This window comes from Delphinus delphis, chromosome 5, assembly GCF_949987515.2.
Source record: "Delphinus delphis chromosome 5, mDelDel1.2, whole genome shotgun sequence".
In the NCBI taxonomy this organism is placed as follows: Eukaryota; Metazoa; Chordata; class Mammalia; order Artiodactyla; family Delphinidae; genus Delphinus; species Delphinus delphis.
Window position 1 is genome coordinate 76,291,850 of NC_082687.1, and position 144,179 is coordinate 76,436,028.

General features: G+C 41.6%; 1 long non-coding RNA gene across 2 annotated transcripts; it reads left to right on the top strand.

Moving 5' to 3' along the window:
• The first annotated feature begins 15,789 nt into the window (after positions 1-15,789).
• LOC132425479 (uncharacterized) lies at positions 15,790-69,334 on the top strand. Of its 2 annotated transcripts, XR_009519446.1 has the most exons (7): positions 15,790-15,914; positions 17,968-18,131; positions 23,834-23,930; positions 59,609-59,673; positions 64,404-64,472; positions 67,952-68,081; positions 68,647-69,334. It is a non-coding gene; the product is annotated as an uncharacterized lncRNA (long non-coding RNA). The 2 variants fall into 2 exon arrangements; XR_009519445.1 differs by lacking the exon at positions 67,952-68,081.
• The last annotated feature ends 74,845 nt before the right edge of the window (positions 69,335-144,179 follow it).

A 144,179-nucleotide genomic window follows, 5' to 3' on the forward strand; every position in this document is an offset into this window, starting at 1 on the left:
GGTGTCTAGTCAATCAAAAAAATAAAACAAAAAACAAAAAACCAGCCAAAGGAAAGAATAGTAAGAATCCTTGGAAAGGAAACTCTCAGCATTAGTCAAATAGACATTATTCAAAAATAGGGCCTGATGTATGTTTATTAGAATGATGTTAATGGCGACATTAACAGCACCACGGCTCTGTAATTGCAATTCTCCATTTCCCACTTTTAGTAGGACTTGTGCCCAAGTTGTAAAAGAGATTTGGATTTGCCAGTGCCTTTCCTGACTCTTTGGACTCAGGGCTGGGGTTCGGTGTAACTGCTGACTATGCCGTTTTCCAATGACATAATTTTATAATCTACAATATTTGCTGGACCTCTACTTAGATAGGGGTAGAATTAAGTAATTTACAACATCCCTGTCCTCAGAGACCTTTCAATCTAAAATGGAAACCAGAAAGATATCTTCACCCAAAGATAACCGATGGTATGAGGAAGTAGATGATATGTTTTTTTAAAAAGTAGTCCAAATAAATAAATAAATATCTGAAGCCAAATAAGCCTTGGCTTCAGAGGGTCAGCAAAGGCTTCATGTGGGAGGAGGGATTTGAGTTGAGCCTGGTGTATCTGGAACAGATGCAGAGACCACAGTGGTTCCAGCTAAGTGTGGAAGACTTGGAGAAAAGAGGTTGGAAAAGCAAGTGAGAGCTGTATGTACGGTGCTTCAATTTAGGTCAAGGGGTAGGGACATCAAACAGTTGGCAACTTCTTCTACCAAAGCTGGATTTTCCCAGACCAGCTTGAATTTCATGACATTTGCCCTCTTCAATTGAGGTGATTGTCAAGTGTGATTTAATATTGAAAGTTTTACACTGCTTACATAAATATACTTACAGAAGTTTTTTTTTCAACCTATGTCCTGATTTGGTATTTGGGAAATAGCATCATTTATTCAGTCTTCAAATATTTGCTAAATATCTTGTGCCAAGTACAGGACTGGACATTTATGTAATAGTTCAACAATTACTAGGTGCTTGCTCTGTGTCAGGCTCTGTTCTAAGCACTCAGGGTACATCACTGAACAAAAAGAAAAGAAAAACCTCTGCTTTCATGGAGCTTTCATTCCAGTGGTATATTAGTTTGCTAGGAATGCCACAGACTAAGTGTCTTAAACAACAGAAGTTTATTTTTTCACATATCTGGAGGCTAGAAATCTGAGATGAAGTGGTCCGCAGAATTGGTTCCTTGTTAGGGCCGTGACGGCAGGATCTGTTCCAGACCCGGATCCTTGGCTTGTAAGATGGTTTCTCCCTATGTCTTCACATTGTCTTCCCTCTGTACTTGTCTGTGTCCAGATTTCCTCTTCTTATAAGGACACCAGACATATTGGATTAGGGCCTACCCTAATCCTCATTTTAACTTAATTACTCCATTAAAGACCCTATCTCCAAATATGGTCATATTCTGAGGTATTGGATGTTAGGACTTCAACATATGGATTTGGCCAAGAGGGTGGGCATGGGACACAATTCAGCCCATAATAGGTGGGCATCGATGACAGAGCAGTGAATGAAGCCTAGAACTCAGGTGGTCCTGGTTACAGTGTGTCAGGCACTGTACCTGGCACACTCATAGGCATCATTGCATTTAGTGCTATAACCAGCCTGTGAAGTAAGTATTGCTGACCCCACTTTATAATGAGGAAACTGAGGGCAGACCACATTTAGTTCGTATGGGGGTTTGCTTTAGTGATACTGTGTTTAATGTTTTCACTGGATTGAAACCTTGGCAATGGAAAGTGAGCCACAGCTAAATGTATAGAGCATATATTTAGGGCTAGTTCAGATTTAGAACTGACAATTTCTAGTTGTTAGTATAGAGGGTGGAGGGTTTTTTTTTTTACATTTGGTTCTAAGAATAAAACAAAAGATAGGAGTAATCTTTGATAATTTTCTCTCTGAAGATAGTTCAATATGTTGTATTATGTGATAACATTATATATAATAATATATTTATTATAACTAAAATATAAATAATATATTTATTATAAATAAATGTAATTATTTATAATGAATATATAATTATCTAGTATATAAATTCTACAGTTTACATAGCAATGATCATTTTCCTTTTGATTATGTAGGTTTAAATGAAGTTATAGATCCTTTCTAACCTTTACCCTTGATTTATGTCCAGACTAGCAAACCTGCCTTGGCACTGCCTCTATGGAGGGAATCCCCCTCATATTATCTGTTTTGCCTGTTGAACTAACCTTGCTGCTCCTCTGGTGGACAGATTCAGGTTCAGCAAAATTATGGAGGACCAACCATCATGTGGGAGGCCACTTCACATAAATCCATGCTTCTCATAAATATGGAAAACTGAAGGATAATACAGGGCATTTTTTATGAGCATCCATTTTGTTCAATTATTTTATGGGAAAAAATTTAAGTAAATTAGCAGTGAACAATTTAAAACATAATTTAAATACTGAAACAATATAGGTATATATTATAGTATAAAATACAAACTTTTCATAAACTTTCAAGATGAAACCTATTTCAAAAAAGTTGCTTTTGTTTTGAGTGTGCCTTCAGTTCAACAGAGGTGTGAACTACAACCCCCACCCCACTTTCCTGAGGGGTTCTTGGGAGAAAACCTTTGAGAAGTTCTGAATAATTTCTTCATTGAAGCTTCATAACAACCATGTGAGGTGTATTATCCTCATTTGAGAGATCAGAAGCTTGGATAAGTTATCTTGCCCTAATTAAGACAACAAGTAAACAACAGAGGCAGGTGTTAAACTCAGACTTTATGATTCCAATTCCAAGGCATTTTTAAAATTTTTATTTTATTTTTCAATTTAAAGTATAATTGATTTACAATGCTGTGTTAGTTTCAGGTGTACAGTTATATATATATATATATATATATTCTTTTTCAGGTTCTTTTCCATTATAGGTTATTACAAGATATTAAATATAGTTCCCTGTGCTATACAGTAGGTCCTTGTTAGTTATCTATTTTATATATAGTAGTGTGTATCTGTTAATCCCAAACTCCTAATTTATCCTCCCCCCTTCCCATTTGGTAACCATAAGTTTGTCTTCTATGTCTGTGAGTTTGTTTCTGTTTTGTAAATAAATTCACTTGTATCAGTTTTTTTAGATTCCATGTATAAGGGATATCATATGGTATTTATCCTTCTCTGTCTGATTTCACTTAGTATGGTAATCTCTAGGTCTATCCATGTTGCTGCAAATGGCATTATTTCATTCTCTTTATGGCTAAGTAATATTCCATTGTATGTATGTATCACATCTTTAGCCATTCATCTGTCGATGTACATGTAGGTTGCTTCTGTGTCTTGGCTATTTCCAGGGCATTTTATATTGCACTACAGCCATTCCTTGAATTAATAGGCCTCAATCCTCATGAGGCTGGATAAGCCTCACAGCTTTGCATTTCCCCATGTCCCAACCTCATTCGCTCATGGATTCATGCACTTATTTGTGCATTTAGTCAACAAATATTTATTGGGAGCTTAACATGTGCCAAGCTTTATGCTGGGCCCTAAAGACAGAGTAGTTAGCAAAAAAAGGCATAGTTCTTTCCCTCAGGGAGCCTATAGTCTAGTGGGGAACAGATATTAAACAAATAATTGCCAAAAATATTGTTTACAAACTGTGGTAAGTGTTATAAAGGAAAAATATAGAGTGCCAAGAGAGGAGAAAACAGATGAATTAATTTAGATTAATAGTCAGAAAAGCCCTCTTTAAGAAAGTGACCTTTAACTTGTGGTCTGACACATGAGTTAGCTAGAGGAAAACTTATCTGCACTTTAAATAGTTACAAATTGACATCCTACAAAATCCAACACTATAATTCCCTCTATCTTCATTATTCCTTCTTTGTCTGTAATAAGACTGAATTCTCACCCTCAGCCATCAATTTATCCCTTTCTATTATATTCTTCTGACTGTCCATCCATCCATCCATCATCCATCCATCCATCCATCCATCCATCCATCCACCCATCCATCCATCCACCCAAACTTCATTGAACATCTACAATGTCCCCGGCACTATTGTGCCCCCAATCCTTTACTTTTCCATCTTCTCTCTCCTCTCCTTTTCTCTCCTTTGACCGCTTTAACCTTCTGCCCCTTTATTTGATTCTTGGATAGCCTATTTTTGACCTACATCTTCAGTGTTACACCCTTCCCAGTCCTTTCTGTCACTCCTCTTCCCTTTGGCTAAACTATCTTGATAGTTTATTCATCTCTGGAATTATTCATCTCTGGAATCTTGTTCATCCTTCTCATCTTATTTTCAACAAATAGATTGTTTCCCCACATTTTTCTGAAAATTTTCTAATCAGGTACAAAAAAATTGTACCTAATTTTCTAATCAGGTACAAAAAAATTAATCATACATTCTTTTTGTGTGTTTGTGGCCAGCTAATTAGAATTTCATCCCTTAATAAAGAGATGCTGCTAATATAAAACAACCCCCTTTTTTCATCTATCTATATATCTATCTACATCTATCACCTATTTATATTTTGGATCATTTCTTTCTTTTTAATTATAAACTCCCGGAGTTAGTTATATCTGTTTAATTTAATACAGCATCTGGAACTTATGGTAATAACTTCTTAAACTTTTAAGAGTCACATCTTTGGGGGTCTACTAATGTGTCTGTTGTACCTCTGATATAAATGTAGAAATGAATTCAGAAATGTACAGCCCAAGATTAACCTGCTTTCAGATTCTCCTATAAAATTATCTGTGTCCTTTCTGTCACAACCTGGACATGCGAAATCCAGGTCAGCAAAAATATAGTGTATCATCAACTACTTAGGCAAATCCACCAGGAAAGGATCTACCTTACCCCTCTGTTTCCACACAAGTCAGTTAAATCCAACAAATGTCCTTTGGAAAGTCTGAAGGGCTAGGGTACACTATCTAGAAAATTCCACCTATCAAAAGGTAAGTAGAGGGGATTTCCCCTTCAAGGCATGGTGGAATAACAATGACCAGACTTAACTGCCCACCATAAATAATTAGAAAGTTAGATAAAATATGAAACACTGACTTTCAGACATTGGACAACAGTCTGCATAGGACTGTGATCCTTGAGAGAAGAGAACCATAGTGAGCTTGATAATTGCCCTGGCTTTCTGCCTGGAAGCAATTTCTAGACTGTAGATCCAAACAGATCCTGGCAGCCTTGCTGAATTGACGAGATGGAGGTTGGAGTTTTGGGAGTCTGTAGTAAGGCAGAATTTTGGGAAGGAGGGAGCTATGCAGAAAAAGAGCTCCAGGAACATGTAGTGTAGGGATGTCTTGTGTTTTTGTTGAATACCATGACACAAATGTATAGAATGACACTCCACAAGGCTGAGCAGAAAAGACTGACGAATTTTAAACTGAATAAATCCCAGGGCACACATGAAGTGAGAAAATGTTCGGGGTTTGACTAGCCAAAGGGGTGAGTCCTTGTTCATCCTTGGAACATCCAGTGGAGACTCTAAAGTAATCATACATTAGTAGTGAGTCTGAACTATCCTTGGAGGGAAAGACCCTCTAGAACAGTGTTGGAAATATTTTCTTAAATTTACAGATAGCAAATATATTTGGCTTGTGGGTCATATGGTCTCCATCACAGCTAGTCAGTTCTGTCACTATTGTGTGAAGGCAGCCACAGACAATACATAAGTGAATGGGTGTGGCTGTGTTCCAATAAAACTTTATTAACAAAAACAGGTGGCCAGCCTATGGGCTGTAGTTTGACCACTGCTCTAGACTAGCACTGACCAATAGAAATATAATGCAAACCATATATGTAATTTTAAATGTCTGGTAGCCACAATAAAAAAAGTAAAAATAAATAGGTAAAATTAATTTTAATAATATATTTTATTTAACCCAGTATATCTAAAATATTATCAATTCAACATGTAATCAATATAAAAATTATTAATGAAAATGTTTGCATTCTTTTTTTCATACTAAATCTTCAAAATCTGTTGTGTATTTTATACCTATATCACATATTAATTCAGATTAGTAATATTTCAATAGCCACATAGTGATTACCATTGGATAACACAACTCCAACCTCTTAAAAACAGGTCTTGATGGAATCAAACTGATGAGCAATTAACTTCACCACCCACCAAAATAAAGTCCAATGTTCTTTAAAAGAAGACAACACAGGGTAGCCAAAATAGGTCAGTTGGGAGAGCATTAGACTGAAGATCCAAAGAAGACAACACAATGCAGACACTTGTCAATATCAAATAAAAAATAACTAGACATGCTAAAAAGTGGACAAAAAAAAAAAAAACCTACAACAGGGAGAAGAATTAGTTAAGAGAAACAGACCTAGAAATGACAAGGTAATAGAATTAGTGGACAAGGGTGTTAAAACAGGCTTTATTATTATGTATAAATATCTAAAGGAAAACAATAAAAGAATCAGAAGAAAAGTGAAAGGTATAAAAAGAACCAAATGGAACTTCTAGAGATGAAAACTACAATATCTGAACTGAAGATTTTGCTGGATAGGATTAACAGCAGATTAGGCACTGCAGAAGAAAAGATTAGTAAACCTAGCAATTGAATTGATCCAAGATGAACCACAGAGAGAAAAAAAAGACTGAAAAAAATAAAGGAGAAGAGGTTCAGTGATCTGTGGGATAATATAAAATTATCTACTGTAAATGGGGAAAGGAAGAGGGGGCAGAAAAAATATTTGAAGAAATAATGGCTGAAATACTTTAAGATTTGATGAAAACTATATTTCATAAATCCAAAACCTTAAAAGCTCATAAAGAAATTAAGGCACATAATAGTCAAATTGCTGAAAACCAGCATTGAAGAGAACCTTAAAAGCAGTTAGAGAAAAATACAGATTCCACAAAGAGGAACAAACATAAGAGAGACAATACATTTCACCTCAGAAACTTTTCTAGCCAGAAAACAATGAAATAACATCTTTAGAGTGCTGAAGAAATAAAGTCACTTTAGAATTCTGTATCCATTGAAAATGTCCTTCAAAAACGAAAGTGAAATAAAAACTTTATCAGATAAACAAAACGAGGGAATTTTTTTGCCAGCAGATACATACTACAAGAGTGTTAAAGAAAATTATTCAGGGTAAAACAAAATGATACCAGATGAAAACTTGGAGTATAGTGTGCCAGAAGTGCTAAATATGTGGACAAATATACAAGATTTTGTTTCTTTAAAAAGTTAATTTCACTGTATTAAAAAAATATTATAATGTATTTTTGAGAATTATCAAATATTAGAAGTAAAATGTATGACAATAACTTGAAGGACAGGGTGAGAAAAATAGCAGTTCATAGTTGTAAGGGTTTTATGTTGTATACAAAGTGATATAATATTATTTGAATATATATTATGAGTTAAAAATACATACCGTAAAGGGTAACACAGTCACTAAAAGTTTAATAAGTTAAGAAAAAATATGTATCACCGACAGTGCTATGTATAAATGGAATACTAAGAAGTATCAATTAATTCAAAAGAAGCAGGAAAGGAAGAAAAAAGTAACAAGAAAAGATGAGACAAGTAGAACACAAATAGTAAATGGCAGATTTAAACTTAACCATATTGATAATTATACTAAATATAAATGGTCTAAAAACTCCAATTAAAAGTCAGAGATTGTCAATCTAGATTTAAAAGGTAAGATTATATTACATACTTTGTGTAAGAAAACCACTTTAGGGCTTCCCTGGTGGCGCAATGGTTGAGAGTCCGCCTGCCGATGCAGGGGACACGGGTTCGTGCCCCGGTCCAGGAAGATCCCACATGCCACGGAGCGGCTGGGCCCATGAGCCATGGCCGCTGAACTTGTGCTCCACAATGGGAGAGGTCACAACAGTGAGAAGCCCACGTACCGCAAAAAAAAAAAAAAAAAAAAAGAAAACCACTTTAAATATATAGACCAGATACGTTAAAATAAAGAGGATGGAAAAAGATATACTATGCAAACGCTAATTACAAGAAAGCTGGAGTAGCTATATTAACATTAGACAAAGCAGACAACTAGGAACAAGAAAGGAGCTTTCATAATGATAAAGGAGTCAATTCATCAGGAAGATATGACAATATTAAATGTAATAGAGCTTCAAAATACATGAAACAAAACCTGACAGAATGAGTCAGAAGTCTGGGAATCACTTAAATTCTTTGAAATTAATAAGTTGTGTGGCATTGGGGAAATCATTTAATTAACCAAAAGAGACCATATGTTAGTCATAAAACAAGTGCTAACAAATTTAAAAGTATTGAAATCATAGAATTTGTCCTTTGACCATAGTGAAATTAAATTAGAATTGAATAAGAGCTATTTGGGAAATCTCCATATATTTAGGAATTAAACAACACACTTCTAAGCAACATATGGATTGGGAATTCCCTGGCAGTCCAGTGGTTAGGACTCTGTGCTTCCATTGCAGGGGGCACGGGTTCGACCCCTGGTTGGGGAACTAAGTTCCTGCATGCTGTCTGGCGTGGCCAAGGGGAAAAAAAAAACAACACATGGGTGGTCAAAGAAGAAATCACAAGGAAATTTAGAAAACATTTTGAATGAAAATGAAAATAAAAACATGTATCAAATTTATGAGTTGTTAATGCAGAATCCCAAGGGAGATGTATAGTTAAATATTTATATTAGAAAAGAAAAAAGGTCTAAAATCAATAATCTAAGACTATACCTTAAAAAGAAAGAAAGAACAAATTAAACCTGAAGAAAATAGAAGGGAGAAAATAAAGACGAAAGCAGAAATTAATGACATATAAAAGAAATAACAGAGCCAACGAAACTGAAAGCTGGTTGGTAAATTTCAACAAAATGTATAAACCTCTAGCTAGATTCATTAAGAAAAAAAAAAGGTCAAAGACACAAACTGTCAATATCAGGAATGAAAGTGGGATGTGCTACAGATGCTATAGACATCACAAGGATGATAAATGAACATATGAATAATTTTACATAGATAAATTTAACAACTTAAATGAATGGGCAAATTCTATAGAAGATACAACTTACCAAATATGACTGAAGAAGAAGTAGAAAACCTGAATATCCTTAAATCTAGTAAAGAAATTAAATGTATAAATTAAAAAATTTCCCACAAATAAAACATGGATTCACTTGTGAATTCTATCAAATATTTAAGAAAGAAGCATACCAATGTTTCACAAACTCTTTCAGAAAATAGGAGGATGAAATCCTTCCAAACTCATTTCAAGAGGCCAGCATCACCTTGATATGAAAATCTGACAGTAACATTACAAGAGAGAAAAAAAGAAAAACAACTATAGATCAGTATGCCTCATGAACATAGTCACAAAAACCCTTAGCAAGATACTAGCAAATTGAGCCTAGCAATCTCTTAAAGAAATAATGCATCATGACCAAAGGGGTAAGGGTTGTTTCAGGAATGTAAGAAAATCTAGAGGAAGACCATTGAAGGTAGGGGTGTATGCCAACGAGAAGTAAAGATAAAGAGGGAACAATAGTCTTGATTTCCATTCTTGTTTAGAGCAGCTGACATTTCTGAGCATTTACCACATTCCAGGAAGCATGTTCAGAGTGGTATGTGAATGATCTCATTTAGCCTCTGCAAGAACCCTGTGAGGTAGGCACCATTTATAAATAAGTAAACTAAAGCACAGAAAAACTTAAAAGCCTGTCCACAGTCCCATAGCTATTAAGATATGGACCTTTGTTGTCTGTCTCCAGATCCTGCACTCTTTACTAATGTACTCTCTACACAGAACAGCTCATTTTCTGTGCTTTTGCCTAGCAAGACTTATTTCATCACTTCTAAACATTTATCCACTTTTTCAGTCCATAATTAAGAACTGCCATCTGAGTCAAAATATTAAGCAGTTCCAAATGCAAAATACTTCTAAATAAAAATATGTTTATTAAACTATAAAACTCATAATACTAGAGTGGGAGATGTGCTGCATTATACCTTCCTAAGTTTTTATGTGGCTACAAATGTTGCCATCTCCAAGAAGTGGAAAGAATACTTTCCCTTCTTTATGTGTAGGACAAAATGCTTTTACTTGTTCCCATGTGTAGACCTAGATTTCAATGCTGGCACTACGACTTGGGCAAGGTCTTTAAGCTCTCTGGGCTTTAGTTCTCAGATTTGTAAGATGGAATGGTTCTGCCTCCCGAAAGGGATAGTGTGAGGATGAGGAAGGCATCCAGGTATTCTTTTCTTCTCTCTGCTTCTCCCTAGCTTTTCTCCTCCATGATGCTTCTTCAGAGTTTCAAAAGTTTGACCTTCCCCAGAAAAGCCGTTTTCAGACTTTTCTGGACCATTGTCCCCAGTAAGAAATAACTTTACTTCACAAACCAGTAGACACATTATACACATACGTATATATAATGAAAATGATCTCTTAGTTTATTGTACAAACTAGGAAAGTTATTATTTTTTTAAAGTAACTATGCTGAGCCAACAGGAATAAACTGGGGATGTTATGGGAAAATTGGGCCACATGTCACAAAACCATTTACCCTTATTCATTTTGATGCACTCTTATTTTATCATGTATTCTAGTTAATTAAAAATATTTAAGTTGAAATATAGTTGATATAGTTAATTTTAAAAATGCTTTTCAGACCTACTAAATAGATTTTGTAACTGACAAATGAGCCCCTACCCAAGCATTTTTATTCGCTTTAGAGAATAACTTATCTGACCATTCCAATATTCCTGGAATCCAGAAGTGTTGAAGAATAGCATACACAAATATGGAGAATCTCTAGAGAACTCAGATGCAGGACAAGATGCGTTCTGATTGTCATAACCACACTCATTCCAACTCTGTTTCTGTTCATTCATTCATTTATTATCCATTCTTTCATCCCCTCATTTATCAAATACTTTGAGCACTTTTTTTTTTTTTTTTTTTTTTTGCGGTACGCGGGCCTCTCACTGTTGTGGCCTCTCCCGTTGCGGAGCACAGGCTCCGGACGCGCAGGTTCAGCGGCCATGGCTCAAGGGCCCAGCCGCTCCGCGGCATGTGGGATCCTCCCGGACCGGGGCATGAACCTGTGTCCTGTGCATCAGCAGGCGGACTCTCAACCACTGCGCCACCAGGGAAGCCCCTTTGAGCACTTTCTATTGGGTTGGCCAAAAGTTTCCTTTGGTTTTTAGGTAAAAATAAAAGACACATTTTTCATTTTCACCAAGAACTTTATTGAACAATGTATTCACCATTTTCTTCCACTACCTTTTGCCATTTTTCTGGCAACTTCATAACTCCATCTTCCCAAAACTTTTTATCTTTTTGAGCAAAGAACTGTTCCAGGTGCCTTTTATAATCTTCCAGGGAATTGAAATTTTTTTCCATTAAGAGAATTTTGTAAAGACCGAAATAAATGGAAATCCAAAGGTGCAATGTCTGGGGAATATGGAGGATGAATCAGAACTTCTCAGCCGAACTGTAACAGTTTTTGCCTACTCATCAAAGAAACATGCGGTCTTGCATTATCCTCATGGAAGATTATGTGTTTTCTGTTGACTAATTCCAGACGCTTTTCGACGAGTGCTGCTTTCAATTGGTCTAATTGGGACCAGTACTTTTTGGAATTAATCATTTGGTTTTCCGGAAGGAGCTCATAATAGAGGACTCCCTTCCAATCCCACCATATACACAACATCACCTTCTTTGGATGAAGACCAGCCTTTGGTGTGGTTGGTGATGGTTCATTTCACTTGCCCCACAATCTCTTCTGTTCCACATTATTGTACAGTATCCACTTTTCATTGCCGGTCACAATTTGTTTTAAAAACAGAACGTTTTCATTACGTTTCAGCAGAGAATAGTATGCAGAAATATGGTCAGGAAGGTTTATTCGCTTAACTTATGTGGAACCCAAACATCAAAGTGATGAACATAACCAAGCTGGTGCAAATGATTTTCAGTGCTTGATTTGGATATTTTGAGTATGTTGGCTATCTCCCGCGTGGTAGAACATTGATTGTTCTCAATTAATGTCTCAGTTTGATTGCTATCAACTTCAATTGGTCTACCCTACCATGGAGCATCATCCAGTGAGAAAGCTCCAACACGGAACTTTGCCAACCACTTTTGACACGTTCGATCAGTCACAGAACCTTCTCCATACACTGCACAAATCTTTTGGTGCGTTTCAGTTGTGTTTTTACCTTTCTTGAAATAATAAAGCATAATACATGGAAAATGTTGTCTTTTTCTTCCATCTTCAGTATTAAAATGGCTACCCAAAAATTCACTAATTTTGATAAGATTGTTTTTTAATGCACGCTGATATGACAGCTGTCACAATACAATCTAACAAAATTGTTTCGAATGAAGTTAAAGACAACTGAGTGCTACTAGAGCCATCTTACAGGAAAAACCGAATGAATCTTTTGGCCAACCCAATATATCACCAAGTGCTGGAACCAATCAGATACTGGGTGCTGGGACTTGGTCCCCTCTCTTAAGGAGTTTCTGTAGTTCAGTAGGGCTGGCACATGCGTGGACAGATCGTTACAGGACAAGGAGATGAGTGACATCGTACAGAGATGATCTAAAGGTTGTAGGAACGTGGAAGAAAGCTCCACCAACTTTGCGGGGGAGGAACAGAGGGTTCAGAGGAAAAGAGTAACATTTAGAAGTACTATGACGTTCTTGAGAAGGACGGTGAAGCACAGAAGGTGGGAGGAGCTACTGCAATCTGGCGGCCATGCCCTCAATGCAGCTCACGCACAGGCATACACGATACCGGGGTTGATGTGTGGCTGTATCTACTTCCCTTGTGTTTCTCAAATTTATTTTAGACTTCATGAGAGTACTCACACCCTTTCTATTTCGGTCTCCCTATTTTTTTTTTAACACACAGTGAACGGGTGCTAGCTCCCCCTTCTCTTTCTCTTTTCCTATCCAACTCACCCGGCTTTATATTTCTCCAAGACACTTTTCACCTTCTAAGTATCCTTATAATTTACTTATCTATTATGTTTACTCTCTGTTTCCTCTTCCTAGAATGTAAGCTCAGAAAGGAGAAGATTGGTCTATTTTGTTCACCGTGGTGTCCCCCTGCTCCTGGAAAAGTGCCTAGTACACACACAGTGGGTCCCTGATAAGTAATGGGAATGACCTGAAATAGCCAATTTCTGTATCGAGGACATAATTATTATCCGCTCATATTTGAAGGAAAATGTATAGGAAAATAAAAGCCTACAAGGGACCATTGACAATAGCATCATTTTTCTCCCTCCCTTCAACAGTATTTATTGATCACCTGCTCTGTGTCAACCCTACTCTGAGAACTGGGATTTCAGAGCTGAACAGAACAGATCCTATTTCTATCTTTATGGCGCTCACCTGCCAGAGGGAAGCAGATGTTAATGAACTATGTAATTGCAAATTTGGGATAAGTGCTTAGAAAAAAAGTAGAGGGTGCTATGAAAGCATGAGACAGCAGCACATGACTTGGCCTGGATGATCCAGGAAGTTATTTTTAAGCTGAGTAGAAGTTCACTCAAGGAAAGAGGGGGAGAGAAAGCATTGGAGCAGAAGAAACAGAATAACAAAGATTGCAGAGTGGGAGAGAGAGTGCCTCTAGTCTTCCAGGTATGGCTATAGCCAGAGGGAGGGAGGAGGGACTTAGCGTAAGAGAAGAGGTAGATGAGCAGACCAGGTAGCTCCAGGTAGCTGCACATGTCAAGTGGCTGGCTTTTTAGTTCAAGAGCAAAGGGGAGCCTTGAGTGGGGTGTAAGCTGGTGGATGTTGAAATGAAAAGATAGCTCAGGTTAAAGTGCAGACAGGGGATAAGGGAGGAGGGCAGATAGGATGTGGGGAGGCAAGTTGGGAGGGTGCTGCAGTGGTCAAAGCAAGATGTGATGGTTGGAGTGGAAATGAAGAGACATGCGTAGAGTAGAGAAATATTTATGAGATAAAATTGAAGTCAGTGGCTTTTCCATGGTCTCAAATAAATAAATTACGGCTTGTATGTGTAAGGTTTTGGATGTTTTGATGAACCAAAATGTAAATAAAGAAGCGTCTTGAGTGGTTTGTCAGCATTCTCTGTGATATGTGTCCAAATATTAGTAAGAAGTGAGCCCCATCTACAATGATCTAGTACCCCCTATGTGGCTGGGGGTGCTTCTGGGGAGGGAAACGAGGGAGTGTTATTGGGAAAGTTAATATTGATGAGGGTAAGATAAGAAAAGATGTATGTGTGTGTGTGTGTGTGTGTGTACATGCATATGACTAAACACGGAACCCTGCCCTCACCCCTTTCACATCCTTCCTTCTATTCCTGCTTCTTTCTTTTCACATATTCCTCTCAGCTTACAGAGTTTAAGATCAGTGGTTCTCAATATTTCTGGGACCTTATCCTGAGAATAAGGCACATCCAATACACACAGAAAATTTCATACCATATATCAGGGGCTCTGGAACCCCAGATTTAAGAATCTCTGACCTGTAGAGTTTGTAAAAAGTCAATTCATAGACAAAAATAAATATATTTATCCAATAAATACATGAAAGATGATCAAGCTTACTAACAATCAGTTGAGCCAACCATGAGATAACATCTCTCATCTATCAGATGGGTAAAGGTTCAAAACTTGATAATACCAAGCTTGGCCATAGTTGGGGGAAATGAACACTCTTGTATACTCTGGATGAAAACAAAATGAAACAACTTCTTAGGTCCTTTAACCTAGTAATTCCAATCCTAAGAAAACATCCTTTAAGAAAACAAACATAGGTGTGCAATAGTCAAGGACGTACACTGCAGCAATGACAGAAAATTAGGAACTGCCTAAATGACCACCAACAGGGAAATGGATAAATACATGTGAAACATACCCTTACCGTATAGTGGAATACTATGCAGTCCAAAAGAATGAGATCAATCTGGACTGACGATATATTAAGCGAAAAAGTCAAGTTGCAGACCAAGATATGTAGCACAATGCATTCTCTATTAGAGAACTCACAAAAAGATCTGTGTTATATGTAAATGCTGTTGTATATATTTAGAACATATATACATGGATTTACATGAAACTCTTCATAGTGATTAACCCTGGGGAGTAAGATTTGGTTGAGGGGATGGGGAGAAGTCAGGCTTGAAATGAAATTTTCCTCTTTTATTTTATGTACTTCTCTACTGTTTGAATTTATTTTAACGAGCCTGTATTACATGATCTTAATTCTTAAAAAATAAAGGTAACATAGGAATTTCTCACCTTGAGCTTCTTTTCAACTGTACAGCTCTCCTTTAAACTTTGAGATGGAAGAAGAGACAAGCCATAGATGTAGCTCAGTCTCTTCCTCTGATTATGATATTTTTGTGACATCCCATTGTGTTGGGGATTGAGTCCAAACTCCTTAACTTAGCACTGCAGGTTTTCCTGGATTTGGCCCCTTGCCAGCCTCCCCAGTGTCTTCAGCCATCTGCCAACACGTAGACTCTGCCCTCACTGGAACTCACCAGGGCGTGGAGTTCCTGGGATTCTCCATGGTTTCTGATACACGTTCACTTTCACAGGCTGATCGTTTGCCTGTAATGACATCCTCAGCTGCCTAACACACGTCCTGTCCTTCAAGACTCAGTTTCAGCATCACCTTCTCCAGAAGATCTGGCCCCCTAGCCACCTCCAGCCCAGTGGTTAGGGTGCTGCTAAGTGCTCCGTGTCTTGAGGCATACCTCCCATATTATACCACTTTTTGTGCCCTACTGCCACTTTAGTATCTGTTTCTTCTAGGTGAGAACACCCTGAGGACAGAAGCTGTGCTTTGTGTCACTGTGTTCCCGGTGCCTGGCTACAGGAGGCCCCCACTAAGTCGGAGGGTAAAATGCCCACACCCCCTTTCCGGGATCCTCAGAGAAGTATGAGACACTGAATTTTAAAATTTCTTGCGAATTACTTTTTCACATGGAGCCTAAATTGAAATTTAGAATCACAAAACCACAGCACTTTCTAAACGGAAAGGACTTAGAAGTTATCTAGAGGAGTTGTTTTCAATTAAGAGTCTGTAGACTAGTGCAAGTTTCCACACTCCAAGGAAAAATGAGAAAAATATGAGCAATGGAGCAGATTAAAAAAAATTCAGGTTAAATGCATTCAGTTTAAATAATATTTCCTATTCTGAGATTATCTCTCCCTCTCATTTTAAGGTTAGTTATGAATTATATGCTTGTAGTTTTAATTGTTCTATTAAATAAAAAATTCTGGAAACTCCAGCCCTTGTGTCTTTCCCCTCAGAACTAAGACCCAGAGAGATTGTGGCCCTGCTCACAGCCAAACCAAGAAATAAACATTTCAGTCTGGTATCTTTCTGCTGTTGTGTGTAATGCAATTGTGTACATTCAAAAATTTTATAGCTATGTTTGTTGTGATTGGTTTTCCGTTCAGCATTTTAAATTAAGGAATGAAATAATCGGTTAACATATTTGTTGTGTTATAATCAGAAACAGGCTTGCTCTCTGAGAAGTATCTATAACCATATGACATTGCTGTCTGTCAGTATTTGGTGAGGTTTTAAGAAATGTCAGAGTCTTGAAATTATATCTATGTAATATTAATATTGAGTTTGATATGGAAATAAAGACTGTTTTCTTTCAAGTTTTGGATGCTTCTTAAGTTTGAAGGTGTTCTAAGCACCTTAAAGAAAGAATTTAAAGAGACTTTGGATTCGGCTATTGATGTAATTCTGATCTTAAACATCTGAATACTGTCCAGCAAAAAAATTCCACTTCTAAAAGTTTATCATAATAAAATAATGAGAGATGCATGCAGAAATGCATGTATAAAGGTATTCATTAAAACATTTGTGTTAATGAAGATTAGAAAAAAAATAAATGTCCAGTTATAAAGAATTGGTTAAATATTTCGATCTAGTCATTTTACAGAAGGTGCTTTGGTTATTAAATAGGGCTATATTTTTATCTTCTTCTAGATACTGTATTTTCTAATTTTTATCTACCACAAACATTTTGTACTTATATAACTGAAAAATCTGACATTATAATGTAATAGCTAATCAAAGTTCAGTATATGAAACTCTGTTACAATTTTTTAACTTTAGCTTTTACATCTTCTGTTTTTATGTAGTTTAGCTTAACTTCAGCACCTGACGCTGAGCTGCTATAGAACAGCACACAATCCAATGGAAAGCTGTCATTTTCATTTTGAACACTGTGTTCTCCTGCAAGTTCACATCTGAGGCCTGTACATTCTAATCAAGTATCAAGAAGGACACGCACAACCATAAACTCAAAGATCTAGAAAACATTTGAAGATGTAATCAGTTGAAATATTCCTTTTTTTCTCTAGACCTGGCTGCATCTTAGCTCGGAGTAAGAATTTTGGCCATGGCTTTTGCCAGGGTTGCAGCCTAAAAGCCAGAATGAATAGTATCTTTAGTATTTGCAGCTCAGAATTCTCTCTCTGAAAGAGGAAGACAAGAGGTGCCTGATTCCATCACAGCTATGTATGCCTGTGTGTGCCCCTGTGTGCACACGAGTGTGTGTGCATGTATGTGTGTGTCTGAGAGAGGAGGGAGAAGGGGAGAGGAGGCGAGGGGATGGGGGAGAGGCAGAGAGAGAAAGAGAGAAACTGAGTGGGATTGTGTAAAGGGTTTCTGTTATCTTCGGCACTAGGTTAATTTGTCCTTTTAAAGTTCTTATAGACTCTGACAGTTCTTCCTAGTAGTTGTCCTACTTTTAATTCATTAATTAATTAATTGTTCAATGTCTGACTCCCTTTCTAGAAGGTAAGAGACATGAGGGCAGGAGCCATGTCTCCACCCCCATCTCTGTTTCCTTAGTTCCTAGCACAGTGCTTTTTGCATATGTAGTGAGGATTTAATAAATATTAGTTGAATAAATGCATGCATAGATCTCAAAAAAACCTTATTTTTTTTTTTACCTTGTCTAACAGCGTCTGTGGCTGCTGTAGCTTCCCCCTCACCCTTCTTCCAGCTGCTTCTTAAAGCCACTTTTAGGACAGGAGAGGACCATTTCCGCAGACTGAAGGAGGCGCTTGTCGGTTACTTCTGCAGCAGGAGGGTTGACCCACCCTCCATCCATTGAGAGCTTCGAAAGGTGAGACCTAGGCTTCAGCCCTGTTTTTTTTTTTTTTTTCTGCTTAAAAATTTTATTTTATTTTATTATTATTTTTTTACATCTTTATTGAAGTATAATTGTTTTACAATGACGTGTTAGTTTCTGCTTTATAACAAAGTGAATCAGTTATACATATGTTCCCATATCTCCTCCCTCTTGCGTCTCCCTCCCTCCCACCCTCCCTATCCCACCCCTCCAGGTGGTCACAAAGCACAGAGCTGATCTCCCTGTGCTATGCGTCAGCCCTGTTTTATGGACGTTAGGATCGGTGTTTGCACATCCCTTCTTAGCTGCTCCTATGCTCTAGATAGTTCCGTGACAAAAGCCAAGCATCTATTTCACCGTCTGCAGAAATATAGGGCTGTCGCCTTTTTAGGGAGGCTGATTTGGATGCCAGTGTGACTGTGGGAACCTCAGCTCTCTCATAGACAAAGTACACATCCATCTTTAACTTGTGCAACATGCCAGGCTTTGCCTCGGGGAAGCTTGGTGCAGGCAGGCATTTTTGTCTGTGCTCTTCACTGCTGTCTCCATCCCTAAGGACAGGGCTTGAATGCCCACTCTGTGGGCCCTCAGTAACTATTTGCTGAATGAGTGAATGAATGATGAAATAGCCTCATAGCCGGTGAATGTCGTCTTGTGTTTGATGCGCCATTTTGCCTGTATTTCACCCAGTTAAGAACTTGAAATGTGTGCTGTTTATGAAGAGGGCAACCTTTTGCTCACCCTTCCCACCCCCAATCCCCCATCACAGTCTTGATACTCTGCTGCACAGTCCTTCTAAACTGGATGCCAGTTCTCCCATTTTCCTTTAGAGAACAGGCCAAACCATAAATGTTGGCAATCATGTGCTAGTGAGTATGTTGTTACAAAATTTCCAAATCTTCTGATCAACCCACAGACTTTACAAGTATAATAAATTCACTTTTTTTTTTGGTAAAATGCTATACTTTCAAATCAATGTTTTCCATAAGAATACTGATCTTTGCTGTGTGATTCAGAAATCAGAGAACAAATGGTGATAATATATGCTAAAATTAAAATTAGTCCACCTCCTTTTATAAACAAGAAACTTGTCACTTCCCAGTTTGCCTTTTCTCTCAGGAAGTTCAGAGTTATGCCCACTCGTGCTACCTATTCTTACCCTCAATTTTCTGAAACAGGGATTTCATCTCTGTTTCCCTTCAGTATTCTGTTATTTTAAACTTAAAAAAATATATATATATGTGGCATTATGCTTTGTTGAAAGTAGCCTCAAATTCTTTTTTGGTAGATGGTAAATTGTAATTAATGAGAAGGTGCTTTTCAAAGCCTGCCTTCCCTGATGGTATCAATGCCTCCCTCTAGCTCACTGGATATCAACCCTCTTCATGAGCCCTATTTTTCCAGTGTCACAGGCACTGGGAAATAGGCATGTTATTGCTAGAATGTAAGCGTACAGCAGAAAGAGCCCCGGGTTTGGAGTCAGCAGAACTGGGCTCTTATTACAACTCCATGTACTACTGGAGTGATCTTGGACAAGTCACTTAACCTCGGTTTCTCTTCTATACAGTGGGTATACAATCACTTGCTCTACCAACTACCTTGGGTTCTTGAAATGTAAATGAGATGAGAAGTGTCCATGTGTTTTGTAAACATTGCAGTTGTTTACACAGCTGTGTCTCCACAAGTCTGTATATTCCTTAAGATCAGGGACTACATCTTGTTCATATTTGTGTCCCTAGGGCTCGTCCTGTTTACCAGAACTGAAGCCACAGAGGGCACTGAACGTGGGGGACACTAATTGATTCATTGTTTCCTTTCAGAAAAGTTCCACTGGTGTCTGTTCATTAATAAGCCTTCATTGGTCAGCTGATCTTAATTGAGTACCTTCCACATGCTTTCTACTACCCCTAGGATATTTAATTGAGGAAAAAGTATGGAGGATAAACACAGAAAAATGAAAATGCACACACACACTGTTACAGATTTGTAAATGTCAGAGGTCACAGAATGGTGGCTTAAGGGCTAAATCTGCCTTTAGATGTGCTTTCTTTGGCTCAAACATTAATTGTTTCAATGTAAACAAATAACTTAAAATCCAGAGATGTGGATTTTGCTTTCTCTTGAAATTGTGAACAGCTGGTCATACCAGGCCGGTCCCTCCACAGGGACAGCTGGCAATACAGCTGCAGCCATTTCAGGCACATCCTCGACAGGCCAGTCCAGAGGCAGCCCTGACACCCCCCGTTGTCTCCTGAACACCAAGGCAGATAGGAGCTACCATTTACGATCACATTTATTATGCTTGCATTTAGGTGGTAGCACTTACTGCATACCAGGCACTATTCTAAGCTCTTTGGTTACCTATCCATCTAGATATCTACCCATGAATTACAGGTAGGGAAATTGAGGCACAGTTAGTGTGTGGCGGATCAGGAGTCTGGCTCGCAGGTTCTGGCTCTTAATCGCTCAGCTATATCACATCTTGGTGGGGAGGGAAGGGTATCAAAAATCATACCTAAGTGCCGTGCAAGGTTGAGCCAGAGCCTCTCGTGCAGGACACTGTGTTCTGTCTAATTAGAGAAAGATTCATAAAAGAAGTGATTTTTGTAGAGTTTTAAAGGTAAAGAGACTCATGAGTCCAGGCAGGTTCAGAGCACCGTGCAGAGACCTCATTGGAGATCTGAGCATTGGGGCATCTGAGCCTCCTCATTGGAGGCCTGGCTAACTGAGCTGCGTGAGGGCGCAGACGGAAGACAAGCAGGAGGTGAGGTGTGGCAGCCGGGACTTGGAGCTTGGATCTGATACCCCAGGGAAGGGGACTGCCCTGGGTAGCTGAGGGAGGCCGGCGATAAGGTTGAAGTCCTGTTGGACCAACGTGATGTGGGATGAATCTGCGTTCTTACAGGAGTCCTGCTGAACTTATTCATTGCTTTCACAATAAAGTCAATTTTGTAACACAGGTGTCCCTATAATACTGGCCTGACTGTTTGCTTCTGCTTCGGTCCCTGAGCGTATGAGCAAACACTTCAGACACTACAGCGAGCAGAAACTTGAGACAGAGCTTATCTTGTAATGCTGGGTTTTGCATCATATCCAGGGTGTGGTGTTACTTTAGAAGGCAAGTTCAATAATGATGTGTTTACGGGTTGAGCAAACAGTGCCTGTGCCCTGCGAGGGCTCAGGATTTATACTTTGAGAGCCCAGCAAACTGATTAATTTAGCTGGTCAGCGGGCTTAGTACCTGGATGTAGCAAATTGTCCCCATATATGCAACATATATATGTGTGAATGTGTGTGTGTATATTTACATTGAGTATTTAAGTAGCCCCTTGTATTTAATCATACTTATTTACAAAATAGCCCAGGGAAGCTTGGAGATGTTAAATGAATCCATAAAGCTAATTCAGGCAAGCCTTGGTCATTGACCCACCCAGTGTGTCCTCTCTTGTTTCATGTGATATATTAAATAAAGCATTTTGTGTTTTTGGTGTAACCCAACGATATAATGAAGTGACAAAAATGAATGTTAAAAGCATTTGGGTCACCTAAACTGCCTTCTTTAGAAAATAAAAATGCCTATTAAACAGTTACACTCTTTATTCTCTTGGCCTATTTTTATTTCTCTCTCCAGGAGAGAGATTGGAACCATGTTTATTACTCTGTTCTTAACAGGTCTTGTCAACTACCGTCATACAGTAAGTGTTTATAAGCATCGGTAATAGTGAATTGCAGCCCACACCCCTGCCTAATCTCTGTTGCCCTGCTTTATTGCCCTTAGATAATTTCTTCCATTTCTATTTTTGCCTTTTCAAGGACAATGCAAGGCAGGATAGTTATGTGATTCAGGACTTTTAAACACATTTGAAATATGGCAATCACTTGTTATTCTTGATAACAAACTTAAAGGCAAGCTTTCAAGCACTGACTTGTCTTCTCCCTGCTCATTCCAGCTACTACAGACTTAAAGAGAAGGGCTTTGAAATTATCTCCTTAATTGGGCTGCAGGTCACTGCTATTTGTAGAAGTGGTTTTGGGATGCAGGTGTTGGTTTTGGGGGCCCCCTTTGCTGTGGTTTTATATGTCTTGTTTTCATTGCTACACTGGCTTCAAGGACCAGGCAATATCCTTGGCTTCCTCTGGGGGGAGTGGCAAGGGGCACACGTGGATTGTTCTATTCTCTTTGAGGTAGATGCCATCTGACCCTGGCCCTCCTTTTTTCTGTTCTTTTAGGTGTTCTGGGCTTGAGTTTCTGCTCCTTGTGGAATAGTCATCAGATGTCCACATACAGACTTTTGTTGCACTTAGAGCTATGCTAGGAGAAGCATGAAATTACTTCCCAAAGGATGTGGTTCCTGCCTCCTTGAGAACTAGAAAAGGGAAGGTCGTGGTTGGAGCAGTAACCCATCCTAGGTGACTGTCAGTTTCCTTATTTGTAAAGTGTCAAGGTCAGACAAGATTGCCTCTAACATCTTTTTCTGCTCAAATTTTCTATGAGCCAAAGAAGGCTGAGAACCCATCTAAACTGAGAATCCTGTAATTTTAAGAAATTTCTGGAAGAATGGGATGGTGGCACCAGCCAACAAGACTGAGATAAAGTTTGCAGTCAAATGGAATTAAGGATAAACCCAGTTCTGCCAGTTCCTTGCTCTGCAACCTTTAGCAAGTCACTTCTCTTTGAGCCTTAAGTCTCTCATCTTTAAATGAAAATACTACAGTCTACCTAGCAGAGTTATTGTGTGGATATAAGACACACACATAGCGTATTTGTAATGCTACATGCATAGCTGACACAGAGGACCCACTCTGTAAATGGTTAAAGTTACTCTGATGACAGTGATCTTATGAGTGTATGGTTTGGGGAATAGCTAAGGGTTTGGAATAGATTTGATCTAAGGAAGATGGCATGTGAAGAAGTCTTTGAAGTTGAAATAGGACTAAGAATGATTTTGAGGATAGGGTAGCTACTGAAAGAAATGATGCCAAGGGTGTGATAAGAAACTGAGGTGAAGGGCACTGATGGGCAAGATCATTTATTCACTTTTTTTCTAGCACTTGCTACAGGTGTAGATACTGTCAAGATACTTTCAATGAGACAATCTCCTCATGGTCAGTATTGTCTTGTGCCTTGTCCAGCATGTTAGCTTCCAGATGCAGTCATTCTCTGTATTCAAAGATGGTGGCATGTTGATGACATATTGTTCCTCTTGCTATCCGTAGTGGATATGGGCGTGTCTGAAAAGACCAACTCAGGATCAAACCCAAATATGCTCCAAAACCCAAATATGGACATTGCTTTTGTTTTGTAGCTACTATCTTGCATAGAGTGCGTGTCGCTTTTATTGTTTCTGCCAACATCTGGATTCTTGGCTACTTCTCCTTACTTTAGATCTTTTTAACCTGGACTCCTCTAGTCTCGGGGGATTTTTGAAGTCCTTGAAATTCTTTGCAGAATTGCATGTATATCAGCCTATGTGCATTTTGGGAGGCGGGGGCGGGGTGGGGACCTGGCCAAAGCAAAGGGATCAGACTCAAAAAAGCCAAGAACTGCTGCCGAATGTGTCTTAGACTAGGAAGGAATTAAAATGGTTTCACAAGATGAAAACATGGTCTAACACAAACACAGAGATATCCCCGAATACCTGTTTGCTTCCATAGCTCTAATAGGTCCGCATCTTCTCCTTTCCTCTAACAAACAGCGCAACGGATGAGTCTCTTTGGCAAGATCTTCACAGTTTCCAAGCAGCTCTTCATGACATGATCCGGAGTCTGGTTGAACGGTCTGGAGGGTTTCTGGTGAGTGGATGTGAAGACTTTGCACTTTCTTCATTGTCCCTAGAAAGAGCATTAACAATTAAAAACAATTAAAAAAAATTTCTTTAGGAAGACTAAAGAGTCAGAGAATAGCGTTTCCAGAGAAAGAAATGAAAACTGATTTTGACAACAGCAACTTGGAAGTGTAAAGTAAAAGTGGCAGGGTAAGATTTTTAAAGGAAAAGAAGGAAAAGTACTTGTTATCCAGATTTCATTTGCAAAGAGAATCAGTCCTTTGTGCCTGGCTTTGCCTCTGGGCCAGCAGGGGCCACAGGGCCACGCCCCAAGGTTGGTTTGGGATCCTTTCAGTCTCTTCCTCCTTTTCTTCCTTGCCCTCCTCCTCCTCTTCCTCCTCCTCCCCTCCTCCTCCTCCCCTCCTCCTCCTCCCCTCCTCCTCCTCCCCTCCTCCTCCTCCCCTCCTCCTCCTCCCCTCCTCCTCCCCTTCCTCCTCCCCTTCCTCCTCCTCCCCTTCTCCTCCTCCCCTTCTCCCCCTCCTCCTCCCCCTCCTTCTCCCCTTCCTCCTCCTCCTCCCCTCCTCCCCCTCCTCCTCCCCTCCTCCTCCCCCTCCCCCTTCCCCTCCCACTCCTTCTTCTCTACTCTCTCACATGTGCGTACACACACACACACACACACACACACACACACACACAGACACACTCTCATCTTTAAAAGAAACAAACTTTATCACCAGTGTTAGGATTTGGAACATCTTAAGGAGATGTTGACCACCACAAATATAGATTAGGAAAGGAAGTGAATTTTAGCTGAACCTGTTTTGAAAATACAGAATTTCTGTTTTAAGAACAAGTGGAAATAAATAAATAGAATTTTTTGAGCCTCTGTGAGTCCAAAGCTTCTATTAAGCTTTCTGAGAGAGTCAAAAGGCCAAAGTTTATCATTTGTCAAATTATTACATAGATGCAATGATTCTATTAGATACTGGCCATAGAAGTTGCTCTCTAGAAGTTTACTTTCTAGTCTGGGAGACAGACCTCACATACGTGGAACAAACTAAGGAGAATAAAGTACAGTCAGACTTCTGAGAAGGGAAGGCTTAAGTAGGCTGGAAGAATGCATTAGATCAGCAACAGACAAATACTGAAAGTACTTCAATAGGGAAATGGGTAAATAAAAGTGGTGGTTTCGAACCATGGAGTACTATTCAGCAGCCAAAAGTATTGAAATAAATCTATATGAAGCCACATGTATACGTTTCAAAATACTGTTAAATAAATAAAGCAATTTTTAGGATATGTATAGCATTATACCAAATATTTAAGAAAAACACATAAAATAACATCATTTATTCTGTGCGTGTGTGTGGTGTGTGTGTGTGTGTGTGTGTGTGTGTGTGTGTGTGTGTATTTCTTTTTAAAGATTTGGAAGGAAACACCTTGACTCATAATCATGGTTACTTTTTGAGGATGGAGAGGAGATCAGGATAAGGATGTCAGTCAAAAATCTCTTTAGTTTCCATGTGTTTTGTGCTGATTTTGCATTTCGTAATTTACTCTGCTGACTGGGAGTCTAGAGGCCCAGCTTTCTTCTGCAGAAAGCAGTTGACGGTTTTGTAAATATCTTGCCTTCTCTTAATACACCACATGTCTTCCTGGTAGCCAGGGCCTCTCAGAGGTCCCGAGAGCTGGGTCTCTTCCATTATTTTGAGGCTTCCAGCACAGTAATAAATGAAGAAATGCCAGAAGAATGTTACAATCAGCACAGTACATTTAAAATGTTTATATTTAGCCATTAAAGTTGTTCAATGAGTCCTTTCTCTTCAATCCTATCAGGGTATCTCTGTGATAACATCAAAAGTCTATATTTTAAATCCTGGGCCAATGGTCCTCCTGCTGCACTCCTCCAAGTGGCTCCGGGGAACCAGAGAAAGGCTCTGCGTGAAGCAGGCTGATGGAATGATAGTGGGAGGCGTGTGAAGGCAAGCTCTAGTGCCTTCAGTCCTTCCCCAGGGTTCGAGTTTTCCCCCAGGCCTGGCATTTGTATCTATAGGTCTCACCTGCAAAATGGGTTGAGTTTCAGCTCTATGCATGTGTCCTAGAACATCAAATGGAGAAAATTTCACCTTTCCAATCATCCTCCCCTGGCCCCGTCAGGGCATTTAAGGTCAAACGGGCTTTCAGTACACACTGTGTCAGCCCAGCCCAACAGTGCCTCCCCCCATGTTCAAAGAGAATTGGGGTTAAATGTATCGTCGGTACAGTTTCATAGACTGTAAAATGTCCAACCATTTGACTTCTTAAGTAGGAAATGTTCACCCCAAGAAAAAGTTGCAAAGGGGCATAAAATATTAAAACTTGCATCTATTTCACTTTATAAAAGGGAAATGGATTTCATCTTTAAGTTTTTGCACTTGGTGAAATTCTCATAAGTATCTGGAGAAGTTGATAGCCTTAGCCAATTATGAACACACTTCTGAAACGTTCTGAAGAGGTTTGTCCCTCTAGTCTCCCTCTTTTTAATATTATATCGAGAGTTTATGTCTAATCTAAAGCATTCTCATTATGACAGCACTACTAATCATTTGAATGAATACATTCATATAAACAAATACTACACTCCAAAGAGAATCAAATGCTAATGCACATTTTATTAGATAAAAAGACAGACAATATAATCATACTTGAATTTCAGGGAATCAAATGTAGTAAAACAAAGTTTACATCAGAGCCCAGGGCCGGGTTTAGGTTAGCCATACATGCCTTCATTTTTCCAAGTTTGGAAAGTTTGCTCGTTCGAGCTGAGGGCTACTTCACCAGACTAACAAAAAGGAAAATGTCTATCAGTTTTTTCTTTTGTTCTTTTCAGATCCTGTTCAAGTGCACACAGAACTAGCAGGTTCACCAGAAAAGCTATTGAGCGTTTGCTGGAACACATTATGCAGGGTGAATTTCTTCTGGAATGTTGCCAAGGGTTTTTTATGCTTCTGTGGTAGGCATTTCTGGAACATTGTCATTTAGCCAAGCAAAGAACATTTGTTTAAAGGATAGAAAGTGTTTAAAAATTCTTGTTTGTTTAAAAGCAAGTTAAATAGCAATATGAGTTGAGGGTAGGGCAGGGAAAAGCACTTATTTCTCTAAGTGATCTGATTAGGTCATTTAATTTGGGGGGGGGGTGTTAACAGAGTCATAGTTTCTCCTAAAATAATTATATATTAATACTGTTTTCTAGAAAGTGTCTTCCAGTGCCTACTTTTCTTTGATGTGATTAGCTGTTGTTTTCAAAACTGAAAATTTACTTTAGAGATTTCTCACGTGTCTGTGTATATAGGAGCTACTAGTAATGGCTAAAAAAATTGGAAGTGCAGAGAACATGCTAAATTAGGATTTCTTTTTTCACTTATAATTCCAGAACTACATCAAAAAAATAAAATAAAAAAGGAAAACGTGAAAAGATCTCTAAATTAGAGGAGATAATATTTTTAAAGTATTGCAAATTGGAGTATAAATCCCAAGTTCAAATTTTTTTTTTTTTATGTTGGGGGTAGGAGTTTATTAATTTATTAATTTATTTTTGCTGTGTTGGGTCTTCGTTTCTGTGCGAGGGCTTTCTCTAGTTGTGGCAAGTGGGGGCCACTCTTCATCGCGGTGCGCGGGCCTCTCACTGTTGCGGCCCCTCTTGTTGCAGAGCACAGGCTCTAGACGCGCAGGCTCAGTAGTTGTGGCTCACGGGCTTAGTCGCTCCGCGGCATGTGGGATCTTCCCAGACCAGGGCTCGAACCCGTGTCCCCTGCATTAGCAGGCAGATTCTCAACCACTGCACCACCAGGGAAGCCCCCAAGTTCAAATTTTGACATGTTAAAAAATACAATACATAAACACTTTCCGAGAAATTCCTCTCTAATGAGTAGTAAAATCTGATCCCAAATCACTTCACTTTAAGAAGTTTCATTAATACCAATGTCTGCATCATACTTTCTGTAATACCCAGTGATATATATAAAGGCTCTTATTAAATGTGGCAAGGAAAAATCCTAAGTATAAAAATTTGAATTTTGTCTCTGCCATTCACTGGCTGTGTGATCTTGGGTAAGTTACTTAGCTTCTCTGAGCTTCAGTATCCTCATCAGTAAGATAGGAGTAGTAATACCTATCTCATGGGACTGTTGTAAGGATCAGAGATGTTTGTAAGGAATCTCAACAGAGCCTAGCATTTTGTAAAGGCTTAAAAAATATTCAGGCTTAAATGAGATAATATTAAAAAATATATATATTCATCATTCATTCATCAATATTCATTCCTTTCTCATCTTTCCCAATCCATTCCACCAGTATAAGTCAATCTGGAGATTAAAATAGGCAAAACTGTGATCTAAGTTAGAACTGTGTTGTTTTAGTGTTAGGATATTCCTGGCTGCTTCATTTTACACTTGGACTTTAAATATACAAGTTTCTATAAACATTCTTTAAACAAAGTTAAACTGTTTTTATTTTGATGAAGCTAGGACTGAGTCTGATATAATGCTTGGAGAACTAAATGACATGCAGGAGAATTTTGTTTCTGTAGGGCTGACCCTATCATGAAAATGTACTCAGTGAAAAGTAAATATGGTGCTACCTTCTCCTACTCAGTATTTAAATTAACTCTTAAAGAAAAATATGACAATTCTCCTTTTATATATATTCAAGTTCGGGTTATGATCTTATACTTGGCTCCCTTCAATTGAGTTTTGTTATGTACTTGGCATGTTCCCAGAACCAAACCTCCCATCTGTAACCTGCACCTACAGTTCACAGTATTCAGCCCAGAGAGCTCTGCACTTCCGGGCCACTCAGGTACCTGCAAGCTTGGGCTATGGGCTTTCACACCAGTTTCTTGGCCAGTTTAGACACTGCAAACATTTGGGCGTTCCAGTTTCTGCAGTTTTGCTTTGGTTCTTTAAAAACAGCTCTTCCCCCACCCCTGGCACATCACCATTCTCCAAGGCATTCATTGTGAGATGGGAAGGCTGGTGTCTGTCATTTGCATTCCAGATTGAAATGAACAGAATCTAGACTTTCTCTCTCTCTCTCTCTTTCTTTGGTGCCATGACAAACAAAGGAAGATATGAGATGTGTTTATTTTTTTGTAAAATGCAGAAGTATCATTTCCAGGAGATGTTGAGCTTTCCTCATTTGCTTTGGACTGTTTGCATAAACTATAGCCCCATGCTTTTTTAAATGAACATTTTAAAAAATTAATTAATTAATTAATTTGGCTTTGTTGGGTCTTAGTTGTGGCACGCAGGATCTTCGTTGTGGCATGCGGGGGCTTTCATTGCGGCAAGCGGACTCTTGGTTGCAACGTGTGGGCTTCTTTCTAGTTGTGGCGCATGGGCTCCAGAATGCGGGGCTCAGTAGTTGCAGCACACAGGCTTAGTTGCATGTGGGATCTTAGTGCTCTGACCAGGGATCGAACCCGTGTCCCCTGCACTGAAAGGCAGATTCTCAACCACTGGATCACCAGGGAAGTCCCCATAGCCCCAGTTTTTAATAGATACGTGGAAAGTATGAATTTGGTGGAGATGTTGAGAGGAGAAGATGGTGATGTGGGAAAACTATTTCTTTCTCATTTGCCATGAGGCATTTAATTCCTGGAAAGAACATATATAATGGCAAATAAAACGTCTTGGTCTTTGGGGCCAGAATATCTGTTGTGAGTGTGTGTTATGAGTCTCACAGAGGCTCGGTGCAGGTTTGTGCATTTACGGCTCTCAGAGCCTTGGCTCCTGTGGTTCTTCCCCCTGCACAGCATATTCTTCCAAGGCAAAGCAGCTTGCTGTTAGACCAGGATCTTTGGATAAAGAACAGATATGATAAATTCATAACAATTTCCGATTTCTTTTACAAGAACCATTTAAAAAGAGAATGTTAGGAAAGAGTGGCACCAAAATGGCACCCTCCCTCAAATGGATTCTAGTCTGAGGGGTGGAGTTGGAGGCAGATGTGATATGACGTAAATGGGGGTTCTTAAATATTTAAAAATGTTCATTGGGAGGATAATACTGAGAATCTATGGGTCAATATAATGCTATTTAACATTATAAGTTTTGGTTAAGGTAAACCATTAAAATTTGGAGAGTTTACAGCTCAGGCATCAGCATTACTTCCCACTTTCCCTCTTCCCCCCACCATCTTCTTCCTCTCTTCTCAGCTTCTCTCTTGCAATGGGCAAGAAACCTGTCTTCTTCAAGATGCTTGTGACGTAGTAAAGGAGACCTCTAGGCAAAAAAATGCAGATAGGCCAGAGTGAAAAGGGCTATAGAGAAAAGGATATGTACCTGCCACAAAGGGAATTCAGAAGCATCAATCCAGAAGGGCTTCACGGAGGAGGTGTCTTGCAGATGCCTAGACAAACAGGAAGTGAGGAGCTAGTGGTGGCGATGGGATCCTGTGGAACTAGCACAGACAAAGGGCAAAGGCATATGAACCCTAATAATAGTAAGAGTGCCTAGTACTTGTTGAGAGTTTATTGTGTGCAGCCCCCTGCCAACTATTTTTCATGGATTATCTCATTGAATTCTCACATGAAAGTTTTGGGGCAGATTTTATCCCTATTTTAATCAAGAGAAAATTGAAGCAGAGCAAGGTTATGCTGCTTGCCCACAGCTGCACGCTAGAGAGTGGGAGAGCCAGGATCTGAACCCCAGAGCCCAGGTTCTTAACCTCTTCAGCAAGGGTCTGCTGTTTGGGGACTACTGAGCGGCTCGATAGAGCTAGAGCCCAGTCTGTTTCTTGAAGGTGTGGTGGGAGATTGTTTCATTTTTATCTGGGGAGTGATATGTTTCCTAATGAAAAATCTGGTCAGAATTTACAGATGGTTTTTTTGGGGGGGTGGGGTGGGGTGGGAGATGGGAGGTGAGGAGTGGGAGTGTGTAGTGAAATTTCAGTTTTTAAAATTAATTAATTTTTATTCTTTTGCTTGTATTTGTATGGAAGCAAACATTTCCTTAAAATTTCCTTAATTTTTCTTCTAGGCATATGTATTTGTGAAAGGTAACCTGTAGACAGCCTGGACATGGGGTGGGGTGCTGGAGGTGATGGTAGAGGTGTAGAGGGGAGCTGGGGTGTAGCACACTTGGGGGCAAGAGAATAATGAGGAGACTCCTGCCATCTCAGGTAAGAGATACTGATGATGATGATGAAGATGATAGTTACTGTTTAACTGCGTCCTTACCATGTGCCACCATATCCTTATTTAATCTTCACAGTTGCCCCATGAGATAAATAGTCATACTCTCAATGTACAAATGAAGGGACTGAGGCTCTCAGAGGTTAAATAACTTGACTAACGTCACACTGAAGGTAAGAAGCAGAGCCGGAACACGGATAAGGGTCTGTCTGATTTCAGACTCTTAACCCTTAAGCTGACAGCATGCTATGGTAAGTGAGGTAGGCGTACTTAGGGAAGCGTAGGGCTCCTGGAGTGTCATCCAAGTGTGGAGATGTCTAGGAAATAATAGAAATATACACATTTGGAAACTTGGAAGCTGACAGGTGACAGAGTCCGGGGGAGTGAATGTGTGTACAGGAAAATGTTGGGTGAGGATGGTGTCCTGGGAACCACTCCATGGAGGGAGACAAGATGGAACGTGAAAGACCTTTAGAAGAGGAGATGGGGAATGAAGACCCTACCCCTGGGCTCTGTGACTCACCCACTGGGTGGTTGTGGACAAGACCCTTACTTGGCATCTCAACCCCAGCACCTGTGAAAATGAAGAAAAGAACCCACTTCCCCATCATCAGTGAGGTGCATAAACATGCTTTAAGAACTCCAAAATTCTTTACGACAGAATGTGTATGAAGGCAAGAAGGGAGCAGTGGAGGCTCTGAGCCCAACAAGTGGGCTGAGGATGCTGGGGGAGCAGAGCTGTGCACTTTTAAGTAGGACAAGGGGAAGTTACTGAGATGTGCCTGTGGGCTGGGTTTGGATGGAAACTCTGGAAGAAAAAACTCCCTAAGGAAGTTTCAATAGTAGGACGAGAGAGAGGAACAGGAAGAGAGAAACTCTGAAGAATGTAAGTGAAGAGGCTGGTGCCACAGGAGGAACCTGGTCTGGGTCTGTAAGGTGGGGATTCCTGCCGCATCTCTGACCCTAACAGGCTCTTTGCCCTTTAGCACGTTGGCCTCCACTTTCTGGGCTTCTGTAAAAATGATTCGTTTGGTTAGCATAGATGGACCAAACCAGCCCAAATTGTGAGTAACGAGTACCACTGTATCTTACCCCTGGTCTCTGGCTCTGTGACACTGTGTTGCGAAGGTGGGTGAGGCCAAGAGAACAGAAGTCAGGGTTGATGAGTGAAATCTGCTGATGGTGTGTAATGAGGGTGGTGCTTCATCCAGGCCCCTGACCCAGCCCCAAGCAAACAGGAGACTCACAGTCCAGGACACTGAGAAGGGTCCGAGGAGAGCCCTCTCTGGAATTCTGGGGACAAGGTAATTACCCGTGAGATGTCAGCCTTGTGGCCTTGCCCCTATGGGGTGGACCTGGCTCCTTGGGAAAAGTCTCTGCTTTGTGAGGAGACTGAAAGAGGGCGTGCTGGGAGTGGCCAGATTCTTCTGAAAGGTGACTCCTGGGGTCTGGGCCAAGAAAGGTTTATGAACAGGAAAGGGGATTCACAGCAGGGCATACTTGAGAGGAATTGTTTAAGGCTTTAAACCCTTGCCAAGGCAAGTAACATGAGCCGGGACCTATAAGTTACTTTGGATCGATCTATCTATCATCTGTCTATCTATCTATCATCTATCCTGTGTAACCTGAAAATCCCCGGCAGCATTTGTGTTTTTGAACTCCCAGAGTGTGCCTCATGGGGAGGATGGAGTGGGGGAAGGGATTCCGCTGGGGACAGACAAAAGTGGGGATGCACTAGCTTTGAAGACCGAATTTCCGCCGTTTTTATGCCTGGGGTGTAACCAGAGACCAGTGTCAACAAGGAATCTGGCTCAGGAACGCTTTTGTTTGCAGCTCTCCTTGGGGCGTGACTTGCTTTTATCAGAGGTCAATGAATTGTAAATTGTGTAATTTCAGGTTCTGCTGAACGAGGGTAGGGGGGACTTTTGAGGGGGGTGGATGGTGGCACTCAGGCATCTAGGAAACTCTTGGTGTCTTGTCTGTGAGTCCAGACCTGGCCGCGTGGGACTTCACAGGGGAGAAGAAAATATACGTGGATTAGGGTGTTTACGTCTGAATTTGCTATAGCAAATGGATCTGTGTCAAATCTCCAAAACAAGTTAATATCCTATGTTCAGACCAGCAAAAGCAATAAAACCAAAAAAAAAAAAAAACCCAAAAAAAAGCAATAAAACCAGTTTTTGGTATGCTTGATTACACTTTTCTGGTTAAAACTATTTGTTGTGACCTACAAAGGTATATACCCTATGCTGTGGGGAAGGGTACCAAACGGGGAGCTTCCAAAAGTCTTAGTCATTTGTTTTTAAACAATTTTTTGACTTCTATTTTTTATTTTAAATTTTTAAATGGAAGTATAGTTGACGTATAATATATTAGTTTCAGGTGTGCAACATAGTGATTTGACATTTATATACATTAGAAATTGATCACCAGGATGAGTCTAGTAACCATCAGTCACCATACAATATTATTACAATATTATTGACTATATTCTCTGGGCTATATATTACATCCCCATGACTTGTTTATTTTATAACTGGAAGTTTGTACCTCTGGATCTCTTTCACCTATTTCGATGTACCTTTCCCTCTAGCGACCACCAGTTTCTCTGTATCTATGAGTCTGTATCTGTTTTGCTTGTTTTGTTTTTTAGATTCCACATACAAGTGAAATCATGCAATATTTGTCTTTCTCTGTCTGATTTATTTCACTTAGCACAATACCCTCTAGGTCCATCCATGTTGTTGCAAACAGCAAGATTTCATTCTTTTTTATGGCTCAGTAATATCCCATTGTGTACATAGGTCTTAAGCATTTTTTATCTACATTTCCCCTCCTATACCCTAGGATTTACAAAAGACTTGCTATTTATTCATGCACTCAACAAAAATCTATTGAGGATTTATCTTATTGCAGCCACTGTTCTAGGGGCTGAGGACAAAGAAATCAAACAAGCTATTGCTCTCCCAGAACCTACAATCTACTGGGGTGGGCCAGACAATAAAATTAATGTGTTGTATAATCTACCAACTAGTGAGACCTGCTAGGAAGAGAAATATAGAGGGCTCTAGGAGATGGAAAGGAGTAGTATCTCTGAGGAAGTGGAGTTGGAGCAGAAGTGAGGGAGTGAGCCCTGAGGCTGACTGAAGGAAGCAAGTCCAAGACAAAAGGGGCGGGGCTTCCCTGGTGGAGCAGTGGTTGAGAATCTGCCTGCTAATGCAGGGGACATGGGTTCGAGCCCTGGTCTGGGAAGATCCCACATGCTGCGGAGCAACTAGGCCCGTGAGCCACAACTACTGAGCCTGCGGGTCTGGAGCCTGTGCTCCGCAACAAGAGAGGCCGCGATAGTGAGAGGCCCGCGTACCGTGATGAAGAGTGGCCCCCAGTTGCCACAACTAGAGAAAGCCCTCGCACAGAAACGAAGACCCAACACAGCCAAAACTAAATAAATAAATTAAAAAAAAAAAAAAAGAAAGAAAAGGGGTGTCCAGAGAGGGCTCAGGGAAAATGGTAGGCAGTGAGGTCAGAGGGAATCCGGAAGCAGAGGCGGTGCAGACCTTGTGGGGCTTTGTGGGTCACCACAAGGACTTTGGATTTTACCCTGAAGGAGGTGGGAAGCTTGTGGAGGGTTTTCAGTAGAAGTGGGACAGGATCCTTCTGGCTGCTGCTTTTAAAATAAATTGAATAGGGCAAAAATGGAAGTATGAAAACAGGATTCGATAATCTAAGCAAGAGATGATGGTAACTTAGACTAAGGATTTACCAGATTCTAAATTTTTTGAAGGAATAACTGGCAAGATTTTCTGATGAAGGGAATGTGAGTCTGGAAAGAAAGAAGCAAAGATGAGTCAAGGTCTTGGGTCGGAGCAGCTGGAGGAATAGACCTGTTGTTTACTAAGATGGGGAAACCTGTTGGAGGTACAGGTTTGGAGATAGGGGAGCCAGAATTTGGCTTTGGAATTAAGTCTGTCAGATGCCTAGTAGAGAAGTCTAATAGACTGTTGGATACATGAGCCTGGAGTTCAGGGGGGAGGATAGGGTTAGAAGTATAAATTGGAGAGTGGGAAGCACATAAAAAAATTGAAACTATGGATGGAATAAGGTCACCTAGGAAGAGAGAGTATAGGTGGAACAGAAAGCAACCTGGGGCTGAGCCTTGGGAACCCCAGCATTAGTGGTTGGGGATATGAGAAGAACCAGCCAAGGTGATGAGGAACCAGTGAGACAGGAAGAAAGAGGAAAGTCCCAGAGAACAAGGGGAGAAGCTATTTCAAGAAGGGCGTATCCAGTTGGGTCAGATGCTGCTGAGAAATGAAGTACAAAGAGGACTTAAAATTAGTCATTGACTTTGGAACATGGAAGTCATTGATGAGTTTCACAAAAGCAGTTTTAGTGGAATTGTGGGGATGAAAACCTAATTTGGAGTAGTTTCAAAACAGAGTGGAAAAAGAGTAAGTGGAGATAGTGGAGATGTAGATAATTTTTTCAAGAAATTAGGTATAAAGAGAAGCAAAAAAACATGGCAGTCTCTAATATGGCCCCGTAACGTGTTAGGAGCTGTTTTTCAAACAGAAGTTCATTCTCTTCTCAAGAAGGTGGCTCCAGAGGGACCGTAGGAGTCTATCCTATGGCTCTCCTATTGGGGCTTGCCAAGGACTCTACACAGCATCCCTGTCCATCACAGATACCTCTGGCACTGTTGGATCTGCTGGATCATATGAACCAAGGGCACCTTGCATGGCAGCCTGGATCTACTGCAGAGCCCTCTCTTGTTCTGGGCCCCATTCAAAACCATGAATGTCTTAAATCACCCAGTACATATGTTGGAGCAGTATTCCCTACTATAGGTTATGTTTATCCAAAACCCAAAGGGGCTTACCAAGCATTGGATTTCTTTCTTTGTAGTAGTAAGCCCAAAGTGTAATAACTTGTTCTTTATCTGGGAGGGGATATCCTGACATGCATTAGATCATTGAATCCCTGAAAACTTCACTAGTGTGGGAGACACTGCAGGATCCTTTCTCAAGGGAACCCAGGTTTGGGGTCTGAGAACTGACTCAGATCTGGAGATTATGGGCACATCAACATTCTCCTTGATAGCTCTTGACTTTTTTTTTTCTTGTTATAAAATCGTGTAATACCTTTATTGGCTGATCGTCTAACCCAGTCCCAGGAACACCATGGTCTATTAGCCATCATCAAAACCCTTGTGGGTAGAGGCACTCTGCTTGTCCCTCTGGGCTTGTTGTGGTTTATGTTCACCTTGACTCTGATGGTTAAGCACTGACCTCTGGCCTTTATTATTCTGGAATCCCATCATTCCCACGGAGACTATGGAGCCCAATTATATGGCAGAGTCACGTCTTCTCACCCTGGCCTACAGTGGACAGTCATCTCTAAGCTTCTCAGAGATGTAGTTGCCCCTGACTGCCATACTCCTTATTGCCTAAAGCAGGGAAATGTCCTCTGAACCCTCCCAGGAAGCATAGATCTCACATAAATGTTGTTCGAACATTTCTGTCTCCCTGAGCATTCCGACCCCTTCTTCAATGTTCTGCCATTGTACTGCAGCCTCTCCCTGTAACTTACTGTAAAGCATCGTGTCCAAGCTTCAAGGAGCCATTCAGAAATACAGTCATCCTAACTTTAAGGGGGTTCCCAAGCCAACAACCCCTCCCTCGCCTTTGTATTCTGCTCCCCTCCTTCCTCTCCTGTTTATCATCCTTGAACTCGCTCCCACATGTGTCCCCCCTAGTTCATGCCGGTACGTCTTAACCAAGTCCTGCAGCTCTTTCTGAGGATAGGACATCTTCTTCCGGACCAGGCACTGTATTTCTTCACTTGGACTACCTTGAGACCTAACCCCAGTTATTCAACCAAAAGTAAAGAATGGAGGCAGGGGCGGATCATGAGGAAGCCAACATCGTTTTGTCATAGTCACTGTCAAGAATCTAGTCTCACCCAGATCTGGAGAATAAAATAGAAGCAACATTCAGGTAAACATCAGTCAACTAATGGAATATTTTTGGTGAAATAAAAGAAGCCAGGAAATATACCCTCAGGCTCCAGGCTTCTCCCTGCAGGATTGGGAAGAAGTTGGTGGTGGCGAAGTGTGGATGAGGCCGAAGGGGACTGGGAAGGAGATTCAGTGCACTCCGTTTGGAGAGTTTTCATAGATGGCGTACAGTTCCAGATCTCTGATGCTTGCAAGCGAAATGACACCATAGACTCTTTCATTTGTCTATTCATTCATTCAGTATTTATTGGAAGCCTCTTATGCTAGTCACTCTGTTAGGTGCTTGGGTTCAAAGACAAGTACTACCCTGTCTTTATTTTTCAGAAATTCAGAGTGTAGTGGCAAGCGGACAGATATGCGACTTATTATTGGTCATCTTACATGTGCTAGAACAGAGGAACGTAAAGGGTGCTATGGGAGTCCAGACGAAATTACAAAAACACTCTTGCCTGTTGTGTGTGCACACAAAGGAGGAGTTATATAATGCCTTGTCTAGTTTCTTATCTCACCACACTTCCATTCCTCGTCCCTAGAGCCACTTGACCATTGCTGGTCAGGGTTAATTTAAAGAATCTTGGTTTGGTAGCTCAGAGGACTATGAAGCCAACCTTCCTTTCTGTTCTCAGCATCTGCATGTAGTTTCTTAATCTGTTTTTGTGACCCATCTCCTCTTGTCCCCCAATTCCATTGTCTTAAATATCTTTCCTACTCTTATACCTGTTGTACTCTCACAGATCCCCTGACTCCTTCTTGCCTAAAGCCTAGACTTTTGGGCAAATCCTAGTTCCTTTTCTCTCTACCTGTCTTGGGAGAAGGGACAAGTATCTTAACAGGTGCACTAGTTAGCACTTTAATTTCAGCCTTATAACTATTTCCATTTTATAAATGAGGCCCAAGGAAGTTAAGGAATTTGCCCAATTCACACAGCTAGAAAAGTAAAAAGGCAAGATTTTGAATTCAGGTCCGACATTCAGAGTACTGACCCATACCTTAAAGGCTCCCAGATGACCAAGCATTTCTAAAACATTCAGTTGCAAAGCTTTTCTATTCAAAGTCTCACAGGAGCAGAGAAAAAGCACTAAAAGACTGTCTTGTACTTTTATAATCTCTTCAAACATCTTGTCCCCACTGCATACCCTCAGACTCATAAAGCACTTATATCCTTCCTCCAGGAAGTATATGCATTTCTAGTGAATATAAGCCTAGAGGTGGAATTCCTGGGTTATACAGAATGCACATATATATCCCTGCTTAGTAAATATCACCAAATAGTTGAGCAAAGTGATCACGCCAGCTTACGTTTCCACCAACGGTGTACGTGCTAATTATCCTCATCAACATTTGGTGTTGTCAGTCATTTGAATTTTAGCCATTCTAGTGAGTTTGTAGTAGAATCTCACTGAGGTATTAATTGCATTTATCTGATCATTAATGAGGTTGAGCATTTAATAAGTATAATGTAATAAGTATATAGATGGTTCCTGACTTATGATGGCTTAACTTAGGATTTTTCGACTTTACAAAGGTGTGAAAGTTGAAGGTTATTTTCTTCCAGCACTTTGAAGCTGTTATTCCATTGTCTTTTGGCTTCCAGTGTTGCTGTTGAGAAATTAGCTGTCAGTTTAATTATTGCTCCTGTGATGGCAGTCTGTATTCTCCCTCTGGCTGCTTTTAAGATATTTTCTTTGTTTATGGTCTTTAGCACTTTTACTTTAAAGTAACTAGGTTTGACTTTATTTTCAGTTTTGGATTTCTTGAATCTGTCAATTGATACATGTAATTAGTTTTGGAAAAGCCTCAGCTATTACCTCTTCAAGTCATATTTCTGTTCCATTATCTCTGTCTTCACCCTGCAGGACTTCAATTAAGCATACATAAAACTTTTCATTGGTTTTTTATGTCAGTGCCATGGTCTGAGAAAAGTGCAGTACAAAATTTGAGAGTAAGCATTTTGAAGACTTTATAGCAACTGACAAAGTAATTTTATGCCTTATGAATCTAATAAAAATTAGCACTTATATTTGGGTATGTCTATTTCTTATTTCACTGTTCTACTATTATTAAGTAAAGCCAATACTTAAGAACAAAGAAAGCTATAGAGCAGCTATAAAAAGCAAGCACAAAAACTCACAAAGAATAGTCATCTCAGGCCAATAAGTATAGGAACAAACAGCTTTAACAGCTTTCGTAGACCCTAAGAACATCTCAGAGTCCACACAATGAGGATCATGAATTATCCAGAAAAGATCATATACTGTTTTTATTTCCTTTTTTTAAAAGATAAAACATATAATGCACATTTTCTTGTCTTCTTTAACAATGTGTTGTTCTTAAGGAAGTTTTGGCAGTCTAGAAAGGTATTTTCTCTGGAGCAGTGGTTCTCAAACTATCATGCATCAGAATCACCTGGAGGGCTTACTAAACACAGATTGATGGACCCCACCTTCAGAATTTTTGATTCAGCGGTTTGCATTTTTAATAAATTCCCAGAGTGATACCAATGTTATTGGTCTGGGCACCACATTTTGAGGACCTCTGTTTTGGAGCATCCACGTCTCTGATAAATAGAGCATTGTAGTGCTAAAGAACCAGGAGTAGTAATATTTAGGCAGAATATGGAGTAAAATAAAATCCAAATGCTTTACTGTGATATTCAAGGCCCTGCATGATGTAGCCCCTGCACTATGTAGTCTATCTCACATTGTGTTTCTTTTTTTTGCATTGGCCTTCATTCTGGGCCTTAAAGACACCAAGCTCATTTCTGTCTCAAGGCTGCGCTTGCTGTTCCCTCTTGGTGGGGCTCTTCTCTCCCAGATTATGGCTCTCCCTGTGTCATCGCTGAAGGCCTAGCTCCAAATGTTACCTTTTCAGAGAGGTGTTCTCTACTTAAAGAAGCCATTCTCTATTACACTTCCCACTCTCCTAGTTTATTCTCTTCGTGTCACTTATCATGAGCTGAAATTGACATTTTATTTTCTTGTTGGAAAATTCCAATAAAGCAGACGTCTTGTCTCTTAGGTTCTTTTTGCTATCTCCAGCCTGGAATGGGGCCTGATATGTTGTAGGTGCTCACTAGATATCTGTTGGTTGGAAACACCGATGTTTGGCATGGGGCTTTTACTTTATACCTTGTTTCTGAGGGGAAATGAAGGGCACTGAAAAAGGAACATGGCAACCTGAGGAATATGAAACATGGCCCCTCCCTCACCTGCCTTACTACATGTTAAAGCTGCCAGGATTCTTCCTGGTTTATGATGCGAAGGAAAAGGGGTCTGTATTTTCTCTGTCTCCACACTGTCTTCTACACCCTAGGTTGCCTCATAAGAAGACAAGATGGTGACTTGGGCAACACTTTTCACTCTCAGGGATTCCAGAGAGTTGCTAAATGGGTAACTTTTTCATACATCCAGAACACTCCTAACTTGTATAAGTGATTCTCTGCAGGATGGCTGGCCTCTGTCAAGTTGTCCCCAACTACAGTGAGGGAAGGAGAGCTGCTTCTCTACCTCTATTGAGTGCCAGGTGGGCTCTGTCTGTGGGTGCTCCTCTCAGGTACCTCCAGCTGCTTGGAATCCCAGGTTAGGAATGGACCTGATCGATCCCGTTGGAGAAGATGTGGGCCACTAAGATGAACAGAGAAGCCGACCTGCTTACTCAGATATTTAAAGCTGTATTTGTTTTCCTCTCAGTGGTTTGCTCATTAAAAATTGAGTGCCTGTACCCATGCTGGCTGCAGAGAAGACCTGCACATTCTGTCTACAGACAATTGCTGGTGATCTGAGCTGACTCACCCCCATACCCTCCCTTCCCCATGGCTCTGCCCCTGGCGCCTGGTCTTGGAAGGTTGGCATTCTTGTTATAATCTCAGGCTGCTGCCCTGAGCCATAGGCAAAAGCAATAGGGCTTTCTTTAGGGAATTCAGGAGTGAGCCTCATGGGCTAGCCACTGATTTTTATTGCTGTTTGAATGAGGTTTGGGGGAGGGTTTTTCCCAAACAGGGAAAATAGAGAGTCCTTTCGGTTGGGGATGTTCTCTATCCCCATAGCACTAGGGTTGAAAATGTTTACACAGATACATTTCATATTTTATCTCTCCTTTAGATAGGCATGTAGAATATTCCAACTACACTAACTTCTTTCACTTCTGCCCTTTATCTGTGTTAAAGCCAGTTAAAGACACTGGTACTTGATTAGTGACTTTGGCATTGCTTGCACATCTTGTCGTGCTGGGAATGAACTGAAGATGGTTGTGACGAGAAGCAGAGGTCGTGGGTGGGAGGCTTTGGCAGGTCTCAGAGGAGCTGCCTTGAGGGTTTTGTTAAGCCAGCTCGTCTGCTTCTAGAGCTTTCCGTGTTTATGTGGGAGTTCACACATCAACTTCTTAAGTACTTACTCTATACCAGGCACCCCTTCCAGTTAGGTGCTGGGGGTACCAAGACTAATAGAATTCTTTCTTTGCCTTCAAGGACCTCAGAATCTTATTGGGAGAGGGACCTGTCATGGTGACTTCAAGACGGCTATACATTCTTTTTATTCCTTCTCTTGAATTTGAGCTTGTCCTATCACTAGCTTTGACCAGTAGAATGTGGTGGAAGTAACTTCCAAGCTTGGGCCTTAAGGGATCTACAGCTTCGGCTTTTGCCACTTAGAATGCTTCTTCTTGGAAGACAGCCACCATGTAAGGAGCCAATCTACCCTAAGACCACCATGCTGTGAGGAAGCCCAAGCTAGCCACATGGAGCAAGAATGTGAGAGGAATGCTGAGGCACTACACATGTGAGTGGACCCTTCATGGGCCTTCCATTCAGTCCAGTGGCTAAATGAATGCAGCTGAGTGAATGACCTCAGCTGATGCCATATGGAGCAGAAGACCCACCCAACCAAGCTTAACCTAAATTCTTGACCCATAAAATTGTGAGCAAATAAAATGGCTGTTGTTTGAAGTCATTAAGTTTTGGGATATGTTGTAATGCAGCTCGAGATAATTAAAGCATACACATATATTCTTGATGGAGGTATGATTAGGACGTTATAGGAATATAGAAGAAGATACCTGTCACAGACTTAGAGAGAGAACTTATGATTACCAGGGGGAAAGGGTTGGGCAGGGGAGGATAGACTGGGAGTTTGGGATTAACATGTACACACTACTATATTTAAAATAGATAACCAACAAGGACCTACTGTAAGCACAGGGAACTCAGCTCAATATTCTGTAGTAACCTAAATGGGAAAAGAATTTGAAAAAGACTTGATACTTGTATGGGTATAACTGAATCACTTTGCTGTACACCTGTAACTAACACATCATTGTTAATCAACTATACTCCGATATAAAATAAAAATTTTAAAAATATACAGTTGTGAGAAATAGTGAGAGATCCTGTGCACACTCCACCCAATTCCTTCAGTGGTTAAATCTTGCAAAACCGTAGTACAATATCACAACCAGAATATTAGCACTGAGGTAATCATGGTATAGAACTTTTCCATCACCACAAGGATTCCTTGCATTGCCCTTTTATACCCACACCCATTTCCCTTCCACCTCCACCCAACCCTTAACCCTTGGCACTGGTCAGTTTTATATTCTGTTATTTCAAGAATATTATGTAAATTACATTAACATTAAAATTAACATTATATAATAAATTAAAGTATTGATACTTAATCTTTTGAAAAAAAAAAAGAGGAAGATACCTGAGCCAGTGTGTGGTGATGAGAAGATGGTTATAGAATGCTTCCCAAAGAGGCTTGCTTGAGTAGAATCTTCTCTAAAGACTCAGATGTGAGCCAGGCTTGGGGGAGGTAAAGTTTGTCTAGATACAGGTGAATTGAGCAAATTAGCATAGAGGTGATTAACAGCATGGTAACATATGTGAGGGGACTTCAAGCAACTGTAAGATAAGGAGTAATGGACAGGTTGCAGAGATGTTCTTCTTCATCATCATAGTAATAGCAATAGATTACATTTCTTGAACACTTACTATGTGCCAGATACTAACCTATGGTTTTATATATATTAACTCATTTAATTCTCACAACAACCTGTATTATTATTCCCTTTTTACATCAGAAGAAAATGAAGGACAAGGAAATAAGTAACTTGCTCAAGGGCACATGGCTGGCAAGTACAGAGTAGAGATGTGAACGCAGACAAAGGTCTTGGAGAACTTTGTGTGCCTCCTTAAAGAGCTTGGGATTTGTTCCGTAGGTGATGGGAAGTGACCCAAAGGTTTTAAGTAAGGGAGTGACATGGTCATGTTGAAAGATTCTGTAGTCTTTGTAATTTCCCTGTCTTTCATTATTTTCTTTGCCTGTTACCTATTTCTCTACAGTGACTAGCAGTGAACTCTTTAAAATAAGCAGGGCCTGTGAGCTTATCTTTGAAGGCTACAAGGAAAGAGGGAGGAGTGGGGGACACGTGCTAGTCCACAGCTGGTCATGGGGATGGAGAGGAGGACAGAACACCCAGGGAGAGAATGGGTGTGGCGGCCGCCAAGAGAGAAAAGTGGGCCATATCCTTGACCTCACGGCAGGATAAGAACAGCAGCATATGGGAGCCAGCCTGTTCTAAGACCTTTAGGCTGAGGCACTGATAGGCTCATGGGCTGTGCAGACAATCTGCCTTCCTCTCTTTCCTCCTCCCCATGGCCTTTCAGGTGATTAGCATCAAAATATTAAAAACAGCTGTTAGATTTCCAGTGGTGATTAGTAAAGAAGAGAGCATTTCACATCAATTCAGAAATGCTCATCTGGCCATGGCCATTGCTTTCTGAAGGAACCCCACCTCCACTGCCCCCGGGAGCCATTGAATAGCTTCTCCTGCACACACCACACTCACTTTCTCTCTGTCCCCTGCTCTGTTGACTGTGGATGGTAGGGCCGACTCAGTAGAGTCTTAATCTGTATGCAGACTCTTCACGTCCTCCTTAGATTTTGTGCAAGGAAGGAAGAGACGGAGTGCATAAGAAGAAAGAAATCTGGCTTAGGTTCTAGCAGAAGCTAGGAGATCCAGCCCTCAGACGTGGGTTGGCTGACGGTAGCTTTGTGTGATATGGACAAATGTCTGGAAGTCTCTAGGTCCCAAGGTCCTCGTCTGTAATATGAGGGTGTTGGTTGAAGACTAATCTCACCACAAATAATAAAAATAACCATAGCTGATGTTTACGGAGCAGGTACTAAAAGCCTGACCCCATGCTAAGCATTTTGTGCACCTTATTTATTTAATCCTCACCATAACCCGAGCTCAGTGAAGCTCACTGAAGCCTTTCCTGATCATCCTATCTAAAACTCCCTGTATTAATCATCTATTGCTGTGTTACAAATGACTTCAAATCTTAGTAGCTTAAAAAACCACAATAAAAATTATAGTCACATAGTTTTTGTGGGTCAGAATTCCAGAGCAGCTTGGCTGACTGGTTACGGCTTGGAGTCTTTTATGAGTTTGCTGGGGCTGCAGTCATCACTTTCAACATGGCAGGTAGACATTGGCTATTGGCAAGGTCAGCACTGGCTATTGGCAAGAGGCTCCTTTCATCACCACCTTGCCATAGTGCTATCCATGAGACCATTCGAATGTTCTCACAACACAGGAGCTGGCTTCCCCAAGAGTAAGTGATCCAAGAGAGAGCACGGTAGAACCTGCAATGTCTTTAATGACCTGTGCATGTATGTATACAAAGACGGGACCACTGGGAGGTGACGGTCATCAGGGGCCATCTTTGAAGCTGGCCGTCACCTTCCCACTAAATTTATATCATATTACTGTGTATTACCTTTAATAGCACTTCTCTGAAATTATCTCTTTTTGTTTACTTGAGACTCGTTTCCTCCCTGCTGGAATGTAAGTGTCCTGAGAGCAGGGATTTCATCTTTTAAAAATTAATTAATTAATGGCTGCGTTGGGTCTTCGTTTCTGCACGCGGGCTTTCTCTAGTTGCGGTGAGTGGGGCCTACTCTTCGATATGGTGCTCGGGCTTCTCATTGTGGTGGCTTTTCTTGTTGCGGAGCACGGGCTCTAGGTGCACAGGCTTCAGTAGCTGTGGGGTGCGAGCTCAGTAGTTGTGGTTCGCAGGCTCTAGAATGCAGGCTCAAGTAGTTGTGGTGCACGGGCTTAGTCCCTCATCTTTTTTTATTGCTGTATCCTTAGCACCTACAATAAGGTCAGGTGCATAGTTGATGCTTAGTACTGAGCATGGGGTAGGTACCATCATTATGCCAGTTTCAGATGCAGAAACAGAGGTTCAGAGAAGTTAACTAATTTGCCTGAAGCCACATAGATAGTAAGTGTTGGAGCTGGGATAGCAACTTGTATGTAGGAACTGATAACAATCTACATAGACAGCATTCAATGAATAATTGAATAATTATAATCAAACTGGATAATTCCAGTGCTGTCATTATGTGAGTGAAATTATCTGTGGAGTAGAGAGCAGGACAGCATGAAGGAGGAGGGCTGGGAGAATTCCTGAATAATAGCGAAAAACTAGGAGGAAGTATGTATGTGTCTATATAAATGGATATGTGTACATGGTTGAGAAGGTTGTGAGAGATAAATAGAGATATATATAGAGATAGGTAGATAGGTAGGTAGAGGATGTGTGGGTATGGTAGTTGGATCGTTAAAGAGGAGATAATGTACTCAGAGCAGCTGTTATGACACAGACCTAGAGATAATACTTTGACCTTAGTCTTATTTTGCCTCAAAATTCTTTGAAAAATTTGTCTCCAAGAAACATCAAAATTAGTCATTTTTCCTTTAAAAATCCCACAAGCAATTTAAGTTATTATGTGACTTACAAGCATATTGCCAAACTGTACATGGATTGCTAACTTGATTGTGTTTGTGGGAATTATCCATTTTCTGGATTATTTGCCAGAAAAAGAAAAGTACTGACTGTTGGCAACCCACTCTCCATTCTCCTTCCCAGACTCCTGAGGGAGGGGCCCTGGTATTCATCAAACAGACAATGCCCCACCCACCCCCTCTCTTGGCCTGGGAGATGGAAATTTGGGGAGAAATGGAGGGAAATGATTATAAGAGTCTCTCACTCTCCCTCCGCTGAAGCATTCTGGGTCCTGAGTTTGGGGTCAAGGGGTATCGTCTGTGTGGAGGAGTCTTTGGTCTTCGGGCAAGACTAGGGTGAGATTCAGAGGAAAGGCTACAGAAGTTGGTTGCTGAGGCTGGCTTTGATCTAGCCTTGAAGCAAAGGTGGTGTTGGTCCTTTAGTTTCTTCAATGCCCAATCCAGTTCACCACAGTAAGAAAGCAGACAGTGATTCTACGGGGGAGGCCCACTCAGGAAAAACAAAAGAGTTTGCGTTCAGCTTGAACGTATCCTCAGGAACCTGTGGGTAGCTGTAATTAGTTGGAGCAAAACCAGACCTGGTGGAAAGATTGAAATAAGCTTCCCCTCAAATTACTGAGTTTGTGTTCATGAGTTGTAGCAAGACAGAGACTCCATAGTCTTGTGTGAAGGAGGATGGTATTCTCCCTGAGCTTTCCACTTAGACTAGCCAGTTGGTTTATTCAAGGCAGATACTAGGAGGGCCCACCTTTCCTTTTCCATGACTCTCTTATGAGGGAGTTGCAGTACAGTGGTTAAAGCAAAGGCCTTAGAGTTTGCTTTAGTTTGTGCCTTGGGCTCTGCCACTTACTATGTGACCTTAGTCAAACTACTTAACTTCTCTGGGCCTCCATTTTCTCAAATGTAAAAGGGATAATAACTGCTCTTACTTCATAGAATAGTTGTAAAGATGAAATTGGGATGATACATATAAAGCTCTTGTAACAGTACGTTGCATTCAAGAATTCATTTAACAAACATATGTGGACCAATATACATTGCTATGTGCCAGGTGCAGGAGAATGGTGACAAAGACCTGGTTCTGGCCCCCAGTGAAATTGATATTCCAGTATGTATGGAGGGTGGCAGCCCGAATAATGTCCCCCCAAATATGTCCACGTTTGAATCCCTGGAACCGGTGAATATGTTAGGTTACGTGGCAAGGGGGAATTAAGGCTGCAGATGGAATTGAGGTTGCTAATAAAATGGCTTTAAAATATTATGGATTATCCAGGTGGGCCCAATGTAATAACAAAAGTCCTTAAAATTTGGAAGAAGGCAGAAGAATGAGTGTCAGAGTGATGCCATGTGAGCAGGACCTGACCCGCCATTGCTGACTTTGGAGATGGAAGGGGGACAAATGCCAAGGAATGCAATGGCTGCTGTAAGACAACAAAAGCAAGGAAACGAATTCTCCAGTAGGAGCACAGCCCTGCTGATATCTTTATTGTAGCCCATTGAGGCCCATTTCAGATTTTCGACCTCCGGTACTCTAAGATAATAAATTTGCCTTGTTCAAGGCACCACGTTTGTGGTAATTTGTTACAACAGCAATAGGAAACTAATAGTAATACAGACAAGAAATACATCAACAAGTGAATATATAATGTAATTGCAGGTGATGATAAGAAAATTAAACAGGTTAAAGGGATAGAGGGTGATGGAGGTGGGGCCTCTTTTAGATGGTCAGGGAAGGCATCTTTGGAGAGAGAAAATTTGAGAAGAGGCTTGAATGAAATGAGAGGACAAGCCATGGATCTGCACTCCAGGTAGTGGGAATAGAGCCTACAAAGGCCTTAAGGAGAGAAGGATCTCGAATTGTTGAAGAAGGATCAGTGTGGCTGAGGCATAGGGGCAAGTGGGAAAGCAGTAGGAGATATCAGACAAGGCAGAAGTCAGATCCTACAAGCCCTTGGAGTTTTGATTTTATGGTAAGAAGTTCAGATTTTATCCCCCGTGCGACAGGAAACTACTGGAGAGGAATTACTGGAGGGGGTGATATGAAATAATTTACATTTTACAAAGCTCACTGTGTGGGGAATAAACTGGAAGGAGTTAAAGAATGGAGGTAAGAAGCTAAATGAGGGGCTTCCCTGGTGGCGCAGTGGTTGAGAGTCCGCCTGCCCATGCCGGGGACGCGGGTTCGTGCCCCGGTCCGGGAAGATCCCACATGCCGTGGAGGGGCTGGGCCCGTGAGCCATGGCCTCTGAGTCTGCGAGTCCGGAGCCTGTGCTCTGCAACGCGAGAGGCCACAACAGTGAGAGGCCTGCCTACCGCAAAAAAAAAAAAAGGAAGAAGAAGAAGAAGCTAAATGAGGAGGATGCTATGGAAAACTATGGACTAGTCTCGGCTGGTGGTGACAGAAGTGGTGAGAAGGAGCTGGATTCTAGACGTATCTTGGTGGTTAGAACTGACTGGACTTTATGTTGGTTTGGATATGAGGTTTGAGGGAAGGAAACAAATCAAGGACACTTTCTAGCTTTGGGCTGGAGCATCTGGGTGGATGGACATGCCATTTACTTACACGAAGAAAACAGGAGAAGGACATGTTTGGAAGGTAAAAGTCCAGAATGTTCACCAAATCAATGCTTAAAGATTATTTTCAGTATCTGATGCCCCTGATACACTGGTCTATTGTTTTTTCCCATCCATATCTATGCTCATCATGTTTCCTCCATCTGAGGCTTCCTCCTCCACTCCATTGTCAAGGGTTCAATTCATATCAAGGCCCATATCCAATGTCACCTCTTTCCTACTTCTGCTATAGGAGAGATTGCTCTTCCTTTTGACTTCACCAAGGCTAGTATTTAAGTCTCTGTAACAGTTTGCTTTTGGACCTCATCTGTAAGTACCTTATCTTTCCTACTGGGTAGTAATCTCCTAGAAGGCAGGGATGTGCATTCCTTTTCTTGTATTCTCTGCTGCTTAGTGACTTGCATACAGGAGGGGCCCAGTAAATGATCACTGAATGGAATTGGATGTTGTGGAGAAGACTGTGTTGTGTAGGGGAGTTGAACTAGGTATTCTCTAAGGCTAGTTTCTGCTCTAAGATTTCATGATTCATTTGATTGCATGTTGGCTGTCCCCACTACTCAGAAGGTTTCTAAGTTGCCTAGTTCTGCATTTGATTAGGGAGTCCATGAAGAATGCAGTCTACCTTCAATGCCCTCCCAAGGGATTAGGAAGGAAATATTGGGTTTGTATATATATGCAAAGATGGTTTTCTGCTGCCATATATAAATGGTTTCAGATTCTGTGCACCCTTTCTTTCTTTTTTTTTTTTTACACTGCAAAACCAAATATAGTTTTTAATATTATATACGACCAACCCCTTCAGCATCAGTTATTGCACTGATGAACACATACATACTTTATGGTTAACAAACAGAAGTATGGAATTTATATAATTTTTTTCCCTATAAACATACTGCTACTAAACCCTAGCCATGCATTTTTTTTTCGGTATGCGGGCCTCTCACTGTTGTGACCTCTCCCATTGCGGAGCACAGGCTCTGGACGTGCAGGCTCAGCGGCCATGGCTCACAGGACAGCCGCTCCGTGACATGTGGGATCCTCCCAGACCGGGGCACAAACCTGTGTCCCCTGCATCGGCAGGCGGACCCTCAACCACTGCGCCACCAGGGAAGCCCCATGCACCCTTTCTTGATACTCCCTTCTTCTGCAGTTAATAGGGATAACCTTACAACAGGTCAAAAATAGGAAGTGAAGGTGGGATGCCAGTATTGTCTTCAGTTATTCCATTTCCACAACTGTGCAAGAGTCTCACATGAACTATATATTTAATGACTTAATTTTGACAGCACACATATGTATCCTTTCTAATACCAAGACAGATATATATTCAAAGATTGCTTAATGAAACATATGGTTAAGGGAAGTTGTTGTTCTTAGCAATAATCTGTAATTTTACTTTTATCCATGTATCAGTTAGCTTTTGCTAGAGGACAAATAATCCCACAACATAGTGGCTTAAAATAACAACCACTAATTTAATGCTTAGTTGTGTAGCTGGCAATTTGGGCTGGGATAGCTGAAAGGCTGGTCTGGGCTGGCTTGGCTGATCTTGGCTGAGGTCATTTATGTATCTGTGATCAGCTCGTGGGTTGTTGAGGGCTGGACCGTTTGATGGCTTAGTAGAGGTGGCTGGGAAAACTGAGTTACTCTCCACAGTGTTTCTCCTCCTCCATAGGCTAGCCTGGGCTTCTTTATGTGGTGGCAGCAGGATTCCATAAGTGAGAAGGCAATTATGCAAAGCCTCTTTAGGCCCAGGCTCTGAACTTTTCAACATTGTCCAAAGCAAGTCACAAGCCCAGCTCAGATTCAAGGAGTGGAGAAATTGCCTCCTGACAGAAGGAGAGGCCAAGCTGCATTTTGCATAGGCTGTAGATATCTGGGAGGGGTGAAGAACTATGGTCATTGTTGCAATCTGTCACCATCAGTTAGGGTGCTTTTGGCTTAAGTAACAGAAAATTCAACTCCAAGTTGCTTAAACAATAAGGGTACATTATCTCACAGAATAAGAAATTTGGAGGAAAAGTGATTACAGGGTTATTTCATCTGCTTAGCAATGCCATCATGGACCTAGGTTTTTATTGTATTCAGCTTTCCACTGTGTGTTCCCAGCATGTTCGGTTTTTGTGTACATTTTAACAAGTTGTCCACGACAGTTTCAGCCTTTACTTATAGATGACAAAGTCCAGAGGAGAAAAATGGAATGGCTCTGTCTTGTGTCTCCTTTAGAAGTGAGGAAAACCTACCCAGAAGCCCTTGCAGCCTTCCTGTTTTGTCCCATTACATCATATGCCTGTGCCTGAGGATAAGTAGATTGAAAAGCTCTGCCTATCAACGTCATATTAGTAGCTTTTGGGTAGGAAGATGGGAATTAAAGGTGGTGAACTATGCATATATTTCCCTCAAGAAATACAGAGGCTTAGCAACATTGAATGTAGGGCAAGTAGTTCTACCCAGAAAGTGGCTTTGGGTTTATCGTTCTGGACATTCTTACCATTTTCGGTGATTCCTTTAATAACAACAACAACAACAGCAATCTATGGTAAACATCTGTGCAAACATAAAACTAATTCAATTAGTAGGAAGTTTTTTGCTCAAGAAAATTTCAAGTAAATTAAAACAAAAATTTAAAAAAAAACTCTTGTTAAGTGATTTTTTAAAAAAGTGATTCTTATTTTGACTACTTATGTCTGCTTCTTGACACATGTAATACAAAATATATTTCTTTAAATCTTAGAGGCCACTGATGAAGCCTGAGTTTCACAGTCTTAAGCAGTCAAAGAGTAAAGGGATGAAAAAAACAGCCACCAGCTAGGAAACTTTAAAGATTTTGTTTACAGAGTACATTTGTCCTTAATTTAATTAAGTCATAACAATATCTATTAGTTCTCCTGTGTTTCAAATTTGACCGGGAGTGACATATATGGCAAATGCAAGTATCGTTTTTCTAGAAAGTCTCAAGTAAAATATGCCTCTCCTTTAACTACGCTCCATAAATAAAATGTCTTGTAAAAAGGCCATCACCTTAGCAACTGTCAGCTGAATCAGCTTTATGAAGACAAAGTAAAACTACAAGTAAGCCTGCAGATAAGGCCTGGGTAATTTTTTTTTTACCATTAAAGAAAGTGAATTTTTTTAAAAAAGTGACTTCTGACCATACTTCGAGAAAGATTAAACTAAGTACATTTAAAGTAAACACTTTTTAAAAAAAGAAGTTACCCCGAAAAGCAAGTTTGAAAATTGCATTGTTCTACAGTTTCCTTCCATTTATGATTTGTTTGACTATCTATTTTCTCTCTATGTTAAACTGCTTACACTTCAAAAGCTTTTCCTCTTTCTATAAGTAACGCTTTTAAAGTGAAATCAGCCAGCACGTTTAGTGAATCCCACACTCTGGGTTTCTTTTATAGTATTTTGATCCTTTGATAGGATTTTGTCAAGAGCATGCTTGTGGGTATAGGGTGTTTGGGGCTGTCAATCCTCTTGCCTACAACAACTTAAATATCTATGACAGGACTTTCAAAAGCAAACCACAATGATTTTAGAAAGGAATTAACAATTTGGGTAATTGGTCAATGATCAAATGTTAATAATAAGAGTGTAAATCTAACATATGATTGACTTAATTTTTTTATTTCAGAGTCACGTATTGCAGGGGTGATGTAGTTCAGACACCAGGGTATGATGCTGGTTAGGAGAAAATCTTGGGTAAATTCCACCTTAGAATATTCTTTTCTAAGAACAAAAATCTAAGAAATATAAAATCATTTTTTGCACTCACCCCCAGTGTATATGCATGGAAGAAAGCCTGAAAGCACTGCCTCCAAACTGTGTTAACTATGATTACCTTGGGGGTGATTCCTGGTTGGGGGCAATTCCCCATTGCGTTGAGTTTTGGTAGAGTACCTTGCCCTAGTCGTCTGTGGAAGCTGAAAGGGGAAACCCTTCCTAGCTCCCTGCCTAGCAACCAGGGTGTGGTCATATGAACTGGGCTTGTACCTTGAAGCTTCCACCTGAAACTTCAAAACTTGGGTGTGTAACACAGGGCCTGGGGTAAGGTGAGGCAAGTGAGGCATATAGGGTGCTAGAGTGTAAAATTTAAGGAGGCATGCATTTTCAAAGTCCTGGAAGTACTGATTTGCATTTGTCTGACCCTGAGAGTATGTGCCTCCTTAAATTTGGTTCCCTAGGCTCTTGACTTGCATCCTCAAGTCCCAGCCATGGTTTGACATTTGGACAGTCAGCAAGCAGATCATCACAGTGGGAGTGGAGGTGATGATAGTGGAACAATGATGGGGGCGGTGCTAGTGACAGCAGAAACGATGATGGCGGCAGTGGCTGTGGTGCTTCTGACTCCATTGGTGTCATCTTGTACCTTGGGATGAGATTGGTACTGGATCCCATGGGAAGGAATACTGGTCCTCCTGCCTTTGGATTTGTCAGCTCCTTAATAATGCTTCCGACACATTACTTTTCTACTTAAATGAAGCAGCACTGGTTTCTGATGCTCGCAGCCGAGAACCCTGACTAATACAATGGGATAGTGAGCAATTTATATTTTGTCCTCCTTTATCCTTTTCTGTGTTTTCGTGATTCACATATTTATAACCACGTTACTTTTTCATGGAAGGCCAGATATTTTTACCAGCGTGTTCTGTCATCGAGTAGACCAAAGTGTGTAGGATGGGCTCCAGAGTGAGTTAATTCAGCATTTCAGTGATGTTAACATGAAGGACCTACATCCTCTTCCACTGTTCCATGGTTGATATTGGCTTTACCTTCGTGTTAGTGACGGCCTGGCTATAGCAATTCCAAGAATTACATGCAGAAATGACAAGGTCTAGAGGAAGAAGCGAAAGGGTCTCTTCTTATGGTACTTTCCCAGGAATGAGACACAATTTTCCAGAAGCCCCACTACTAATTTCACTCTCATTTTATTGGTCCAAATTGAACCACATGCCTAAGGACGGCCTAACTCCTGACAGGGCAATATTCACCTGAGACCAATCAGACCCATTCCTGGAATTGAGGTTAGTTTCCCCTGAGGCACATGACACTGTAGAGGAAAGAAAAGTGACTGAATAAAATTAGAATTCTCTAAGGGAAGAAGAAAGACTGGAAGAAGGCTGGATAGTCAACTTGCAGTATCCATGATTTATTTTGGTTGCTTGTTGAATGCTTTGTTCACTTTTGGGTGGGTGTGTGGCTACAGTCTGAGTGTTAATGTGTATGTGTTACCTTAAGCAGCTGTTAATCCTGTCTGCTGAAACCAGTTTGAAAATGCTGACTAGATCATAGTAAAATGGTGTAGCCACTGTGGAAAATGGTATGGCAGTTCCTCAAAAAATTAAACAGAATCACCGTATGACCAAGTAATTCTACTTCTAGGTATTCAAAAGAATTGAATGCAGGGGCTCAAACAGAAATTTGCACACTCACGTTCATAGCAACATTATGCACAATAACCAAAAGGTAGAAGCAACCCAAGTGTCCACTGATAGATGAACAGTGAACAGAGAAACACAACGTGGTATGTACATACAGAGGGATATTACTCAGCCATAAAAAAGAAGGGAATTCTGACACACACTAAAACACGGGTGAACCTTGAAGATACCTTGAAGTGAAATAAGGACACAAAAGGACAAAGCCTGTATGATTCCACTTCTGTGAGGTACTTAGATAGTCAAATTCATAGAGACAGAAAGTAGAATGGTTGTTGCCTGGGGCTGGGGGAGGGGAAATGGGCAGTTACTGTTTGATAGACATAGGGTTTCAGTTTGGCAAGATGAAAAAAGTTCTGCACAGCAATGTGAATGTACTCAATGTCACTGAATTGTACACTTAAAAATGATAAATTTTATGTTGTATATATTTTACTACAATTTAAAAGAAAACATAAATTTTTTAAAAAAAGAAAAAAAGCCCATTGTGAGGGTTAATTTTACGTGTCAACGTGGCTAGGCTATGGCACACAAGTTGTTTTGTGTAACATTGGTCTAGATGTTGCTGTGAAGATATTTTTAAGATCAGATTAACATTTAAATTAGCAGCCTTTGGCTCTGTTTCTCTGGAGACTAATACATCAATTTTTTCATAAGCATTATATGGTATTTACAGAAATTTTATAATTAAACAAACGCTCTCCTATCTCTGTGAATAGAGGATGTGGGACCCAAGGTTGTAAATCCCAGCAGCCCTGGACCCAATGCCCATGAAATGGGTGGAAGTCATATAGGAACAAAGGAGGAAGTGTATGGGTTGGGAAAACCCCACAGAGTTTTCCCCTTGGCTTGGAAGTCCCTTCCTGTCCACAGTCCTCTACTGTATTCTTTATGAAACTACTCAAAACAATAGCTGGTATGACAAGCACTCGAAAAATGTTAGCAACTTTTATTATTATTTTAGGGGAAGATGTGTCTTTCCCATTCATAATATTTCCTTTGATGTGGAGAAAGCTCCACTAGGGAAATAATCTGGCCTCTCCCTCCTCTCTCTACTCACAGATGGCTGAGTTTAGAAGAAGAAACAGAGTGTATTAGTCTCTCAGAATTGTTGTAACAAATTAGCACAAATCGAGTAGCTTAAAACAGTAGAAGTTTATTCTTTTGCAGTTTTGGAGGCCAGAAGTCTAAAACCGAGGTGTGGACAGGTTTGGTTCCTTCTGGAGACTGAGGAACAGCCTGTGCAATGCCCCTCTCCCCGCTTCCGGTGGTCGCCCAAATCCTTGGTGGTCCTTGTCTTGTAGATGCATCGCTACAATCTCTGACCATCTTCTCTCTGTCTTCTGCCCTTTTCTTTTAAGGCCACTTGCCATTTGATTTAGGGACCAGCCTACCCCAGGATGATCTCATTTCAAGATCTTTAATTACATACATGAAGAAGCTTTTTTCCAAGTAAGGTCATAGTCACAGATTCTGAGTGGACACGTCATTTGAGGTGGGGGGTGAGTGGGTAAGAAGGGGTCACCATTCAACCCGCCGCGCAGAGCATGTACATTTCAGCCTCCTCCTCTCCTCGTTTTGTGGGGGGGTGGTGGTGGTGAATCTGCCTGCTGAGAATATGTGTTCTGCTCTGATTCTCCTGTTGTAGGTTTTATAGGAGTCTTGCCCTCCATCAGAAAACCTGTGTGGTAATGCAATTCTGGTGACTGCATGGATAAATCTGTCTAATTCCGGGTTTAGAATTGGAAATCCACTTACCTGAAGTCAGACAGCCTTATTCTTCACTATCAACTTCATCAAGTAAAGGTGATAGCTTGGTCTCCCACCTACCCTATTCTTCTATTTCATGCTTCTATTCTATTCCAGTTTAGAACTCAGGAATAGAAGTAAGGTGCCCTTTATTCAGCTCCGTTGAAAATTCAATTAATATTTCTTAAGGCTCACATCAAATGTCAGCAACTTTCTAAATTCTTTCCTCACTCTCACAGGCAGAATTAGCCATCTTTTCGGGGCCTTTGCCCTCCTTCGCGTTATCTCCTGTGAGTACTTTTTCTGCTTGGGATTACAGTTGTTCACAGACTCGCTGTCTCCCATTTTGCATCCCCTGAAACCCATTCCACTGTGGTCTATGAACAAATGATTGGGGCAAGCAGGAACTATATTTTGACAACCCAGACATCCTCCTAAGAATACTACCGCACAGAATGCATAATTAGCCACCATGTATCCCATTATTCTGTCATGCTTTTGATTTCATTGTCATCTTTGTTTTCTTAGCTGTTATGGGTCATGAATAAGAAAGGAAATCTCACTTTTTACTGGAAGCAGGATCCAAAGGATCTTGTATTTTTTGTCAAACCAATTTATGGGCTTTACCTACTAAGTAAGGGTGGTCTTTTACACTGCTTTATGTATCTTATAGTTGTGTGGGTTTTTTGTGTTTTTTTTACCTTTGAAATGTTGAGAAATTCAAAAATGCATATGAAAGAACTTTTCAATGCACACATCACCCCACCATCCAGAGTTCCTGTTAACTCATCTCTCCAGTTTATTCTCTCTCAATTTCAGAGCTGAGTGTATAATTAATTCACTAATAATACTATATAACTTATATGTACTAATTTTTATTTAACATTACATCAGTCAGCATTTTTCTTTGTCATCATATATTCTCCAAATCATGATCCTTTGGAAGGCTGTATAATATGCCTTCTTATAAATATAATTTTTTCAACTATTTTTTTTCTTGTGGAGTATTCAAATAGTCTTAATTCTTATGTATTTAAAATAACTTTTCAAAATGTACTAACAAGTTATAATTGTTATAGCATTTTGTCTGACATTATTTGTAAAAAGTTGAACAGTTGAAATAGTCAAACTCAAGATGGCCAACAATGCACTAGGACATTGTTCTGCAGAGAAGTCAGTTGATGTGATCGCCAGGATGAACCACACCCTCTTGTGACGCAAGCTGCTGCAGACAGTGCTCTATGCATGGGTTGACATGATGTAAACCGGAGCCCTGCTTCCCTGGCTACAGTGGACTGAACAGAGAATTGATGCTTGAGCCAAAGGCAGTTGTACCTGGGATGTCCAGTAGCCAATGAGACTGGCTGATGCAAGAACTCCACCCAAGGTGGTCACTGTATCCTGAATGATGACTGGCCAATCAAACAAAGCCTCTTTCACACAATTTGAATTTGAGACCTATTGGGGGGACTAAGCCAAAATGTTGGGCAGAAATGGGCAGACACCCAGAGAGGAGTCTGGAAGTCCTGTCTACGCGGCAGTGGGAGCCACAACAAAACAGGAGCAACGGAGTAGAGAAAAGAGATACAGAAAGTAGTTGGCGGTACAAGCAGAGGAAGCAGAGGCAGAGTGTAGCTGAGTCACCATATTGGCAGAGCAATAGAGAGGGAGCAACAGATGCCCGCTGCTGAAGCAATGTCAAGAAAAACAGGTGGCTGGAGGTATACTGTGTCCTGAGTGACATTCCCAGCTCCGTCAGGCAGCTGCTAAAACTGCTTCCTGCTCTTCCCCACTTCCTCATGTATCCTTACGACGCACCACATTCACCCAAGTCACCAGAGCACGCCTCTTTTCCTGGCAACCTGAAAGAGCCTCGTCAACAGCACGTAATATTCATATCTCTATTATGGCACGTATCAGGTGGCATTATGATGATTCGCTTTTAGGATGCTCCCTGACTAAACTCCTGAGGTCAAGGACCGTGTTCTACGCCTTTTTAAACATCCTCAGCAACTAGGACATACCTTATCACGTAGTGTGTACATACTAATTGTTTCATGAATGAATGACTGGTGAGGAGTATGAGTGTGCATGTGCCCAAAACAGCCTTCAAAACACAGGGAGCTCAACGAGAGAACATTTCTCTCAAGGAAGTACATTTCTGGTGTATTGTTTTGTCTGCTATTAATAAAGGCATCAAACCTTTTAATCTCACAAATTTTATTCGAAACAATGGCTAGACAAATATTCTCCTTTAATTTTGTTGTAACTTAAAAACACATTTAAAAAATATATAACATTTATCTAGTCTGCCTCATATCAGACATGACACTAAGCTCATAGTATATGTTATACTAAGCTGTATGGGGAGAAGGTACACAATAAGACAAAGCCCCAACACTTTGGGGCTCTCAGTCTAGGAAAGGAAGCATGCCATCCACACCAAGAGAAATGAAACAGTGTAGAATGGCCACAGTGCTGCTACAAAGTGCTGAGGAACTACTTTGCTGAAATGTGATTTTAGAATAGGCACTGGCAGGTTGAGTAGAGAAGGCTTAGCTCTTAAGGAGATAGCATCTTCTAAACAGTGGTTAATAGTACTCTCTACATTGTCAGCTTAATAGGACATGATCTCTAAATTTCAGATTTCCAAAGCTATTTGGAACATAATAGGTTGTGAGTGCCAGAATTTTTTTCCTGGTAACATTTATCCACTGTCTTAGGGCAAGGAGTTTTTTCCTATTTCAAACGAGACAAGAAATCTCTAATTAATTTTTCTGAAAAGAAACTTAGCAAAACAGTGCTTTGATACAACAGAGTTGCATCAGCTTCCTGCTGCTTTTTAACAAGCTGAATGAGTTCAGTCTGGCCATGTGGGGCTGCAGTATCACCACGCCTACCATTGTTGATAACCTGTCAGCAGTGAAGATGACACTTAAAATTGTGACTCAAATTGCAAAACGTTTATTTTACTGTGTTCAAACTTTGAACCACAGTTACTGAGATATCTGAGTTTTAAAAAAGTGATATTGAATGACTATCACCCAAAGGAACACAAATAAATGTTGGCAAGGATGTGGAGAAAAGGGAACCCTCCTGCGCTGTTGGTGGGAATGTAAATTGGTGCAGCCACTATAGAAAACAGTACGGAGGTTTCTCAAGAAACTAAAAATAGAACTCTAATATGATCCAGGAATTCCACTGCTGGGTACATATCTGAAAAAAATGAAAACACTAATTTGAAAAGATACACACACCCTAATGTTCATGGCAGCATTATTTACAATTGCCAAGATATGGAAGCAGTCTAAGTGTTCATCAACAGATGAAGGGATAAAGAAGATGCGGTATATATATATATATATATATATATATATATATATATATATACACACACACACAGACACACACACACACACACACACATACATATACACACACACACAATGGAATACTAATCAGCCATAAAAAAGAACGAAATAATGCCATTTGCAGTATCACGGATGGACTTGGAGGGCATTTGTCTTTCTCTGTCTGACTTATAAATGAAATAAGTCAGACAGAGAAAGACGAATACTGTATGATATCACTGACATGTAGAATCTAAAAAATATAACAAACTAGTGACTATAACAAAAAAGAAGCAGACTCACAGATATAGAGAATAAACTTGTGGTTACCAGGAGGGGGAGGGAAGGGGCAATATAGGGGTAGGGGATTAAGGTACAAATTATTGGGTATAAAATAATCTACATGGATATAATGAACCACACAGGGAATATAGCCAATATTTTATAATAACTATAAATGGAGTATAACCTTTAAAAGTTATGAATCACTATGTTGTACACCTGTAACTTGTATAATATTATACAACTATACTTCAATAAAAATAAATAAAAAATAAATGAAAATCATATTGTTGAATTTCTCATCACATGCTGCAGATATATCTGAAAAACCTCTTCCCAGTGAACACTTAAGTTAGCAGAGGAGCCTCTTCACAGTTTAGGTAAGTAAACTTTGAAATGGAATTACGTATTACTCAAACTTACAGCCTGCTTTTAAACTTCGGCAAAAATTTAATTAAAGAGTATCCTAAGTGTTCCAGGTATGAAAAAGTTACTATTTAGAACTGCTCACCTATGTGAATCAGGATTTTCTCAATACAATAAATAAAATACAGAAGCAAACTAGATGTTAAGGCTGATATAAGCCTGCAATTGTTATTCCTTAACCCAACTTTAAAATGTTTGCATATTATTTGCAAATTAGAGTAGACTGTGTTATTTTAACCTGCCCAGCATCTTTCCTTCTTCTCCAGGTAATGGCACCTCAGTTTTCCTCTGAGACCATCTGTCTCCCCTCCGAGTCCATGGAGACTCTGGGGGGACACAGGACCCACTGTGACCATTCAGTGTGTACCATGGTCCAGGGTGCAGTGACAGGGCCAGGGATGGGCATGTGAGTCAGGCCAGGCCACTGAGGCTTAGTTCTGAGATTGTGTTGGGTCCTGTTAGGAAGGAGATTGGAACTTGTGAATATGGTTATAAGCCTGGATCTGCCAGGGACTGCCACAGGGAGGAAGCTCATCTTGAGAATGGGGCAGCCACCATTCTCCGTGCCCCTCCATGGAGAGGGACACGGAGATGAGAAATGGACAGACAGCTTTGATGGTATTCCTTCAGCCCCTCAGTCAACTGATTCTGGAATCCCAGAAGCACTTCTGGATTTAGTCAATAAATCTTTCTCCTCCCTCACTTTTTTTTTCTTCCCTGAGTTAGTTTGGATGGGGTTATCTGTCACTTGCACTAGAAAAAAAAATCTTGATTGATGTGCAAATGATTATATTTTTTCTCATTAGTTGATCTAAGAATAAGCAAATGTAGGAAATTCCCGGGCGGTCCAGTGGGTAGGACTCTGCGCCTTCACTGCCGAAGGCGCGGGTTGAAATCCTGGTCAGGGAACTAAGATCCCACAAGCCTCGCGGTGTGGAAAAAAAAAAAATTTCACTAATAAAACATCACGTCTCTTTGTTCTATGCATTCAAGTTCCTCCTAAGAATCACTTGACAATATAAATATTTCAAATATAAAAATTAAAAATTAAATATAAATATATAAAATGCTTACAATTCCCTGCCTACAAAATAAGGTCAAGTGCATGTGTCACAAGTCATCACAGACCATTTGCAGTCTGTCCTGAGTTACCTTTCCAGCCTCAGGCCTTGAATTCCTTCCATGTCAGAATTCTAGCACTCTCTCCCCAGCTGCCTCTGCCCCTCAGCTCTTCTGCGACTTACTTAGCTTGTCTCCTCTGCTCAGAATACCACCCTTTTCTGGCTGTTGGTTTTTTCACTCATTCCTTATGGTTCCGCTAAATAGCACTTCCTCTGTAAAGTCTTCTAGAATCTTTCCACGTAGAGTTAATTACTCTTTCTTCTGCTTAGCCCTCATCACAGTCTGACCTGTATCATGGCTGGGGGCACATAACTGACTTCCTTCTAGTCTGGAGTCTCATGGGCTGGGTCTACTTCCTATTCATCTGTGGATGCGTCCTGCTTAAGCTCTGTCTGGCACCTAGTAGAAGCTCAATGCATATTTGTCAAATAAAATTTCAATGCTGGGCCTCGGGGTAGGTTTTGCTCTTGTTTTCTCTCTTAGGTGCGACTGGCCCTTCTCATCTAGGGTATAAAGGGAGCTGTACATACTTAGCAGTACTACTGTCAGCATTCACAATCACCAAACACCATTAATGACCTAGGTTCCACCCATTCCTGGTCCAAGAGTGACTTTTATTGGCTCTATTTATTGGCCCAAACATGAACTCCTCGGTTTTAACGGGGCCTTGAGCCAAAGTTAGAAAAGCACAGATCAAAGAGCTCCAAGGGCATTCAGTATTGGGGATGTTACCATTCTTCACCAAGTTTTATTTTGACTGAGTGGTTTAGTATATTTTTCCTTGGTAATTTCCGTTTATCACAAGAATGGGAGATGTTTAACCAAGTAGTTTACAAGTATTTCAAAACACGTTCAGCTATCAGGAGGCTTGTTTCGTATCCAGACACGCTGGGCATGTCAACTTCTTTGGGCAACACTCTTGCCTCCTGTCACCTTCATTCTGCTGCTTAATTGACTTGCATGCTTTAGGCCATCTGACCTGGTAGTGACTTCCCATGTTGCTTTCCTGAATAACTAATGATAGATATTATACCTACAAGTATTAACCACTCCTGATTTAAGTTAGACTTGTTGCGCAACATGAAATGTTCTTAAGCTGGCCTTCTTTTCCTGATGGACTTTCTTGGGGATCGGGCATCTCACCCCACCACCTCCCTGTCAAGGAAGAATACTGCTGTGGACACTTTACCCTGTATCACAGGATACCCTCACACTTGGAAGAGAATGCAGAGCCCATTCTTTTAACTGGTGGGTTATTAATTGTGATGACCCAGTTCCTACTGCATGATGAGGAATGTTTTCTTCATGGAAACAGCCATGTGGAGGGGAGCGACAGATGCCAGGGTTGTTGTGTTGGCCCAGGGCCAGTTCAGAGGTAGCAGGACTAAACTCTTATCTTTGGGATTGAATTCCACTGGCTTGTCCTTGGGAGTAGGGACAAGGCAAGAGAGGTTGACAAGAGAGGTGATAAGGTCCTGTTCCCTTGGGTGTTCCTACTTTGTTGGACAATGCGGGCAAATTATAGGCTGCAGGACAGCATGCTGAGTTGTTAAAAAGAGACGGCTACTCTGATTTTCCAGTAGCCAATGCCATCTTCAACCCTTTTATTTTCAAATTGATCTTTTCTGTTGATTTTTTAATCTGTTGACAGCCCTCTCTGGGTTTACCCAATTGCCCCTTCCTACCAGTTGGGAGCAGGGAAACATTACAGGAGTCACAAAATCAAAGGGGGAGAGTGTGTTTGGAGTGGATGTGTTGCTTTGCATGATTAAAGCCTGAAAAATTAAGAAAAAAATTTCCCTCCCGTTCTCTAGATCTTTTTTGTGTTGTTTGCCTGGAAATGTAGAATTACACATATTTTAGAATGTAGGATAAACTAATTAAGAAACTATGATCATAAATGACTACTCCGTGATCCCTGGAACCCAGTCAGAGACAGTCTGTTGCTAAGGGAAGGGCAGGAGCCTTGGAGTCTGCTGGACATGAGTTCAAATCCTATCGCTGGCTCCTACTAATGTGAATAGAAGGATTACTATGAACTTCAGAGAGAGAATATGTATCAAAATACCCAATTCCTAATAGTGTAGTTTATTATACAATTAGAGCATTTTTAAAAGTAAAATTAAGTATTCTTGAACCTTTGGTAAGTATATATACCACGCAGAAGCAAACTGCTTGCTCTCCCCAGAGATTCTGCCATTTTTATAAGAGAACGGGGTGGTGGGCAGCCTCTCCTTTGCTTGCAGATTTCCTTTTGTTGCATTTTGATCTTGAGATTGGTGGATGTCTTCCTGTATCCTCAAAGGACTTATGGTTTGGTGGACACTGAGAGTAGCACCCACTTGTTCTTGCAGAGATGGGAAACAAGGGGCTTATTGGCCATCTCGCTCAAAAGGCCCTAGACAGAGAGAAGGAGAAAGAGGAAGTGAAGAGGTTTGGGACTTGGAAGGAGATCAGTACTCTCTGTATCTGCCTGGCAGAGTAAAAGCTTCTAAGTGCAGAAAACATAATGACTGCCTTTGTTGGCTGGAAGTTTGCTGGTGCCTCTGGTTTTCAAGTTTTTGCCTGCTTTATAGAGGCAGGCAGAAAGCATGAGATGCTAGATTCCCTTGAGTTCAGCGCTCTGTATTGCCGGGATATTGAAAAATCATTTTAATTTGTTGGAATGCAAATTCAAGAGGAAAATGTGGAATTGTTGCATAAATACATGATATTTTTAAGTCTAATAAGTCCAAAGCATTATAACTTTGTGAGAAAACCACACAATGTGAAATTTTAATGCTATTAACCTAGGAAAATCATTTTAATTACGTGCACTAAAAATATTGCAGACATTGGTCTTCCCCTCACCACATTTCCATTAAAAGTGGGAGAAGGTGAACAAAAGTTCTTCCCCCCGTTGAATGCATTGAAACATTTTAGTAGCGCCCTTTGTATGACTGATTCTCATATGGAGGTAAATGCATGGATTCTGCCTCGGTTTGAGTGCCAGCTCCACCTTTTATAAGCAAATCCTTTAACCTCTCAGTGATGTGATTTCTTGTAAAATGGGATTCTTGTAAGGATTAAATGAGTGAATATGTGAAGTGCTTGGCAAGTAAGCATTATATAAGTGTAATACTTTCTTCCTCTTCTTACAGACCAGTTTATCTTCACAAAATTTTTGTGAGGAAGACAGCGTAGGAGTTATTAATGTCCTTGTGGGGAATATAAAGTCCAGAATAACTGAGTACCTTCCCTGGGATCAAATATTTAGTAAGCTATAAAAGTGGGATTCAGATTCAAGCGTTCTGACTTTCCACTCTATTGCCCTTAACTTCTGGAAATTTTACACTTTTCGTCTTCTCCTTAATGCTCGGGAGTGAATTAAGCACAACTACTGATTGAATATGTCTTCTTCAGATATATACTTATTAACTGAATAGAACAACTAACAAGGAGGTATTGCCTAAAGCAATATTGGTAAACATTCTCTGATATAATAGCACAGACATTCAAGCATTTTATAGGAATTTTTTTCCCTTCGTGTAACCAAGTGTTTTATTATTATTATTTTTTTTAGATAAGATTGAATAAAGACAACGGATGCTCAAGCCATTACTATGGAGATTCAACAACCAAGCGTGAACAGGTCTGTATGTGTGATGATACGACACAAAAGCCACGTTACAAATGATGCAGTCATTGAAATGAAGCATTTGCTCAATCCGAAAGTGTGATTTCAAGAGATCTATTTCCATACCTTTCGTCCACAGTGTAGCTATCTTTACTTTTAATCAAAACACTGAAGCCTGAATCACCCTGACAGGGCCTGAACAACAGCATCTATGACAGAGAACATTTCGGAAGAAATCCCTTCATTTTGTCCACATGTCTACTTCGAAGCTGTGGGAGTCGGAGAGGAGAAGAAGGAGGAGTTGATGGCTATATTGTTTCGTACGGTGTTACATTGTACAACAGTGGAGGGGGCAAGGAGAGGAAACTGACCGTAACCTGGAAGAGCAGAGATGAAGGAAAAGAGCTGCTTAGGGCACGGTGCTTGTCAGGAGTAGATAGAGTTGCTATGAGGAAGTTTGTTCTAGTCCTTTTAAGGTTTTAGAAAATATTTCTACGTTGATTTTGCAGAATTTTATTACTGAGAGGGATTTTAGAACTTATTTGCCACAACTTTTTCCACTTTTTTTTAGTCAGGTAGACAGTTGAGACCCAGAAGGGTCAGCAGTTCCTCCAACTTCACAAGTTGAGTGTAACCAAGTCGCGATTGGGTCTTTTGATTCCCTTTCTGATTCAGCAGTAGCTCATTGTGGGATCTTGAGCCTGATACATCGCTGGTACTCTGCAAATATTTGATGAAGGAAAGAATGAATTCCTGAATGACCCTGTCTCCCATACCTTTCGTTCGTGGACCATTTTTGTACCCCCAGATAAAGCCGAAAGAGATCGTCGTGTGCTTTGCAGTTGGGCACAGAGATGGAGAAAGCAAAGTTTCCAGTTCTGGAACAGAGACATCAGAAGAATGACCCCACTTCTTTTTAAATTTTCTCTTTGCCAAGGGGGGAATCATTCAGCAGAGATGTGTCTGCTGGGAGGGCCAGGTTCTGAAGTCAGCCACGAGAAGAAAATCACAGATAATCAAAACTTCCCTTGAAGTTTTCTTAGGGAGGTACCATGCCAAAGCCTGGTGGACTATTTCTCAGCCAGTTTTCCCTCCATCATTGGAGCAGACAGCTGTTTTCTTGTTTGAGTACCAGTGAAGCAGTTAGCTTACATTTTGAGGTCATGTATATGAAAAATGTGTATTTGAAGCAGAAGACTACACAGGGAAGGTCCGTAGGCATGGAGACAAACCTAGGGCAGAACAGATTTGTTGGTCCTGTCTCATGTTCACTCTGGGGCACCTGCTTTTTAAGACCAATACCCATTCCCCCCCCCTCTCTCTCTCTCTCTCGTATATTATCCAACTTACAAAAGTTTAATGTATGTTAGATTTCACTCCACTGTTCTACCTAGTACATTGGGAAAGCTGAACTAAATACTGACCCAGTATCTAGAATCAAAATCTACATTAAAGGTATTTACTTTATCTTGTGGAACTTCTTAGATAAAGATGAGAGGTCTAAACTCTATAATTAGATAATTTTATTGGCAGTGATATGAATTATTATTATTTTGCTGTGGAGGCTTAAAAAAGAGGAAGTTTTGGTATAGATATGCCTGGGAAAAGGAGAATATATTATATGATGACTGAATTTAGAGAAATTTAAATGCAAAAGGCAATCAGCCTCTGCCACTCTTGCCCTCTTTTCCCGTCTCTGCAAAAACAAAAACAAAATCCCTGGTTTACTCAGAGTCCCTCTTTTAAGACTTGATTCAGACATCCAAGCCTTCTATCCTCAATAGGCTGTTTGTTGCTTTTCCTGCATCTCTCTCCCTCTTTCTTCCCTTTCTTCCTACCGATCTCCACTCCCAATTCTCCATTCCCATTCTTTCTTATGCTGCAGCTTCACTGTGGACACAGACCACAGCGTCAGGGAGGCTTTTTAAAGAATTTCTTAAACTTACTAAAAAGTAATAAACTCTTGCAGACATTACGAAGGAGGACTTTGGACAGAGATACCTAGCTGATTTCCTGGAACAATAGCTGGGGAATTATTTTTCGGCTCCAAGAGGATAATATTTTAAGTTGCTATATGTTTGCTGATCCTGGGGAGAGGGTTGGAACAATCGAGCATGCACGGGAAGCTTGGGCTCTTGGCCCAGTCGGCTCAGAGTCTAAATATTTGGAGGATGAATACTTGAAAATGCATTTAAACATTTAAAACATTTTATTTGTTTTTCCAGGAAGTCGCATTGTTAATGCGATACAATTCTGCAGCAGGACTCTGTCTGCGGGAGGTGTGAACCTCCTGGACAAGCCCAGGCTCAGGCTCCACCTTAGGCCTTGGTGTGAAGCCAGAGATGTGCATGTCTATTGGCTAATGTCCACACCTGTGAAGTGGGTTATTATTACAATCGCTCACCTTCAATGCCTGTGTTCTAAAGTCATCCTAAGGGTCTGACCCAACTCTGCACTGAAACCAAGAATGGAACTTCACACACACACACACACACACACACACACACACACACACCATTTTCCAAATCAAATGCTGCAATGTTTATCTTCTTTTGTCAGTGCTGCCGCTTTATTATTATTGCCAGCTTCCAACTCTACACAGATGGTCATCTGTGGTCAGTTTTCCTCTCCTGCCTGCGAGGCAACGTACCTTTGGGCTGGTATATGCTTAGAGAATTCAAACTAATATGAATGCATTAGATTATGTAAAACGTAATTAGGAAAGCAAATTTGTTGTAAAAGCAGCCTATGTGTTTATATAACTTACAATCAATTATAAGCAACTGGGGGATTTTCAATGTTCTTTAGACACACAGATATATTCCAGGACCTCAGTTATGTCAACTATTTGCCTATCTCGATCAAATGATCTAGATAATTGCCAAATATCTACTTTGCTATGCTATCAAGTCCCAAACTCTCATTGTCTCGGTGGAATGGAAGTGAGAATCACCTTCACTTCTAAAATTTGAAGTAGAAAGCACTGGGGAGGGCTGAGGTAGAAAGAAGCATGGGTGTGCACCTGACCTGGTAATTGCCATGGTAAGGTGTCTTAGACAACATGATAATAACTCTCTCGATAGAACTGGGGATACGGTAGCAACAGTAAAAATTATATTAAACTGGGCCCGATGCCCAGACTATCAGCCTCAGATAAACAAACTATAAGAGAAGCATTTCAAGAGGAGCTAACTTGTGAATCAAGGAAGCTAAAACAGGCCAGAGAGGTGCTCGCTTGAGGAGACAATGCTTTCACCTCCTTGAAAAAGCTGTGCCCAACCTAATTAAAATGCCCAATCTAATTAAAAATCTAACCATAATCTCCCCAGTGGCCCTTCACTCCACCCCTTTCCATTGTTAAGATGCTAATAGGGTCGCTTAGCTGAAAAATTATTAAACCAGAGACTATTTGAGCACACACGCGTAATCCCCAGCCTAGCGAATTGGAGCGAGGATGCTAGTGATTTGTACAGCGATGGTGGTGTCTCCCTCAGCAATGATGTATGACATGGATCAGTGCAGAGCAGCCATCTGCTGTTGAGGAGGGTGATAGAATCTGTTCCACAGCGGCAGATGACTCCCCAGTGCTGGCCAGCTGGCTCAGAGTGGACGAAGTTGGGCAGGGTAAGTGATGCCCCAGCGACCCTCTGGGGAAATAACTCCGGGACCTCTCCCTTAGGTGCCTATATTTGTCCCTGCTGGCTTCATGCATACACGTATGTCATAGAGCTGATATGATGCAATACACTTTAGAACATGGAGAAGAAGGAAGAAGCACGTACCCACCATAAAGTTTAAAAGTTGCTGGTCTTGAGCATGAGATGTGCCCTTGAGTCTCACGGTAGCCTGGACAAAAAGAGGAAACCTGATAAATCATATAGCTCACATTATCTGGGAAAAGAAGCAAGTCAGTTTCTTAGAAGAGATAAAAGTTTTTTCTTACTTTTTCACGTTTAACTTGATAAAGAGGAGAAATTGAATTTCTCAGGGTGTATATTAGAAACTGTCAAACTGCTAGACTGCTTGGCCTATTTACAGGGAAAGGACGAGAGCATGGATTCCCCAGTGACTAATGAGAAATAGGTAGCACTCAGCAGTTCCCTAATAGGATTGTGATGTTTACCTTTTTCTCTTTGCATATCTGTATTTTCTAAAATTTCCACCATCTGGGACTTCCCTGGTGGCACAGTGGTTGAGAATCTGCCTGCCGATGCAGGGGACACGGGTCCGAGCCCTGGTCCGGGAAGATCCCACATGCCGCGGAGCAACTAAGCCTGCGAGCCACAACTACTGAGCCTGCGCTCTAGAGCCCACGAGCCACAACTACTGAGACCATGTGCCACAACTACTGAAGCCCACATGCCTAGAGCCCATGCTCCCCAACAAGAGAAGCCACTGCAGTGAGAAGCCTGTGCACCGCAACGAAGATGCAACGCAGCCAAAAATTAAAAAAACAGAAACAAATAAAATAAAATTTCCACCATAAACGTGCATGACACTGTCATATAAATGTGCTGGTTCTGGGTCTGCTTGACCTGAGGTCCATTCCTCACTCTTCCTTCCCTGGCTGTGTATTCAGGGGGCCTGACCCCTCCAGGCCAATGTTCTCAGACCCCATGTCAGCCGGCTCCCAACTGGGTTTGGCCCATGGAGGCTCTAGTGGGAGTTTGGAGAACAGGAGGGAGGTTGAAGTTAGGGTATTTCTCCCTCTCTCTCAGTCCTGGGTGGTATCTCTGGCAGCTGCTGCCTCTCTTCCTTGGTTCCATCTCTCACAGGAAACCTGCCATAGTTCCTGCTTCCTCTGGGTAATCCCAGGCCCAGGGCTCGGGTAGCATCACCTCCTCCCTTTGTCCCTCCAGCCTGGGAGTGGTGGCGACTTCCTGCTGTGGCTAGACTCTGGATTGCCTCACCATCCCTTGTTTGGCTTTTAAGTTTCTTTCATCTCATTGCACTAAACTTCCTCTGTTCTAAATATTCAGAGTGGTTTCTGTCTTCCTGGTTGGGCCCTGACACAAAGAAACAAAAATGTATTTGAAACAAAAATGAACGGGACAAAAGAATTTAGAGGAACTTGAGCTGGAGAAGTAACTGAAGAAGCAAAAGCCGATAGATCATGGCAGCACACACAAAGCAAAGTCTGGGCTTGGTGCACACCAGCTGGAAAGGACTTCCGGTCACGTACGGGCCTTTTTAGGCACATTTACGCACACGAATTACAATTTTACTTAGAGTTGTCAGCTCCAGAAGTGAAGGATAACAATGTGTCAGTTACAGAGAAAAAACAAACAACCCCCCTCTCAACCCCCATGAGATTTGGAGTCCTACGTCGTTCAAGTTCCATAGAATTCAATTCCTGGCTTGTGGTGGATACTGTGGTTGACTCTGCAGCCTCCATTCCACCCCTCCCACATGGCATAGCAGCTGTGGGGTTTGGAGGGGACTGATCCAACCTCTAGCTTCTGGGTTGTGGTCTTGGTTGACATGGTCACTGGATCATGTACCCCAGGCCTCAGCCAATCAGTACCTGGTATTCCCCTGGCCACTGGTGCAACAAAATGAAGCCGGGGTCTCATGTTTGATGACTGGAGAAAGAAAAGTTCTTTCTCCTTCTAGATAGTGTGGTGGGCCCTGAAACTGCTCCAGCATTTTGCTGCTAAATGGAAAAAGAGACTCAGAATAGAGCTGACACAAAAAGAAGGGTAAATCCAACACAATCAAAATAAAACAGCTGGATTTCTGATCAAACTGTGCCTGAAGCCCACCGCACCGCTGAACTTTTTCTGTTCTAGAGTTTCTCTATTCTATTTACTGTTTAGTACATTTTGATTTGGATTTTATGTTACTTGCAACCAAAAACATGCTAGATGAGACATAGAAATATTGTCTTATTGACTGTGTGGCCTTGGGCCAGTCACTGAATCTTTCTGACCTTCAGTTTCCTCATCTATAAAATGGAACTATAAGATGATTTATCTTAAGGAATTTTTGTGAGGATCAAATGAGGTAATAAATGAGAAGGTGCTTTGTAAATTGTAAGCAGTTATTTGAATCTTCTTATCACACGTATAATTTATTTCAATTGTTAATGCAGTTTTAGATCTCTCCTACATATAAATAATTAATTTTATCAAGCATAAATTCTGTAATAATTACTTCATTGCTGTATTGTGAGCGTTCATCAGAATTAATCGGTAATAGCCATATTTCACTCTGTGTAGCCCTAAATAATTTACTTTTGAAATCCCGGTTGACCTATGTAATCTTGAAAGGATTTACCTCAAAACTCTCAGCGAAGTGGACATGAGTTGAGTTAACTCCTCTGCGTGACCACGCATCACTCACTTGTAAAACGTGTGGTTTTCATTGCCATCTGGAGCAACCCGTGAAAAGTGGGTGTGCAGCATTCCTCTCACAGCGTGAAAGTTTGGGCACATCCAAAAAGGTCCAGCTGGTCAGCTCTGCCCTTGCATTTTCTTGGAGTTGCTGCCCTGAGGCTGTTTGGTAACCTGAGAGAGCGGTTTACACAGGAATCTTTGAAAGGGCTGCAAAACTAAGAGCGCCCAGGGGAACAACACATAGTGTTTAGGTTTTTGTAATAACAAAATATTAAGGGTAATTAATTTATCAAACCTAATTAGATAAGGTGTCTAACATTTAGGGCAATGAAAATAAAAGTACACAAGAAGTATGCTTTATGTTTTTCTTCCAATAATTGGCATATCTTAGGACAGGACCTGGGATGACCTTGCTGACTATGGTGGGTCAGGGCAGACAAAGAATGACTGGGACTGAGAACTTGACCCTCCCATGGGGCTGGGACAAGCCCAGAGGACAAGGCCTGCAAGTTCAGCCTTGATTTTTCTCACCAAGCACTGTTGATTCTACCTCCCAACCAGACTTCCCATCTCCCCCTTCTCTGTCTGCCTTGCCACTGAGTTGGGTCAGGTCCTCATTACATGTCTCCTGGGCTAGTCTCTCTGCCCCCAGCCTCAACCCATTTCTATTCATCCTCCACCCTGCTATAGGAATCATCTTTTAAAATTACACTATGCTGCCCCGCCCCCTTCCTCCCTTAAAACTTTTCACTGGCTCCCTATGGCTGATCCTATAAAGCCCAAAGCCCTTAGCATGGCAAGACCTTGTGGGATCTGACTTCTCTTAACAACCAATCCAGTTTCTCTCCCACCTCCCTTTCCCCCACCCTCCCCAAGTTCCTTCCCAATCAAATCAGAGTCCTGGGACATAGCTCTTCAAGGCCAGTGGTTATCACAGTTTGACCGTCATAAAAATTACTTGGGTTTGTTTAAAATACAACTTCCTGAGCTGCATCCTCACAAGATTATGATCCAAGGGGCCGCATCTGGGAATCTGAAATTTCACAAGAACTTTGGCAAAGTCAGGTGCAGGTGGTCCTCAGACTGTCTCTGGAGAAACACTGTATGATAACACTTATCACATTGTAGTCCACGTCTTTTCACATCTGTCTCCAACTGAAAGCAAACAAAGAAAGAAAGTCAGATTTCCAAATTACAGCCCAGAGTCACCGAATGAGACTCTGGATGTGTGGAGGGGATTTCAGAGCTCTTTATACCAAAAGTTATGAAATTTTATCATCATGGATCCATGCATGAGATTTCCTCCCCCCCTTATTCACCCTGGTTGTTACCCAGTGGGATATTTCTATTTAAAGAATAACATTTTTTCAGCTTAGAAAAAATATCTTCTACTATCATTTCTTTGCTTATCTCTTCACCTCCGTCTCTCTGGTCTCTGTCTGTAACTTCTATTAGGTGGATATTGGAATTTCTGGGTCTAATTTCTGATGTCTCCAACTTTTTCGTATTTTCATTTCTTTTTCCTTTAGTATGGTGTTCTGGAACAATTTCCCAGCATACTTTGCTGCCTAAGTGCTGTACTCTGATGTGTTCTTTCTGTTATTCAGCACATCTATTGAGATTTTCATTTTGATTATTGTATTATTCATTTCTAAGATCTATAAATGCTTATTGTCACAACAGCCTTTTCTTGCTTAGGAAATGTCATAGCATCCTTAATTCTCTAGACTATTCCATGTACAGTACTTCTTTCAAAGTTTTTTTCTGTTTATTTTATTTACTCTGTTTCTTTGGATGTTGGTTCTTAGATTTGTTTAGTTTGCTTTTCCTTTCATGATGTCGATTTTCCTTACATATTTGGTGATTCTGGATTGTGTACTCATCTCTGTATTTGATAATCTTTGTTTTTTCTAGGTCAGGGCCCACACACCATGGCCCATGGGCCAAATTTGCCTGCTGCCTATTTTGAAAATACAGTTCTTTTGGAACATAGACACACTCATTCATTTATGAATAATCAATGGCTTCTTTTGTGCCACGATCGCAGCATTGAGTAGCCCTCAAAGACTAGAATATTGATTATCAGACCCCTTACAGAAAAACTCTGCTGGATCTGGCCATCACTTTATAGGACCTACAGCTCAGAGAGAAACATAGTAAGCAATGGTTGGTTGATTGATCCATCAACTAAAGCAGAATGTGAGTTATTCTATAAGACAAAAGACAGTTTTTTCACAGATAAGTGGCGTAAAAATGAAAAAAAAAAGAAGAAATTCATGTGGATTAAAAGATATTTAACAGAAATATCAACCAAAAGCAATGTGTAACCCTTGCTTGGCTCCTAATTTAAACAGGATCCGAATTTAAATTTTACTTTTTTATAAAGTAAAATTTTGAAACAATGGGAGAAAATCAAATATGATCCAGTGTTTCTGAATTTTACTGATGCAAGACAAATCACCCTACCACTTGGTGGCATGAAACAACCACAGTGTTTTCATGGTCACAGGGTCTGTGGGTCAGGGCATAGTGGAGATGTCTGGAGTCTCAGCTGGGAAGACTTGAAAGGCCAGGCTCAGCTGGGAATGTTGATTGGACACCTACCTGTGGCCCCTCAGGTGGCTGGATTCTGAGAGGGACCATCTTGAGATGGAGCTCTGGAGAGTAAGCGCTGTAAGAGGACCAGGCGGAAGCGAGGAGACTGCCCTTTCTAACCTTGCCTTCAGAGTCAGGCGGCTTCTCACGTCTATCCTTCCAGTGAATGGCGAAGGCCAGTGCCGAGTCAAGAGGAGGGGATGGAGACGTCTCCTCTTGTTGGCAAACTCACCTGAAAGCATTTTTGGAAAATGCAATCTGCCACAACCGGCTATTAGATGATGTTAATAAAAAATTATTGTCATTGTTTCCTTGTAGTGTTTTCATGGATTTGTTTTTTAAAAAGTCCTTTATGTATTAGAGAGTCACACTGAGTATTTATGAGTGAAACGATATGATATTTGGTATTTGCTTTAAAATACTCCAGGAAAAAAATAATAAAGGTAGCAGTGGTAGTGGCATAGAGAAAACGAGAATGACAGAATGCTAGTTGTTGTTGAAGCTGGGTAGTGTATACTGGTTGTTTGTAATGTTCTCTTTAATTTGTATGTGTTTGAAAAGTTCTTATATTAAAAACAAAAAAGAAAAGAAAAAGTCTTGTTGCCTGTTTATGAATGCTCTTTCCACCTCCAGCAGTTGTGGGTGAGTCAGAGCCTCGGTGCTGAGGGGGGAGCATTGGTCACTCATCTGCCAACTTTAGGGGCTCCCTGTTCTTTCCGGGTGTTACCGATGCCGTGAGGCATTTCCCTCCCTCTTCCTGCTAAGGGCTTATGCTCGCTGTTCTAGCCTGAGGCAAACACATTACCATCTACTTCTTGGCACTATTTGGTGGAGGAGAGGGACCTCCCAGATTGACGACCAGGATTAGGTTATTGTAATCCCCCATGGCTGCCCCACTTCTCCCTCCTTTTCCTCCTATCTGTTCCCTCTGTGTTTGGAGTGCACCAGGGGCCACTTCTACGCGTGCACCAGTCTCCCAGGAACATGACTTTTGGTGTAATTTGCTTTGTCAATTTGGTCTTCTCTGCTTTCTCTATTTCAAGGATTACTTAAAATTTCTGATCTGATGATAGCATGTTTTTTTGTAGTGTTATTATGGATCTGACATTACCTCCTCCCACTGCCAACCCTCCCCCAGCAACAAATATCTCACTTTTCTGTCATTTTTAGAGATGTTGATTGGAATGGAAAACTATTCATAAGCACTCAGTTGGCCATTTTGATTCCATACCTCCAAGTTTTTTTTTTGTTTGTTTTTTTTGTTTTGTTTTTTTGCGGTACGCGGGCCTCTCACTGTTGTGGCCTCTCCCGTTGCGGAGCACAGGCTCCGTACGCGCAGGCTCAGCAGCCATGGCTCACGGGCCCAGCCTCTCCACGGCATGTGGGATCCTCCCGGACCGGGACATGAACCCGTGTCCCCTGCATCGGCAGGCAGATTCTCAACCACTGTGCCACCAGGGAAGCCCCCCTGATGGGCCTTTTAATTTGAAGACTTGTGACTGTCTTCAGCTCTGGGAATTTTCAACTCTTTTTCAAAAAATTTCCAGTTTTGCTATCATATGCCTTTATTTATTCTGTTTAGGACTTTGTTGGCTGTCCTTTTGTGACTACAGTGGAATATCTATTAGGATTTTTCACTCTATGCTCTGTATCTCACCTTCTCTTTTCCATCTTCAACCTTTTGCTTCTCCATGCTACACTCTGGACATTTTATTCTTAAATATCTTTTGGTTCACTAATTCTTTACTGCTTTGTCTAATCTGCTGTTAAACCTGTCCTGAGTTAAGAACCTGAGTTCTTAATTTTGACCATTGTATTTTCAGTTCTAGAATTTCTATTTGATTGCTTTTCAAATCTGCAGTGTCACTTTTATAGTTTACAGATCTTGCCAACATTTTAAAGCTTATTTTTTTATCTCCTTGAACATAGTAAGCATTGTTGTGTTAGAGTCTATGCCATATCTATTAGAATCTGGAGTATCTCTGGGTCTGTTTCTGTTGTCTGTTATTTCTGTTGGTTCTTGATCAAGGAGTTTCATCCTTTTTGTGTGTCTAGTTATTCTCAATTGTGTCCTAAACATCTTATTTTTAAAACTTGTAGAAATAATTTGAGGCCTGAGATGATATTATCTTTATCATGAGACATGTTTTCATGGTTTCTGCATCCCATGAGTGTATTAGCCGTCTGGGATCACCTTAATCCAAGTATGTATTGACTGACATTTTTTAGCCTCCAAATGTTATAAAACTGGGCTGCAGTCTGTGTGAGGGCTTATTTGCTTCCAGTTTACCTTGATACTTAGGGTGCAGGTCTTCAGGGTCCCACTTCAAAGTAAGGGGAGAGGATATATTTTATCAGAGAACTGGGCTGACCTTGTTCTTTGATTGTTTTTTACTCCTCATTCCAGAGAGGCTGTCAATAGTGGACACATCCTCTAAGCCTTTTCTTCCAGATTGGCAAGTGTCCCCTCCATAAAGGCAGTGTGAGTGCCAGACTCACTTCCCTGGCTTCATTTCTTTTCCCAGATCTTGTTCCTTAAAGTAGAAGTCTCTCTCTCTCTCTCTCTCTCTGGTAAACTGAAAGAAGCTCTTCTTTACCAAAATGAGAATAAAATATCTCTATGAAACCTCTGTATGAAATGAGAACTCCCCCTGCATCTTAAGCAAGGGTTTCCAAACTGGCTGATTAAGAAAAGCACTTGAAGAGCTTTTAAAATGGCCCAACCCTGGGATGTATGTACTTCGGTGAGTGAAGACTTTCCCAGGATCTGCGACCACAAATGATTTTAAGGTAATTTCCAGATCCCCAGGGTCCATAGGTACTTTTTCCTCAGAAACCACCTGTGCTTAGATACTCCCTTTCACAGAGACCTTTTCCTACTAACAGCTACCTGGGTGGACACTGAAACCGATCAGAGTTCACAGCCTTTCTAGCTTTAGTAGTTTTAATATGTCCATGTAACTGAATTAAGGACAATCAGAATCCTACCTGGGATTTTTTTTTCAAGGGCCATCAGAAAAGATGTGTACCTTCCACTGTGGTTACTGAGGTGGGAGGACCTGAGTCTGGCATTGCTGGTGGCCATCTTGCCTTCTCTAAAGAAAACCTGTTTAAGAGAAGAAGAAAGGAAGAGAGAGAAATAGATTTCTGACAATAAAATGAAACTTAGGAATCTTGTGCTGGACACCAGTTGTATCCTTGGACTCCACAGTTAAGTGAGACAGTACATCCCATTTTTTTCTGCTTCAGCTAGTTTGAGTTGGGTTTGTATCACTGGCAACAGTGAATGCTCTGTCTCTCCATTCTAGAGAGACTGTTGTGACTAGGCAGGTTGCCAAGACAAGAACTTGGGTCCAGGAGAAGAAGGAGATATTTAGCTGGGATACCTGGGACATCTGGCCTGATATGACCAGAAGCACAATATTGAACTGGAAAGATACAAAATACAGTCACCGCATAGACCCACCATCTCTACCTTGTACTCATAAAAGACATCACTAATCAATCACAGCATTCTTTCCTACCAAGTCAGGACAAGTAATTGCAATCTTACTTTTAACACTGAGTGCCAGGCAACCACTATTATTGATTTGAATTTGTGTGTACTTCCGATCCTGGATTTAACGCCTGGAGACTGAGATGCATTTGTACAAGAACTGGGCTTGAACTTGGGATTTCTTCCTTGTGGATGCTTTCAGAGTATGCCTGGTCAATTATTATTATTAAAAATATTATGAATATGAATAATGATAAATTATTGAGCTTTCTTTTTAGTTTTTTAATTTTTTTGTTTTTGTTTTTGTTTTGGTACGCAGGCCTCCCACTGCTGTGGCCTCTCCCATTGCGGAGCACAGGCTCCGGACGCGCAGGCTCAGCAGCCATGGCTCACGGACCCAGCCGCTCCGCGGCATATGGGATCTTCCCGGACCGGGGCACGAACCCGCGTCCCCTGTATCAGCAGGCGGACCCCCAACCACTGTGCCACCAGGGAAGCCCTCTTTTTATATTCTTAAAATATTCTACATGTAACTGTAAATCTGGTTCCTGAATCCATGTCTTTCCACTGGTATCTTTGTTTCTTTTAGTTGTTCCAGAGTAATGATATTTTCGGTTGGTTTTGAGTGTTGTCAAGCACTGCTTTTGGGAATTGTCTCTGTCATTTACAGAGAAAGTCCATGAGATCTTGAAGCTGACACAATGGTATATCACTTGGCAGTTACAGATCCTCCTTCTGCAGTTGCACAATGCTTCCTTTTGCTAACCACCTTAATTTCTTGCCCTTATCAATCTGAAAATCAATGATAATTGTCTATTATGTGGATTTTCATTTAATCTTTTATGTTTAAGTTCAACCATTTCCCCATAACCAAGCAAGCAGATGTCCTACTCAGCAGATTCAATTGCAATTGCTAAGAGCATTTGTAACAGAGTTCCATGGGCTTTAGCAACAAGTCAGGACAGCCAAATATCATTCAAACCTCTACCTATTTCTAACCCTTCTTAAAATCTATTACATCTTACAGAAGAAATGTCAATTGTGTTATTGTTGTAGAAATAGTAGCTGTTTTGTCTCAGGATTCTAACTGACCCACAGATTAAATTTAAGATGTCTTAGGACAAATATAAAATTCATCCAGTGCTTTAAAAAATGATGGTATATCAGAAAGATCACCATAAAATGTCCAGTGATAGAGTTGAAAGTGCATTCACTTTGGCTAATTATGACTCATTATCATCAACCTCTGTTTTAATAGCTAACATTTATTTAGCATTTACTCGTGCCAGACACCGTACCAGGGCTTTATTTGCATTATTACATTTAATCCTCACGTAAGAAGTATGTACTTTTACTCTCCCTATTTTACAAATGGGGTGCCTGAGATATGGAGAGATTAGGTAACTTACTCAGTGTTACAACTATTAATAAATTAATGTAGATCTGCATTCAAACCTAAATTTGTATGAGTCTGGAGTCTGTGAATGAAATGTGACTATAAAGACTTGCATATATATTCATTAGGATCAGACACAAGTAACAGAAAAACTCAAAATGGCAGCAGGTTAGTTTATCCATTTTCCTTGTGTTTAACGGGCCTGGAGAGAGTCAGTCCAGAGCTGGTAAAGCATTCCATGGTGTTAGGGACTCAGGCTTATCTTGTTGCTCTGCCAATGTGTGGCTTCTATTCCTGAAATCACCTTATGGATCAAAATGGCTGCTGGAGCACCAGTCATCACATCTACATTCTAGAAAGTAGGAATTCACACACCAGTGGTATTTCATGCTTTTGCTTTGAAGTTAGTCATAAGGTCATACTTAGCTTCAAGGAAATCTAGAAAATGTAGTCTCCATTCTGGGCAGCCATGTGTCCAGCTAAAACTCAGGAAGAAGAAAGAATAAATATGGGGAGTAGCTTAAATAACCGTTTTTGCTAATGTCATATTTTCAGCTGCTTCCCCATAATTCGTGTGAATGCAAGAATTTTATATTTTTGCATCCAAAAATATTCAGATTATTAAAAAAATCAACTCAGAAAACTTCATTAAAATGTTGCTTATTATTATACATTCAGACATTTCACAAAACAAATTAGTGCTCCAAATCTAACATGACATAAAGCAAAAGTTTGACATTATCATTTGTCTACTACACAGGGAGGGGTCAGTCCTGCCTTTAATACTAACATGAGAAGGGGTTCTGCTATTGAGGAATATATACATTTTAAAAAATTTTATTGAAGTATAGTTGATTTACAAAGTTGTGTTAGTTTCTGGTGTGTAGTAAAGTGATTCATATTCTTTCTATAATGTTTTATTACAGGATATTGAATATAGTTCCCTGTGCTATACAATAGAACCTTGTTACTTATCTATTTTATATACAGTAGTTTGTATCTGCTAATCCCAAACTCCTAATTTATCCCTTCCCCACCCCCTTTCCCCTTTGGTAACCATAAGTTTGTTTTCTATGTCTGTGAGTCTATTTCTGTTTTGTAAGTAAGTTCATTTGTATCATATTTTAGATTCCATAGATAAGTGGTATCATATGATATTTGTCTTTCTCTTTCTGACTTACTTCACTTAGTATGATCATCTCTAGGTCCATCCATGTTGCTGCAAATGGCATTATTTCATTCTTTCTTTATGGCTGAGTAGTATTGCATTGTATATATATACCACATCTTTACCCATTCATCTGTCAATGGACATTTAGATTGCTTCCATGTATTTTTTCGAATTAGAGTTTTTTCTGGATATATGCCCAGGAGTGGGATGTGAATTGTATGGCAACACTATTTTGAGTTTTTTAAGGACCCTCCATACTGTTCTCCATGGTGGCTGCATCAGTTTACATTCCCACCAACAGAGTAGGAGGGTTCCCTTTTCTATTTTTTTGGCTGCGCCACACGGCACATGGGATTTTCTCCGACCAGGGATTGAACCTGTGCCCCTGCATTGGGAGCACAGAGTCTTAACCACTGTATTGACAGGAAAGTCCCTCCCTTTTCTGTTGAAGAATATTTTAACAGGCATGCTTTCAGGCTTCCTCTGTTATTATTATTATTTTTTCCTGCTTAACCATTGATTAGAAGCCATGAGAAAAAACTGTTCCTAGTTGCTCACTCTTTCCTTTATAATGTGCCAAAATCTGAGCTGGAATGTGTATTTCTGTGAACATTCATTCATTCAATAAAAAATTCCAGGTACTGTGCTGGGCGTCTCATTAGCAGCACTAATACTAGTTTAATTTTGTGCTCTTGTTTACTTGTCAAAGATTTTACATGCCTGCCATCTGCTTTGATCCACGTATCTGGGAATATAAACGTACATAATCACAGAAGTCCTGGAGCAATGATCAAACTATTTTTCACTTGACAAAGTACTTATTAAGCTCTCACTATTCTCAACAGTGCTTAGACGTGCAGAGAGGAGATCCAGTAAATGACACCTCTTCACAATGCCCGAGTTCAGAACTAATTCAGAGACAAAGTAAGGGAGTAGGGCAGATGAGGATGAAAATGTCATCTTTATGACTGATAAAGCCTACGTTAGTGTGACACTGCTGGGCTTCCTAATATTGGACCCTCGAGCTCAGTGGGCTTTACACCCAGTCTCAGGCAATGCTAATGGCCATAGGCGGTCAACACAGGACCTTGTAAAACCTGTGGGACTAAGGAACAATAGATTGGCCTGAGACTTGCTCTACCTCCTAGAGGAAGGCTGAGGTTATACCATGAGGTGTACCTCCTCCTGAAGGAGACGTCAGGAGTGAAGAATAAGCTTCCGCCATCTGTCTCTGCCCCATAGCGATCAACTCAGAACCACCAGGAAGTGCCCCAGGATCTACAGAGGAACTGCTTTCTGTCTCTCCAGCTTTTCCCTTCACCATCCTCCATATCCTCTGATGGAGGCAGAGGCTTCCTAGAGGCTGAAGTCCCCTCTTTCGCCTCCAGGTACATCAGCTCCGTGGCTGTCTCTGTTGGTCAGCTGACCAATCCCCTTCTACCATCTTTCTCCCTGGTCATCTTTCATTGAAAGGTGTCCACAGGACATTTTTGGTTTGGGATACTGAGATGCAAGTGGAAGTTCTTGGGGAAGCTGCTGTTCCTAATCTACAAGGCAGGGCCGTTCTAAAGGAGAAACATTTTTTGGCCTTTCATTCTTCCTTCATCTTCCTGCCTAGAATGTGAAGATGGGGTCCAGAGGAACAATGAGAAAACATCTCATAAAAGGATGAAAAAAGGCCCCCTGCTAAGAACGTGGAGCAGAGCTGGAAAGCACTTGGATCCCTGACAACACCGTGGAATGCCTTCATAGGATCTGGACCAGTTATCTCAAAGATCCCCAAATGATGTGTGACCCACACTGTGTGCTACGGTCTGAATGTTTATGTCCCCCCAAAATTCATATGTTGAATCCTAGTCCCTCAAGGTGATGGTATTAAGAGGTGTGGACTTTGGGAGGTGATTGAGTCATAAGGGCAGAACCCTCATGAATGGGATTAGTGCCCTTATAAAAGAGGCCTAGACAAACCTTAAAGATGGCGGAAGAGTAAGACTTGGAGATCACCTTCCTCCCCACAAATACATCAGAAATACATCTACACGTTGAACAACTCCTACAGAACACCTACTGAATGCTGGCAGAAGACCTCAGACCTCCCAAAAGGCAAGAAACTCCCCACATACCTGGGTAGGGCAAAAGAAAAAATAAAAAACAGAGACAAAAGAATAGGGACGGGACCTGCACCAGTGGGAGGGAGCCGTGAAGGAGGAAAGGTTTCCACACACTAGGAAGCTCCTTCACTGGTGGAGACTGCGGGTGGCGGAGGGGGGAAGCTTCGGAGCCACGGAGGACAGCGCAGCAACAGGGGTTCGGAGGGCAAAGTGGAGAGATTCCTGCACAGAGGATCGGTGCCGACCAGCACTCACCAGACAGAGAGGCTTGTCTGCTCACCGCCGGGGCGGGAGGGGCTGGGAGTTGAGGCTCGGGCTTCGGTCGGAGCGCAGGGAGAGGACTGGGTTTGGCGGCGTGAACACAGCCTGAAGGGGGCTAGTGCAACACAGCTAGCTGGGAGGGAATCCGGGAAAACATCTGGACCTGCTGAAGAGGCAAGAGACGATTGTTTCGGGGTGCGAGAGGAGAGGGGATTCACAGCACTGCCTAAACGAGCTCCAGAGACGGGCACGAGCCGCGGCTATCAGCGTGGACCCCAGAGACGGGCATGAGACGCTAAGGCTGCTGCAGCCACCAAGAAGCCTGTGAGCAAGCACAGGTCACTATCCACAACCCCGTCCCAGGAGCCTGTGCAGCCCGCCACTGCCAGGGTCCCGGGATGCAGGGACAACTTCCCCGGGAGAACGCACGGCGCGCCTCAGGCTGGGGCAACATCACGCCGGCCTCTGCCGCCACAGGCTCGCCCCGCATCCGTACCCCTCCCTCCCCCCAGCCTGAGTGAGCCAGAGCCCCCGAATCAGCTGCTCCTTTAACCCCGTCCTGTCTAAGCGAAGAACAGACGCCCTCAGGCGACCTACACGCAGAGGCAGGTCCAAATCCAAAGCTGAACCCCGGGAGCTGTGCGAACAAAGAAGAGAAAGGGAAATCTCTCCCAGCAGCCTCAGAAGCAGCGGATTAAAGCTCCACAGTCAACTTGATGTTCCCTGCATCTGTGGAATACATGAATAGACAATGAATCATCCCAAATTGAGGAGGTAGACTTTGGGAGCAATGATATATATATTTTTTCCTTTTTCTCTTTTTGTGAGTGTGTATGTGTATGCTTCTGTGTGTGATTTTGTCTGTATAGCTTTGCTTTTATGATTTGTCCTAGGGTTCTGTCTTTTCGTTTTTTTTTTTAGTATAGTTTTTAGTGCTTGTTATCATTGGTGGATTTGATTTTTGGTTTGGCTGTTCTCTACTTTCTTTCTTTTTTTTTTTTTTAGCAGTACGCAGGCCTCTCACTGCTGTGGCCTCTCCCGCTGCGGAGCACAGGCTCCAGATGCACAGGTCCAGCGGCCACGGCCCATGGGCCCAGCCGCTCCATGGCATGTGGGATCCCCCCAGACCGGGGCACGAACCCACATCCCCTGCATTGGCAGGTGGACTCCCAACCACTGCACCACCAGGGAATCCCCTTTCTTTCTTTTTTAAATTACTTTAAAATATTTCTTATTTTCAATAATTATTTTTTATTTTAACCAATTTATTTTATTTAATATTTTCTTTCTTTCTTTCTTTTTCTCTCCCTTTCCTTGTGAGCCATGTGGCTGACAGGGTCTTGGTGCTCCAGTCGGTTGTCAGGCCTGTGCCTCTAAGGTGGGAGAGCCAAGTTCAGAACATTAGTCCACCAGAGACCACCTGGCTCCATGTAATATCAAACAGCAAAAGCTCTCCCAGAGATCTCCATCTCAATGCTAAGGCCCACCTCCACTCAACCACCAGCAAGCTCCAGTGCTGGACACCCTATGCCAAACAACTAGCAAGACAGGAACACAACCCCACCCATTAGCAGAGAGGCTGACTAAAATCATAATAAGGTCACAGACACCCCAAAACACACCACTGGATGCAGTCCAGGCCACCGGAAAGACAAGATCCAGCCTCATCCACCAGAACACAGGCACGAGTTCCCTCCACCAGGAAGCCTACACAACACACTGAACCAACCTTAGCCACTGGGGGCAGACACCAAAAAACAATGGGAACTATGAACCTGCAGCCTGCAAAAAGGAGACCCCAAACACAGTAAGTTAAGCAAAATGAGAAGACAGAGAAACACACAGCAGATGAAGTAGAAACGTAAAAGCTCATCAGACCAAACAAATGAAGAGGAAATAGGCAGTCTACCTGAAAAAGAATTCAGAGTAATGATAGTCAACATGATCCAAAATCTTGGAAATAGAATGGAGAAAATACAAGAAACATTTAACAAGGATCTAGAAGAACTAAAGAGCAAACAAACAATGATGAACAACACAATAAATGAAATTAAAAATTCTCTAGAAGGAATCAATAGCAAAATAACTGAGGCAGAAGAACGGATAAGTGACCTGGAAGATAAAATAATGGAAATAACTACTGCACAGCAGAATAAAGAAAAAAGAATGAAAAGAATTGAGAACAGTCTCAGAGACCTCTGGGACAAGATTAAACTCACCAACATTTGAGTTATAGGGGTCCCAAAAGAAGAAGAGAAAAAGAAAGGGACTGAGAAAATATCTGAAGTGATCACAGTTGAAAACTTCCCTAATATGGGAAAGGAAATAGTTAATCAAGTCCAGGAAGCACAGAGAGTCCCATACAGGATAAATCCAAGGAGAAACACACCAAGACACATATGAATCAAACTATCAAAAATTAAATACAGAGAAAAAATATTAAAAGCAGCAAGGGAAAAACAACAAATAACATACAAGGGAATCCCCATAAGGTTAACAGATGATCTTTCAGCAGAAACTCAGAAAGCCAGAAGGGAGTGGCAGGACATATTTAAAGTGATGAAAGGGAAAAACCTACAACCAAGATTACTCTACCCAAAAAGGATCTCATTCAGATTTGACAAAGAAATTAAAACCTTTGCAGACAAGCAAAACTAAGAGAATTCAGCACCACCAAGCCAGATTTACAACAAATGCTAAATGAACTTCTCTAGGCAGGAAACACAAGAGAAGGAAAAGACCTACAATAACAAACCCAAAACAATTAGGAAAATGGTAATAGGAACATACATATCGATAATTACCTTAAATGTAAATGGATTAAATGCTCCAACCAAAAGACATAGACTGGCTGAATGGATACAAAAACAAGACCCATATATATGCTGTCTACAAGAGATCCACTTCAGACCTAGGGACACATACAGACTGAAAGTGAGGGGATGGAAAAAGATGTTCCATGCAAATGGAAATCAAAAGAAAGCTGGAGTAGCAATTCTCATATCAGACAAAATAGACTTTAAAATAAAGACTATTACAAGAGACAAAGAAGGACACAACATAATGATGAAGGGATCAATCCAAGAAGAAGATATAACAATTGTAAAGATTTATGAACCCAACATAGGAGCACCTCAATACATAAGGCAAATGTTAACAGCCATAAAAGGGGAAATCGACAGTAACACAATCATATTGGGGGACTTTAACACCCCACATTCACCAATGGACAGATCATCCCAAATGAAAATAAATAAGGAAACACAAGCTTTAAATGATACATTAAACAAGATGGACTTAATTGATATTTATAGGACATTCCATCCAAAAACAACAGAATACTTTCTTCTCAAGTGCTCATGGAACATTCTCCAGGATAGATCATATCTTGGGTCACAAATCAAGCCTTGGTAAATTTAAGAAAATTGAAATCTTATCAAGTATCTGTTCTGACCACAACGCTATGTAAAGATGTTTAAAAAAAAAAAAAAAAAAAAAGATGCCTAGAGAGCTCTCTTGCCCCTTCCACTACGTGGACATAGCAAAAAGACAGCCATCTATGAACCAGGAAGCTTTCTCTCACCAGCCTCTAAATCTTGGGGTTTCCAGCCTCCAGAACTGTGAGAAATAAGTTTCTGTTGTTTATAAGCCACTCAGTCTAGGTATTCTGTCATAGCAGCCCAAATGAACTAAGACACTGTGTATCAGAAACTTAGGAATCCTGAATTTTGGTTATAAGGAGCTATACTTAATTTTTAAAATATTCTTTTGGAGACACGTATTTAACTGGACATGTCCTGACATTTAAAGCAAATCAATGCTTTTGGAGTTAAATATTCTTTAACTATATATTTTTTTATTTTTTTAACATCTTTATTGGAGTATAATTGCTTTACAATGGTGTGTTAGTTTCTGCTTTATAACAAAGTGAATCAGCTATACGTACACGTATATCCCCATATCTCCTCCCTCTTGCGTCTTCCTCCCACCCTCCCTATCTAACTTTATTTTTTGAAGTATGTATTTATACAGCTTAAATGTCAAATTGGGTTGCGGATGCATAGGCTGGAAGACTGAGAACAATGAAGAAAGGACCTCTACATCCAGCACCTCAATATTCCTAATGTCCAAGCTAGAGGGGAACTTGGGGAACTTTTGGTCTATAGGGTCTCAGACTGTTTTACCAGGGTCCTTGGACTTCCCCGGTGGTGCTTCTGGGGCTGCCTTGGGGGGATGAGAGGAAGCTGAGTAGATGGGCTCCAGCCCTGACCCTCAGTTAACCAGAACATCTCCACTTTCATCTGTGCTCTCCACTGGGATTCCTTGTAAAATTAATTCAGGAGAAAAAGGTGGAGAAGGTTTATATTGTCAAACCCAGTTTAAAATTACTCGTATAGTCAAAATTAAGTTTAAAAACCACTTATTTTCCCCAACATCCTTATTTTATAAATAAGGAAGCTGACACCCAGCAAAGTTCAAATGACTTGATCAAGTGGCAGACTACAACTGAGTTCCCCAATACCCTCCCTTCCGGTTACCAGTATATTGTTATCCCTGAATTAATGCTCAGTTTCCACAGATTATGAAAGGGGGAGTTTCCTCCAAAAACGTTAATCCCTGCAAGGTTGGATTTCTTTGGAACAGCTAAACGTGCAGGAACCTCACACGAGGAAAGCCTTAGGGTTGTAAACCCTTGTCACAGAGGGGAAGGACTTAATGCAACTGAAGATCCCAGAGGTAGATGGACTTTAGGTTCCGTTTGATCAGGGTTCTCATCCTGTAAGCTCTGCTCTCTTCCACGGGTTAAATTCAGCCTGACTCCCCATGTGATAGTTGTCTGAAGGGACAAGCATGAGAATCCTGAAATCATGAAGTAATCCCGGCCTTTGCTCTGACTGGCCCATCTATGAACCAGTAACCATAGCAAGCTGACAGTTACCTTGCATTGTGGGTATCTGGCACCCAGGGTTCTCTTGATCATGCTTGTGCTTATTCACAGTTTAAAAGTACCTCTTTAATTCAGTTATCTTCTATGATCTAGTGATAAATCTCCTTATTTTTTTCCATTCCTCCTTTTCTGCTAAAGCATTACCTGAGGTATTTTTTTTCCCTAGTGTCTCGTGAGTTAGAGTCCCATATTGTGTCCCTTTAGTGCCGGCTTCATGTTTGACATTGTCCGACCTGAAAATCAGGATGGAATTGCTCAGCGTTTGCAGCTTCTCCATTAAAGTGATCTGGAGAGTGTTCTGTTCATCTTTCCTAACAGATGGGGTTGAGTTTATATTCCCTGTGCAGCATTTCATGAGTATCTTCTCTTTGGAGAGGACTGTGGCATTGTGAGGCTGGGAGAAACATGGCAAGCACCACAGTGAGCTGAGGTTGTTCAGGAGAACTCATGTGCCCAGATCTCTCTAGCTTCAAACACTGTGTTTGCAGCCACACTGCCCCACTTCCCCAGCCAGGAGTGGGGACGTGGGATTAGGGCTGTGGGATGTGCCCCAGACTCAACTTTTGGGACATCCCTACGCTTTCTATTTTGTCTGGATTAGCAGCTAGTCTCTTAAATCAAAATGACCTGTGTCTTTGTTCCTAAGGATAATGAAAAAGGATAAAGCTGGCTTGGGGGAGAGGAGCCCTAAAGCATGAGTGAGGTATGATGGGGGGCTTGGAGAAAGGGATGCGAGTGAGGCCCCACCAAAGGATTTGGGAGCGGAAGACCTGGGTTCTTGACAGAGTTCTTGCTCCTGCGGGTGTGTAATGGGAGGATAAGGGAGACAGCTGGGAGCTCTTTGGGGATTTTGAGGAATATCTCAGTCAAAACACTACCCAGTTGTAATTTCATTTGCAGAAGATTGAACTAAACACATAAATCAAAAGAAAAAGATGCCATAAAAACAACAATTTTTTTTTTTTTTTTGTGGTACGCGGGCCTCTCACCGTTGTGGCCTCTCCCATTGCAGAGCACAGGCTCTGGACGCGCAGGCCCAGCGGCCATGGCTCACAGGCCCAGCTGCTCCGCGGCACATGGGATCCTCCCGGACCGGGACACGAACCCGCGTCCCCTGCATCGGCAGGCAGACTCTCAACCACTGCGCCATCAGGGAAGCTCCAAAAACAACAATTTTTATGGCAGTGTCTGTATAACTGTATTTGCTGGAATAGTAAAAAAATGAAAAGTGTTTTGAATATCCAAGGACAGAGAAACTATAAAATAAACCAAGATACCAGTACTGTGAAATATTACATATCCGTTGTAAGAAACACATACCATGAATCTTTAGAAATGTGTGGCCAGTACTGGAGTCATTTACCCACAGGTGGCTGTCTAAATTTGCATTTAATGAATTAAAATTAAATAAGGTAAGAATTCAGTTCCTCGGTTACACTAGTCCCACTTCAAGTGCTTAAGAGTCACAGGTGGCTAGTGGCTACCGTCAAAGTGCAGGTATGGGGCATTCTCATTATTGCAGAAGTTCTGCTGGACAGTGATGTTCTAGAAAGCTGGAAAGATGTTTACACGTGACTGTTCAAATGAAACAAAAGTAGCATGAGAAGCGCAGCCACAGATTACATTAATATAAAAATCATATACGTGCCTGAACATGGATTAATCAAGACAAGGAAGCATTAAAATTATTTCCACAAGGGAAATAAATACACCAGGTGGATTTAAACGTTACCTTTTAGAGTGGTCTAGAGTTCAACTACTAATACATGAAATTATTATGTGTTATAATAATTCGGGAAGCCAATTGTACCTGCTGCTCCTGGGCTAGACATTGAGAAGTTGTGGAGGCACCAGGACATGGGAGAGTAAGATTCTGATGCTGGCTCTGCAACTGAAACAGCTCTGTGACGTCATGGAAGTCACTGCAAGTCTCCTGGCCTCTTTTGTCGGTTGGTGTCTAAGGTGTCTTCCCGCTTAAAGGAATGGTTGTGTTTGTCTTCACGGAGGGCGGGTGTTCAAGGGACCCATTATGTTCCTCCCTGGGAGGCTGTAGGAATGGAGAGATGGCGGCAAGTTATCAGGAAGTGAGGGAGTTCGCCAGAGTCTGGGGATAACCATGGATCCCAGGGACAAAGGGGGAGAAGTTGAAGGGATTCCTAAGGATGGAGAAGTTGGTCAGTGAGAAGATGGGGGATTTGTATTCCAGGCACTAAAGACCTATAAGAAAAATTGCATCTGTTTTTATTACATGTTAGAGATTACTTTGATCAGAACCTAAGTAAAACTGCAAACTCAGCTGAGAAAATCCCAGTTCTGTCTGGTTCCAGAAACTCTACCCCCTCTTTTTCCGGCCAGCTCTCTAGTTACAAGTGGTTCACCAAAACCCTTCATTGGCTCGTTAACAACACTCCAGGGTAGGGCAGTTCTTTCATTTGTTCAAGTATTTCTCTGATGTCAGATCATAAAATCATACTTCTTGAAAATCATTTATTCTTGATATTTCCTCCCTGAATTGATTTTACAGTTATAGCATTTTATCTAAATCATTTTACACTTCTTTTTAAAGTTTGAAAGTATGTAGTGTGTCATCGCATTTCCCTCCTTGTGTATTTTCCTATTAAACATCACATGGAGAAATGCTGCTACTAAGTAAGTGATGTTATCATCCACCTTTATGAGTTTTGATGTATAATAACTACACATTCACATGCCTTTGAGATGCATCATTTATACTATGGTGTGCTTTACTGTTTATACTTTTATTGTACATTTAAACAAAGCAAACTGAATCTGTACCTTTAAAACCCTTTAATGGTGCAAAAAGTACACGTGAGTTGGTGTATATATATGTGTGTGACCTACACATTCATTGAATAATGAGCCACTTACTATATGCCATGCTCTGTGGGAGATCGAAGTTGAAAATAGTCCTGTCTGCCAAGGAGCTGATAATCAAACAGACATATGCTTCGATCATTTCTTTTTTAAATTTTTTTAAAATTTAAATTAAAAAGTGTTTTGCATTTATTTATTTTGCTTTGATCATTTCTGAACAGCCCCCAAATTAAAAAAAAAAATTGGGTCCCCCCAGTTTTTTTAAAGCTGATGTTTCAGAACCCAAAAGGCTTTTTCCTTATCAAAATTATACACGTTTGGGCTTCCCTGGTGGCGCAGTGGTGAGAGTCCGCCTGCCGATGCAGGGGACACGGGTTCGTGCCCTGGTCCGGGAAGATCCCACATGCCGCGGAGCGGCTGGGCCCGTGAGCAGTCGCTGCTGGGCCTGCGCGTCCAGAGCCTGTGCTCTGCAACGGGAGAGGCCACAACAGTGAGAGGCCCGCGTACCGAAAAAAAAAAAAAATTATACACGTTTAATAGTTTTCAATTTGTCTTCCCCAAATGACTGAATGCATTCTGTACCCTGAGTGAGTATAACTATATTTGGTGTAATTCAATTTACCAATATGTTTATTGCCTACCTTGTGAGGAGCTAGAAGACAAAGATGAGTAAGACATATTTCTTGCTCTCAAGCAGCTGATATTTTGGTAGGGAAAGCAAACCAGTGAGCACATAAGTTCCAATAGACACAATGGTGTTAAGTAGGTCCGGGAAACTTCATGGAGTGCACTGATTGCCAGCCTACCAAGTTCATGGACACCATTGCTTAGGTACAAAACAGGAGGCTTTGAACACATTTTCTACTGTGAGGACCCTGATGGTAGAAGAGGGAGGATGTGCCTTTCCTACTCTTCCAGTCTGCTGATGAGGCTGTGGAGAAGCGTGAGCTCCAAGGTAGTAGGATCCCAGCCCACAGCAAAGGTCGAAGCACCTATCAAACCAGGACTTCCTGCCAGTGCCACTGTGCAGGCTAACTTCCTGTTTCATCAGGAACCAGGAAGGACCCCTGGTTTTCTTCCACTGACAGCACCGTTGATTTCTTTCCTTTCCTGGCCCACTGTGCAGCGAAGAGTAGCCTAAGAAACCCATAAGAGCTTCTCACTACTTTTAGGATAAAATCCAACCTTGCTTCAGGGCTGGTCTTCTTCTACCTCTCCATCTTCCCCCAGCCACACCCCATCATGTTCTCTTTACTACAGCCGTGCTGCACTCCCCACGGTTCCTCCGGCACTCCACACTTTCCAGTCTTTCCTCCAATCTCTTATCTGTACTCTTCCTTTGGCCTCAAGACTTTCCCTTCTACTCCTGGACTGGCTGAAGCCTAGTCATTCATCCATCCTGAGCTTACATGTCACCTCCTTAGAAAGCTCTTCGTTGACCCTCGATGAGGGATGATTACTCTTTACACTCCTTTCTTCCGTGCACTCCAGAGGGAGGGTACAGACCACGTGTCTGGCTGCCCACTGCAGGGCCCAGCCCATCATTCCGGGTCTCTCTGAACCTTCACCACCACCTCTAGTAGCCAGTGGCTGCCTTCACTACCTTTGACCAACTGTGGAGAAGGCAGCTCTTTGGAGGAAGGAGTGTGGGAATGTGGATTCCAGCAGAGAGGGGTCTGGAGCTCTTGACCATTTTAAGAAGCTAATTTCTTATCATCCTATTGGTCCAGAGGCCCAGCTCCAGGTCTGGCTATGCTGATCACTCGCTGTGTGACCTTAATGATTTCTTGCCTCCAGACCTCAGCTTCCTTATGTGTAAAGCCAGAGGTGGATAAAGGTTTCACATCCCCTCCCACCTATCTTTCTAGTACCCCAGGTCTCCACCAAAAGACATTCCCTTCCCTGGCCCTGGAGTTTGGAACTCACATCCTGATCTCATCCTCTGGGTTCTTCCTCATCAGATCCCCATTTACCACTTCTTGACCCTCCATTCTTTCTTGGACGGGCTGTTGTCTCTGTCCCTGTGTCCTACTGAATACTCTCCCCTCCTCTCCACACTTTCTTGATGTAACTGCCTAATGCCTACTCTTCCTTCAAGAAGTTAAATTCCACCCTGCCCAGAGCTCTTTTCAGCTTCAACCTCTACTCCACATTCTACCTAGTCCTGCACTGACTCCCATGTGTTCTCACAGCCAGTGCTTTCCACCGTTCCAGCTCTCATCACACTGTATCATTGCTGTCTATTTCCTTGTTAGTTTCCTTCGGTAGTCCCAGAGTTCTTTGAGGGACCAGACCGTGCCTCTTTAACATCTGGAACAGTCAGTGGGACACAGTGGCACACACAGTTCAATCAATGTTTGTAGAATGAATGAATGAATGGAACAATGAAGGAAGGAATGAGACCTCATTATCACCCATTTGTCTTTTAGAAAGCAGTATTGCACTTACCTGGGCCTCCTGGAAACACACTGTCTTGATGACGGAGGGCCAAGTGGTGGAGGTTTGGGCTGGTGGGGCAAAGAGGTCTCTCTGCCACTCAGCTGGCCCTTCTGCTTGGCCTAGACCCAGCTGGTCCAGCTCGTAGCACAATTGTGGGGAGTAGCAACAGGAGGCACCAGGAAGCTCCTCGCCCACATTTACTGGACGTTCTCACCCTGTCTTAATGGTATTGGCAGTAGGAAGGAAGGAATGGGAGCAATTATCCCCACTCATTGTAGCTTCTGCCAGGTTGGCACAATTCCTTCCTCAGAGGTACCTAGGAATGTACATTAGAGACATGATCCTCAGGCTTGGCGAGGAGAGCGATGTAGCTGATGGAAGTCATGTATTCAACAAACACTCATGGGGCAGGCACTGTGCTGGTGCTGGCACAGGTACGTGAGAACCAGACATAACACCTGGCCTTGAGAAACTAATAGTCTGCTGGGGGAGCCAGACAGGGAACATTCCACTACAGTGGAAGGGCTATTAGGTAGCCTTTTTTTTTTCCTCCTTAGGATATAAACAGCTAAAAATCCCAAATCCCTGCTTTTATGGAAATGGAAATGTCAAGCCAATATTCGGAATGTTTTAATTAATCAAGCCCTTCTATATACATGATCTTTAGCCCTCACAGAAACCTCATGAGTTAAGTGTAATTGTCCTCTTTTCAGGTAAGAAAACTGAGGCTTAGAGAAGTTAAGCAATTTGCTTGCAGTTACCTAGTGTTTAGGGGTGTCTTGGGATCAGTACCATTTAGATCATTCTCCTAATTCTACTCCTGGATGTTCCACCCTCCAAAAGCCCTGGTGCTCAGGAAGAAGTGCCTAAGGCACTGCTAAGTACCCGAGGCGCTTTTGAAATGATCAAGAAGTTATTAGATTCAATATATTTAAGTCATAAGTATGTATTGTATTTTCTTGAAAATCTGAAACCCGTAGAGGGCACATGACATAAATAAGAGCAGGTCTGGGCATAAGGGTGGGAAGCTCCAGCCTAGGGTGGGGGACTGGTTGGGAGGGAGGTGAGACAAGCTGCAGGGCTCCTCGGGGTACAGGGAGTGACTTGGGTGCTACTCTGGCTGCAGAGGCCAGGCTGGGAGAGGAGGCCAGATGGCCCCGGCATAATGGGGTCAAAGGGCAGTGCATGCTCCAGCCAAGGCTAGACTAGTGTTGGCACCAACTGGCATCGGCGAGCATAGTCCAGCAATTGGGAGTCAGCCAGACTATGGCCCAGAGCATAGGAGCCAGAGTGTGATGGCCGAGGTCAAGACCAAATCTGAAAACAGACCCGTCTGACCCTCCTCCCCAGCATAGGGTTGACAGCAGTGCTCCGAGGAGCTCCAGGACACCCAGGGTGCAACTCTGCTTGACTCTGTGACTGAGTTATTAGGTCCCTGGTATTTCTGAGGCCACTGACTTCTTGCCCCAGTCAGAAACAGAGGCATGTCTGGGCCTGCAAGTAGATGGAGCCAATAGGAGAACTAGCCCAGGGCAGGCAAAGGCCAGGGAAAGGAGGAAGGGCCTGGTGGTAAATGTGGTAACTTGCCATCAAGTGGAAGAGTAAATTACTCAGAAGACCACATTCCTCAACCATTCTGAAATGAGTTTACTGTATTTCCAGATAAAAATAAAACTTTCAGAGCTGATACTTAGACACTTGAGTCAAGGTTGGTTTGTTTTTTTCTACAGTTTCAATATAATTCAGCACTTTCACTTTGCGAAGACAGAGCTGAACTTTATGTGGTCTGCAGAATGCTGATTCAACACCGGGGTAACCAGTGGTGCAATCATGACATGAAACAAGACTGGTGGTTGTCAGGGTTTTTAAATCTCCTGACTCGGGTTATCCCACGATCTCTTGACACTCTGCCTTTATCAGAAACAAGAGCCCTTGCTGAAGCAGAGGGCTGGGTGTGGTAACATGCTTTCGAAACCATTTTTAAAAGGATTTTGTTGTATTTTATAAGGGGCAGAGTAGAGTGCTGATTTAGCACAGGTCTTTCCTCCTTTCCTATGGTAGTTGGCAGCTGAAGGGCTGATGAAAAAAGAAAAGGGGAAGGAAGAGGAGAGAGAAGATGGGGAAGAGGAAGGGCCAGCAAGGAAGGCTCACTTTTCCTTCCTTGGAAATACCGTGTTCATTTCCAAACTGTAACTTGAGATTCTCCTGGAAAAGAAGGCGGCTTGGGTTCTTCTAAATGCTTGCTTGTATGATTTTTCTCTGGTTTGATTTTATGGTTCCTCTGGAATCAAACTGGGAATTGAATTATTCCTCCGGTGAAAAACATAGACAAAAGTTCCACCGTCTTCTCCAAAACACAGTGCAGCACCCACCCCCTTACCCCTACCATACCGCAAAGCAACAAATTGACGTGTTCGACATACTTATCGTAAATCAAATCTGCTGTGCACACCAGTAAATAGTGCCAGTAAGCCAGGTGTAACCGATTCAGATTTTTCAGCCTTGACTTCCAGTGGCGAGAACAAGTAAGTGCTGACAGAGAGCAAAAGGACGAGGCGCGGGTGCCGCGCACGTGCCCTTTCAGAAGACGGGGTGCGCCGCCGGAGTCTGGGATGAGGGGAGCCTGGAATCAAGGCTGACACAGTGCTCTTCAGGGACAGGCTCAGCAGAAGCCAGATTGGGTCACGTGGCCTCAGGGGCTCCTGGTAGTTTCTCTGCATTTTCTCTGCAAGGGAGGAGTGAACTCTGGTGCAGATAAAAGGGAAGATGTGAGAAATGATCTGTTTTCTGGCTGGTGGGACCCAAGCCCTGGAGGCAGCCTAAAGCAGCAGCCCCTGATCCAGTTCTTCTCACTTGTTGCTGACTCTCACGGCCCATCTTTGGTTCTTGTTCTGGAAACTCAATTCTTGCCTGAGTCCTTGTGGCGTTCCTCGAGTCGAGTTGTATCCCCGATCGCTGATGGCTGCTATTCTTCCTTGATGTTGACCACAGCTGTTGCTTTGATCCTGCTAGTTTTGCTTCCTCCCTATTCTCCATTTCTGGGCCGTTTCTTCCTTTCCAGCCCCTTGCACTCCCTGCATCCAGCCTTGGACCTCCCCGTAGCTGAGTCTCTTTAGGAGCAAATATATAGGTCTACCATCGCCAGATCCCTTTATGCATTACCCTTCCGCAGAAGGTTTACCTCGTTTCATTTTCTCCATAAAGAAACTCTTCAGTCTCCTTACACATCATTTTCCATAGTGCACTCCACCATACAATCTGTGAAAATAGAGCTCTAAAGTCAAATTATGCAATCTCTATCACTTTCAGATTTTTTTTTCCCACAGCTTTATTGGAATATAAATTCTTTACAATGGTGTGTTAGTTTCTGCTGTATAACAAAGTGAATCAGCTATACATATACATATATCCCCATATCCCCTCCCTCTTGCATCTCCCTCCCACTCTCCCTATCCCACCCCTCTAGGTGGTCACAAAGCACCGAGCTGATCTCCCTGTGCTATGCGGTTGCTTCCCACTAGCTATCTATTTTACATTTGGTAGTAGACATAAGTCCACGCCACTCCCTCACTTCGTCCCAGCTTACCCTTCTCCCTCCTCGTGTCCTCCAGTCCATTCTCTACGTCTGTGTCTTTATTCCTGCCCTGCCACTAGGTTCATCAGTACTGCTTAAATTCCATATATATGTGTTAGCATACAGTATTTGTTTTTCTCTTTCTGACTTACTTCACTCTGTATGACAGACTGTAGGTCCATCCACCTCATTACAAATAACTCAATTTCATTCCTTTTTATGACTGAGTAATATTCCATTGTATATATGTGCCACGTCTTCTTTATCAGATTCTTATTAGCATATTACAGACATGTTGTTAGTAAAGAAAGTGGTTTTTCTCTGTAAATCTGACTGAGAGCTGTTTTTGACATTGTGGCTCGCATGGTGCCTGGTGTTCCACAGCACTGGCTTTGGGAAACATTGCCCGTCCTGCTGATGGGCAGTGTGGTACAACAGCTGAGTACCTTGCTAGGGGACCACGCTGCCTCTTACTAGAATCACCTTGGGTGAGTTAATCTCTTCTTCATCTGTGAAATCAGGCTGATCATAATATATTGCTTTATAAGGACACAATGAGATCATTGAAGCAAGGTGCTCAGAATAGTAACTAGAATATTATATCCACTCAATAAGAGACATTAGTTAGTATTATTTTTCTTATGTTCTGTTGGGCCACCTCCAGTTCTGCAGTCTGCAATGTCTTCAAGGTGCTCTTTCTTGGCAATAACTATCACCCCAGGGCCAGCCATCCTGTGCAAACATTTTAGATAATTTTCCTATAATTTATGATCTCACATGTAAAGCCTCTTTGCCATATTTTTGCTCACTTCTGCAACCTCAGGAGGTTTTCCTGCACTTTACTTAGTCACTTGAGTTGTGCTTCAATTTAAACAAAATCTCCATGATGGTTGAGGGGAAAAAAATTAGCTTGTGTCTCTCCCACAAAACAGATGGGAAATGATTCAGAACAAGACTGTTTCTAGAGTTACAAATAGTGTCCTTTCTTTTGCGAGAAAGAATGACTTATTTTTTTGTGCCTATGCCAAAGTCTGGGATAAAGTTAAGTTACTGCTTGTTTATTTCTTTTTTCCTATGTTATCTCCAACTGTCTGGCAACTCTGCCCACTCTGAGTGAAGCATCCTCTCTCCACCCAGAGGTTGTAGATCAAAGGGATAAAACACCTCTCTTAGAAAAAAACAAACAAAAAACAAACAACCCACCCCCTGAAAACCCCCCAGACCGCCCAAAAAATAAATTAGAAAAGTTCTTAATTCTTATTCTTAATTACAAAGTGACACATCAATATATTCTCTTACAGATAAGCCTGAAGTCTCCATTGACTATCGACTCAATCTCAGGACACTTAGTTTGCACACACACACACACACACACACACACACACACACACACACACGGCATTATCTTGTGTTTGTTTTTAAGTAAAGTGCATACCATTTTATCTTTCAGCCTATAGCCTTTGATTAAAAAACATCTTTCAGGGCTTCCCTGGTGGCACAGTGGTTAAGAATGTGCCTGCCAGTGCGGGGGACACATGTTTGAGCCCTGGTCCGGGAAGATCCCACATGCCACGGAGCAATTAAGACCATGCGCCACAACTACTAAGCCTGCACTCTAAAGCCTGTGAACCACAACTGCTGAAGCTCACACACCTAGACCCCGCGCTCAGCAACAAAGAGAAGTCACCACAATGAGAAGCCCGCGCACCGTAACAGAGAGTGGCCCCGCTCACCGCAACTAGAGAAAGCCCGCGCATAGCAAGGAAGAGCCAATGCAGCCAAAAATAAATAAATAAATCTATTAAAAAAAAAAAAGTCTTTCAGAATGATTTCAGTGATTCATGTGTTAGCTGTTATCATTCACAGCTATAACTTCATCCAGTGAATATGTACTCCAATTACTAATAATTAATATCATTAGTATCTGTGACAACCTTTTCTTATTAGATTGCGTAGGTCAATAATTCTCAAACTTTGTTACATATTAGACTTATTGGAAAACTTAAAAAAAATCTTAATACCCAGGCTTCACCCAGGGCCAATGAAATCAGAATTTCTGAGGGTGGGCAGAGGCATCAGTAGTTTAAAAGATGACCAGGTAATTCCACTGTGCAGCCAAGTTTGAGGGCCAGAGGCTTAGGAGATGTCTGGATTCTGCCTCCTCAAGCCTGATTCTTGGAGAACTCTTCTCTCCTTCAAATCCATGTTTAGAAATGTCCTTTTTTTTTTAAAAATTAATTAATTAATTAATTTATGGCTGCATTGGGCCTTTGTTGCTGCGTGCCGGCTTTCTCTAGTTGCAGCAAGCAGGGGCTACCCTTCCTTATGGTGTGTTACCTTCTCATTGCAGTGGCTTCTCTTGTTGCGGAGCATGGGCTCTAGGCACGTGGGCTTCAGTATTCGTGCCTCGTGTGCTCTAGAGCGCAGGCTCAGTAGTTGTGGCGCACGGGCTTAGTTGATCCACAGCATGTGGGATCTTCCCGGACCAGGGCTCGAACCCGTGTTCCCTGCATTGGCAGGCAGATTCTTAACCACTGCGCCACCAGGTAAGCCCTAGAGAGGCTCTGAATTAGTCATTCATCCAGGCTCCCAGGGATGAAACTTGGCCTGCCCAGGCAGATCAGGTGAACCTATTCTCTCGTGGCCACCAACAAAAAGAAAAGTTGAGAAATAGCCTTTTATTGTCATTTCTTCTCTGATAATTTGGAAATATCGTAACAGGTTTCTTCTGAGCCATCAGTAAAAGCTTAGGGAATAATCTGGGATATCTATGGAGGTTTTTTTCCCCTTTAAAATTTACATATCAAAAGAGATTTGTTTTCCAGAACTCTGGGATAAGTCCACAGAACTCCTCATTTAAATGCTGCTTTGGTGACAACGCCATGGGTCACAAATAGCACAAGCATGGAATTACAGATCCCCAGCTATATAAGCAATGAAGGGTTAATGATGTAAAATGTTGTGGAAAGCAGAATAGTGAAGAGCAAAAGCAAGGACTTAAATTTAGACAGACTCATGTTAAAATATTGGTGCTGCCACTTGATCTGTAATCTTGGTCAAATTACATCATCATCAGCATTTTTGAGGTTGTTCTCTCATCTGTAAAATGAGCATACTATTGTCTTCCCCATATATTTGCACTGATGATTGTTGAAAAATTTGCTAAAGTACCAAATAGTTATTGGCACACAGAGGCAGTCAACAAACGCTATCTGATATTTCCATTTCAAAGACTGAAAATAATCCATTATCCAGTTGTTTGTTGGTTTAAACAGAATTTGAATATTGATTCCCCCTCCCCCATATTGGCATTCCACAATTTAAAGAGTGGTGAGATGGTCCACAGGAACAGGAAATAGATTCTTTTTTGAAGCAGGGGGGACTGAACCAGAGATGAAATATTTAAGTATCACCAGTGCTCATTTTGCTTGGTTCTAACATGCACAAATTTCAGTTTACCACAGTTTAGTTAAACAGCACCAGATCTCAGCAACATAGTTTAAATTTCAGTCACTGTGAGCAATTGTGTAAGTACAAGAAATTACAAGCTTTGCTGCTAAATCTTTCGTCCACTAATCCCTATATAAATAACATGTGCGGTATGATCGTGAGCAATCACCTCACTTCTTTCAAAGTCTGCTGTGATTGGTCACTGGGCGTCTGTTATTAAGTTCATACACAGACAGCAGAGTCTGCAGTTGTGTTGCTTCCTTGTCTCCCAGTGATAAACCCATATGACATTTTACAAACATGGATAGTCGGAAGAAGGAATTGGCCACAGAAATGAAAGGGAAGCAAGAAAACAACAGCAGCAACAAAACAATGCTGGAAGTGAATTCGAATTGTACGTAAATAGAAGAAATGGCTGAATCTGAGAGGTTTTAGACATGCAGCCAGAGAAACTTAGTCAAGGGGGGGAACTTAGCAACATAAATGAGGAAAGTGGCTGTGATAAAAAAGATGAAGATTTCCGAGAAATGATGCTAGCAAAAACTAAAGGAATTCTCAGATATCTTTTAGAACCTTGAAAATGCAAAGGAAGAGGTGTTGGAAGCTCATCCAAACTTAGGAGTATGACAGTTTGGAAATTTGGCATAGGAAAAAAGGATTTTTCTCTATCCTAAGTTACATGATGAGAAGACAAGCACCATTCACACTGCTCTTGATAAGTTCTTTTTTTTGTTGTTGTTGTTGTGGTACGTGGGCCTCTCTCTGTTGTGGCCTCTCCTGTTGCAGAGCACAGGCTCCGGACGCGCAGGCTCAGCGGCCATGGCTCACGGGCCCAGCCGCTCCACGGCATGTGGGATCTTCCCAGACCGGGGCACGAACCCATGTCCCCTGCATCGGCAGGCGGACTCTCAACCACTGCGTCACCAGGGAAGCCCTTGATAAGTTTTTGACAAAGAACTAGAACACTTCAATTTTCAATGTCTCTAATATTTTAACATTAATAAACAAATTTTAACTAATAAACAAACATTAGTTTTAACTAATAAACTATGTTAACTAATAAACAAACATTAGTTTTACTATTTTTTTTATTTCCCTATACATTTATGGTTGACAGTGTTTTTAATGTTTTGACCAAAAATTTAAATATCACAAAACCAGAATCATTTCTCCTAGATTATTAAGATTGCTCAGCACAGTTTCATCTTGTACGGTCATTTTTATGGTCCCACGCTGCCATGCAAAGCCTGCATTTCCAAGCTGTATGAAAGAGAACTTGTAGTTGAGTGAGTGAGATTAAATGCAATCAACAGGAAGCTTGGCTCCTCCCTCTGCTACTTCCGGGGAAAGCAAATATGAACATCTGTGCCCCTCCAAAAGCCACATGTGAGAGAAGCCCATGGAAAACTAGTTAGATTTTTTCTGAGACTTAGTCTTTTCCTAAGAATTTCTTTAAGGTCTGTACTGTGAACTATTACATCTGCTTCTGTAGAACCATCAGCTTCTAGAGTTGCAGGCAGGATTTGGTGAGAGTACAAGCATAAAGCACTTGCATTGTGCCTGACATGTAGTATGTGTTCAATAAACTATTATGATTGTCAAGAATCTTGTTGTTTGACTTTATGCTGACTGACTGTCCCAGTTTGTCCAGGAACCAGGGGGTTTCCTGGGTACAGGATTTTCAATGCTGAAACTGGTACAGACCCAGGCAAACGAAGATGGTTGCTTACCCTATTTGACTCTCTAGATCTGGGCCAGACAAAATACTGAAACTGTTGCAAGAAATTTTCTTGGGATTTAGGAAGTAATTAGAAGAGAGAAAATTCCCCATGCATAGTTTCTAGATTAGAACTTTAGGGGTAGAAAAGATGTTGGGGGCCATGCTTCAACACCACACAGCAGGGGCTATAATTCCTCCCATGCAGACTCTGTTTTTGAAAGCTTACAGGGGAGAAGATAAATGACGTATTCAATTGATAAATGTCATGCAGCAATCACTCTGCCAGAGGCTGAAGGAAATACTAGGTAAATGAGACTCATTTCCGACTCTATAGAAGCTTACATTCTAGAAAGAGAGACCACCAGTTATATGCACCATGAATTACCAAGAAACCACCCTTTACAGAGAACTGACTCTGTGCAAGGGACTTTAGACATGTGATCTCATTTAGTCCTCATGATAACTCCCAAAAGGTAGTATTATGATTCCATTTTACAGATGAGAAAACTGAGGTTCAGAGAGATTGAGTTGTGCGAAGTCATAAAGCTAGCAGGTGCTGTAATTGATCTCAGGACTCAGGCTGAGAGCATGGGCTATGGAGTCTGCAAGTCTGTGTTTGAATCCTGATTTCCACTGGCTTGCTACATGACAAATGCCCATGAGCTGCTGTTTCCTCCTCTGCAAAATGAGACTAATAATAATATCCACTTGTGTGAGCTGTGAAGATTAAATGAGAAATGCACTTAGCATGTGCTTGACATATAGTAAATGTTCAAAAAATATTTATCATTATCACCATTAAACCAAAGCCTGTGTATTTCCCCCATAGCAAAGTGGCCTCTTCCATGTCTTGGCAAATCTTTAGAGGAAGGAGAAATAAATGAACTGCTTCAAGACTTCAGAGGTGAGGATGACTATTTCAATCTGTGATGATCAATAAAGGCCTCTTGCAATGCTGGAACTTGATCTTCAAGAAGACATAGACTTTTTTTTTTTTTTGCAGTACGTGGGCCTCTCACTGCTGCGGCCTCTCCTGTTGCGGAGCACAGGCTCCGGACGTGCAGGCTCAGCGGACATGGCTCACTGGCCCAGCCGCTCCGCGGCACGTGGGATCCTCCTGGACCGAGGCACGAACCCGTGTCCCCTGCATTGGCAGGCGGACTCTCAACCACTGCGTCACCAGGTAAGCCCTGGATAGACTTTTAATAAGTTGAGCTTGGGGCAGGCAGGGGAATATTCCAGGCAGAGGGAAGGATTTTAGCTGAGGCAAAGAATCAGGAAAGCACAATGAGTTTGGGGAATGATAACTACTGATGGTTGGAGTGTAGGTGTCTTGTAAGGAGCCTGGTGGAGAAAAGGCAGAAAGAGTGAACGTCTCACAAGTCAGGTGATGTTCTAGGAAGCATTCCGTGAAACTTTCCTTCATAGTCTGCTTCCACTGTCTTCTCAAAGCTGGTCTCTCAAATGGGCTGAGATCAAGAATTGCTTCACCTGTGCTCACTCCTGCCTGGGGCTCCTCCCCTTGACCCTGCACATCACTATCTTGCTATCTGTCTTCATGCCTCTCCTGCGGGTGCTGGAACTGTGGTGTTGCATTCTACCTCCTCCAGGGTGTTCTCAGATAAGGTCCCAACTCCTTGCCGGCTGCCTGGGATTGGGGGAGGGGCAGAGGCTGAAAGAGAGTCACAGTGGACTAGCCCGTCTGGACAAAGACAGGAAAGACAGCTCTTGTTTCCAAGATGAACAAGTTTCAGGTTTCTTGGCTTTTTCTAGAGGATTAGATCAAATCAAAACAAAACACAATACAGCAGCCTGTGGCATGTATTGGAGGCGTGTATTTCTCAGAAGGTTTATTTCTGGAAAGACGGTCCTGAGCCCTCAGAGGAAATTTAGAAGGATGAGCTTTTATTTCTAGAAAGAGAAGATTACATGGAGGGAAATCTCTGGAAAGGATAGAAGAAAAGGAACAAATGCAGTGTTATGACCTGGAGAATAATAACTGCCTTTTCCAATAACGTAGGCAGCAGGAAGTTGTTCTGCATGGAGGGTGTTATGGGCTGGACTGTGTTCCCCCCCGAGATTCATATGCTGAAAATGTGACTGTATTTGGAGACAGGGTCTTTAAAGAGGGAATTAAAGTTAAATGAGGTCAGGCTTCCCTGGTGGTGCCGTGGTTAAGAATCCGCCTGCCAATGCAAGGGACACAGGTTCGAGCCCTGGTCGGGGAGGACCCCACATGCCGTGGAGCAACTAAGCTTGTGCACCACAACTACTGAGGCTGCGCTCTAGAGCCCACGAGCCACAACTACTGAGCCCGAGTGCCAAAACTACTGAAGCCCGCGCGCCTACAGCCCGTGCTCCACAACAAGAGAAGCCATGACAATGACAGGCCCATGCACTTCAACGAAGAGTAGCCCCTGCTCACTGCAACTAGAGGAAGCCTGCGCACAGTAACAAAGACCCAACACAGCCAAATAAATAAATAAATTTATATATTAAAAAAAAGTTAAATGAGGTCATCCGAGTGGGCCCTAATTCATATGAGGACACAGGCACACAGAGAGGAAAACTATGTAAAGGTGAAGGGAGAGAAGGCCATCTACAAGTCAAGGAGAGAGAGGCCTCAGAAAAAAAACAACTCTCACGACCCTTTGGTCTTCTATTCTCCAGAACTTTAAGAAAATAAATTTCTGTCATTTAAGCCACCCAGTCTGTGGTCCGTTACAGCGCCCCAGCAAATGCATACAGAGGGCGAGTGAATACTATTGGCTCTGTTCCGATAGCATTTGTCTATTTGTCGATTCTTTCTCATTTTGCTATAATATGCTCCTAAAAGGCCACACACTTCAAGGATTTAGATGTTTATTTTTCAGGATGCTGTCAAAGGTACAAATGAAGAAAATGAATTCCCTCCACCCAATGGATCCCAGAGACCTGCGTACCTGGATGTGGCTCCTCCAGGGGCGGCCTTGAAGCAGGTGCCCCAAAGCGAACCACGGAGATTTCACGGAGGACCGTGAGGGGAGCGGGCAGAGGGTGGGTCTATCACACAGCCAACAGTAAACCACTTAGCCAATAACCCTTTAAGGTTTCTGACCCTTTAGGCCTCCTCCCCTGGGTCTTCCTCTCAACCCCTTCCTCAAGCCGTCCCTGCACCTCCCCTGTGTTTACACAGCGTGATTCAGCTCTGCCTAGCTGTGCCCATCCAAGGGCTCTGCCTCTCCACTTGCTTACCGAAGCCTTGACTTGACAAAAGTGGGTCTTTCCTAGGAGCTCCTTCTGCTGCCGAGGAAACCATGGTTCTTTTCTGTATGTGCCTCTCCCGCTGGGCTAATGTTTGCCACCTTTGACTCACCGATCAGACTTTCCTCTGTAAGAAGTGCGGGAAGAGAAAACGAGACACAAGACCCAGCTCCACCTGGACGTGAAGGGGTGCCTGGCTGGCCAGGCTGGGGTGGGAGGCCCTCAGACAGGAAGCATGGCGACCCTTCTGGAAGCTGAACAACTGAGCTGAATAAGGAAGCAGCGTATCAAGAGGGGTCCAGCCAGGGAAAGGAGAGGGGAGGTTGGCCTTGGATCTGAGAAGGGAAGAGCAAGTGTAAAGACCCTGCGGCGGATGCGGCTGCAGTCAACGTGCGAGGAGGAGAGTTAGCACAGGGGCAGCAGAGGAGGGGTGAGGCAAAGGTTAGGGAGGGGTGCCGGTCATACAGAATGATCTGGACACTCGGAAAGACTAGGTTATTCATGACTAGAATTAGCATCGTTTTGTTATATTATCTATCTTACCCTTAATTTTTACAAATTGCATATTTTATATATATCCTGCCCGATCTCTGATAGCAGGGTTTGGAGAGATTATCACTTTCTACTACATTATCTATTTCCATAATGTTTGATTTTGTATATTTTGGTATTGTTTACAATTAGATAAATGGTATTTTAAAAATATGAGAAAAAAATAATGCTGAGAGGAATAAAGGGTAGAAGAACAAGAGCCAGTGAAAGAACTGGTGAAAGAGCATCCAAGGTAAGAAAACGGTCAGCACAGGGTTCTAGAAGCTAAGAGTTTAAAAAGGAAGAGGTAGCCTTCAGCTGCAACAGAATGAAAGCTGAGTAGAGGCAACTTTGGGACAGTTAGAAGGTCATTGGTGACTCAGAAAAAATAATTTCTGTGCATTTACAGGAGCTAGACACAGTAAATGAGACCCAAATAAGTGGAAAAAAGGTAAGGGCAGATTTAGAGTACATTTTTCAAGGCCTTAGTGAGAATGGGAATCTCTGAGATACAACAATGTTTTAAATTGTAAAATCATCAAATAAACCATTTTATGTACCATTTGTTGCACTGTTTGCAATTCCTAAATTTTGGATTTAGGTATTAAATCCTTTTAAAATAAAGATATAAGATACACACACACACACACACACACACACACACACACACACACACACACACACACACACACACACACACACACACACACACACACCCCCACCCCCCTGCAGCGGGAGCAAAAGCTGGTGTGCCGAGGACAGGGCGGGGCCGGGGGGAGGGACGGTGGTGAGCTGGCAGGGCGGGCCGGGGAGGGCCACAGGCAGCTTCACTCTGAGCCTCCGAGCCTCAGAGGTCTGAGGCGCACTCCCCGCCTCCCATCCCTAAAACCAAAGAGGTGCCCCAGCACCATATCGCTCACTTGTGTCTCCGGCGACAGCCCTTTCCACCAGCCTTCGCTTCCTCTTGCCGAGTGAATCTGGGAGCCTCCGTGTTCCCTGGTGAGGTGTTTATTTATTTATTTTCTTTATTTTGTTATAAACACTCCTTTAGGCCTGATTTTCAAAACTGTGTTTACACAGCTAGGAGTAGCTGCGAAGTCTTTCGATTCTGTCCCAGAGGGGTCTCTGGCCCTTCTGTGGCTGCGAGGTCAGAGACCTGCCATATGGAAGCCAGCCTCTCACTGCACCAGCGTGTGCTTGTTTGAGGGCCAGCGGGCGCTCCACCACAGAGAGGCTTCTGTGGCTTTGAGGCCTCGCGTAATCCCTAATACCAGAACCTTGCAAACTTTCCACTAATTTGTTGCTTCTCCACCCTGGGCTTGCCAGCCGGGTCTGCAGTGTGTCTGCTGCGTAGTCAGCCTACAGCTTGAGGTCTCCTCTGCAGTCCTTGGCTGGCGCTCTCCCCAGGTGTCCATAGCCTCGGGCAGTGCTTGCTGGACGGTCAGCCCCTCAAAAGGCCTCCAGGCCCCGGGTAAGCCCGCAGCAGCAGGTGAGGCTGGGCTCAGGAGTGCAGGTCATCTCTGCACTGGCTCTCCTGTCACCTTCTGGGACAGAATCCCAGTTCTCGAGGACTAAGGGGCTTCCAGCAAGGCCAGCTTCCACACCATCCATTCGCCTGGGATTTTATGGTGCCAGCCTGACATCCTCTGTCTCCAGCAGTCAGGTTGAGGTTGCCCACGTCAGTCTCTTCTCGGAGGATGGTTTAATGTGACTAAGGCTGGCTCCTCTGCCCTGAAGATCCTGGGTGGGACGGAGAACCACAGCCCAGGTTTCTCACACGAAGCCCGGTTTCACCCCAAGCCAACCACAAATTTTGTCCATACGTTTTCATATCTCCAAAATGAAATACAGAGTAATGTGTAAAGCTATAGAGTAATGTAGATTACACGGAGAATTTAACGAGGAGATGAAAAGGGCTTACATGACACACAGTGTAGCAAATAACAAAACTCTCTGTAGACCACTTTGGTTTTCCAGACTTCCTCCTCAACCAACAGCTGCTTGGTCTCCCAGCCCCCAATGCCCCAGTTGTCTCTCTGAACCCCTTTTTAAAAAATTTTATTTTTTTTGGCTGCATTGGGTCTTTGTTGCTGCGTGCAGGCTTTCTCTAGTTGTGGCGAGCGGGGGCTATTCTTCGTTGTGATGCGCAGGCTTCTCTTTGCAGTGGTTTCTTTTTGTTGGGGAGCACGGGCTCTAGGCGCGCAGGCTTCAGTAGTTGTAGCTTGCGGGCTATAGAGCTCAGGCTCAGTAGTTGTGGCGCACGGGCTTAGTTGTTCCACGGCATGTGGGATCTTCCCGGACCAGGGCTCGAACCCGCGTCTCCTGCATTGGCAGGCAGACTCTCAACCACTGCGCCACCAGGGAAGCCCCTGAACCCCTTTTTCACACTTATATTATGCAGTTGTTTGATGGAGTGTCCCATAAATGCCAGTGAGGTCAAATTGCTGGTAGTGCTGTTCAAATCTTCTGTAGTCTTACTAGAGTCATTTTCAAGTTATCTTTTGCTCCCTCTACCCACACTGTTATCTCTGTTTCTTCTGAGTTCCTCTTCCATTTGTTTATTTGGTTGTTTGGGTTTGGTCTCTGTCTTTCATGTTAATTTTCCTCAAATGTCTGATGATCCTTGGATGTCCATTTATAGTTAAGAGTGAGGCACTAACAAGGTGATGAAAGCTCTGTGCACAGGATTTGTTGATCTGTGGGTTATAAGGTGATTAAATGGGACTCAAATGGGGGGACTCATAAATGCCTGTATTTCTGAGTCTTTTTTATTCCAAGTTGTATTTCTCTGGAGAAGAATTCTCTGGGGTCAAGAGGGGGAAGGCATAGAAATCTCACTGTTCAGGGAGCACATAACCCCCTTGACTTCAACAAGGAGCTCCCCACTTGCCCTCCTCTGTCCACAGAAAATTCCAGTTTGGCTTCTCTGAGAATAAACCCAGTGGGAGAAGGGCAGCTGCCTCACTCTTCTGGGTGAAGGTAGGAATCTAGGTATCTGATTATCCTTCATTAAGATTTTGAACCAGTCCTGATATTTCCAGACCTACCTGTCCCTGCATGGTTGCAAACTGGGCTTCCAGTTACTGAGTCTTTCCAGGGTGCTGTGATTTGAATGGGCTTGCTTTTATTGGCATCATCCCCTGACCCCAAGAGAGTTAGGTTTCTGCTTTCTTCACTTTTTCACTTCCTTCATTTTTAAAAAAATTGGATGTCTAGCAAATAAATTCATCAATGGATGGTAGAGAGAGAAGAGAAAAGGGGGCTTTGAAAGGTTTACAAAGGAAATGGCATTTTGATTGGGTCTTGAAGAATCAGTGGATTTTGACTATTGTAAGACTGGCTGGAGTATTAGAATGTAGGGGAGAAAATTCTAGAAGAAAATTCTAAGTCGAAGAAATTACATGAACAAATCAGGAGCAAAGTGATTTAGGTTAAATGATTTCTTTACTAAGGCAGTCATCAACTTCACCATCTGCTTTCCATGTGCAAAATTTGGACAGCTCTGGCCCACTTTTGTCTCTTCTCCTAAACTTTGGTCTCCTTCCATTTTTGATCTTTCTAAATACCTTTACTGTCAATTTAATGGGGCTTGGCGGTAGGGCAGTAATAAATACATTTGTTTAATCCAGGGTTTCTCAGCCTCAGCACTGTTGATATTGGGGGCCAGATGGTTCTTTGTCGGAGGGAAAGGGCTTCCCTGTGCATTGAAGAGGTTTAGCAGCATCCCTGGATGCCAGCGCCTCCCACCCCACCCCCAGCCCCCGTTGTGATAACCAAAAATGTCTCCAGCCTTGCTAAATGTCCCTTATGGGGGCCAGGGGGAGGAGGTGAAAGATTGTCCAGTTAACCATTGGTTTAATCCATAGTTTTTATTGTATGTCTAGAAAAATAGATTTATGAGTGGATGATGGTGAGAGGGAAGAACAGGGGCTCTGGAAGGCTTACTAAATGCATTTGACAGGGTCTTGACGATCAGTTGGATTTTGATTGGCTTGAGTGTTAGAATGCAGGGAAGGAAATTCTAGGTCAAAGAAACTACATGAACAACGGGAGCAAAGTGATTCAGGTTACCTGGTTTTCTATAATCTCAGTGTAAGGTACCCATGGTGGGGAAAAGGCTGCAAAAGTGAGAGGTAGTTTATGAAGGCTTTGACTGCAGACAAATGGAACCTGGCCCTTATCCTGCAGTGATGTGATCACATCTTTGACCAATAACTCAAACTTTAGAAAATGAGACCTGAACACTGGGAGATGAGTTAGGTGTTTAGGGCAATAGTCAGGGATGTCGAGGCCTGACTGGGGCAGTGGAAAGCGGAACTAGAATCTTCAAGTGTCTTCATTTTCGTGATAATTAATAAGAATTAAAGGGACTGAAGGGGAGCCGGATCATGAGCTCACTATATATTTGCAGATTAAAAGAAAAACTATGTCTTCCTTCAAGGAAAGTACCTTAACTGGTGGGAATTTCATGGGGTGGATACCCTAACAACCACACCCATGAACCAGCAGCCTGCTTTATTGGTGTATTGTCAGCCTAGGGTCCAATTATAGTAATTGCCTATCACAAATGGCATTGATGCTTGAGGTTAAAAAGGGAACTAATACTTCCTAATGAAGACCGTTTAAATTTGCATTTGAAGGCAAGGTGATCTACAGAAAAGCCAAAATGCTTTCAGAGGGAACGTCACCACTGCCACCCTTGACACCTCGGTTCCTAATCTTAGTAAGAGAAACGGAACTACCCTTTTATCTCAGGTCTGCTGGGAAAATCAAGCCTGCTGACAGCTGCTGATATATATATATATATATATATATTTGAGGTAATTGTAGAAACTGTCTTTGAATAATTTTGTTTTACAAGTAACAAATTCATTAAAAGCAAAAAAGAGAGTGACAAGAAACTGTTCAGAGATCCTGGAATTTGGTGGGTTAGAGAAGAAATATTTATAGAGGTAGACTTCCTAGAGGTAAAACTGTAAGTGAACAATTGGGACAGCGGGGACAGGGGAGGTGCCCTGACCACACCGCTCCATCTACCCTCCCCACTTTCAGTTTCTCCTTCCTATCCTGCCCTCCTCATTAATGAAAGGATGGGGAAGTTTTGGTGTAAAGTGAATACTTCCTGATTTGACTCAAATCAGAAAAAAGTACAAAAAGGAGATATGGTTTTGAGAGCAAAGGGAAATTGACTAAATGTGAAATCTTTAGTGACTATATTAACCTGGGAACCTCCATGGGGAACTTCATGCTACGGACGGTTTTTGGGGACACAAAGTACCGAGATTCTCACAACTCACAATGGACTGAGGAATCAGGCCTGATTTAAGTGTCTCTGTGTGATACCTTCACCTTAGATTTTATTTTCAGGCCTGGCTTCCCGCTGGAAAGCGTGTCACACAGCTGACTGCTACGGAGTTAGAAAGTTGTTCTATCAATAGAGAAAGTCACAATGAAGTTTGAAGATTCAGGAGGCATAAATACTGCTAACAGTGACTTGCTGCTTGAGAGGATAAAACATTAGCTTTTGGAACATATGGTTAATTTAATTTCATATTATCTCCTCTGAATTAAACAAGATGAGAGCAGATACATTTTAACAGATGATTCATCCAAGCCTGTTCTCTTTCCATATAAAATATCCAAGGCAATTGTAAATATACATATATATTTACAATTTATATATATATATACATACGTACATATACATATATATTTGTATATATTAGTCCTAGTCTGTAACGTTTGTCTTTTCTTTCAACTCAGCAGAAGCTTTTATTTTTGTGCAGTATGCCATATTAATGGTACAGTGTCCTGCTGGTTGCAGGTGGGTAGAGATATAACAGTGTACATCTGTAAATTGCCTAATTTGAATTGATTATCGGTATAATAAGGGATTATCATACCCTTATTGACAGGTCCGTTTGCAATAACAATTTGCCTGTCGAGAAGAGTACTGTCTTCTGAAAGTTATTAATAAAAAAGTAAACCTGATACGTATTAGACTTGAAAAGAACAAATGTTGGTAAACTTTGTCACAATCAACAAATGTTCTTTTTATGTTCTTCCAGTTGCTCAGAAGGAGGGCAGTCATCGGTTAAATAAATAAGCTATAGGATGAAACCCAAATATCTACACAGACTGAATCTATCACTTGCTAATCATTGCTAGACTTTAGCTGGGTCAAGGACCATAACTTTGATAGATACATTGAGAAGAGTAATGTTACTAGATGGTCAATTTCTCCTTTTAAAATTCTCTAAATGTTAATTATTAGCTAAAATCAGTAAACCTCTTGAACTATTTTCTTGTTCTTATGATATAGTGGGGTGCTGATGGGGACTAGATCTTGACTTCTTGCAACCTAGAAAACCGCCATTGGGAAGATTGAAAGCATCTGATGCCTGTTAGATGGAGCCTGCCATCTGTCAGTGGCACAGATTGGTTTGGGGAGGGCTACTTTGTGGGACTATGTGTCAGGCCCAGATACTAACAATAATGACAACTAGCATCTCCATGTGCCAGGTACCCTTCTAAGTGCCTTACATACGTTAATTCATTTAATCCTCAAATGGCCCTTTGATGAGTAGACTGAGGCACAGGGATATTAAATACATTGATTGCCAAAGCCAGGCTTTCTGATGCCAAAGTCTACCTTTCTAATAATGTGAAAGATATTCCTCTTGAGATAATGATGTCAGGGCAGATAGGGTTATGGCCAATCAAAGGGACACTCGTCAACCAGGACAGGCTCGTGGAATATGGACTCCCAAGGATTCCTAGAAACAAGTGGGCAAGGGTGGAACATGGAGAAGAGAATCAGGAACTCCCCATGTTTAAGGAAGATGGTGATTCAGACTATTATGGGGTGGCATTAAAGACTGGAGGGGTGAAGGGTATCTGCATTACGTATATTATTAGAGTCCAAATTCTAACTATGCTACTTATGTTTAAGCTGTGGTCATGGGGGTGATCAATGTAGGAAGAAGATACAACTTATTACTTAATCTGTCTTCTTATTCAACAAGTATCTATTGCATGTCTACTGTGCTATCTGTAGCAGATAGTCACCCAAAGCAGAAGGCGCTGTAGCGTTCCCCTGGGGGGACACAGTCAGGGTCTGCAGACTCTGGACTTCTGTGGCCGTCTCAGTGAGGGCCAGCAACTCAGGGGTGGCCCACCCTTCTGCCTCCTCTGTGCTGGGACTGTGTTCCAGGGAACATCCTCAGGTGTGCTAGACATGGCTGCCAGCACAGTTTGTGGTGGTCCCTGGCAGGACTGGGAGAGGCAGCAGGAACACACAAAGCTGAGGGGACCCGCCCAGGGGAGTGACTTGGGAAGCACTTACCATAATACCTCTCCTTTCCTGGTGCAGGCCTTAATTCCTTACCTATACCTCTGATGGGGTTGGGAGCAAGGGGACTCATCTTTATTTGGCAACACTACCTGACTGATAAGGGGCTGTTTCCTCTCTATTTATTCCACGCAGTGTAAATTTTTGTATGTTTTGCTACAGAGATGTTAATGTGTTTGATTATGTGGCCTTCACCCAATCCCACCAGCTGTGAAAACGCATGATGTGCACGCCAGGTTCCTGTGCTGGACGCTTTTTGTTTACCCAGATCCACTCTCCTTCCTTCTCCACTTTGCTCTGGCCCCTGGGAGGCAAGCCATGTGGGTACTTCAGTGGACACCTCCTGCCCTCCAGCTTCCCGGTCAGGATCAGCCAATGGGAGGCACCAGCTGAGATCAGAGAGCAGGAGGAGAGGGAGATGGGGTATCTATTCCCCTGGCTGCCCTGCTGCTGGGCCAAGAGGTGGCAGTGGCCCAGGTCCTCTATGAAAGGCCACAGCTCTGGTCAGACAGCCTTTCCTAGAGCTGCAGTTATAGTCCTGTCTGGGTTCCTGTAACCACCACCCTTCCCCTAGCCTTTCAGGCCTATGAATTACTAATGTGCTGGGATACTTAAAATATAAGATACAATGACAGGACATAAGGCATCATCTGAAAACTACCTAGGTTGTTGAAATGGTGGAATAAGAGGAATTACGGCTTGGAACGTGGAGTGAACCTTATTGGCTCAGGAGAAAAGGGAAGGAAGAAGCAGAGAACCAATTAAGTTCAGAGAATGGTCATTCCCTGAGCATCTGTTGTGAGCCAGGTTCATTCACATTTATCATCTTGCTTAATTCAACCAACAGCCCTGTGAGATCTGTTATTATTCCTATTAGAGATTAGGGACTTGGCTGTGGTTACATAGTAACCCCTGCTACTTAACCCCTCTTGACCATAGGCCTCAAGAGGGGATGAAAATTGGTGCTTTTGTCCCAGGCACCTCCTAGGAATAGATTGCCCCTTCCTGGCACTGTTGGACTAGGAGTAAAGTGTATAGGAAAAGGGAGGCTGGGATGTCACAGCGATGGATTCCAGATATCAGAGCCTTTCCTGCTTTGGCAAAGGGTGAGCCATAAGGAGGTGGCCCAGGTACCAGAACTAAGAGAGGAATCACCTCTGGGAAGGGTGAAAAGTTGCACCAAAAGCCACCCTCAAGTACGTCGATGTAAAGTCTCCTCTAAGCGCACCCTGCTTACTTTTAACCATATCAGAAATAAGAGGGAACGTCTTCGGGTTCTTTCGTTTAATGGAAACCATGAATGTGAATAGCTCACAGAGACTGTGAGCTATTCCATTACTTAATAGTATGAGGTAGGTGGCCCAGGAATGGTATAGCTGGTCTGTGCAATGAGGCTGTCAGGAGCCAGGCTCCTTCAACCTTATTTCACCATCTCTAGGATGATGCCTACAACCGTAAGCCCCAAGATGTCTCACTACTTCAACATTTCAAGCAGCAGGATGGTGGAAGAGGAGAGAACGGGGAAGCCCCTTCCCTTTAACGGTAAGTCCAGGAAGTTACCCATACTGTACTGTACCATTTCCCCTCATAGCCCATTGGCCAGATCTCAGTCTGTGTCTGTAACCAGCTGCAAGGGAGGCTGGGAAATGAAGTCTTTGTTCTAAAAGGTTACGTGTTCAGAAAATCAGAGGTACGATCACTATGGGACCAGCTGTGTGACGTTGGGCTAATTAACTTCTGTGTCTCCATTTCTGTATCTGTACAATGGGAATAATAAAAGCTTACCTCGCAGAGTTGATGTGATGATTAAAGAGGAATGTGTTTCAGCACTTAATAAAGCTAGCTATGATTATTACTGGCTTCCTGAGGCTGGGAACAGTTATAGCACCATCCACCCAGCTTGCCAGGATCCTAACCTTACCACTTCTTTGCAGTGGAAACTCTTGTTCGAATCTTCTAAAGACCTTTCTGGTTAGGGTTCAGTGACCAAAACAATTACCTTCCAACAATGATAAACAAAGGGACATTCCACATGATTCCTAGGAGAAAAGGGATTGGCAGTGGCCAGGATTTCTTTGCCCTGTTTACTAGCTCACAGAGGACCATGGGCTAGGGGTGGGGGGTGGAGGTGTGGAGCAGAGTTTGGCTACATCTTCTGCCGCCCGGCCATGCCCAAAGCTTACCTTTCATCTCCCAAACCCAGCAATCCAGTTTCAAGCGGAAGTATGCCGACTCCCCACTCAGTCCTCTTGCTTCCATTCTCACGACCTGGCCCCCGGCCAACCCACCCCAGAGCCAGCCACATTTAGCTGAAGTTGACAATGAATTATTATTAGAAAATAATTTTTACCAGATTGCCTTTTGCTGGCTTTGTTTCCAGAGGCTGGCTAATGATGCGGGTGCTAAATCAGATGGGAGGGAGAAGCTTCTCCCTTCCAGAAGAAGTAGCACCTAGAACCTTGTTGGAGAATACACTCGCGCCAAGACATGGCTAATCCATTTGAAAAGACCCTGTCAAATATCCCGAGTTAAGAAAAGCTACCCAAACCTCTCTGAGGGATAATTGGTGCTGTGGCTTATAAAATACCAGCTCTTCCTTACACGTAACCCAAAAGGCACTCCTGTTTTCAGGTAGCCACAGTTTCGCTGAACTTCCTCAGTTCAAGGTCTGCAATCATTTGTTGCAGACTACTCTGTGCCAAGCTCTTCCATAGCCCTTGGGGCTTCCGCCTTCTGGGGTGGCAGGGGTACTGTCAGCCTGCTTTGTTGATGAGCAATCTGACCACTTAGGACAGTTCAACCTCAGACTTCTGTGGTCATTCTTACTGCATTTCAGGACGTTGTTGCCTTGCCCCATTCCTCCCCATGGAAAGAATTATCTCCTTAACTTCATCACTACATCTGGCAGCAAAGACTGAGAGCCTAGGGCATTTGAAAACATGCCTGTATTTTCAGTCCACAGGGTTGAAGTTCTTCTTGGCTGTAAATCATCAAAGAATTCCTCAGCTGCAATGGTTCCATTGTTAACACACAGAGATGCTTGTGAAAGATGTTATAAGTCAATAGCTTTTCTTATTTCCATCCTTCCCTCCCTCCCTTCCTCCCTCCTTCTCTCCCTTCTTTTATTCCTTCCTTCCCTCCCTCCCTTCCTTCTTTCCTTCCTCCCATTTCCCCACTTTTTCTTTGCTCTCCTTTTTTGGGGTGCATATAAATCACTGCGATTGCAATAAACAGTCTAGATTGGGGTTTCAGTGAACTAAGGTTTATGCATCATAGCTAATCACTAGTTTGTCCTCACTACAGTAAACTTACTTGATGCCCTCTGCACAGTTAAGGGAACCAAAATAAATCCAACTCCGCAGTCTGGTTATCCACAACGAGGACCAATCCCTTGATATGCATCACTTACAATAAAAACTTTGGTTTTTCAAATTGATTCAATGTCCCTCAATTCCATCTGGATAATAGAAGTTGTAATGTAAAACAAAAGCAACTCTTTTTTCTGCATAGAATAAGGGCCATGTGTGGAATTGAAACCACTCCTTTTCAAAGTAGATTATTTTCCAACAGTTTGGGCAATCCCCATTTGTGATAGCGAGGAAAGCTCGAAAAAGGCAGCAAAGATTCCCTGCATACCCCGCCCCCAATCCAATCCTTTAATCTTTTTATGTTGATTCTTTGCCACTTAGACCTAAGGAAATAACTTGGCTTAAAGATAATAGGTATGCATCACCATAACCTGTTGCTAGGTGTGGTTTCAAGACAACTTTTATTTTTCAATATATGTCCCTTGATAATAAAGTAACATGACCCTTCTAGTAATTAGTAATGCTTTTCAACAATCACTCTCACAAAGGAATTGGCATAATTCTGCAAGTATAGTTATGTTTCATATTAGTATTTGTACATAGATACAGGGAGGATCTTATAGACATGCAGAAATACACCCTTAACAACATAGAAACCAATAAAACCCCAATTGGAAAGATTCTCATTCTCCTGTTAGATTCAAAAGCAAAAGCCTAGAAAAAGGCATTCTGTATTTTTAATTGTTTGCTTATTAAAGAAAAAGGTCTTATTTCTTCAAAGAAATATAAAACAGACCATAAAGATTCTGGGTAACTTTAGTCACAGAAATTGGGTTCAACTACTTTCTTCTTTATTCTAGACCAAAAGACCATTTTCTTTTTCTTTCTTTTTTTCTTTTTGAATTTTATTTTATTTATTTATCTTATACAGCAGGTTCTTATTAGTAATCAATTTTATACACATCAGTGTATACATGTCAATCCCAATCACCCAATTCAGCACACCACCACGCCCACGCCCCCGTGGCTTTCCCCCCTTGTTGTCCATACGTTTGTTCTCTACATCTGTGTCTCAACTTCTGCCCTGCAAACTGGTTCATCTGTACCATTTTTCTAGGTTCCACATACATGCGTTAATATACGATATTTGTTTTTCTCTTTCTGACTTACTTCACTCTGTATGACAGTCTCTAGATCCATCCACGTCTCAACACATGACTCAATTTCGTTCCTTTTTAGGGCTGAGTAATATTCCATTGTATATATGTACCACAACTTCTTTATCCATTTGTCTGTCGATGGGCATTTAGGTTGCTTCCATGACCTGGCTATTGTAAATAGTGCTGCAATGAACATTGGGGTGCGTGTGTCTTTTTGAATTATGGTTTTCTCTGGGTATATGCCCAGTAGTGGGATTACTGGGTCATATGGTAGTTCTATTTTTAGTTCTTTAAGGAACCTCCATACTGTTCTCCACAGTGGCTGTATCAATTTACATTCCCATGAACGGTGCAAGAGGGTTCCCTTTTCTCCACACCCTCTCCAGCATTTGTTCTTTGTAGATTTTCTGATGATGCCCATTCTAACTGGTGTGAGGTGATACCTCATTGTAGTTTTGATTTGCATTTCTCTAATAATTAGTGATGTTGAGCAGCTTTTCATGTGCTTCTTGGCCATCTGTATGTCTTCTTTGGAGAAATGTCTATTTAGGTCTTCTGCCCATTTTTGGATTGGGTTGTTTGTTTCTTTAATATTGAGCTGCATGGGCTGTTTATATGTTTTGGAGATTAATCCTTTGTCCTTTGATTCATTAGCAAATATTTTCTCCCATTCTTAGGGTTGTCTTTTCGTCTTGTTTATGGTTTCCTTTGCTGTGCAAAGGCTTTGAAGTTTCATTAGGTCCCATTTGTTTATTTTTGTTTTTATTTCCATTACTCTAGGAGGTGGATCAAAAAAGATCTTGCTGTGATTTATGTCAAAGAGTGTTCTTCCTATGTTTTCCTCTAAGAGTTTTATAGTGTCCGGTCTTACATTTAGGTCTCGAATCCATTTTGAGTTTATTTTTGTGTATGGTGTTAGGGAGTGTTCTAATTTCATTCTTTTACATGTAGCTGTCCAGTTTTCCCAGCACTACTGTCTTTTCTCCATTGTATATCCTTGCCTCCCTTGTCATAGATTAGTTGACCATAAGTGCTTGGGTTTATCTCTGGGCTTTCTATCTTGTTCCATTGATCTATGCTTCTGTTTTTGTGCCAGTACTATATTGTCTTGATTACTGTAGCTTTGTAGTATAGTCTGAAGTCAGGGAGTCTGATTCCTTCAGCTCCGTTTTTATCCCTCAAGACTGCTTTGGCTATTTGGGGTCTTTTTTGTCTCCATACAAATTTTAGATTTTTTGTTCTAGTTCCATAAAAAATGTCATTGGTAATTTGATAGGAGTTGCATTGACTCTGTATATTGCTTTGGGTAGTATAGTCATTTTCACAATATTGATTCTTCCAATCCAAGAACATGGTATATTCCTCCATCTGTTGGTATCATCTTAAATTTCTTTCATCAGTGTCTTATAATTTTCTGCATACAGGTCTTTTGTCTCCCTAGGTAGGTTTATTCCTAAGTATTTTATTCTTTTTGTTGTAATGGTAAATGGGAGTATTTCCTTAATTTCTCTTTCAGATTTTTCATCATTGGTGTATAGGAATGCAAGAGATTTCTGTGCATTACTTTTGTATCCTGCAACTTTACCAAATTCATTGATTAGTCCTAGTAGTTTTCTGGTGGCATTTTTAGGATTCTCTATGTATATTATCATGTCGTCTGAAAACAGTGACAGTTTTACTTCTTCTTTTCCAATTTGTATTCCTTTTATTTCTTTTTCTTCTCTGATTGCTGTGGCTAGGACTTCCAAAACTATGCTGAATAATAGTGGACATCCTTGTCTCATTCCTGATCTTAGAGGAAATGCTTTCAGTTTTTCACCATTGAGAATGATGTTTGCTGTGGGTTTGTCATTTATGGTCTTTATTATGTTGAGGTAAGTTCCCTCTATGCCCACTTTCTGGAGAGTTTTTATCATAAATGGGTGTTGAATTTTGTCAAAAGCTTTTTCTGCATCTATTGAGATGATCATATAGTTTTTATTCTTCAATTTGTTAAGACAGTGTATCACATTGATTGATTTGCATATATTGAAGAATCCTTGCATCCCTGGGATAAATCCCACTTGATCATTGTGTATGATCCTTTTAATGTGCTGTTGGATTCTGTTTGCTAATATTTTATTGAGGATTTTTGCATCTATATTCATCAGTGATATCATTCTGTAATTTTGTTTTTTTGTAGTATCTTTGTCTGATTTTGGTATCAGGGTGATGGTAGCCTCATAGAATGAGTTTGGGAGTGTTCCTTCCTCTGCAATTTTTTGAAAGAGTTTGAGAAGGATGGGTGTTACCTCTTCTCTAAATGTTTGATAGAATTCACCTGTGAAGCCATCTGGTCCTGGACTTTTGTTTGTTGGAAGATTTTTAATCACAGTTTCAATTTCATTAGTTGTGATCGGTCTGTTCATATTTTCTATATCTTCCTGGTTCAGTCTTGGAAGGTTATACCTTCTAAGAATTTGTCCATTTCTTCCAGGTTGTCCATTTCATTGGCATAGATTTGCTTGTAGTAGTCTCTTAGGATGCTTTGTATTTCTGCAGTGTCTGTCGTAACTTCTCCTTTTTCATTTCTAATTTTATTGATTTGAATCCTCTCCCTCTTTTTCTTGATGAGTCTGGTTAATGGTTTATCAGTTTTGTTTATCTTCTCAAAGAACCAGCTTTTAGTTTTATTGATCTTTGCTATTGTTTTCTTTGTTTCTCTTTCATTTATTTCTGCTTTGATCTTTATGATTTCTTTCCTTCTGCTAACTTTGGGTTTTGTTTGTTCTTCTTTCTCTAGTTCCTTTAGGTGTAAGCTTAGATTGTTTATTGAGATTTTTCTTGTTTCTTGAGGTAGGCTTGTATAGCTATAAACTTCCCTCTTAGAACTGCTTTTGCTGCATCCCATAGGTTTTGGATCGTCATGTTTTCATTGTCATTTGTCTCTAGGTATTTTTTGATTTCCTCTTTAATTTCTTCAGTGATCTCTTGGTTATTTAGTCACGTATTGTTTAGCCTCCATATGTTTGTGTTTTTTACGTTTTTTTCCCTGTAATTCATTTCTAATCTCATAGCGTTGTGGTCAGAAAAGATGCTTGATATGATTTTAATTTTCTTAAATTTACTGAGGCTTGATTTGTGACCCAAGATGTGATCTATCCTGGAGAATGTTCTGTGCGCACTTGAGGAGAAAGTGTAATCTGCTGTGTTGGGATGGAATGTCCTATAAATATCAACTAAATCTATCTGGTCTATTGTGTCATTTAAAGCTTCTGTTTCCTTATTTATTTTCATTTTGGATGATCTGTCCATTGGTGTAAATGAGGTGTTAAAGTCCCCCAGGTTTATTATGTTACTGTCAATTTCCTCTTTTATAGCTGTTAGCAGTTGCATTATGTATTGAGGTGGTCCTATGTTGGGTGCATACATATTTATAATTGTTATATCTTCTTCTTGAATTGATCCCTTCATCATTATGTAGTATCCTTCCTTGTTTCCTGTAACATTCTTTATCTTAAAGTCTATTTTTTCTGATATGAGTATTGCTACTCCAGCTTTCTTTTGATTTCCATTTGCATGGAATATCTTTTTCCATCCCCTCACTTTCAGTGTGTATGTGTCCCTAGGTCTGAAGTGGGTCTCTTGTAGACAGCATATATATGGGAAAAGACCATTTTTCTATCATGTGATAAAATAGTCCATAAGACATTATTCAAGGAATGAGGAGAAAAATTTCATTTTAGTCGACTTTAATATTGAAAAGTTTGCAGGAAATGTTCATAATTTAAATTTAAGTGAAAGAAAGCAAAATGCCAGATATCATGAGCTCAATTTTGTAAAAACTGGGAAAATACACATTGAAAAGATCGAAAGAATATGTACTGAAATGTTAGCATTTGCTCTCTGTGGATATTGAGATTATTTATTGGGAATGTTTACCTTCTTTATTCTTTTGTGCAACTTTCCATTTCTATAGTGGTTAAGTTATATTCTTTTAAGAGAAAAATATGATTTTAAGAAAACACAAAATAATGAAAGACCTCCTTTACCAATAGAAATAAAACAGAAAAAAAATAGAAAAAAAACATATCTTCGGGAAAGTGAAACATTAGTTTTTTTTTGTTTTTTTTTTTCTTTTTATTTTATGCTTTGTGGGCCACCAGTCTCCGTTGTAGCAACTCTACCTTGCCATTACAGTGTGAAAGCCAACATGGACAATACATAAATGAATGGGCATAGCTGGGTTCCAATAAAACTTTATTTATTGACACTGAAATTTGAATTTCATATAATTTTATAGATTATGAAATATTATTTTTCTTTTGATTTACCCTTACTGTTTAAAAATATAAAAACCATTCACAGCTTGCGGCTCATATAAAAACATATGACAGGGCTTCCCTGGTGGCGCAGTGGTTGAGAGTCCGCCTGCCGATGCAGGGGACATGGGTTCGTGCCCCGGTCCGGGAAGATCCCACATGCCGCGGAGCGGCTGGGCCCGTGAGCCATGGCCGCTGAGCCTGCGCGTCCGGAGCCTGTGCTCCGCAACGGGAGAGGCTACAACAGTGAGAGGCCCACGTACCGCAAAAACAAACAAACAAAACATGAAAGGCCAGACTTAACCTTCAGGCCATCCTTTGCCAACCATTGCTCTAATTCTATTCTTCCATGTTTTCCCCCAAAATGTAAATAGAGATGCATTAATTTTTTACCAGCTTTCTTACTTTAATAATTTTAATGACATCAAAACATTTAACCCACAGATATAGAAAACAAACTTATGGTTACCAAAAGGGAAAGGAGGTTGGGATTAGCATACACACACTACTATATATAAAATAGATAACCAACAAGGACCTACTGTACAGCACAGGGAACTATATGCAATATTTTGTGATAACATATAGGGAAAAGAATCTGAAAAAGAAGATATATATATATATAGATAGATATAGATAGATAGATATATATCAGTGTGCTGTATACCTGAAACTAACATGACATTGTAAATCAACTATACCTCAATAAAAAATTTTTTTTTTAAATTTTTACATGAGTGCATATACTCAGGTCACTCATAGTACAAAAGTTTATTCCTGTGAGTAGAAACCAAGTTGAGTTCCGCTGCTCCAACTGAGATCCTAGGTCTGGTCAGTCAAGGTTAGAATTCAAGTGGCTGGTGTGTGGCTTCACCGTGCTGATGAAAGGGAAGAGGGTCTTTCCCAACAAATCTGGCCATGGCTAAGCCTCAGAAACCGTTCCTCTCAAGGTATCTGGTGATGGTGTCAGTGACATTTCCTGAGGCTGCATCAGGACCTCAGCGTGGAGGAAACAATCATTCTCTCGTGGTCACCACAAGGGCTGAACCAGGAGTACTTTCCCCACTAGAATGAGTCAGGAGTAACCCCACACTGGTATCTCACTGGTTCAAAGAGGATGTTGTTTATCGGAGAGGGGGTATGTAAAACTAGAGGCCAGCGCGGTTCAATGTCAGTAATTCTGTGGTCCTTCTAAGTGACTGTTGTCATCAGCTGCGGTGATTTGGGGGTGGGAGAGAGTACAGTCAGACCCTAACTGTTTTTTTTTTTTTTTTCAAGTCTTGACGGACTGTTTTGAAAGTTTGTGCATTCCTGGAGTCTTTTGTTATTGCTGCTTTTGTTGTTTTTCAAAAATAAGACTTTTTTTTTTTGCAGTACGTGGGCCTCTCACTGTTGTGGCCTCTCCCGTTGCGGAGCACAGGCTCTGGACGCGCAGGCTCAGGGGCCATGGCTCACGGGCCCAGCTGCTCCGCAGCATGTGGGATTTTCCTGGACTGGGGCATGAACCCGTGTCCCCTGCATCGGCAGGCGGACCCTCAACCACTGCGCCACCAGGGAAGCCCAAAACGTTTTTTTTAACTGCTTCATTACCTCATTCAGTAGAGAACAGAGTTATCTTGGCAAGGTCCAGGTAACTGAGAAAGAGAGAGACAGTGGGCCTTGGGGAGGGGCACAGTTGTGGGAGACTGTCAATGCCATAAACCCAACAGAGAAGATGGATCAAGCAAGGCAGGGCACATGCTTCCTATCATCAATCAACAAATCTACGGCAAAGAACTAGTTAAATACCTACTGTGTTCTAGATTTCTATGGCCCTGGCACATTCTACTTGCTATTCTATACTCATGATCAGACAGACACCATATGCTTCCAGGGCTGACGTGAGGTCAGTGGAAAAGTACAGGGAACATTTTTTAAAAATACAACTTTGCAACTTACTGTAAACTCAAAATTCTGCTTATCATAACTGGCCTTAGTTTAGGAGACACTGTAGAACTAATTAATATCCTTTGTTTGTGTAAGGATATGTTTCTTAATAGTCCACGTTAAAAACAAAAAGCATATCTACAGGTTTCCTATTTGGTAGAGAAGGTTCCCACTGTACAAAGGCACACCTTATAAGGATTTGAGCAGAAAAACAGATGAGTCTGATTCATTCACTGTGGGAGGAGTTCCTGACTTTGGAACTCCCGAGGCCCTAACAGTGAGTCATACGAGAGGTTCTCTGCTGATGATCTCCTGACAGTCGTCACCACCTTCTGAGTGTCCCCAAAGGACAACCAGACACCACCCTCGCAGGAGATCAGGCCTAGAGCGTGACCCCAATGCCCTGGAGAACCGGAAGCATCAGAGATGTCCTCCCTCCTTGACAGATCTGCCCTTTTATTCCATATTAAACTAGCAAGAGCCATAGGTGGTCACTTTAGGGGAAGAAATAAATTTAGGTGCTCAGGCCCCTGCAGGGTTTGGGCAAGGGTGTGGCGTGGAGGTGGCACAAAGAGGCTAAAGTTGCCTCACACGTAGTCCTCTTGTAGGCTGGGCTTAGTCTCTTGCTGGTTGACAAAGCACAGCACTGCTCAGGGATGAAGGGCATTTCAACTTTGAACTATATATTTTTTCTTGAGGTCAAAACATTCTGTAAGTACATAGCTCTGGAATCACAAATGGGAAAATTTGACTTGTTTTGCAGAAATTAACTTTTTTTCAGGGACATTTTGTTTTCTTTTAATATAAGGTACTATATTATTCCCATCTTAGTGAATCTCATGCTTTCTGGGATTTTTTAAAATTAAACAAAAATGGGGCTTCCTTGGTGGCGCAGTGGTTGAGAGTCGGCCTGCTGATGCAGGGGACATGGGTTCGTGCCTAGGTCCGGGAAGATTCTACATGCCGCGGAGCGGCTGGGCCCGTGAGCCCTGGCCGCTGAGCCTGTGCGTCCGGAGCCTGTGCTCCACGACGGGAGAGGCCACAACAGTGAGAGGCCCGCGTACTGAAAAAAAAAAAAAAAAAAAATTAAACAAAAGTGAACTGGAAGAGGCGGTCAAAAAGAAAGATAGGAGTGTGTGTGTGCATGTATGAATGAATGAGAGTTGCTGCTATATAAAGAATTTAAGTAAAATACATAATTTTTTTTTTTTTTTTTTTTTTTTTTTTTTTTTGCGTTACGCGGGCCTCTCCCTGTTGTGGCCTCTCCCGCTGCAGAGCACAGGCTCCGGACGCGCAGGCTCAGCGGCCATGGCTCACGGGCCCAGCCGCTCCGCGGCGTGTGGGATCTTCCCAGACTGGGGCACGAACCCGTGTCCCCTGCATCGGCAGGCAGACTCTCAACCACTGCACCACCAGGGAAGCCCAAAATACATAATTTTTGAATCAGACAGGCACAGGTTAAAATCCTGACTCCAGCATTTATTACCTAAGTGATTTGGGACGAATTAGATGACCTCAGTTTTTTAATCTGCAAAATGTGTATAACCTTAACTGCTTAGTGCTAACACATAGGAGGTGCTCAATGAATGACAACATTCATTATTACGTATAATGAAAGCTCAGAAAAAATTGTATGGAACTCATGGTCCACTTCCCTAGTTTTAGAAGTTCTATAGATTTTGATTACCCATTTGACTAGTGAATCTTCATACCCGTTAACTTCAGCTTCGCGATTCCAGATTTTGAAATGTGTATAGATCTTATGTCATAGGATTTGAAATGGGGCGCCCAGACCCATGGGTCACGGACATGAGGGTTGGCCAACCCACTCTGCACATCCCACATCACAGATCTTAAATCGGTCGTTCTTAATGTCTAACTAGGCTGCTGCTCAAGAAAACTTAGAGCTGCTAAAGTCATACTGTACTCGTTTGCCAGAGTGAATGAATAAGAAAGAGTATACAATGTCTGAACTTTAGTTCCAGGCAGGAGGGGGCCCAGAAAGTGAGTCCTGGACAAGAGTTCTGGGGATCTGAGCTGAAGGGGCAGGGAGCAGGGGCGAGAGAGCAGAGGAAATCCAAAAGTCAGAGTTGAGAGGTAAAGCCAGATTGCAAGACAAGCAGACAGCCCACCTGAAGAATTACTTTAATGAGGCTGAACAGAGCTGTGGATGCATGAAAATAGAATCAATGGAAAAGCTTTGGACAAAGTAGGAGGTTTGGGATGGAGAGAGAAGAGAGGCCTGAGAAAACTCCCGAGATCTTAGAAAGTCGCTGCAGGGTAGTTGTACATGGGAGGGTCAGGGTCAGAGATTCGGGGCAGGGGAGCTGTCTAGAGCGCAGAGCTGAGTCAAACACACACACACACACTCACACGCAGTACAACCTTTATACCACATTCTACTGGGGAGTAAAGAGTCCCTCAAATATATTTGTTTTGCAATAGCTGAATTTTAGGACTTAACACCTTAAAATGATGGTTCTCAGCTTTGGCAATCATCTGAGAATCATTTGAGGATCTTTATAGAAATGCCAATACCTGGGTCCAAACCCACACAACTGAATGGAATTTGGTGAGGGTGGATCCCAGATGTGGATGTTTTCGAAAAAGCTTCTCCGATGATCCTCTCACGCATCTAGATTTGACAACCACCGCCCCCAAACATTTTAAATTTAACTTATTTTTTATGAACTGATTGCCACTTACACTAAAGAGTCAGGATCCATAATGCTTTAATTTGCCATTTAGATGTCTTCTTTCTCTGCTGTTGCTGTCCACCATTCCACCTCTAGGAGCCATCTGTCCTCCCTCCTCCTCTACTGTGTTCTCAATGGAATCTTCCAGTGATGTTCTGATTAACTGGGAAGCTGCTAACCAAACATGTTAGAATTGCGGTTCACGATCATTCTATCCATTTGCAAGTCCTCTGAACTTCCAGTTTCAAGGTCTCCAAATATTAAAATGTCTGTAGTTCTCAGGTCATGAGGATTGAGAACTGGGAACCCAGAAACATAAAACATGGACAAGAGGGTAGGCCAGTCCATTTGGTACACGGCAGCCTCACAATTCTTAAACTGTGGAGTTTGAGCAAAAGCCCAAGGGAATCTCCTCGATATGGAAAGACAGAACAGAAACAACCCAGATCACTGAGACCTGTGTTTTAATACTGTCTCTCTCATCAGCTATGTGATCTGGGGCCAGTTATTTTATTTCCCTGGACCTTGGTTTCTTTACGAAATAAGGGAGATGGACTAGAGGGTCTAAAAAGCTATGAGAAAAAAAAAAAGCTATGAGATATTTCAAACAGAAGTTTGTATGAGATATTTTAAACAGAAGTTCGTATAGAATAACATAACATTTACGTGCTTGTCACGCACTCTAATAACTCCTATTACTTAGCCATATTTGCTTCTTTATATATGTTCCTAAGATACCTTTGAAGCCTCTTCTGAACCCTGGCCTCATCCCATTCTCCTCTCTTCATCCCGAGAAACAATCATTATCCATTTAATGGGGTTTATCCTTCTCATGTGTATTTTTGACACCCTACGCCTGATGGCAAACAACGTCTCACATCGTTTTGCTTGTTTTTACACTTGAAATGAAGGGGATGGCTATTCTCATCCTTTTTCCGTTTGCTTTTCTAAAATTTAACTCCACGTTTGGAGGTTCATCCATGTTGATGCAAGTGGCTCTGGTTTATTCTGTATAATGTCCTGTTAGATGAATATACCATTTGATTTAGCCATCCTTCTGATGAGGGATATTAAGTTGTTCAGAAGAGAGAAATTCTAAGGTGCCCACCAGGTTGAGCCTTCCAGAATTTGACATAAACCTACAATTTTTCTGAAGAAGTTTTGTAGCGACATCTTTGGCTTTTCCCATTGTTCTCAGGTGTCCACTTTTTTCCGGTGGTACCTTGTGGGTGTGTGTGAGATCTCCAGAAGCCTAATCTTGGACCAACGGGGTCATCCAGATGGTTAGTAAGCACCAGAGAGGCTGCATCATGCAGTGATTAAAAGCACAGACTTGGGAACCAGTCACACTTTGTTTTGCATTCTAGATTTGTCATCTGCATGGTTTGGGCAAATGATGTAACCTCTCTGAACCTGAATTTCCTCGTCTGGAAAATGGAGAAAACAATTTCTATCCCATATGGTTAGCATGAGGATTAAAAAAGATAATGCATGTAGAGTACTGGGCAGCATGCCTGCCACCTAGTAAGTGCTAGACAAAGTGATAAGAGATATTATATAGAGAGCTATAAGATAGATATATAAGAGATATTATATAGAGAGCTATAAGATAGATATATAAGTGATATTATATAGAGAGCTATAAGATAGATATATAGCGAGGGAGAGCACGCTGCCACGACCAGAGCTCATGTTTATCGTATTCTCTAAGGCATTTCCAGCTCAACATGATGCCTAACACATAGTTTACACTTAATAAAGGTTTGCTAAAAACAGGATGAGTTTCTTACAAAATTAACCATACTTTTACTCTATGATCTGATCGCACTACTTGGTATTTACTCATAGGAATTGAAAACCTATGTCCTCACAAACACCTACACATGGATGTTTGTAGCCGCTTTCTTTATACTTGCCAAAACTTGGAAGCAACCAACATGTCCTTCAGTAGGCAAATGGATAAACTTGGTACATTCAGACAATGCAATATGATTCAGCGCTAAAAAGAAATGAGCTATCAAGCCATGGAAAGACATGGCTTGGAAACTTCAATGCATATTACAGAGTAGAAGAAGCCCATCCGAAAAGGCTACAGACTGTATGATTTCCATTCTGGAAAAGGCAAAGCTATGGAGACAGTACAAGATCAGTGGTTGCCAGGGGTGAGAGGGGGAAAGATGAATGGGCAGAGCACAGAGGAATTTTAGGGCAATAAAAATACGCTGCATGATACTATAATGATGGATGCACGTCATTATGCATTTGTCCAAACCCATATAATGTACAACACCAAGAGTGAACCCTAATGTAAACTATGGACTTGAAGTGATTGTGATGTGTTAATGTAGGTTCATCAGCTGTGACAAATGCACCATTCTGGTGGCGTGTGTTGATAATGGGTGACGCTGTGCATGGGGGAATGCAGGGGGAATATGAGAAAGCTTTCCCCCTCAATTTTGCTGTGAACCTTAAACTGCTCTAAAATACAGTTTAATTTACAAATAGAATAAGCAAGTATGTAAATATATAAGTGAGACTATTGGAAAATGCATTTACCCGTGGGATCGAAGAAAGCGTAGCCTATGAAATGACATAGAGGAGCCTTCCAGTGGTTCCTATCAGAAAAGTTTGAGGCAGAAAAGTTAAGAGAATTTTTCCTGAAGATCACACATTCTGTCATCTAAATCAGTCGCTTCTTTCAATCCCCCAAAACAATCTTGCTGAAGCTTTAGGCAAAGGATAGCCCCAGCCTACAGCTCAGATATTACCTACAGTCTCCTATTTGTCACTGTCACAGCTCCCGGCCTAATTGCTCCATCCTGTCTGATCAGAGTTCATTCTCGAGACAGCCTGACTTCTTAAGTGAATGTCCACGTTTACCCTGGAATAGCAGGCACTTCCTGGCCGGCTCCTTCCAGACAAGGAGCCTCTGTTCGCCTTGGGACTGGGGAGGAAACAGCCTCTGACTGTCCCAGCTGGTGAGTGAGGAGCCCCAGCCCTGGGACAGCAGACCTTACATACATATTTTTGAGCCGTGGATGGGAAGCAAACCAATAGGTTATGAGGTTGCCAGCCTTTTCAGAAGCAGCACTTAGCAATAGCGTTCACAGGCTAGCTTTTAGTACAGCAAAAATGCCTACCTACCAGGAATTCCTTTTCAGTGGTAGAGAGTTTGCAAAGGTGTGTCATTTCTGAAAAAAAGAGCTTCTGACAGGAGCTCGTGCTGAAAAACGGTGGAGTATTGTCATTGTTCTGTTTTACTTTGGAGGTTGTGTTTATATCCTGCTTCAAGCCTTTAAAAATACCGTAGATATGTTTGAGATTGTACTAGTTTACTTGGCTCCTATTTTAAAAAACAAGAAGATAACTTGTGTTTCTGCCTGACTTAGAGGTTAGTAAATTGAATGTGGCGGGTTTGTGGTCTTTGGTCTGCGCAGCGTAAATACATTCAAATCCCTGCTTTGAATCAGCTTTTGCCTGCCTTGGGGGTCAAACTGGGGCCTTTTGTTAGGGGCCATCCTGAGTCGGGGGGTGGGGTGGGGGGAGGGCCAGGGAGGTGGAGGAATGACAAGTATTACAGGACTGTAGGTTGCTATTGTCTCACAAGCAAGCTCATACAACTAAACTCCTTTCTTCTGTTGAGGAGAAGCTGGATGAAGTGGGAGAGGGGCTCCGGGGCCTGGGGAGAAGGGAGGAGAGGTGAGAGGGGCCGGTGTAGCCACTGAGACCTGCCTGTCCCTCCCTACTCCAGTCCCTGACCCCCCAACCCCACCCCCAGATCCCATCGCCTTTCTGCTGACCCAGAGAGGGACTAGCAATGATGTGCTTTGCCGGTACCGAGCACTAGCTGGCAGTGGCCTGCTTGAGCCGAGGCTGTTTTCTAAGCCACTCACTAATCAGAAGTGACTGAGGCTCTGAAAAGAATACAGCCCAGCCTGGGCTCCACCCTCCACGCTAATGAAGAAGGCAGGGAGGTGGATAATCAAGGGCGGTGATGTGAATAATTCCACACCAGAGGTAATAATCCAGAGGTAATGAAATGCATCATGAGTTGTGGGTACAGCAGATTTCCTTTACCAGCCAAGGCTGTTTTATGATCAAATGAGCTTGCCTTTCCAAGCACAGAGCAGCTGACCCTGGGAGGAGCCGGGGTGGGGTGGGGGGCAGGGGTTGTAGGAGGAGCTACCCTGGGATTAAGAATCCAGGCAGCCATTAAAAACAACACTTAGAAGCCTGCATAATCATGCAGGGAAACGCTTGTGATGCGATTTTAAGTGAGAAAATAAAGAAGCATGCAAAGCGAGCATTTTAGACAACCACAGTAATGGACAAAACAAACAAAACTAATCCCAAACACAACTTTATACACACAGAAGAAAGCCTGGAAAGAAATACACCAGAATATTAACAGTAGTTATCTAAGTAGTGGGACTGCAGGTGATTGCTTTCATTCTTCTCTCTGCTATTATCTTCTAAATTTTATATTAACTTGGATTATTTTCCTAATGAAAAAAGGGAGTGTACTAAAAAAAGAATTTGGCTTGGCAGAATTCTTCCCCAGAATAGACTGTGGAGAAACAACCCCGATGCTAACTTTCTAACTAACGTGGATGGGTACCGCGTCCAGGCGGGCTAGATTTTACTGCCCAAGCTGTTCGAGGTCCCAGCAGCCCTCTTCTGGATGAGAACACTTCCTCTGTCAAATTCAGACTGTATGTGAATCTCCCTGGCCTTGCTTCTCTGAGAATTGAAGAGATGTTTTCAGAGGCAGCAGCTTTGTGGCTACATGTTCTCCTTAGGATATAACCAATTTCTACCATATACAGTAGCTTCCTGGAACCTCCTCCTAATTATCTTTCTTTCCCAAGTTTTCTAGTTTTCAAACTAGTTTTGAAAATAACACTATCAAATTAAATGGACTCCTTATTTCACTAAGTCATGGGACTGTGGGTTTTATAGTGGATATCTAGGAGGAGATGACCGATTATTCCTCACTCTTACTAATGAGACGAATGTGGGAGAGTTGGTAGCAAATTCTTTGTTGCATTAAGCTTTTTAATTAATGAAGGGGATCTGCCACCTAAAAATAGAATCCATATTTCCTTCTACAAATGTTTGGGTGTTAAAACAGAAAATCCTTAGGAACCCTTTGAATACTCATTCTTACAGTGTTGCTTTTGGCATTGAATCTGCCAGATGTTTATGCTGCTGTTGGCCACGACCTTCTTTAGGGTGGAGTGGGCACGTTGCTGGAGAGTTACGATCTGCCTGTCTAATGGAGTTGCGTTGATTGCATTACTTAGTGCAATCTTATATCATCCAGATTTTCAAATCTTGTCCTAATACCTTAACATCCGTATTTGTGCTAATGTATAATTATTTCACAGTTCTATACACTACCACCTAAAAAAGGAGGACAATTATGCCTTCAGTTATTCAGAGAATTAAATGAAACATGTGTGAAGTAATTAGTACGGTGTTGAGCAGATAAATTCTGTACTGGACACATCGATCAGGTGTGTGTGTTACAGTTCTCACCTGGAGGAAGCCAGAGGATGCTTGCAGTACTCACAGACCCCCCTGAGCACTTCTTTGTCAAGTGCTATGAAGTACTCAGGAAGTTAAGTAAGTTCCTTATGCAGTATGGAGACTGTAACGGGGTTTTTTGGTTTTGTTTTGGTTTGGCTTTTTTGGTTTTGTTTTTGAGGGATGATGGTCCAAAAGCTTATCAGGAAGAAATATAAACATTTGAGTATGTAGAATACAACGTTGGGTACTGTCATAAAAGGGAAATTCTGAAATAGAAACTTAAAATGCCTTTCCTGTTTCTTCTTTGAAACATGCGACCTGATACCCTGGGTTGGTGGGAATTCTGCCTTTGGCGCTCTGCTGCATTTCCCCAGGACAGATTGAGAAGATCGTTGGAGCAAGGCTGTGGTTCTTCCAAACATGCTTTTTATAATGTATTAATGTATTCTTAGTTAAGCGAATTAACTTACATTTGCTTTTAAGTAAATTTTTTCCCCAAGTATTAAAAACTTTTATTTTAGCGTTCCCCAAGTTGACTGTGGAAGTACAAGTTTCTACATTTAAAAAGTTTATATAAATTACATGAATTGCAATTTTCAGAAAAGTCAGAATGAAACGTTCTGCATAGGACAAAAATATGCCTAAGCAACAGATCACGTTTGCACAAGGCCACTGAATGACATGGATATTAGTAACAATTAAAAAGCTTGTCTACAGCAGACGGAGCAAAGATTTCAGTTTGGTATTCTGTAAGCCAAGATTGTAAACTATTCTCACTATACAGAAGGTCTAACGACATACAGAGTTTTGTGTAGGAACTTTTGTGCTTCTGGTTGGCACATCGCCTACTTTTTAATATGTGAAATTAATACAGAGGTTTGTGAGAGGTTGTGCAAAACCATTGTATTTACAAAAATGGCATAAAAGTGAATTCAGTCAAGGTACATGCACACTTCGCTCACATCTTTAACAACAAAAGGTGTCTTAACACCACAGAACTGAATAGGAACGCTAGCTCCAATGGCAGCCGTTAAGCATTAGAGTCACCTAAGTTACACCAGAATGGGCAAATATTGTCAAGTAACATTCTATTGTTAAAGCAGAAACAGGTGACAGTGCAGCCACGTCTGCACTCCAAGCCATGTCCCCTTGTCTGCTGCAGATTGGACCAGAGGAGACCACTGGACCCGAGGACAGTCCTTCTATAGGCTGGTTAATAGCTTATGAAGCTCTCCGCATCTCTGCCCATCTGGAATATTGGTGGCTCTCTTTCTCAATCAGCGCTCTGAGTGAGCTGGACTCATGACTTACTTGCGGGGTCCGTTAGCAGAAGCAGTAGAGACCAAGTCAGAGGGTAGCTGAGTCGCTGAAGGGGCTGTAGCTTTTGTCTGCCCAGCTTCTTTTCCTGTGCCCCCTTCTGGAAACAGACCCCGACCTTCTGGCCATAGCTACCCAAGCCACGTCAGAGGTCTTCCTCAGCTTTTCCTAATTAAGTTCTCTTTCTTCTCTGCGAAGGAGGCTCTATGGACACTGGCTTCACAAGCAGATGCCTGCAGGGGCCAGACAGATAACGTCAGCGAGAAATGTTCAGATGCCAAAAAATGGGGCTGAGGAGGGCCTGGAACCAATGAGAAGACATGTCTGCCAAAGGCAATCAAATTAAAGCAGAATTGACACCTGTCTTGCCTAACAAAGTAAATGAGGGCTTTTCCCCCAGGTTTGTTGAGATATATTTGGCATACTAGCACTGTGTAAGTTTAAGGCATACAGCATAACGATTTGACTTATGTATATTGTAAATAAAGGAGTTTTTAGCATGGCCCTTGCTGGGGATTTACTGCCCCAGATAACATCAGCTCAGAAGCCTGGGCCTCATCCACTCACCCTATAGATGGACTTTCTCCGAGAAGTGGCCACTGTGGAGGATGTCATGGGCCAAATGTTTTCATCCTCCTCAAATTCAGAAGTTGAAATTCTAACCCCCAAGGTGATGCTATTAGGAGATTGGGCTTTGGAAGGTGATTAGGTCATGAGGGTAGAGTCCTCATGATTGGGATTAGTCCCTTGTAAAAGAGACCTCAGAGAGTTCCTTCAACCCTTCCACCATATGATGACACAGTGAGAAAGCGTCATCCATGAACCAGGAAGTGGATCCTACCACACACCGGAGCTGCCAGCATCTTGCTTTTCTTGGACTTCCCAGTCTCCAGAACTGTGAGAAATACATTTCTGTTGTTTATAAGTTATTCAGTTTATGGTATTTTTTTTTTTTTTTTTTTTTTTTTTTTGCGGTACGCGGGCCTCTCACTGCTGCGGCCTCTCCTGTTGCGGAGCACAGGCTCCGGACGCGCAGGCTCAGCGGCCATGGCTCACGGGCCCAGCCGCTCCGCGGCACGTGGGATCTTCCCGGACTGGGGCACGAACCTGCGTCCCCTGCATCGGCAGGCGGACTCTCAACCACTGCGCCACCAGGGAAGCCCTACAATAGACATTTTTGACGCTGCCAACTACAACTGAGCATTAATGATACATGCCATTTCTCTTTCCTTCTGCAGTTTGTCAACTTCCTCAGGCTGGCAGATACAGACAACTTCCTCAGTGAGGTGACAGATTATCTATTAGCCTGTGGGTCTTATGTTCTACTCCATCCGAACAACTAATCTCCCAAATCAATCTGGTTCTTAGACTGTGGGGGAAGTTAAATATTTCACTTTTGAACTTTTTATTGTCATTTCTATGATATGTTATCTCCAAATGGGACTCTCAGATAATGTATATTGAGGGGAACTTTGAAAGCATAAATTTGTTTTCTATTATTTGGTCTTCTTGGGGTACAAAAACAAAACAACACTGCCCAGTGGGGAATGATGACTTCATCTCCCGTGTGCCCCTGGCTCCAAGTCATGTAGGATTGGAAGGATTATGATACCTCCATACAAAAATGAATGCTTCTATATAAGTACATGGCTTAAATGAGCTCAGTTCAGAGAAAGCTCCCAAATTCCCTGCTTTTGTTGGTCCTATCTTCTATCCTGTGAGAATTAATTAAAATGCCTGGGTTTTAAACTAACAACACCATTTCCCAGCTATGATTTCCTTTGTGACCCAGACAACCCCCTAACTTATACATCTACTTCATAGAATTAAAAATACTTGTTAACATCCAACAATAGAAGCCTATTGTTTTACTGTGGAATGTGCTGGACCTTGTAACTTCATCCACAATACCATAGAACTTAAACAGCTTTGGAAAATAAGCTATGAACTGGATGTCAGAAACACTGTTTTAAGGAACGATGACAGTAGAATATATAGTCACAGAGATATTCTTACTGTTAGGGACTGTCTATTGGGGTGCTCTTGAAAAACAGATTTTTAAAAGACATAAGGCAAGAAAACTGGAGGACAAGCAGGGGAAATCATCACTTCTTGTTGATAGATAAGGTAGGGCTAATTCATATTGGAACCCTTAGGATGATCCCCTTTGGATATGGGGACGCTAGTGTCAGCGTCCAGGAAGATACCTGGGAAGGGGAAAGGAGAACAAATCGCAAAGGTGAAAAGAAACCCATCATTTTGATCATCTTGTTGCATAATAAGCCACATAAAAAGTTAGTGGCATAGCACAACAATTCATTATTATCTCTCATGATGCCTTGGGTTGACATGGCTGGAAAAGCTGGGACGATGGGGCATTGCTGTCCCCAGAGAATTTGTTACCATCTTTAATCCACCACTGTCATCAAGATGATCTTGAAGGGTGAAAGAAGAACCAAATTAGAGCCTGAAGGAGCTAAGTAGAAGGACGGCTGTTCCCTTCCACCTACTGAGCTTTAGGGTATGTAGTTGTGACTTCAATGACAGGAGAGGGAGATAAGAAATTTGGAGATGTTTTAGAGAGAAGAGGACCCCACGGGGATGATTTAAATGTTGGGAAGTGACATCTGTATAAAGGGATTAAATGACATAGGATTGATACGACCTGAAGCAGGGAAGGCCGAGGGGTAGCTGGATAATCATCTTCAAATACATGAGGCTTATTACGAAAAAGATGTGTGGCCATCAAAAGCTGAGCATAAAGGGACTGGGCTGGAAACACTAAAGAATTCCCCACTGAGAAATGGGCATCTTTGGGACCTGAAAGAAAATCGCTTTTCTGGAGCTGTATAAAGAGAACACATTTTATAAGCCTGTAAAACTTTAGGATTAGTTATGCTGAAGATAGAAATGTTAGACCAGACCATCTCTTTTTCTTTTTCTTTTTTTTTGTAGAAGAATCATTTTTTCAAGCGAAACCTTACATGCAACAAATGAATGAAAAGTGACATTGTTTGTGTTGAAGTGACGGCATGGTCATAGTGACACTTACTCTCCTCCCAACTCTTAACACCCCAGACAGCCCCAAAGGTCACCATATGAGACACAAGGACCCCGTTAAAATTAGTTTGAAAATAACTAAAACCAATGAAGGGTTTCCTGACTTTCTACAGAAGGCTGTGGGTGCTTGGAGATTTATTTCAAATGGCAGTTCGGCCTTGAGAGTTTTGTGAGATTGCCAAATTCTTTTCCTGGTTCAAATTTGTGAGACGATGTTATTTTTGAACTCAAGTCCTGTTCTTCTGTGTATTGTCCAATGACACTCTTGTATACACTCTTTAGTAGCACATTTGGTCCTAAGTGTACCAAAGTATAAGGAAAACAGGGTTGAAACTTTCCATCTTTTGGTAAATTTATTTCATTTGCTTAAATAAAGTTCCAACAAATGAAATCAACAGTTTTACTTCATTAATGGTCAATGAAATTAAGGGTTTACTTTATTAAGTCTTAAATAAAATCTTTGCAAAAAAGAGAACATCTTATAACCACCAAGACTGTCATCCTAATGTTACTATCCTAGTAGTTTCATGAATAATCCATTTACTTTGGAATTCTTCCTACACGAAAAGGACAAAATGTATTCTGGTACCACTTTAATACACATGTATTATTATGACTTAATAATTAATAAAGTTTACATAAAATTTTAAAAATATATAAAGACTTCATGGTTGACACAACTTCTAGTTTCATGATGGTGAACTGAGAACCTGCCATTCATACCAAGGCCATGTAATTGGTAGAAAATATTGAAAAAGACACACAACTGCATTGAAAATCAAGTATTGTACAGACAGTCCTCAATTTACGATGATTCAACTTATGATTTTTTGACTTTACTATGGTGTTAAAGTGATAAAGTGTTCAGTAGAAATTGTACTTTGAATTTTGATCTTTTCCTGGGTGATAGGCAGTATGATCCTGTCTCGTGATGCCAGGCAGGACAGAGAGCCGCAGCTCCCAGTCATCCAGGCGATCACGAGGGTAAACAACTGATACGCTTACAACTATTCTGTACCCAGACCACCATTCTGTTTTTCACTTTCAGTATGGTGTTCAATAAATTACATGAGATATTTAACACTTCACTATAAAATAGGTTTTGTGTTAGATGAATTTTGCCCAACTGTAGGCTCAAAGAAGTGTTCTGAGCATGATTAGGCTAAGCTAGGATGTTCTGTAGGTTAGGTGTATTTCAGTTTAACAATATTTTCGACTTATGATGGGTTTATTGGGATGTAACCCCATCGTAAATTAAGGAAGATCTGTATGGTCAGATTAGATTTTTTGAAAATCTAGCTATGTTTTTTTTTTATGGTACGCGGGCCTCTCACTGTTGTGGCCTCTCCCGTTGTGGAGCACAGGCTCCGGACGTGCAGGCTCAGCGGCCATGGCTCACGGGCCCAGCCGCTCCGCGGCATGTGGGATCTTCCCAGACCGGGGCACGAACCCGCATCCCCTGGATCGGCAGGTGGACTCTCAACCATTGTGCCACCAGGGAAGCCCCCAGCTATGCTTTTTACAAGAAATATCATAAAGAAAAATAAGAGGAAGTTTGAAAATACAGGAATGAAGCAGCTACTATGGAAAAGAGCATGGAGAGTTTTCAAAAAATTTAAAAAAACTACCATATGATCCAGCAGTTCCATTCCTGGACGTATTATCTGAACAAAACAAAAAGCTATAGAAAAGATATAAGCACCCTTAAGTTCATTGCAGCATTATTTACAATAGCCAAGGTATGTAAGCAACCTAAGTGCCCATCATTAGATGAATGGATAAAGAAAATGTGGTATATATATACAATGGAATATTACTTGCCATGAAAAACAATGAAACCTTGCCATTTGCGACGACATGGATGGGCCTAGAGGGTATTATGTTAAGTGAAATAAGTCAGATAAAGACAAATAATGTATTATTTTACTTATATGTGGAATAAAAGAAACAAATGAAGAAACATAAAATATAAATAGAGTTATAGATACAGAGAACAAACAGGTGGTTGCCAGAGGGGAGGGGGTTAGGGGGAGGGAAGAAAAAGTGAGGGAGAGTAAGAGGTACAAACTTCCAGTAGCAAAATAAATGAGTCACAGGTATGAAATGTCCAGTGTGGGGAATATAGTCAATAACTATGTGGTATCTTTGTATGGTGACAGATTGTAATGACTTACTGTGGTGATCAGTTTGAAATGTACAGAAATATCAGATCGCTATGCTGTGTAACAGGAACTAACATAGTGTTGTAGGTCAATTATATTTCAAAAACAAACAAACAAACAAATTCACAGAAAAAGAGATTAGATTTGTGGTTACCAGAGGTGTGGGGGGGAGGTAGGGGTAGGGGGAATTGGATGAAGGTGGGCAAAAGGTACAAACTTCTGGTTGTAAGATAAATAACTACTAGGGATGGAAAGCACAACATGATAAGTTTAATTAACATGGCTGTACATGACATACAAAAGTTGTTAAGTGAGTAAATACTGAGTTCTCATCACAAGGAAAACATTTTTTTTCTATTTCTTTAATTTTGTATCTGCTTGAGATCACAGATGTTCACTAAACTTATTGTGATAATCACTTCATGACATGTAAGTCAAATCATTATGCTGTATACCTTAAACTGGTACAGTGCTGTACGTCAGTTATATCTCAATAAAACTGTAGGAAAAAGAGGTAATCGTAAAGCTAAGAAAAACACAGGAATGAAAAAAGCTTACTAAGCAAATGCTGACAAAAAGAGACGGTAGCAATATGAATATCAGACAAACTAGAATTCAAGGTGAAAAGGACAATATCAGACCAAAAATTCAAGGATTAAGGAAGGTATTTCGTGTTGAGGAAAATAACTCTTCACTAAAATATATGGCATTATGAGCTTTTATGCAACTGTTGATGTAGCTTTGACAAGCAGACAGGCCGAGGTTGTAGCAGCATAGGTTGTAGCACTGTCTATCATTATAAAACATAAATTAAAACAAAATTGAAAAGAACCTAAAAGCCCATCAACTGATTGGCTAAACACTCCGAAATATTGTAACAGTTACAAAGAATGAGGTCAATCTATATACTAACATAGCTAGCTCTCTAAAATGTATTGTTGAGTGAAAAAGCAACTTTGCAGGAGCATGTGTACAACAATATAAAAACCACTATGTTAACACACACACAATGTTGCTATGTATTTACTTTGGATACAGAAGTCTTTATATAAATAAATAAGAAAAAAAATCAGGAAAGAACACATGCAAAAGACATAACTGTGATTACCTCTGGGGAAGGGGAAAGAAGTAGACTGGGGTCGGGGGTGCTTAATCAGAAGACTTTAAATTTTATCTCAAATGCTTCCATTTTTTTAATAAGGAAAATTCATTTTATTATCACTCATGTTATTAAATTAAAAAAAAAAGATTCCATGATTTCAGAAAATTCTGAAAGCCCTGTACTAGCTGATGTGTCAAGTTGGTTGCTGTTGGATACAAATACCACAAAATCTGATCTGAACAATAAAGCTTGAAGAGTAGGCCAGTTTATATTATTTCATGTAACAGGATGTTCAGAAGAGTCGAGGGTTGAATGAGTACAAAGTTCAACCACATCACTGAGGACCCAGGTTCTTTCGATTTATTTGCTTCAATGAATTCTGAAGAAATTTACTTCAAATTCTCTTTGCATCCTTGGAGTATGTTTAATCAGCCTCAAAGCAAGATGGTGCCAGCAGTTTCAAGCAAACAATACCCAGAAGAAAATAATAATAAGCAACAGTTATACAGTGCTTACTATATGCCAGCATTTTACATACATTAATTCATTTTTGGTTCCCATAACTCTTTTTGCAGATGAGAAAGCAGAGGCATTGAAATTTGTTGAATGTTACGTAATTAGTAAGTGGTAGATTGAAATCCAGTCAGTCTGGCACAAGAATATGTGCGCTTAATCTCTGTGCTCTACTCTATATGCTTTTCCCTGTGACTTTTTTTTTCCTTTCTTGTCTTTTCTTGTAGTTTTCTCTAAGAAGTAAGGAGACTTTTCCCAGAAACTTCCCAGCAGACAATTCTTTACATCTCATTGGCAGATGCCCACTCCTGAACCAATTAGATTATCCTCAGCCCAAACAGACCACTTCTGGAGTTGAGAGTGGGGTCAGCTGCCCCCAAGGACATTGCTGTGTGGGAAAGTGTAGACACATGAACCAAATTTGGGCTCTCTTTGGAAGGAAAAGAGAGTGGAGGGGGCTGATGCCAAGAAAATAACCAACAGTCTCCAGTAAAGGTAATTTCTATTTGTCCTTTGTAGCTCAATGACTCATTCATTTGAATGCCTGTTATGTTGGGCAAACAAGTGAAAATTTCCAGGAAGTATGTATGATTTGAACCTTGAGGAGAAGAACCTCAGCTAGAGATAGAGATCTGAGTATTGCCAACACATAGATTATAATTGTTTTTAGTCACCGTGATGGAGAGAATTCCTACAGAAGAGAGAGTAGAGGTTTGAGAGAAGATGGTCTAATAAGATAAGATTCAGTGTTTGTAAGATTTAGTATTTGATAAGATTTAGTGTTTCCCTCTTCTACAGTATTAGATTAAAAGTAGTATGATTAAAAAAATAAAAACTATAACTGCATCTAGTATACCTAATTGTTATTAATAAAATAGCTACACCTTCTTTCATTTAATTTGTTTATTAGTTTATTTACTTTATTCTAAACATCATGAATGGGACTTCCTTGGCGGTCCAGTGAGTAAGACTCCACGCACCCAATGCAGGGGGCCAGAGTTCGATCCCTGGTTGGGGAACTAGATCCCGCATACATGCCGCAACTAAAGAGTTTGCATTCCACAACTAAGACCAGCGCAGCCAAAATAAATAAATAAATAAACAAATATTAAAAAAACAAACAAGCAAACAAAAATAAACATCTTGAATAATCTTGTTCTTCACCAATCCAAGATGTTGAAGGGCCCAATAATCAAACCTTCACAAGAGTAACCTAAAATTGTCCCTGGCTAAATACAAGGGGTGAAGCAATCTTGCACCAGAGATCGTAGCTGAGTTGTTCCCTGGTACATGTAGCCTACCGACTTTGCCTTGGATGTCTCCTGTACTCATTGATCTGAAGAGATTACTCCTCAGTGTGTGTTAGTTGGGCTAATCTAACAAGCCCCATAGCTCAGTGGTTTAATCCAACAGAGGTTTATTTCTTGTTTACACTGTAGTCCAACTTGGGTTGGTAGGGATGCGTTCCTTCTATCTAGCAGCTCCACTAAGCCCTTGAGCCCCGAAGTCTGCCCCTGGATCCTCAGCATTTAGGTAGGATATGAGAAAAGAGAGAAAGATCATAAAGGATTGCATGGGAGGACTTACGGGCCAAGCCTTGGCGTGGTGAACATCACTGTTGACCCATATTCTATTGACTGGGACTCAGTCACATGGTCACAGTGAACTGCAAGGAAGTCTGGGAAATGTAGTCTAGCTGTGCACCAGGAAGAAGAAAATGGGTTTGGTGGGTACCTGGCTAGTCTCTGACATACAATGGATTGAGTGAAACACTTCCATCATGTTAAAATGTAATGTTTTTATTTGTTATATTTATGGTTTCTCTCCAATACCTTGTTCCCATTTATGAGAGACTTTTCTTATGTTATATTCTTCCTTACTGATTACAGCTTGGTCATTTTTCGTATTTCGTCCTTTTAATTATTCGAGGTCCTCCCAATTTTGCTTTTGCTATTTCCAGCTATTCCCTTCTTTCTTCAAAGTTCTCTGCCTTCTGTATTTTGGTCTTGCATCTCAGTCAAAATCCATTTGATCTTTTCTCCAGTGCTTTAGGAAATTTTGTGTGTGTTTCCTAGAGCTTTTACATATGGATCAGCTATTTTATGCATCTTAAAACTTAAACCCTGTGGTAAGTGGACGTCCAAAATACACTACATTATTTGATTAATTAAATAAAACCTCAGACATGCGCCCAACTCTTAGAAACACCTTAATGTACTATATTAAGTTCAAAGCAGGTAACTTGTATTTGACGTTATAAGTTGTGGAAATTGTAAGCTTGATTTTTAAAAGATTAAATAAATAACTGCTCAGAAACACAATCGTTCTTGAGAAACAATCATTATATACCCGTCAACTGTCATTGTGAACATTTAAACAGCAGCCAGCAAGGTTTTCATGTGATCCTGGCAAGATCAGGTAAAAACCACACCTGGCTGAACTTTGGGGAAATATCCTTGAGCCTTTCAAATATATTGTTATTATTTTTTTCATTGTTGTCACTACCATCAAGATCAACCAGGTGCTTATGGACACATTAAGCCATAGCTGTTGTATTTAATGGTACTCTTACAGCCTCAAGAGACAAGCCCCAGCCCTGGTGGCCAGCTGAGTCCCAGGGAGTGACAAGTCCTAACAAGGGCACCTTGGCAGAGTGCTCTGTGGGTCCCTCCCCGAAGACAAATCAGTAGCTTGATTAGGTGGGGCTGGGGCTGGGCCTGGGTGGCGGCAGTCCCTTAAGTGCCTGGCTTTCATGGGCTTGGCTACAGTCCACGCAATTACTCTAACTAGGTGACTCGACTTGAAGCCAAGTGAAGCAGTTTGGGAACCACAAACACGGCACCTGCTAATGAGCTGCCATTTTCAGGGTGGGCCTTAGGGTCATGGCTACCATTTTACAGGCCTAACTGGCTCACTGTTAGAACAGCAGGGAGCAGTGAGCAGCTCTTCATGGCAGAGCAAGGGCTGCAATGTTAGATTTTGCCGAAGATTGTGACCCTCGCCTGCCCAATACTTGATCAACATTTTACTACTCACATCATGTCACACACATGGTGTGTAATATATCTAAGGTTTTTATTCTTTTTTTACTTTGTTTAAATGACCTGTTTTATGGCTTGCTCTGAAGCCAGAATTAGATTCTTAAGTGCTCTAGGAAAAGAGTTCTAAGCAGAATTAAATCTAATCTGGCCGTTGATTATCTGCTGGATCTAAGTACCTCTTCTTCATACTGTTCTCGCCTCAGTGGGATAATAAACTAGCAATTCTATGAGGTGTTTGTGGAAAAACAAGGTTTTGGCGGGGGTGGGGGGGGCGGGGTGGGGCGGGGATCCCTTGCTAAACAAATGCCCAAAATGAAACAGTGCATCATTTTATCACCTGTCTCTTGGAAAATGTAAACCTTATTTTCATGTAGCCAGATTTCCTGGGGCAAATAGGAAATCAGGGCAATCAGGTGGAGATGTCAGCAAACAGATGTGTGCCAATCCCTGGGGGAGGGGAGGGGAGAGAGGGGAGCGGGGAGGGAAGTATCCTCACATGCAGGGAGGTTGGTCTCAGAACAGGGTTTCTTTGTGCCGTTTCTTTCTGGATGGAGTCAGCCTGCTCTGACTCTTGATTACGTAACACAGTCATTCAGCTCCCATAAACAGGTCATTGCTGAAAATGAGCAAAAAGAGACATCATTCTAGGTTGACAAGGGAGAGAAGTAGGAAAATTGGGCTTGGTCTCATGGAACTTCAGCCCCTCCCAAAGTTTTCAGTGCCAACTCAGAAAGGGTCTTTAAGCAAAACACCGTGAATAAGGATGTAAGTCCAGAAGGACCACAGGATGATATGTCTGACTTTAAATGTATACAACAGAAGTGACCCAAGTTGGTAGAACGACATCCAGAGATGGAGGAGATGCACCGGAAGGTTAAGTGATTGAGTGGGGTATGGAGTAGCTAGGGTTCCGCTGCTCCAGGAAATTCTGAGTTTTTTCTTTTGGGGGCAGTGGGGTGAGGTTGAGGGGAAGTCATGAATCAGGGCTTGACTGCGCAGGCAGGCTCCGAGTCACTTATCTTCTGTAGATAGCAACCTGGGTGCCCGAGGACAGGGAAGCTACATCACCAAAATTTCCAACTATCAGCCTCAAGGGTGTTAACTGGTTGTTTTTCCTTTAACACCAATTAAGTGTTCACTTGGATGTTTTAATTTGGGAACCTCTGAGTCTTCTGTTTTACCATCATTGAGGTAATATTTAGCAGTTTAGGTGCTATGAGAAACTCGCTATATTTATGTCTAAAAAGCTTTACAGTGCCTTTTAAAACATGCTCACCAAATCACTGGAAATTATATCAGCACTAAGTATGTCATCCACATGAATACCCTTAGAGTCTCACCGTGAATATGTGATTGACAAGCATAACGTGTGGCCACCTGGCACACCGGGCGCTACATCAGCCTGACTCCTCAGGTAATTTCCTGCAAAGGGGATGAGATTGAGAAGACTTCAGATCTTAAGCCCTACAATGAAGGAAAACTGAGGATTTAAAATTTTTATTTCGCATAGATTTTTTGTTTGTTTGTAATGGACAAAAATGTAAATGTGTCCCTTGAGAGAAGACCTTGGGAGCTGACTGAATCAGTCTTTCTGGCTAGCCCATCCCTCTCTTCCTCCAGCCCCAGAGGAAGAGGTGGTGGTTGGTGCTGGGGGGAGAGGATCACGATAATTGCCACCATTTTCTCTAACCTCTGGGCTCCCTCTGACCTCCCAACATCCTGGTGTAGGAGAAGGCAAATCTGTATCCCCTGTAAGAATCTGTCAAAAGTTTAACTTAGCAAATGAAGATAAACACTCCAGCCTCTCCCCAACTCCCTAGAACGGAAAGAAAATGTAAACTATGAAGGTGGTCACACTTAACAGGGCCCAGATCCTGTATGCTGACGTGACAACATCTGGTCAGAGCCTGGCTCACCTACCTCCCTTATGGAGTCTTTCTCCACCGTTCTACCCACCCCCATTCTTTTCTTCTACAAAATTCTGCTCACTTTGAATGTCAGATCAGAAGCTTAGTCTCCCATGACTGTAGATTTACAATGAAAGCAACACGACAACAACAAAACGTTTAAACCAGCAGTAGCAACGTGGGTAATAAGAGGACGGTCAGTTCTGGGACAGAGAAGTCAAAGTCACCAATGTTTGCCTTTTTG